Source organism: Anolis carolinensis, chromosome 4 (genome assembly GCF_035594765.1).
Source record: "Anolis carolinensis isolate JA03-04 chromosome 4, rAnoCar3.1.pri, whole genome shotgun sequence".
Taxonomy (NCBI): domain Eukaryota; kingdom Metazoa; phylum Chordata; class Lepidosauria; order Squamata; family Dactyloidae; genus Anolis; species Anolis carolinensis.
Genome location: NC_085844.1, coordinates 61,909,669 through 62,030,826, shown reverse-complemented (window position 1 = coordinate 62,030,826; position 121,158 = coordinate 61,909,669). Strand labels below are relative to the sequence as shown.

General features: G+C 38.4%; 2 protein-coding genes and 1 long non-coding RNA gene across 5 annotated transcripts; 1 reads left to right on the top strand and 2 right to left on the bottom strand.

Annotated features, from left to right (window-relative positions):
• Nucleotides 1-13,596: 13,596 nt before the first annotated feature.
• On the bottom strand, nt 13,597-50,193 carry vapa (VAMP associated protein A). Of its 2 annotated transcripts, XM_062980523.1 has the most exons (7): nt 49,917-50,193; nt 31,475-31,627; nt 27,665-27,768; nt 21,975-22,055; nt 18,120-18,248; nt 15,898-16,074; nt 13,597-14,354 (listed from the first exon to the last, which is right to left on the bottom strand). In XM_062980523.1, exons 1-7 carry the CDS (start codon nt 49,990-49,992, stop codon nt 14,199-14,201), a joined length of 876 nt encoding a protein of 291 aa, XP_062836593.1. In that variant the 5' UTR covers nt 49,993-50,193; the 3' UTR covers nt 13,597-14,198. The 2 variants fall into 2 exon arrangements, with proteins under 2 accessions (XP_062836593.1, XP_003225728.2); XM_003225680.4 differs by lacking the exon at nt 18,120-18,248.
• Nucleotides 50,194-50,430: 237 nt separating this feature from the next.
• Nucleotides 50,431-96,365, top strand: LOC103280163 (uncharacterized). 2 transcript variants are annotated; one of them, XR_507208.3, is made up of 3 exons: nt 50,431-50,740; nt 64,444-64,521; nt 92,797-96,365. It is a non-coding gene; the product is annotated as an uncharacterized LOC103280163 (long non-coding RNA). The 2 variants fall into 2 exon arrangements; XR_010006035.1 differs by lacking the exon at nt 92,797-96,365 and adding an exon at nt 83,489-84,071.
• On the bottom strand, nt 64,971-120,457 carry rab31 (RAB31, member RAS oncogene family). Its single transcript, XM_008118187.3, has 7 exons — nt 120,087-120,457; nt 96,285-96,364; nt 91,392-91,473; nt 83,341-83,412; nt 82,055-82,161; nt 72,575-72,684; nt 64,971-69,601 (listed from the first exon to the last, which is right to left on the bottom strand). The coding sequence occupies exons 1-7, from the start codon at nt 120,123-120,125 to the stop codon at nt 69,504-69,506; spliced, it is 588 nt and encodes a 195-aa protein (XP_008116394.1). The 5' UTR covers nt 120,126-120,457; the 3' UTR covers nt 64,971-69,503.
• Between the last annotated feature and the right edge of the window lie 701 nt (nt 120,458-121,158).

Here is a 121,158-nt window from a genome sequence, read left to right as displayed (position 1 = left end):
CAACCTGGGAAGTGTGCAGCAGCAGTGCCAGGGGTGTTTCAGTTCCACTTCAAGTTCCCACATTAAAGCTGCATGGGAGGAGGTGGATGCCTCTGTCTCTGGTGCAGACATCCATGTGGCCAGAAGGGAGCTGAAGTGGGGCCTAGCAGAGGACAAAGGAGAGGGCCTAGCTTCCAATGTTGAGATTTTCCAGCAGACGCATTGGCCGCCCCACAAGTAGCACAAAAAGTAGCACCATTCCTTCACCAGGGAAAATATGACTTCTGTAATATACTCTTTGAATGAGGAATATGGTAATGAGGAAGCAAAAGCTATGCACATTCTGTGTCTCTTGTGGCTGACAGGTCTTCCCTCCTCTGGCAATACTATCCAAGGTGATGAGGAAGCACACCGACAGGAAAAGGCAAATATAATCTTGCGTGGCCAATGAAAACCTGGTTTTCTGAGATTATGTGCATGATGTTGGACTCTGTGCCCCTGCCAGCTCATCCAGATCTACGAGGGCTATCCACAAAGTAAATTACGTTTGGAATTAAAAATTAACAATGTATAGGAATAAATATTTATTATATACATTTGAAAGCCACACTGCAATAGTACTTTTAAACAGTCCCCATTCAAAATTAGGCACATTTCATAACGATTAGTGAATTTTGAAAGTTATTACCCTCAGCGCTTTCCCGCCACCGCCCTGAAGTGTGGGACCTGCGCTATTGCAATGCAGAAGCTCAGCCAGCTGAAGAATGAATGCAAAAAAAAAAGGGAGGAGCAAGCCAGAACCCCGCTCTCGCTTCTTTTGCAAGATTGCAAGAATCAAAACATTCCGGCGTCCCTTTCCCTTCCTGCCATCTCTCTTGCCTCCCAAGGAGAAGCTGCCAGGATCGGCCAAGGCTTCTTGGCAGCTTCTCCTCCGAAGGCAATGCTGATCTCCTCCAGACTGCTTGGCTTATCCTGGCAGCTTCTCCTCGGGAAGGGGAAGGGAAAAGGACGCCGGAATGTTTTGATTCTCTCTTGCAATCTTGCAAAAGAAGCGAGAGTGGGGTTCTGGCTTGCTCCTCCCTTCTTTTTGCATTCATTCTTCAGCTGGCTGAGCTTCCGCATTGCAATAGCGTGGGTCCCACACTCTTCAGGGCGGCAGCGGGAAAGCGCTGAGGGTAATAACTTTCAAAACTCAGTAATCGTTATGAAATGTGCCTAATTTTGAATGGGGACTATGTTTAAAAGTACTATTGCAGTGTGGCTTTCAAATGTATATAATAAATATTTATTCCTATATGTTGTTAATTTTTAATTCCAAAACGTAATTTACTTTGTGGATAGCCCTCGTACTTATGCAGGACCAGGTTAACCACCCCAATCTTTAAGTTGAACATGGCATGCTAAATTACTATAAATATTCTGCAAAAGTGGTGACCATCATTCTGGTCACCAACAAGATCTGCAAGTATACTTTAGGATGTTCTGCAGGAGGTGCAGGTACAATTTCTCCATTCTTTCCTACCGAAATTTTTTCAGGAGGGTGTTACACATCACCTTAGACTCAACACCGTCAAGAGCCAATTACCTTACACCCACCATCTCTTTTTACCCCTAAATGCTTTGATTCCTTAAAAATCTGACCAACCTCGCCCTTTCTACAGTGCAGTTTTCTGTCCTGTGACCTTCATACTATTCTGAAGGCTTTGGTGGTTCTGTCATTCGAGTCCTTGACCACCATCACTTTAATGCAGAGTGGGAGAGTTCTGTAAAGTGGTTAAATCCTAGGCCTTTGAGATGTCAGCACTGCCCTCCTTAATCAGGGAGGATCTGATAAATCCCATTCTGCAAGAGGTTCATCTACTGAAAAAAGGAACAATGGTTCTTACCTGTGATACATCTATCCTCAGCAGATAAGGAACAAATCTCTTAACCCACTATGGGTGCTGTGAAGGCACAGGTGCTGTTGTGAAAATGCACTGAAATCGTGTTGCAATGTATGTAGTTCTCCCCCATGGGGAGCAGGTTGACCTTTTTCCTTTCTTGATTGACTTTCTGGGCAGTTCTTGTTTTTCCATATTAATAAATCAAGATTGTTATTCTCTGGAGCACTTGTCTCTTCGGCTCCCTAGAAGGCCTTTTGCTAGAAGGCCCTTTTCCCTGCCTGTTACCTGGAGCAAGTGGGATGGGTGAACCCAATCTGCAAGAGTTTTTATCTGCTAGAAATAGGTGTATCACAGATAAGAATAAATATCCCTATGTGTAGGTTCTACCAACTGTTTACAAAAGCAAGATGGGGAACATGCTAAGATTTCTCAAATGAAGTGGCAAATGAAAAGTGCCTTGCTTTCTATTTTCCTTGTAATGACAGGTAATTGAAACACCTGCTACATGTAGTATACTTATCTGGAATCTCACTTTGAGACTTGAGCAATTTATTGAAATGGTCAGGGCTAAATCTATACTTATAAATTTCTACTTTTATAAGGAAGTATTTTTAAAATAATTTACAGTATGTTGTGGCAAATAACTGAGTTTTATAGGCATCAAGGCATGTGCAGAACAAATTTGGCTTAGAAAACTGTTAACTAAATAACATTTCTTTGTTTTTTGTGAATTGCATAATTTTCTATGATATCATTTTGTTTATATCCACTTCAACCTAACGTGACAGTGATGAGGCTAGACTATATATAGTCACCTTCTCCAATTTGCCTTCTTATTGAAAACCAGACAATTGAAAGCCAAGTTATTGCTTTTCTTTTATGTGTGCATTCACATATATGGACAAGTGCTTTTATGTACTGCAGTCTACCAGTGGGGCAATTTCAAACAAGGGGGTGGAAACTAGTAGCAGAATACAGCCTCGGACTATGCCAAGCCTTTAGTGTAATGCAGTGTTTCTCAAACTCTGCTCTTCCAGGTGTTTTGGACTTCGGCTCCCAGAAATCCCAGTCAGCTTACCAGCTGTTAGGAATTATGGGAGCTGAAGTTCAAAACATCTGGAGGAACAGAGTTTGAGAAACACTGATGTAAAACTCATCTTCTGAATTCTTTTGTGATAAAGTACGAATACTCAAGTTACAATGCGAGGCAAGAAACAGCAACCTGTACTAACATTATTGTCTCTTTGAGAACTACATAGAATGAACTGGACATTTTGGTATTTTTAGTTTGCTAATGTACACAGAGTCACATATTATATTTTAAAGATAAGAAAATCAGAATTAAGTAACATTGTTGAACTCTTATGCCTTCATAGCAGGTACAGACGGAGTATTCTTAGCGAAAATGCTTGGGATCAGAAATGTTTTGAATTTTGGAATATCTATTTGCATATACATACATTGTGAAGTATCTTGGAGGTGGGACCCATATCTAAACATAAGATGTATGTTTCATATACACTTTATATGTATAGGCTGAGGGAGATTTTATACACAATATTTTTAATAATTTTGTGCATAAAACAGTTTGAATACACTGAACCATCAGAAAGCAAAGGTGTCACTGTTTGCCATCTAGGTGGGCAATTTTGGGAGAATTTCAGAATTCCAGATAAAGGATGCTCAACTTCTACAAGGTGGTGGGTTTGGTTTGAGTTTTCAGCACATATTGCAATACTCTTGAGAATGTTTGATTTGCTTTGCAGCTTAAGCACTAGATTCATAAATGATATTTAAAGTTTTCAGTTTTCAGAGTATTTTTGAACAAACCCAGCTCCAGCTGATCCCTCAAAATTCTTGGAAATACAATTTGGATTGTTGTCATTCATCAGATATTTTGTGGGAACCCATTTGAAACCATTTTTCTTGAAAGGTCCTGTAAACTTGAGGGATAGATACCTAGTTGAGAGAAATGCAGATGAAATCCCATTCCTTTTAAATTGTCACACTGCTGGATATCTACCAGGTAAATGTGGATGCTCAGGCTCAATTAGAAAAGTCCAGGTCCAGTATTCCATCAGTACTAATTTCCTAATGTCCTTTGTTATTATGTGCCTTCAGAATCACCTTAGACTTATGACAACCCTAAGGCAAACCTATCATGGTGTATTCTGGGGAAGATGTGTTCTCAGGGGGGGGGGGGGTTGCCTTTTTTCTAAAACTGAGGAATTGTCATTTATTTCTCCATTGTCATCAAATGGGCTTCCATGATTGAGTGGGGATTCTAACTCTGGTCTCTATAGTGTTTTCAGGTTTTAAAAATTCCCAAAAATCACACTGGAAATTATTAATTTGGGGAATATAGGGTTTTCTCCATCTCTGCGCTAGGCAGTAGCAAGGAAAATGATGAGAAACTGGACTTTGAAGTAGGCATAGTCTAGACTTCTACAACTCTCATGGTTCCCATACACACTCTGCAAGAGGTATAGGCTAAATGTGTACTTTTATTGAGGTGCTTACCCTGTTTCCCCGAAAATAAGACATCCCCAAAAAATAAGACCTAGTAGAAGTTTTTCTGAATTGCTAAATATAAGACCTCCCCCAAAAGTAAGACCTAGCAAAGTTTTTGTTTGGAAGCATGCCCAGAGCCTGCCAAACAACACGAGAGCATGCAGGATTGGTAAATTTACATACCAGCTGTACATGGAAATAATGGTAGTAACAAGAAATTCTTGATAGGTTCCATAGTTTGTCTGGTTATGTTGGTTTGTGATGACAACTACTGTACAGTATATAATAAATGTTCATTTTTTGATCAACAATAAATGTGAATTCTTCTTCATGGAAAAATAAGACATCCCCTAAAATTAAGACCTAGCACATCTTTGGGAGCAAAAATTAATATAAGACACTCTTATTTTCGGGGAAACACGGTACCATCTGTTCCTCTTTCAAGGTACCAGCATATAGCCAAAGGTTTATAGCCAAAAGCACATTTTCCTGAAAATGACCCATAGTTCAATCCTTTGCATGCTCAAGAATATCCAGGCTTTAAGGACAGGATCTTCCATTCATATTGTATATTTTCTGGGATACGTTTGCAGAGATTACGGAAAGCGTTGCAGTCAAGTCTTCTTGTGTTTGGGCATCCCATATTTATTCAGAAAACTCTGGGATAGCTCACTAAGCAAGGCTCATACTTTACTCTGAAGATGACAAATTTGATTTTACAACTCAATCTTAACTGGAGATCCAAGGCAAGACTAATATTAACAGCAGTTCAACATTAATGATCTTGAACTGAGGTATAACTCAAAAGTGAACCAGGGCCATTTTAAAAACTATATTGAGAAAAATGCTCAAATTCTCAAAAATGTTATATTACATGAAACTCAAGGGACATAAAGTGAAAGATAATCCAAGAATTGTGAAAGACAGGGCCATTTGTAATAGATTTGTGCTTTGCTATCTAGAAAAAACATCTTAACCACTTCTAACATTAATTTTCAGCAGAATAATCAGGTGACAAAGAATTGTTTTCGTTTGTTGAATGATGCACGAGGCAAACACAGTTCTCTGCCATTTGATTGACAGTGAAGTGTGTTTTCACATGGACCAAACAATTAGAAATGAAAATCCTCTGCATGTATTTGGTTCTGGTATATAGGTTGTGTGACTTGGTGTTTGCTTTGCCAGCATTTTTTCATCATTCCCAAACTGGCATCCTTGTATACAGGACTAGATATATATACAAATGTGTAATTTTATGAAACTTTTCTCTCTTCATATTCCAGTTCTGGAGTGCCTGGGATATTTGAGCACCTACTTAAAGAAAGGATGAAAGAAGCTAAAATTCCTCAGGGTCTTATCAGTAGTGAATGTCTATCAAAGAGTAGCAAATCAGCAAGCTGCAACATTTCAGCTGGTTTTTTTCCCATGCAAAAATTGATTTTATATTAAACATGATCCACCTGGATGAAATAATCTGCATATCCTTCTGCTCAGCTGCCTACAAATACTATGCCATATTTACAATTGAGTGTGATATTGGAGACCATGGTTGCCATGTAGATAGGCTTACAAGCAGTTATATTTTTCTGGTTTGTATTTTATGGAGATGCTACCCATACGATCTTCAAACAACTGTTCAAATTATCCTTGATGTTTAAAATGTCATATACATTTTACCCTAATGAACAGAAACTCTCTTTGAAAATGATATTGTACATTGCACATACTATAACACTAGTTAACACCCTGGCCTCATAGGCTTTCTTGGTCAGTTTATCACATCTCCTTTCCGGTTTCCAGCTAGCATCACACTGTGTTCCAGTAACTTCTTGCAACATTCATATTGTTATCCACTCACCTTGACTTGAGGCAATATTATTTTGGCCTTTGTCTCCAAATGACCACTGTTAACACTGAACTTGTCACCCGACCACAATACTCACAAGTTTTGAATTTCTATTCACAGATACCACCTACTCATTCATCATTACAAGTCCTAGCCACTTCTTTCTCTCCATGCACCTGATGAAGGAGACTTAAGTCTAAGAAGGTTTATGATACCAATGCCTTTCTCTCAGCCTCAAAAGTGCTAAAAAATGTCTTTGCCTAAGGCAACAATAATAGTTTTTAAAATAATTACTATAGTCACAGAACATAACCGAGCAAGTGCAGGCATCTGCACAGGAGGCTTTCATGGTTTCCATGTTTGATACTACTGAGCAAACTTGTTTTTAAACTCACTGCATTTAATCAATTGCTACATATATTGACCATCAGCTAATGTTAATGCTAATAAACTCAAAATGATTGTACAGGCCAAACTTTTCAATTTCTTCAAAATCTAATATCCACATTAGAACTGGGGGGGGGGGGTCTGGGGTCTGGGAAAATCTAGATCGTGGTTGTTGTGATTGTTCTGTGCCTTCAAGCCCAATTTATGGTGATTGTAAAGGAACCTGAACATGGGATATTCTTGGCAGGGCAGTCGTATGTGACTTGTCCAAGGCCATTCAATAGGTTACTATGGCTGATTGGGAATTTGAACACTGGTCTGCAATAGTCATAGTCCAACAGTCAATGCACTACACCAGATACACCAGCTTTGCACAGATGTTAGTCACATAAAACAGGAATGCTGTCGCAGAGTTAATTGCAGCCTGGAAAAATTTAGGCCAAATATGAAACATCTCCAAAAAAAGGATAAAGTATAATGTAGTATTGCCATCTAGTGGTAGCATCTTGCTTCTAACTCTGAAGAAACAAGGCTTTAATAAAATATGGAATACAAGGGAAATATAGTAGATATTTCTACTAATTAATTATACTGTTCCCATAGTAAAGGGGAAAAGCCAAGCAGAGTGTACTGACAACAATTAGTATTCTAAAAAGAAACAGTAAGCATTACCAATACATCGTTACAGATTAACTAGCAATTAGATGTAATGCTACAAAGCAGCTAGAAGAATGCTACTGTGTAGTACTAGCCCAAACCTCATAAGGAAAATGTGTGTCATTTCTCTCATCAAGCCTTTCAATTTAGTGGTGTATAAGAGTGATTAAAAATACTAAATGCAAATAACGTTACATCAGAATATGTGAACGGACTGTAAAACTATCTGGTTTCCAATGAAAACTAGCTCTTATAGTACAGTATCAAAGCGAGTTACAATTTTTCCTTCAGTATACAACAAGTTTTTCCAAAATCTTCCAAGTATGCATACAATAACTTTGGGTAATTAGAAAAAAATCCATTTTGGGGGGAATAGCTGATCCAAAAGCATTTCAAATGCTTTCTAATTTTCACAATTAAGAGACCCAATACAATTGTTGACAGTGTAATTACTAAAAAAAAAAAAAAACCAGACATACTGATATCTCCTCATTTAATCACAGCAGATGGTCCTAAAATCCCAAAAGCCATCTTCCAAACAGCTTCCTATCTTCCCATGTTCAGAATCCATTTTACAAAAAAGCTAAAAGGCTCTATACTTAGATTGCAAGCAATATACATTTAATAAACCCTTAGCTCTCAATCAAATCATTCATTAGAAAAGACTATCAAAGGAATGCTTAAATTGGAGCATTATTCTCAGTACAAAATGGAAACAGCTCGCTATATTCATAAATTGGTTACAGTGACGAAAAGTTTAAAAAGCAGTTGGCCATTATATTATTAATTTTAGTACCCTTTGGGGTACTGATTCACACAACCATATCTACCAGATGCTATCTTGTGGGAAATGAGTCCCCTGATGGGTGAGAAGGGCGGGGTAGAAATGATGTAATAAATGCTTAACTACCAGAAATACAAAATTTGTCTGTAGCCAGCAAATTTAATAATGTTCCAACATGATCCCTGAAACGTATATGTATAATGCTTTATATTAATTTACTTCAGTTAATCCAGTTACACTAAAAGGGCACAGAGGAAGAGAACAGCCAATGTCCGTAACTTTCAGCTCCAGTCTGATGCGAGGATTTGGATATGACAGTGGAATCCAATTGTAGTTCAAAAGCAAAATGACGTATACTTCTAAAAAATGCTTAACTTCAACTTGTGAGCTAATTAGTGTTGACTAATATATTTATTGGACTGGTCAAAGGTATATTGACAGAGAATAATGTGCAGGATGAAAGACTGCCTCACAGAATATTCCTGGGCCATTGGACAACAGAGTTTGAAACCTAGGAGATAAGCAAATTGTACTTGATAAAGATCACTTTAATTTAAATTATGAGATCTCACTATCCCTCAATAATATCAGGAGTTGGCTTCAATGAACCTACTTTACAGACTTCAGTAAAAACCCAAGCAACTGTGTCCCACAGACTGATATAAACTATTATTGGTACTGTTGAATTTACAGCAATACAGTGTTCCCTCAGTTATTGCTGGGGTTACGTTCCAGGACCACCCGCAGTAAGTGAAAATCCGTGAAGTAGGGGCACTATATTTATTTTAATATTTACACATTATTTTAGTAGTTATACACTATTTTAAGTCTTTATCAACCAATCGTGTGTTGATAAATCGCCTCCTCCTCCCATTGCTGCTTGGGCTCCTTTTCTCTCCCTTTGGCTTCTCCTTCCTCCCTTCCTTAGGCTGTAAATTGTAATTTTTTATTATTTATAATAGTCTTTTAGAGTTTACTGAAAAACCGCGAAACAGCGAATCCGCAAAAAGTGAACCGCGAAGTAGTGAAGGAATACTGTACAATGCGTTCTGTATCTTGCTTCCTGCTTCATCCACACATTGTTTTGTTTTTAAAAGCAGCTTCAAAATCAAAATGCTTGCAATAACTAAGAAAAATGCAGCCATAGCTGCTCAAAAACTTTTAAATCAAAGAACCTGAAAACCCAGTGCAAAATCCAGTTAAAATCCTCCCCCCAAATTTCCACGTTTATAGGGAAACAGCTTAAAAGTCTATACTAACAAGCTATACCCGTTTTCCATTATGCTTCATTTAGATTTGTTCAAAGATTTCAATTAGCATGTATGATTAATGGCAAAAGGCAGAAGGCAGGGTTTTATTTTGCAAGAAAGTACATAAGACAAAATTCAGTTCATGTATACTTTTATACTAAACTGCCACAGAAACATGAAAGGTTTTGTACCCTCTAGAATTCTTAATCGATACAAAAACTAGGAAGTGAGGGAAAAAGCAAGTAAGTTCAAAATTTCTGGACATAGATTTTAGTTATGAGGCCTGGAGTTAACATCAGTCCAAAGCTGGGGAATTCAGCCTTGATAGGTGAGCAGGCATCAAATTACACCTAGCAATGCTCAGTGGGATGGAGAAGCAATGATGGGTATCAGTTTCTGAAAACACAAGAACAACTGCAACTAAAAGCTGACAAGAGGTCTCAGATTGCATTGTTTACAACTTCTTCCAGGCACTAAATAACAATGTGGGAGACTCAGGTGATATTCTGCTTTAATACCAAATGCCATCTTTCAGCTAAGGCAGTATGTCATATTTGTATGAACTGATTTTCATTACCACTAATCTAAATTCACTCTAATGTTGCTTCCACAGCCATAGTATGACTAGAATGTTTACATTATTCAAGTCATTTAACATCATGTTATGCAATGATACAGCAAATCAGAACCAAGTACAAATTTCACTGCTTATAAACTTAGCAAATCTGTTTATGAGGCCTGGTTTAAAATTAAAATATGAACATATCCTTTATTATATGTTCATCTTAGATCTTTTGTGAACACAACATTAAATTGATATATTTCTGAGACAATTCCATATAAGCAGCCTGGTTGTTGAATCATTAGATTCCTGAAATAGTTCTACTAAGAAAATATTTGGGTTTGAGTAAAACATTACATAAGTTAAATACTGTACCTCTCTGAACATACCAATTTCTTCTGATTTCAGAAATTAAACTTGGTTAAATTAAACTAGTTAAAGGCAAAGGTTTTCCCCTGATGTCAAGTCTAGTTGTGTCTGACTCTGGGGGTTGGTGCTCATCTCCATTTCTAAGCCGAAGAGTCAGTGTTGTCCATAGATGCCTCCAAGGTCAGGTGGCCAGCATGACTGCATGGAGCGCTATTACCTTCCTGCCTGAGCTGTACCTATTGATCTATTCACATTTGCATGTTTTCGAACTGCTGGGTTGGCAGAAACTGGGGCTAACTGCAGGAATTCACCCCACTCCCCAGATTCGAACCACCGACCTTTCGGTCAGCAAGTTCAGCAGCTCAGCGGTTTAACCCGCTGCAGCATCGGGGGCTCCCAACTTGGTCCATACATGGTTGGAAATCTCCAAAGAATACCGTGAATGCCAGGTAAGGGTTAGGAAAGAATCCTTCCCCAGCTCTAAAGAACTGTCAAGAGTTGAGAATAGTAGTGTAAAACAGTAGTCTGATCCACTAGAAGGCTGCTTTCTATGGGGCTATGTTCCTATATGGTTTTGTTCCAGGGAGGAAGGGAGGGAGGGAGGGGTTGAAATTCTCATGCAAGTCTTTCATGTGTAAGAAACAGTCATTCTACTACTGGAAAGTAAATTGTTCCTACCTTGGTGGTAATGTCTGTTCCTACAGAAAATTATCATTTATCACCCACTTGCTATACTAGGGTGCCATCCAGTGTAGGATCCAAAGTTTCTGCAGCTTTTCAGTTCAATGGCATATCCTGGGAAATAATCTGTTTCTTTTAATTCAGCAGCTAAAATTAAAATTCAAAAACAGATAAACAACCAGGCCTCTCAAACTGTACTATAATGGAACAGCTCCAAATTACCTGCAGTAGTATTCTCTCACCATAGCTATGGAGGAAAAGAAACACAAGCCATCAAAAGGACCCACCAGAAAGAGTGATTGACCATATACAACATCCCACAACCTAGAAAATATTTGTGTACTTACAAACATGTTCACAAATGTAAAAGCCAATGGCCTGATTATGAGACGCCTGTTGTTCAGACTATTTATTAGTTGTGATAAGCAGCAAAATCTGATTTATGACAAACTAAGGATAGTATATAACATGCCCACTGTCAATGCTGAGCTAATAAAAGCTTTAATTGAAATTGAACACTTTTGTAACATTCACAAATTATTTATTTTGATTACTCAAGACACAGCATCCACTTTTTGTGAGATATTAGGTTGCCACCATGTTCTAGTCCTTTGCAGAACAAAGAATTATCCACCTAGGATCTTGTTTTATAGTGTATTTGAAGCTTCCTTTTTAAATTGACTAAGCAGAACCTGGGTAAAATTTCCTTTAAACTAAATAAAGGAAATTTTAAAAAACAGTTTATTAATCAGTTTTAAAGGGATTCTATGTAATTGAAGTCCACAAAGTTGTAACTCACAATTAGTGCAAATATTCTATCCTCTAACACTAGGTACAAACTCTGAATGTAAGGCCCATGCCTTCCAAGCTGCAAGTATGATTAATGCACACTATACATGGAATTGATTTTGGGGATAGATGACTCTCGCAAATTTCAAAATACCCTTTTCTTATCAGTAATGACAGTAAACTCCCTCACATTTATGTACATAAGCAAGCAGGCAAAATTCTAACCATTTCAGGAACAGACAATTTAATCCATATTACATAATTTCAATGAATACAGTTGATATCATTCAAAATCACTCCTGAGACCAAAATAGTTTAGCATTACATTTTATATACAGTTATGAAAGATTAAACACTAGAAGTGCATCCATATAAGCAAGAGCACCTCACTGTACACATACTGCTTATAATGTCCAAATGCACCTTGACGTATTCAGTCATATTTATGCTTGAAACGTATGTCTTGCTAACTGATCTAATCAGGTCCTCATAACCTAATGCTCTACTAATAATCAGACTGTAAACTTTGGAACGTCGTAATTTTCAGCACAAGATCATGCTCACATAGGATACTTCCCAATTTGAAGCTTCCAAGTTCAGTCCACCTTGGATAAATTCTAAATTCAATCTGCTCACTAAGCCTAAAATGTGTAGCCATTACTACAAGCCTTAGTATACACTATTTTAACAATAAACATATTTTTGAAAATGTTCTCCTCCACACAGAAAAAGTAAAATGTATCTAGAAGTTAGAGCCTATACATTAGTCTTTTTTCCTGTAATCTTCCAAGGGTCAGCTTCCTTTAAGGAATAAATGATTTCTTCTGACATACTATTTATACACCACAGTATGAAGAGTCTTATTGATTTCAGAATCGGTGAAGTGAGAATCAGACTTGAGTATACTTCTTCCAGTCACTACAGTCAGAGAAGACTCAAACGAAGATACCGGAACACACAAAAAAGAAAACGTCTGTATTTGCATGCCTTTAAAGTGAAACATCAAGCAGTGGTTTGTTCATCGTCTTCTTTGCAAATTGCAAGATGTTTTATAAAAGTTTATCATAGAGAACAGTGACAATATATGATATACATACATCTTCCATTTTAAAAAGCACTAGGAATCAAAGGCAACCAAGAGGATGTATATTTTTGCTAGAACATTTCTCAGCTACGTAAGATCTAACACGCTTAGCTGCATCATATCCAAGAATATACAAAATTCTGCTTACAGTTATAAGCCTCCCAGAATATCAGTTTAAAAATAATTCCTCGTGGTGGATAAAGGTATTGTGCTTTTAAAATTATCTACTAATGACATAAAAATCAGAAATGAAACAAGCCAAAGGATTAAGTGCAGAAAAGCAGTTCAGGTCCAATAAAATGACATTTCTAGAACACGTGCAGAACACCTCACTAAAAGGTAGCTGTGCCAAGATGTTTGCAGACAAAGCTTTAGTCTCCTCTCACAAAACAGAATGATAAAAATCTGCTAAGTCATAATCAGCCAGGGATATTTATATGAAAAAGTCAAATGTTACATAGAGTGTAATTCTAGGAAATGAACAAAAATGATTAAAAAATAAATACCAAAGACTCAAAAAGATAAGGGAACATTACTGATGCAAAATAAATTCTCACAAAGCCTAATAGTATGTTTAAAAATAGAAATTTAAAAGATCTGCCTTTGTAATTAATCCTGTATCTCACAACCAAACTGTTTCTGACCTTCCATTAAACATATGGAAAACACTATATTTTTTCTGAAACCTTACTGATTCCAGTCCAAGACACAACTAGTGAAATGAAAAATCTTCATCTGTGACAGGTTGTGTATAAAACATGTTAGAATGCCTTTCTTAAAATAACAATTCACAGAAACAAGCTACCCAGCAGAATGTCTGTTAACAATTTTATTATTTTGTATGTTAAATACCATGGGATAGGGCTGTAAGGATGAAAAACGTTTTCAACAACCGCCTCACAAGGGTAAGAAATTCTGCCATGATATTAGCAAAGTAAGGTAAAGGAGGAATTTACACACTAAGAGGAATCATTTCCCCACAGAATGCCTCATCATTTTCCTGAACAAGTGGGATTAGCAGTCTAATAATCATTTTCCAAGAGGCAAGAGCAACAGATAAAATTTTAAAAGGATTATTAAAATAACATTTACAAGACTTTGAACAATTTTTAACTTTTAGTAAAACCACAGAAAGAAATAACAATTCTTTATTTATGAGTTTTCATAAAGGACTGAATGTGCAACTGACACCTGCTATAGATGAATTAATATACAATTTTGTCCAGCAGCCGAACAGTTTGTCTTTTTATTGTGTTGTCTAACCGTGCAAGATCATTAGAGGCCAAGCCTATATGATGCTGTACACAAAAATGGTCACCTGGGCCATACTACCAATGAAGTGGTAGGTAAATACATTTTTTTCTGGCCAAGAAAAAAAGGAAGCTGCGTTCTGCATGCTTCTTTCTTTCTCCCTTTCTACAAGATGAATTTCCCTAAAAAGAATCCAATGAAAATGGCTGCAATTACAACAAGAAGTGAGGGAAGAGGGTTGGAGCCATTATCCCGGAGGGTCAAGCCTGATGGTCCAGGTTTGTCTGAGTGTGCCATCTTTCTCAGCCTCAAACCTTCATCCTGAAAATACATGGAATAAACCCATCAATTAAAAAGTCACATAAAATAATGTCCAATCTGAACGTAACCCAAGTATATCAACATTCCTGAGAAGTGTTACTATTAAGATTATATTTGTAGGCATGCTATTTGCCTTCAAAAGAACCTCAAACCATAAAAAATGTAACATGTAGGTCTATTAAGAACAATGTCATTACAGAATAATTTAAGTATAGGATTACAAGGACCTCCTTCCCACATAATAAATTCTACAAGGTGTTTCAAAACAATGGACCTAATTTGAGATCACCATATCCTTGCAACCATGAACCACCCATAAATGAAACTCTTACCTTTTGAAAGGGTGGGGCATAGTTTCATATTATTACTGCTAGATGCCTGAGCACATAAATAGCCCCTCGCCTCAACCATTTGAAAGGTGGTGGCCCATCAGTATAAGGCCTAATAAAATATACTCTATTTGAAGTTATTTTTAGATTTGTTTCTGGCTCAAAATTGTGAACAAAACACAATAACTTGGATAACTTATTAAACAATTTATAACTTTTTGTGTAACTGCAACATGTTGCCATTGTGGAATATACTACTTTGAAACTGGGGCCATCCTTTTGAAGCACTCTGTATGTATTAGGGCACATTTTCAAAAACAGAAAACCAGAGGTCCAATTAATTTATTTACGACATTTATACCCCACTTATGTCAACCCCAGAGGGGACTCAAGGTGGCAAATTAGTTTCAGAATACATATTAAACAGACAACAGAACACAAGCTTCTCATGGTGCTTACTGAGAAAACAAGAAACTTCCTATATTGAATTTTTAAAAAACCCGAAATAAAAACAAGAAACAAAACACCAGCACAAAGGCAAAAGGTGATCATCTCCATCTCCCAGAGCGTCTCCTGAGTGTCGGACAATGTCCTTTAATGGAGTGGACTGTGGAGCAGAGGACTGAAGAAAATGGTTGAAAATCAGAAAGAGGTACCTTCCTGAACATTTCTTTTCTCCTTGTGCTCTGCAATGTGTGCAGTGTTTGTGTACCTTAAGATACAACAGATGATCACGGCAAGAGATAAAGGATGCAATGCTTCCTAGATAAAAAAATGAAATCCTGATTCAAAATTGGCACCATAATTGAATTTTAAGAATTCACCAGATTGTATCCTTAATAATTACAATCTGATGATATTCTCTGATGTGTAAAAACCTTAAATCATAGCCTATTGATTTGATGTCGAAGAAAATTGTGGTTTTAGCCAACCAAGAAAATACGTCCAGATGCGAAACAAGCAAAGGGAAAAGGGAGAGATAAGAATGCAAAGACACAAGGCTTCCACTCGCTCAGTCTGAAATTCGGTGTTTATATTACTACTTTATGTGATACCTAGTTATACTTGTTTGTGAGGAAAAAGAAAATTAGACACAAAGTAGAAAAAGCATTATGATGAATAATTTGGTTTGAGCAATTTCAAAAAGTCTTCCAGAGCCCCATGTTATTGTTTAAACGCAATTCATCATGTATCCCAAATGTCATGAAACTTACTCTCAGGTGTCTATTTTCCTCTGATAGTTTCACCACATCCGCCTGAAGTCTTTTGCATTCCTCCACTAGCTTTCTTGTTTCGGTGTCGTTAAGCGAAATGCTATGTGGTTTTGCCATTGGCCCATCTTGCTTACTTGTGTTCAGTATTGCAGCAGATTTGCTTGCATCTACGTCATTCTGCAAATATTTAAGAAAATGCAATTCTTTAATTAAAAGTAGTACTGAGCATTTTTCTCTTTAAATTAGTTTCCCAAATGACACATATGAAGGAAAATTAAGCAAACAATAAACATTCATAAAAGGTAGATTATTGGTAAAATCTATGAGCATTGTTTTAAAAATTAAAAGAATAACAGAAAAATTAATGTTGAAACCATCCTCCCTCTCATTCTATGATGAGAAAGTTTTCTAGGGGAGTAACAGTTCAAGCTCTGTCCAAAAACTCTTCTTCATCACTTAATCATAGCTGATGATTGAGAGAGTAAAGATATGACTGTCACTTGGGCTTTCATACACTTTCGCCTCGTCTCTTCTACCCATGCTCATGGGGAAAGGGTGCTTCCACTGAAACTTTTTCACCAATCCTTGTTACCACAACAAACCAAATTTTTCAAAATCCAATGATCACAGGAACAGAAAGTGATGTGAAATCTTCTGAACAGGGGCACAGAGAGAGAAACAAACATCACAGGAGTGTTAACCCTCCCTTATGCTCTCTAAAGTTAAAATACATATATTTTTGGTCGGAGTAACACTTTTAAAATGTACCTGTTCTGACTAACATCCAAGTTCAACTTAAGAACAAACTTACAGAATCTACCTTGTCCGTAACTTGGAGACTGCCTGTATTCAGTTATACAATTAACACTATAATTCCAATGCAACTGCTATGGCTACATTCATTAGAATCCTACAGTTTATAGTTCATAACTTGGGGACTGCCTCTTTATGACCAAACTTTTTGACTGAATTTAGAGTACGTTAGATCTCTCTTTCAAACAAGTAAGATATTAATTATAACTTCTTGTCTCACTTTGACTAGAAATCTATGCTTAATACCTTGGGGATAATGGAGTAGATGATGCAGCAGGGGAAATGCAGCACAAAATAGATAAAGTGGCAGTACAAAAATATCTGGCAAATCAATTCTCCAATCCATGGGTAAGAGCTGTCTGACAGTGAAATATGATGCGTCAAAGAGTGGTGGGATCTCCTACTCTGGAGGTTTTTAAACAGAGGCTAAATGCCAACTGTCAGGAGTGCTGATTGCATGTTCCTGCAAGATGGAGGGTTGGACTAGATAACTTTTGTGGTCTCTTCAAACTCTATGGTTCTAACTTCAAACCTAGGAAGGTATGAAATGACATTGAACAAGGTCTTATATCTTCACTTGTGCCAAAACTATGAAACTTCTTTGGAGGCTTTTAAGCAGAGGCTGGATGGCCATCTGTTGGGGGTGCTTTGAATGCGATTGTCCTGCTTCTTGTCAGGGGGTCAGACTGGATGGCCCATGAGGTCTCTTCCTACTCTATGATTCTAGACCAAGCAAGGAACAAAGGAGATGTGTATGCATCCCCAAGACTTGTTCTCATATCCGTTTATTGAGCCTAACACTGGGTGCATCTACACTGTAGAATTAATGCAATTCAATACCACTTTAACTGTCATAGCTCAATGCTATGGAATCCTTGGATTTGCAGTTTGGTGAGTCACCAACACTCTTTGGCAGAGAAGGCTAGAGACCTTGTAAAACTGCTACTCCCAGGATTTCATAGCACTGAGCCATGATAATTAAAATGGTGTGAAACTGCATTAATGCTACTGCGTAGATACAACCACTGTCATCTATGTCAGTATAAAGGCATCTTGGGGCTTGCTTCTAGTTGACAGAGAAGGCTTAGCCTAATGCTCCTTTCCCCTACTTCTACAGTCTTAAGGATCCTCCTTTCTCATTCCAAGGGAAATATTTCACTTCTCTTTGTTATGCTTTTTAGTCTTAGCAAAAGTTAATATTCTGCAAAAACAAAATGATACAACAATGCAATATTACAAAAGAAAACAAAAGCTTGCGATTGTATCCATTTTGTAGTTAAGGCTTGCTCAAACCATAATATTTTCTACTTCAAAACCAACTTTTATGTTTTCTTAGCTAGCTACAAATGATTGAATGAGCTACTGAAGTAGTCCAAGCATCTTGGGGCTGTCAGCTCCCTCAAACAAACCTGATTCATCCTGTGTTTGACCTCACTGCCTTGCTCCATCATGCCAATCTTCTGGCTAAAATCTGCGGCTGTCTGAAGAATGTTGCTGCTGGCTGTAGTTATGTACAAAGATCCTGGAGAAGGTAAAGCCTGAGGTGGCAGGTGAGACATGCCCTCAGTACTCAGCAGATCTCTCATTGCAAGACTTAGGGGATTCACTAAATCAACGGCTAAAGGATTAGGTCCTGCATCCCCACTCTGCTACTTAGAAAAACACAAATGTTATGCAGAAGCAGTCAAGCAATAGCTCACAAAGCATCAAAACAAGCAAAAAGAGGATGGCTTCAAATACTTTATTTACTTACTCAGATGATGAACCTCAACACATTTAGTCAGGAATTAAGCTCCATTTTAGGCAGTGCAGCTTTACGTCTGGATAAACACATTTCTGTGACCAAAACTAGACCTAAAGGCTGGGCTTGGCACCACACTTCTCACAACTAACAAGACAAATTATCTTAGCTGCACATTTTATAAACTTTTAGTCTCTTTAGCTGCTGACTATCAACAGCAAAATACAAACAGAATTCGTGTTAAGTTTATAGTTTTTAGGATCTCAAACTAAGAAAAAAATTCTTACACTCAAATTCTTCATTGTTATAGTAAAACAACAACATTTTTTGGGCTACCATTTCCCCCCAACTTCATCAGATTTAGAAATAATCAGTCTATCACCTTCACCACCCAAACAAGCTATCTTGGCATGGTAAATACTAGATCATGTGAAAATCTGCGCTTGGTTCATTGAGAACTTTTTTATTCATATCAGTAAAGTAATCAAACTATACTGAAACTGACAGCTTTTAGAACTAGGAACATGCCCAGAGCCTCAGTTGCATTTAAGTGATGTTAAGTGAATAATAGCATTTTCCACAATGACTGGACATGCTAGTAGCTCTGTAGTTCTATGCAATATAATTCTGTACAAAGTTCTATCCTACCATTCTATGTAGTACTGTAGCTTTTACGTGTTCTGTATGTGTAGTATTTAATCGCTGTTTCTATAATCACTATGATTAAAAAATCATGAAATAAAATCTACAAAATAAAGAAAATTCTAAAGTCAGACAAGTTCTGACTTTGGTCAGGTCTTTATAGCTACTAGATTGCACGTAGATAATATATTAATCTTCAAAATGCAGTGAAAGTCTCCAAATTATTTTAAATATTACCTACATTAGAGTTAGGATTCTGATCACCTTTGTTTTGTGTCCTCTAAATTACCATCACATTTTCAAATCTTTCAATTATGAAATGGAAGTTTGAAGAAATCAGTGTTCTAAATTGAATATATCATTCACAATATTAATGTAATCTATACAAAATTGGCTTACCTCAACAAATTTTGTCCAAAAAAGTTACTATCATATAATTAGTTGCTGAAAATTAACTGTGTTAACTTCCAGTCCCGTTATTAATTTCACTGTATTTTAATGAAAACCTGAAACTTTGGTACATAATGGACAAAGTGAACAATACTTCAGAGTATCTTAAAATTATTTTAATACCTGTGCTTCTTGAAGTGAAGCAATACAGCAGGGGTCCCCAAACTAAGGCCCGGGGGCCGGATGCGGCCCTCCAAGATCATTGACCTGGCCCCTGTCCTAAACTTTAGACTTAGAGTTGATCTAAGTCTACCTGGTCTTTGGAGGTCTTTTTGCTTACCTATGGTCTTATGAGATCGTCTAGATGGTCTTTGAAGGTCTCTGTGCTTAGCTATGGCCTTATGAGACCATCTAGATGGCTTTTGGAGGTCACTTTCCTTACCTATGGTCCTATGAGACCGTCTAGATGGTCTTTGAGAGTCCCTTTCCTTACCTATGGTTTTATGAGATTGTCTAGATGGCCTTTGGGGGCCCTTTCCTTCTCTATGGTCTTATGAAACGATCTAGATGGTCTTTGAGGGTCCCTTTCCTTATCTATGGCCTTCTGATGGCCTGATGAGATCATCTAGATGGCCTTTGAGGGTCCCTTTCCTTACCTATGGTCTTATGAGACTGTCTAGATGGTCTTTGGAGGTCTCTTTGCTTACCTATAGTCTTATGAGATAGACTAGATTAGGGGTCCCCAAACTAAGGCTCATGGGCCAGATGCAGCCCTCCAAGGTCATTGACCTGGCCTTTGTCCTAAATTTTAGACTTCGGGTTGACCTAAGTCTGAAATTACTTGAAGGCACACTACAACAACAATCTTAATTTTCGACTATTTCATCATAGTCTGGCCCCCTAACAGTCTGAGGGACTGTGAATCGGCCCTCCACCTAAAAAGTTTGAGGACCCCTGCAATACAGTATGCAACTGCAAACCCTAGAGGTTAAAGCACTGCTTTCCCCTCTCTGTCCATTCCAGATATATTTCCTGCAATCTTAACCAGGTAGAATTACATTTGCGAGACTCTCTGCTTCTTCGACCTTTAGCTGCTCATAAGACTAAATCCTTTAGTCCTTTTTAGGCTGGTTCCATTGAAATCAAGCTACCTTCATTTCAACAGCTCCACTCTAGGTAGGATTAACACTGGATTTAACCTCTTTCCTCACACCCCCAGGCAAGCCCACCAATGCTGTGTGTGTTAACCAGAGCCCCAGAGACCATGGCAAAGTTTTCAGGATGCTGTGCAAACAGAATTCTAGGCCAGACATTTGCTTTCACAATAATGGCCACAGGAACCACAGCTTGAAGGCTAAGGGGGGAAACATACATAGAATCCAGAATAGCAAATGACTGTAGAGATTAAACATCTATGATAAAGACAAGAACTGCATATTGTGGTGAGAACACCATTATTCCATTAGCAAAAGCCACTCATATAATACAGAATAACTGTACATTTAAAATTATAATTTAAAAAAATATATATGTAAGTACTTGAATCTTCAGGATTTCTTGATTAAACACAGTACTACCCTGCCAAACGATTTCTTAGATAATCTACATTTACAGCAGTGGCAAGACCTGTTCTTGTGGTCTGAGTGGTCCTGCTGAGAAATGCTGTGATCATCTTCTACTGCAACATTTTCGGTATGTTTGCAAGGAGGTAACAGCAAATAACACAAGGATGGTGCAGAATGAACAAGCAAAAGTAGGTTTTGAATGAATATAAAATATCCCTCCTTTTTCAGGTGGCATATTTCTAGCTCTTAACTTGAATAATGGAATCGAAAACCTGGGAAGCTACTGTACAAATATCCCCTTTAACATATACTTCCAACTTGTTTCATAATTTTCAAATGATGCAACTTTAACAAACAAGATGGAGCACTGAAATACTGTCTTTAACTCTACAGAGATGAAGATGTGTGACTTTATGCTCAGTTTGGTATATGTTTTCATAATGAGCACTGCTCCCATTCTAAAAGCACTGTTGTACCTTGAAGCTTCAAGATTTTGTTTGTCTGACTCAAGTGAGAAAGCAGTATCCCTGCATCCCCAAACGTGCCCTTTTGAGGCACAGTCACCTTCACAACTGAATTGTTTACAAGCACTATGTAAGCCAGATACTTTTCAGTATTTCTCTGTAAGGTTACTTCTACTTTTCACAAAATTAGTTGGGAATATGCACATCCACTATTACATGCTATACATTAATCTAAGCACAATTTGGTGAAGACTACATATACAAAGTGTCTATGTACTATTTAGAAAGAAAAATAGAAAGAAAGCAAAGCTTACGAAGCCCATGAACATTAATCAGACTGCCCTACATTGAATTTAAATGACAGACACACTTCAGACAAAAATAAAAAATCAGGAAATATTTTAGCTTAATAGATCTGTACATAAATTACAGCGAGGAAGGGTTGTTTTCTCTTTTACTTACCAGCTTATCATTTTCATTAGGCATTTCAAATACACATCTCAATTTGGAGTCCATTAAATCCTCGGGTTTTGCATCCTTCCACTATGTCAACAAAGAAAATACATGAAAACAACTACTTTATTCAAATCTTTAAAAACATTTTCCATGATAATGCAAATGTAGGTTTATACACACATGTTAAAGAACCAACACTGTATAATAGGCAGGATCTGGACTGCTTTGGAGATAAACCTTTTGGCTTATTAAGGCAAACAAAGAAAAGCCATGCTCAGATGTACTGCTCTCCTTTTTTCATCATGCAATTATAAAAAACTTTCTAATTTATGTAAAAATAACACATTAGCACTCAACCGGGGCATCCTGGTTACATGACTGATTAAACCAGAAAGTCTCAAACTGCTACATCCCTACAGTGGAGGAGGGATATTCCCAGTAACAAGCCAAGATGCGCCCATAATGAGCCAATATAGACATATTGGAACAACTTGGATCTCTCTGCACTTAACTAACAATAGAGTTGCATTTGTAAGAGATTACAAAACTGAGAACCAGGAGGAAAATACCTATAGATTTTATCAGAACATAAATCATGCAGAGTGCAGTACATAAAGAAATACTGCACACTGCAACATTTTGTTGCAGGTCTTGTCCTAGGCTACAGCTGTCCAATAGTGTTTCATTTCCAGTTTTCCATTTCACCCCTCTTCAGCAGTCAATATTCTGTGCCTATAGAAAGCCCTCAGTCCTCAGTTTTTCCCTGTTTTGGTGGAAAGTGAATAAATATCTCTGATGAACATTTTAACTGACTTCTATAAGCAAATCTTGTCATAAACCAGTTCATGAGAACATTTAAAAATAGTCCTTTACACTGTATACTACAAAATTGTATACCTCGGTTCCTTAAACTCAAGAAGTTTTTAAATTAAGACAAGCAGAATGAAAATTGACCAGTAACAAAACAAGAGATACAACACTTACTGGATTCAGAGGCAAAACTTAAGGTCATGTTTAAATGAATACCACCTCTTGGAATTATAGTATAATCAACTTATTTCTTGAATGAAAATTCATCAGAATACTAGGTTTGAAAAATAATCTGATTTGCCATTTCATTTTATGCGTCCCTCCAGATGCTGGACTACAACTCCTGTTTTAGACATCATGACTAGAGCTGACAGGAGCTATGAACAGAAACATCTGGGAGGCTAGTTCGTTCTGTTTAGTCAGGAGAGTGGGATCTGAATATAGATACAAGGCTTGTTGATATAATGTCTGCTTTTAAATGCCCTTTAACCTTTCCCCAATCTCAGGGTCATAAGTGCTGTTGGGTTGCTATTCCCATTAACCACAGCCTGCATGGCAGATAATCAAAAGCAATGGGAGTTGTCATTCAATAACATCTGGGTAAAACAAATTGGGTAAAAACTAAAAAGCACTGACCACTATGTAAAAACCTTATAGTTGGCCCTATATATCCACAGATTTGTCGTCCATTGATTCAATGGCCCTTTGAATGTAACCATGAGGCTAATGGGGGAGTTTAGGATAATCATTAGCCTAAACACTAAGGGTTGATTTTTTTTTCAATTTGTTGAGCTATTTTTATCTGCCTCATTGATGTGAGTGCTCATCATTTGTAAATGTTGGGCAGACCATAGGATTTACAAAAAATGAAGGTTGCCAACTTTGAATTTTCTCAATGGTTCCTTTAAAAGGATTCTTTTGGCCCTTTTAGAGTTGCCTTCCTCCAAATTGCTACTTTTCCTCACATGGACTACAAAGCCCATAACAGTTTGTCCCTTGGGGATGGAGGGAATCAACATACCTGGTAACTGTTGGGGAAGGCTGTCCCAAAATAAAACATCTCATTTTACAACCTTTGCAATTCAGTTTTCTACTTATTTACATCGTTTTTTCTTCTCGTCATCACTAATACATATATTTTACCTCATTCTTGATTGTTAAAGATTAATAAGGACTAGTTTATTTCAATTAGAGGACCCTATTCAAATGCAAGTATACCAATAAGTAGATAGCTATAAAAATCAGTCAAAATTTATTATCTGAAATTTTTGAAAGTCTCTGGTAGGAGCGTATTAAGATTTTCATAGGCCTTAAGACAGCGGTTCTCAACCTGTGGGTCCCGAAGTGTTTTGGCCTACAACTCCCAGAAATTCCAGCCAGTTTACCAGCTGTTAGGATTTGAAGGAGTTGAAGGCCAAAATATCTGGGGACTCACAAGTTGAGAACATCTGCCCTAAGAGAACTCTTGCATTTGACTCCTCACCTCACACTGATGCATCACCAGGGACAGACATCACTGCTATAACTGTCCCATTGACCTCTATTGGCTTAACATCCATGTCCATTAAAAACTGAAAGTCAAAGATACCTTCATTTTGAATTTTTGTTTTTCTTTCCAATTCCTGTACTTTTTTATAGTCTTTTTTTTTGTAGGCCTTAGGCCAGTGGTTCTCAACCTTCCTAATGAAGCAACCCCTTGATACAGTTCCTCATGTTATGGTGACGCCCAACCATAAAATGATTTTTGTTGCTACATCATAACTAATTTTGCTACTACAGTAGAGTCTCACTTATCCAACATAAATGGGCCAGCAGAACGTTGGATAAGCGAATATGTTGGATAATAAGGAGAGATTAAGGAGAAGCCTATTAAACATCAAATTAGGTTATGATTTTACAAATTGAGCACTAAAACATCATGTTGTACAACAAATTTGACAGAAAAAGTAGTTCAATACTTAGTAATGTTATGTTGTAATTACTGTATTTATGAATTTAGCACCAAAATATCATGATATATTGAAAACATTGACTACAAAAATGCGTTGGATAATCCAGAACGTTGGATAAGCGAATGTTGGATAAGTGAGACTCTACTGTATTATGAATCGTAATGTAAATACCTGATATGCAGGATGTATTTTCATTCACTGGACCAAATTTGGCACAAGTACTCAATATGCCCAAATTTGAATACTGGTGGTGTTGTGGGGGATTGATGTTGTCATTTGGGAGTTGTAGTTGCTGGGATTTATAGTTCACCTACAATCAAAAAGCATTCTGAACTCCACCAACAATGGAATTGAACCAAACTTTGCACACAGAACTCCCAATGAGCAACAGAAAATACTGGAAGGGTTTGGTGGGCACTGACCTTGAGTTTTGGAGTTGTAGTTCATCTACATTCAGAGAGCACTGTAGACTCAAATAATAATGGATCTGGACCAAACTTGGCATGAATACTCAATATGATTTGAACACTGGTGGAGTTTGGGGAAAATAGACCTTGAAATTCTGGGAGTTGTAGTTCACCAACACTCAGAGTGCACTCTGTACCAAACTGGTGATGGAACTAATAAACTTGCCACACATACCCAACATGCCAGTCTTTGAATACTGGTGGGATTTTCGAGGGGACTGACCTCAGAGGTTGGGAGTTATAGTTCACCCACATCAACAGAGCAATGTGCACCCAACTGATGGATCTGGACCAAACTTGGCACATATAACCAATATGACCAACTTTGAATACTGGTGGGGTTTGGAAGGGGGACTGACCCAACATTATCATAATTGTAGTTTTTGATGGTCTTTGGTGACCCCTCTGACACCCCCTCGCGACCCCTCCAGGGGTACCAATCCCCAGGTTGAGAAACGCTGCCCTAGGCACTATGCCTAAAGTGACTAATGTGCCTAATGGAGACGATGGCCCTGATCTCTGAGCATACGCAGAACATTTTTCTGCACAACTGAATACTTGCTTTCATTCTGCACCCACTTCAAATCAAGATATGTGGTCTAATGATAGAGTTCAAATTCTGCCTGCAGGAGTGTGGAAATCTGGAATACAATCTGTGGTATCTGCTGTATTAATGATCTGTACCTTTCTTATCTTGACTCTACAATTAAAAGAGTGTGGATAAGGAGGAAGCTGATAAAACAAGCAGAATGTGAATCATGATGAGCGAGAAAAGGGGAAGTCAAGACAAAAACTAACAGGGATGGATTTGAGGAAACCTTTTCACTAAATTACCCAAGAGCGATCAGTGTAGATATGGCCTTCAGCGATGGAGGAGAACTTGTATACAATAGATCAGTCCAGAATGTAATCAATAGAGATATTGATGAAAAAAATCACAATGCACTTTCCAGAAAAAAAATCTAAAAATCTTCTTTCTATACAGATTCATTCTATAGAGAGAACATTTTGAGAAGTCCTGGACTTCGATTAAGCAAATAAATAACTTCTTCCCATCCAAAGATTCTACTTTTTTATTTCTCATTCTTTCTCCCTACTTCTTGACTAAACCTACTTGTTTCTCTGATCCACAGTCAGCTATCTGAGATGGATTCAAGAAAGCTGTCTCTCTTCCCCTTTCTCCTGTATGTTTTTCCAATGAAATCAATCAGTTTGCCTAACAACATAGCCACTTGCTACACATTCTCCAGTTCTAATATTACTTTTCCTGAGGCAGCAGAGAAAGGCACAAATTTTAACAAATTATCATGAACTAAATCACTAAGCATATTTTAAACTCCAATGTTAACTGGGTAATCAAGAAAATTATGTGAAATCACTAGAACAAAATATACTAAATCAATAACTTAATAGGCAAATTCACTCTAAGTTATAAGTAGCTTCTGGTTCAGTGGATATGGCTTTTAATGCGACATATCATATTATCACGGGTTGTCTACACCCCACACCACTGTAGAAATTATACTGTTTAGCCAGCATTACACCACTCCAGCAATGAAAGGACCAAGGCAGTGACATCTCCAGCCCATCTCTGTTCAGATATCAGCCAGCATGCCAATGCCTTAAATCAAGAAATAGTTTTATAAGATCTACAGAGATACTCGCAGAAACATCTCAGCAAGCGAGAGTCCAAAAATGGCAGGCTAAAACCCAGAACCTCAACCCATGGCTGATACCAAATGAGAGACTCCCTCCTGGGCACACAGAAGACTGGGCAACTTGGAAGGCGCTGAACAGACTTGAGCTCTGGCACCACGAGATGCAGAGCCAGTCTTAAGAAATGGGGCTACAAAGTGAGTCCACAACATGCAAGTGTGGAGAAGAGCAAATCACAGACCACCTATTACAATGCAGTCTGAGCCCTGCCACATGCACAATGAAGGAACTTCTTATAGCAACACCAGAGGCACTCCAAGTGGCCAGCTACTGGTCAAAGGACATTTAGTATAATGCCAAGTTTTTAACTTTGTTTGTGTTTTCAAATACATTACAACTGTACCCTCGGTTCGCTTCTGACACGATAAATATATAAATAAATTCCAAGCTTTGTAAAAAAAAAAGCTATTTCCAAAAATAATGTAAGCACCATACAACCTCCTAATTCCTAAGAATGTCATCATGTTAGATTGAGTGAAGGTTGCTTTTTTAAAAAAGAAAAGAAAATGAAATGCTTTATTAAATATGTGTGAAATCCTGGCACTTAATCTGTATATGTTTTGAAGATTCTCTCCAGTAGTACATGACCTTATCCACAATCCACTACTGTCAGCAATCAGGAGAAGTTGGACAGTCTCCAAGAAAAAGGGAATACCAGACAAGCCTAAGAAGGTTTGTTCTAAAAAGCCAAAGGAAGAATCCACCTTGTTATCCTACTAAAAACTGAAATGAAAAGTATCTGTTTACTTACCACAGCTTCCATATCTGTAATGTTTGGTGGTGCAAAGATTGTCTGTACCATAAACTTATGTTTACTTTTTTCATTTGGATCATAATCAAAGGGTTGTAACATCACTGCAGAATAGACAAAGTATGAATTACACAGGGGTACTTGCCTTTTATGTGAACATTGAAATATATTTAAAATTCAGAACATTAGAACTGTGTATTAACTTAGTCAATCACATGTATATCTTAACAAAATATAATGAAAAAACAATCTTTTATCATATACTGTAAATATGTCTCTGCTAAGTATCCTTAAGCCCCATCATTATGAAACACTTACAAATTAGGTCCAAGTTCTCTTGCAAAATCAAGATCCCAGTTTCCACATAACAATTTATTCTCTATAATTTGACGTCAGCAGTTAATTAACTTGCTACAGATGGAAACTTATGGTAATATCTTAAAACGATGACCATACCTAATTACAAGGCTAATGCCTGTAGAGAAAAAGGGGATTCCTCACCCTTCTCTTCAGATAACAAAGCAAGCAGAAAACTTTTACAAGGATTCCAGATGTGATTTCGTTGAACTGGGAAAATGATCACTTTATCAGCAGGAGATGGTTTAAGAGTGCTCAAATCTTTTTTTCTAATACACAATTGGGCAATAGAGAAGTACTTCTTGGAATGAAACGTACCATGGAAGAATTCCCAAAATGAAGTAGTGTGTTTGTGGTTTCCTACTAAGGATAACAAAATAAAGATCAGGCCCCCCATAATGAGAGGCCCACTTCTCCTATTTTGATATCCCGAATGTTGTGAAGCTTGCTCCACTTTTCTGTCATTCGAATATTATGGTGTTATATTAAGAGAATGTGTATTTTCAGGAAATATTTTATAAAATAGGGAGCCACATGCTACAACTTGTCTTATGTTGATGTTATATGTTTCTTGTTTTATTCAGGAAGTTGTAAGTAGTTATAAAGAAATTAAGAGATTCTTATCAATTTAAAAACTCAGCACGAAGTTAGGGTTCATGTTTTTTCTCTAGATTACGGACTATGTAGAAGTATGGAAGTTTTAGCTCATCACTGAATGTTACATATTTTACCTTTATCCAACATGATTTATCTTTAGAATCAAGGTAATGTCCAACTACTAGGGTATCCGCCTGTATATAATATTAAGTAGGTTTTCATATATTCAAAGCCATTCACATACTAGTAATTAATCTGTAAATGAATCCATTAAAACAGTTCATTTTTCTACACAAATTATATTTTTAAACAAACAAGCATAGATAATTAAATATCTGCAAATAAGTAGAGGGTCTACAACTACAAATTAAAATGTTTGAACAGGTCCATGAAATTTAAGTTCAAATTCCTACTCAGTCATGAAAGTTTGTTGTGAGCTAGGGTTCTATGCATAAATAAATTACTTAGAACTGTATTAGTAAATAAAGATACATTTTTAAATGGGTTATTTTCCAAATCACTTAATGCATATATACAGTAGAGTCTCGCTTATCCAACGTAAACAGGCCGGCAGAATGTTGGATAAGCGAATATGTTGGATAATAAGGAGAGATTAAGGAAAAGCCTATTAAACATCAAATTAGGTTATGATTTTACAAATTAAGCACCAAAACATCATGTTATACAACAAATTTGACAGAAAAAGTAGTTCAATACACAGTAATGCTATGTAGTAATTACTGTATTTACAAATTTAGCACCAAAATATCACGATTGAAAACATTGACTACAAAAATGCGTTGGATAATCCAGCATGTTGGATAAGCGAGTGTTGGATAAGTGAGACTCTACTGTATTAGATTCTAGTTGATCAAGATACATTTAAGCCCATCTTTTCTATCAACTCTTTTTTCACCAAAGTCTACTGAAGGAAATGTCATACAAATATGCAATGAAAGACATAAAAAAAAACAAGACAATAAATCATATGTTAAAAACATCTTAAGAGTGACCAAATTAAGAAAACAGTCCATGGAGTAGTCACCTTCACTGCATGTTGAAGTGTGGAAAGTGAGAGGCTGATAGATGCACCTCTTCCAACAAACTCACCACAACTGAGCCCTCTTTCCATTATCACTTTCCATAACCCAGATAAAAAAGGAACACACAAAAGGGAACCTCCATATAAAAGCACACTATTCTTGTGCAGATTCAAACTATTTAAAACTTTACTGATAAAAACAAGTACTCTGAATTGAGCTCAGAATTTGATAACCAGCATAATTAGAAAAGAAATTAGAGTAGCAAGTTCAACTATTCTCGCCTACCAGAGCTCTAGTGGCTGCATTCAGAATGAATGATTTTTTTTTCAAATTTTATATGAGGGAAGTGTCACATTATATTAAAACAATCAGGAAATGACTAAATGTGCATCTTCACTGTACAATTTAAGTTATAATTGACACCACTTCAACTGCCATGACTCAATACTATGGAATCATGGGAGTTATAGTTTTACAAGGGCTTTAGCCTTCTCTGCCAAAGAGTGGTGGTGTGTCATCGAACTACAATCCTCATGTTTCCATAGCACCAAGGCATGGCAGTTTAAATGGTGTCAATCTGCATTAATTCCAAAGTGTAGATGAACCACAGGATTAGGCCTAGACTTCCCAGGTAGAGCACACCTGGGCTTCCCAGGTAAAGCACAGTGCCTTCACTATTGTGAAACAATATTTTACTACTAACAAAACAAGAGCAATAAATATTCCAGATATTAAACATTCTCTAGCAGATCGGTTACATATACAAACAAACACTACATTCTTGTTCCTCATCATATAGTTGCTACTTACATGTACAAGATTGCTAAAAGAAAAAACCACACGCATCATCACAAGTATTTAACACTATAATGACAGCCATTCAAAACAGTTTGCATTCACAGAACACAGAGCTGCATGCCAACAACCCATTAAATATTTCTAATAACTGGGATCATGCCTCTGATAAATGGGAGTAAATCCTACATACTCAGCCTCATGTTCTGTCATCTCAAGGAACAACAAACTTTATATGCAGTTAACATTATACATATACACATATATAATCATACTCTCTTCATTGAGCTCTGAGGCTATAAATTAAGCCCATGGGAAATATTGCAGAAAAGCATTAATATTGCTTTTCTATTGAGCATGTTTCTCCAAGACAAGAAAAAACAAAATACTAGTGATACCACCTTATGGTTTAGCAACTAATACACAGGATGAACTGTAAGGCCACATCTCTGAAAATTACAAGCAGCAACCTTAACATAATATGTTAATAAGTTAAACCCAAATGTTAACACCATAATATAGACCCATGGTAATCAATGCGACTTTGGTTTACCAAGAATTCCCATTCATTTATGTGGGTCTACTCTAAATAGTAATCATCTCAGATTAAACCCTTGCCAAAATGTTGTGAATCGAAAAGTTTTCTTCTTATGAAAATAAACTGGAAAGTATTCTTCTTGTGAGCCCTTACAAGACAACTAAAGCTCAGGAAATTCTGTGCCAGGTCCACTAATAAATACAAAGCACTAATGGTTCACTGAAGCTCACTGGGAACACAGGACTGCCTTCTTAATGGTGCTATGAAGAGAACATGCACAGTAGAATGCAGGCAACACACACACACTGAAATATGAAGAAATTTTGGACCCACTGTGTTTAAAGGGTAGACAGTTAAATAAAGTAAGTTAATATTAACCTTTAATGATAAACTTTCTATGAAAAATGTTGTGGATGAACAATGAAAATAGCAGTCAATATTCTAAGGAACAAAGGCAGTCAACCTATTTGAGATTTTTACCTGATACAGTTACAGCAGATCCTGGGTCAATAATTCCACTGTTTGGCCTCACACAGTATCGACGAGGTGCTGTGGTCTTCACTTTAAAACATACTTTTTTGTCTGATGGGTTTCGAAGTTTAAGATTTGTAGTGACTACATCTGTGAAGGGACCTGAAAGTGTACAAGATTTATATTTAGTAATCAGTTTATTTTGGAGATGTTGTCTTCAGAAACAGACGTAACAAGCTAAATAGAAAATGACAACAAAACAGAAATAGGCTATTTTAGAGAGCAGACTAAAGTGACCAGCATCTTTCTTTCACCAACCTCTACTTCAACATCCTTCACCATAAAAAGCCTACCATCATGTTCCAGTCACAGTAAATGCTTGTTTTGGTACACTGGTGTCTGGTCCCAGCTGTATTCACATAACATACTGCTACTTCCCCCCCCCCCCCCAATATGAAAAGGTTATTCAATTGAAAGAAAGAACCAAATAAAGATTTGATTGTGTGAACAGTTTCCCAGAGACATATACTATTGCATATGATTCCATATACACTACAGTGCTGAAAAAGGCTAAAAACACAGAAGGTATGTTACTTTAGAAATGAAACACTATTGTTTCACACTTCTACACTGCCTACCTTCTGCTCCTGATCAATTTTGCTATCACAGAAAAGACATAGCATCAAAAATCTGAAAAGGCTGGAAACTAATTGTAACATCAGCACTCATTACATTCATTTTCTTCTCCAATTGCAGGCCATCTGCATGTTTGCTAATACAGAAAATTATAGAAAAACTAGCTGTGCCCAGCCACGCGTTGCTGTGGCGTTGTCTGGTGTTGTTGGTGAGAAATTGTTGAGGTAGTGGTGGTATTGAATGTCTGTTGTATGGTTGTCTTTATGTTTAGTATGCATTTGGTTGTTTGTGTACTGTGAAAGTGGTGAGGGTAGAGGACACTGTTTATGTTGGATTAGTGAGACTCTACTGTATATTTGTAATCTTATATTATCTGCCTAGAACTGCCCCTTCTACACAGCTGTATAAAATGCACACTGAAGCGAATTATTTGGCAGTGTGGACTCAAGATAATCCAGTTCAAAGCCGATAATATAAGATTCTAAATGGGTAATATAGCTGTGTGGAAGGGCCTTGAGTCTACACTGCCATATAATCCAGTTAAAATCAGATAATCTGTATCTTATAGGCAGTGTGGAAGAGGCCTGAGGCCTAACTGTGCCTGTCCCCTGGACTGAGTAGGTTGCTAGGAGACCAAGTGGGTGGAGCTTAGCCCTCTAACTGGCAGCAATTGGATAAAAACAATTATTCCTTTCCCTCTAATTAGGACTTTATTTTTCTTTTCTTTTTGTTGTATCAACCTAGAGCCGTGGATGATGGGTTGTGTTGTCAAATTTTGAGGTTGGGGGGCCTGTAGTTTTGTTGTTTTGTCCGCTGCCCTGATGCCATCACTCTTTTATATATATAGACTAGCTGTGCCCGGCCACGCGTTGCTGTGGCGAAGTATGGTGGTATGGGAAATAAAGTATTGAGGAATTGGTGGTAGTTAAGGTCAAGGGTAAAGGTTTTCCCCAGAGATTAAGTCCAGTCGTGTCTTACTCTGGAGGTTGGTGCTCATCTCCATTTCTAAGCCGAAGAGCCGGCGTTGTCCGTAGACTCCTCCAAGGTCATGTGGGATGACTGCATGGAGCAGTGTTACCTTCCCACCGGAGCAGTGCCTATTGATGCACTCACATTTGCATGTTTTCGAACTTCTGGGTTGGCAGAAGCTGGGGCTAACAGTGGGGGCTCTCTCCGTTCCCCCAATTCAAACCTGTGGCCTTTCGGTCCAGAAGTTCAGCAGCTCAGTGCTTTAACACGCTGCGCCATCAGGGGATATTATTTCCTAAAGGTTGTGAATATACAATATTTCTGATTGGTTTTTTGTTTGTTTGTTGGAGGCAAGTATGAATGCTGCAATTAGGAAAAATGATTAGGATGTAATGGCCTTGCAGCTTTAAAGCATGGCTGTTTCCTCCCTGAGTGAATTTTTTGTTGGGAGGTGTTAGCTGGCCCTGATTGTTTCCTGTCTGGAATTCCCTTGTTTTCAGAGTGGTGTTGTTTGCGATATTTTATGTACTTCTACTGTCTGTGGCCCTGAGAAAACAGAGGATTTTCCTGACTTTAATGATGGGAATACTTTGTTGGGAGGTGTTAGCTGGCCCTGATTGTTTCCTGTCTGGAATTCCCTTGTTTTCAGAGTGGTGTTGTTTGCGATATTTTATGTGCTTCTACTGTCTGTGGCCCTGAGAAAACAGGATTTGCCAGACTTTGATGATGGGAATACTTTGTTGGGAGGTGTTAGCTGGCCCTGATTGTTTCCTGTGTGGAATTCCCCTGTTTATTTACTGTCCTGGTTTTAGAGATTATATTGTGCTGCATTATTCTATTCCAGTAATTATTTCATATTAAAGAAGAATCTCACTTATCCAACATTTGCTTATACAATGTTCTGGATTATCCAACGCAGTCTACCTTTTCATAATCAATGTTTTTGTAGTCAGTGTTTTAAATTCATTGTGATATTCTAGTGGTAAATTTGTAAATACAGTACAGTAGAGTCTCACTTATCCAACATAAACGGACCGGCAGAACGTTGGATAAGCGAATATGTTGGATAATGAGGAATTAAGGATAACCCTATTAAACATCAAATTAAGTTATGATTTTACAAATTAAGCACCAAAACATCATGTTAGACAACAAATTTGTCAGAAAAAGTAGTTCAGTACACAGTAACGCTATATAGTAATTACTGTATTTATGAATTTAGCACCAAAATATCACGATATATTGAAAGCATTGACTACAAAAATGTGTTGGATAATCCAGAACGTTGCATAAGCGAGTGTTGGATAAGTGAGACTCTACTGTAAATACTACATAGCATTACTGTGCATGGAACTACTTTTTCTGTCAAATTTGTTGTATAATATGATGTTTTGGTGCTTAATTTGTATAACGATTACCTAATTTGATGTTTAATTGGCTTTTCCTGAATCCCTTCTTATTATCCAACATATTCACTTATCCTGCCGGCCTGTTTATGTTGGATAAGTGAGACTCTACTGTATATTGATAATCTTATATTATCTGCTCAGAACTGGATTATATGAGGCTCCTTCTTCACAGCTGTATAAAATGCACACTGAAGTGGATTATATGGTAGTGTGGAGTCAAGATAATCCAGTGCAAAGCAGATAATATAAGATTATAAATGGGTTATATAGCTGTGTTGAAGGGCCTTGAGTCTACACTGCCATATAATCCAGTGCAAATTAGATAATCTGTGGAAGAAATCTAAGTAAGGCCTAAGTCTGCCTGTCCCCTAACTGAATCCTGGCTGTCCCTTGGTTGCTAGGCAACCAAGTGGGCAGAGATTAGCCCTCTAAACTGGCAGCAATTGGATTAAAAAAAAATTGCTCTCCCTCTAATTAGGACTTTATTTTTCTTTTCTTTTTGTTGTATCAACCTTGAGGCGTGGATGATGGGTTGTGTTGTCAAATTTTGAGGTTGGGGGGCCTGTAGTTTTGTTGTTTTGTGAATTGCCGTGATGCCATCACTCTTTTATATATATAGATTTAGGCTAGGATTCAGAACCGAAACAGGAGTGCAATAGCTTGTTCATAACCAGCACATTCTTCAAACAAGAAATGAGGCAACTATTCAAAGACATCATGACAGGAAATTGGATTGGATAGTCCTTGTGCTATTTTCCAATTTTATAATTTTATTATTATATCACTTGATGCCTAACAGAAAATTCAGACAACCTAACTAAAAACAGAAGATGGAGACACTCTACTCTCTCCATATAAACGAGAGCAAGGGAAGTTTGTGACACAGACCAAAAACTTTTAATTTCAAAAAATCAAGGTAAAGCTAAAGAAGAATAGTAAATCAATAGTGCTAAATGTAAGATGAATAACATCCCTGTATAATTTAAAGGTAATGTAAAATAAATTGGAATAGGTAAGCTAACTGACTAGGAACCAGAAGAAGGAAGACAACATTGAAGAAGAATTTTGCAGAAGCAGCTTAGAATTGTAGTCTGTAACATGTATGTTTGATGGTCTAGGGATATTCAGTTTTTACACTTTTGCAGGGATCTTCTGTCCTTAGCTCCTACAAATGTAGATGGCTGAGTGTGTTTGCAGCAAAAAAAGAATGAAGCTTCAATGGATAAAAGATGAAACTCTTCAAGCCGTTAAAGACAGATGAAAATCAATAATAAAAGGTAACAGAAAGGAACAAAACCTGAGTAAAGCTATTGATGATAGGATGACTTGGAGGTCTCTCATTCACAGGGTTATCGTAAGCTGAAGTCAACTTGAGAGCAGTTAAATAACTGTCTAGATCTAAAATTCATCTAAATTGCAGTGTTGCCACTTGAAATATGCAAGATACTAAAATAGTGAGGATGAAAAGGATTTTAAAAAAAGTTTTACACAAAGGTTAAGTAAAAAAAAAAAACCTAAGCAGACACAAGCTTTTGGGTAGGGTGGTAATTTCCAATGAAACTGGTTCAGAGCCAACAGGAAAAAAGAAAGAAATCGTCATACAACACCTAAGGGCACCTAAGAAAAGGAATCTACCCACTGGGAAGAAACAGCGTTGCATTTCTATTTTAAACACAAATAAGATATATTATCTGCATCCCCAAAAATAACAGGTAAGAAAAACCAGAAATCCCAGAATCAGCATTAACAATATGGCTCAAGAATACAGCAGTCAGCCTTTCATATCCATGGGTTCTTCATCTATGAATTCAATCAACAAATTTTCATAAATATGCAGAAACAAAATTAAAATGCAAACAGCGATTTTGCTATATATAAGGGATGCCACCTTACTATGCCTTTATATATGGATTTTGACATCCGTAGGGGATCCTGGAACCAAACCCCAGGTGACACTTGGGGCAATGAAATAAATTTCTATTTTGCCGTCCTGCCAGAACAGCCATTAATACAAATAAGGAAAACAAATAAAAACAAATCTGGTTTTAAAAAGAACTTGAACCCAATCCTTTGATGGAACATGTACAAACAGAAGAATACAGTTGGGATAAAAGAAAGAAAGCAAACAAAAAATTAATAAATCTAAAAAGAATCAGCATGGAATAAAGCAAATCTATGAAATAGAAAGGTCAAAAGTACAGTAGAGTCTCACTTACCCAAGCCTCGCTTATCCAAGTTTCTGGATTATCCAAGCCATTTTTGTAGTCAATGTTTTCAATATATCATGATATTTTGGTGCTAAATTTGTAAATACAGTCATTACAACATAACATTACTGCGTATTGAACTACTTTTTTGTCAAATTTGTTGCATAACATGTTTTGGTGCTTAATTTGTAAAATCATAACCTAATTTGATGTTTAATAGGCTTTTCCTTAATCCCTCCTTATTATCCAAGATATTCGCTTATCCAAGCTTCTGCCAGCCCGTTTAGCTTGGATAAGTGAGACTCTACTATACCATGGAAAATAAATACATATTATCTGGCAACAAAAAAACCATCTAATCTCCCAAAACTGGAAGTTTCACATACTGTCACAACAATGAAAAAGAATGATACAGATGTCCAAGCCTACCATATGTCAAAAGCCAGCAAAATTCCAAAGACAGCAATTTTTTGGATTTCTGGATGAAACAGGTTATCTAGGTCCAGTTCTATACCTGGTTATGGTACAGAGACAGCTTTGATTGCCTTGGTGGATATATAAGGGATGCCACCTTATATCCAGACAACTAGACAGGGGAGTGTGTGCCTTTTTGTTCTCCTGGATCTTTCTGCCGTTTTCGATATCATCGACTATGGTATCCTTCTGTTCTGGAGGTACTGTTCTTCAGTGACTCCATTCCTTACTGAAGGGACAGTCTCAGAAGGCGGTGCTGTTTGACTTCTTAGTGTTTGGCCTGTGAGGGTACTCAGAGCTCCATGAATCTGGAGGCTCAGGTATCAGCAGTGACCAGGAGTGCTTTTGCATAGTTAAAGCTAGTGTGCCAACTGTACCCTTTCCTGGAGAAGTCGGATCTGGCCATAGTGGTACATGCCTTATTTTACATCCTGTTTGGACTACTTTAATGCGCTCTATGTGGAGTTTCCTTTGCAAAGTGCTCAGAAACATCAATTGATTCAAAGAGCAGCAGCCAGGCTGCTAAGTGGGGCTGGCCAGGGAGCACACAACTGTGCTGCTGCAACAAGTCCACCGGCTGCCAAAACGTTTCCAGATACAATTCAAAGTGCTGGTTTTGACCTATGAAGCCCTTTAGGGCTCCTGTCTAGAAAGGATTGTATCTCTTTCTATGAACCTGTCATAAATTTATGATCAACTGGGGAGGGCCTTCAATCTGCCTCACCACCCACTCAAGTGCATTTCATGGGAACAGAGAAGAGGTCCTTTTCAGTGACTGCTCCCTGGTGGTGGAGCACCTTCCCAAGAGAGAAGAGCCCCATTCCCATGCATTTTAATTATATTTATTATATTTTAACTGTATTTTAACCTAACACACAGAAGTACTATTTAATTTAACTGTATTTTAACCTAACACAGAGAAGTACTATTTAGTTGGTTTTTTAAATTTTGTATTTGCTTTGTTTTCAATTGATCAAAGTATGTGATTGTTAGTTGCCTTGTGTCCCCTTGGGGAGAAAGACAGGATATAAATAAAATAAATAAATAATAATAAATTAAAATTCTTGTTTCTTCAGTGTCAAAACATTGAGAACTTAGGAAAACTTGTATTGTCTAAAATAAATAATTACAAGCCTTGTTTTCGTGTTCCAAACCAAGCATCAAAAAGAGCCCAGAACTTCTGTCTTCATTTTAAAACAATTGCACTTTGACATGTTTTCCAAAACCCAAAACATGGTTCAGCTTTGTCACTGGTTAGTTTCCACTAACCACATAATTATAAATGAATAATAAATTGATCATAAATCAAGAATTTTCCATGTTTGGCATCCATGTATGCTTTTCCTCAACCACATTAATCAATCCCCAATAGCATAGCAAATAATAACAGTCCAGTGTTGACTGCAGAGGATCTTCTTCCTTTTGGTGTTGCATGTATCCTCAAGGTAACCAATTTTTCTACAGACAAGCCCTCTGTTCCTAATTTTGTCCTACACTGTATAACCATGAGTCCTGTCATCTGGTATGAGAAAGCCTATATGTTCCTTCGGGTTTGACATTTGCTCTGTCAGTAGAGCATAAATAATTTTCTGAATTTAAGGCAATTCTCAGGCAAACCTATCAGTCTCCTTGTCAAGATTTGTTCACAGTGGGCTTTCTCTGGCCATCCTCTGAGGCTGAGACAGTATGACTTGCCCAAGGTCACCCAGTGACTTCTCTTGCTGATCAGAGATCTACAACCATAATCTAACACTCGAAACCAGGCCTGCACAACTTGGCAGTAGTAAGGGGCCAAAATTAAATAGGCTAAACCTCTTTGGGTTGCAGATAGGTTTTTAGTGCCTCACTCCCAGTTTATGAGAGGGCGCCTTTCTCTCAGAGCAAGGAGCAAAGTGGATTAGCCTCCATTTCCCAGCCTCCTCTCAGTGCAGTGGCAAGCTGCAGTCTTTTACCGGGGGGGGGGGGGGGGGGGGGGGGGAGAAGTGCCTCAGTGCTTACCTCCGTTGCTCTTCCTTTCTTTTTGCCTCTGGTTTACCTCTGTCATCTCCTTCTCCTATGGAGGAAAAATTGCCATTTCCCTCATATGTGAGGAAGAAAATTAACTTCACTATGAAGGCTCCGCAACAACTTCATGGTAAAGTTACATTTTTCCCTCACAAAAGAGAAAGGAATGGCGAGAAGCTGGCAGTTTGTCTGGATGGAGAAGGAGGAGGATATGACAGAGGGAACCCAGAGACAAAGGGAAAGGAAGGGCGAAAAAGGCAAGAACTGGGGCCCTTCTTCTTTACCACCTCCTTCTCCCTCTAAAATGACCAGTCTAATCTTAACATTTAACATAACCTGGATCCCAAGATTCCAACATCCCTGAATCAAGGTCTGACACCCCTTAAAATTTCATCCCTACCCCCACTGCTACAACCTGAGTCCAACTACCTCCCTAGGCCATGTTTCCCTAGACCAGCACTTCCAGCATCCTGTGTCATGCCCTTTGCCACAGGTTTTATTTATTTATTTACAGTATTTATATTCCGCCCTTCTCATCCCAAAGGGGACTCAGGGCGGATTACAATGCACATATACATGGCAAACATTCAATGCCATTATTAGACATACAAACATATAGACAGGCACAGAGGCAATTTAACATTTTCCAGCTTCTGGCTTCATGAGGGTATGCTTGATTCCGGCCACAGGGGGAGCTGCCGCTTCATCGTCCACTTGTGATACTGAGTCCTTGATGGCAGTACTTCCTCATTCCTTTTTGTACACTGCTGGCTGTTTTTATTAGCGTCCCCAAATAAAGCGGTATCTAAAATTTTCTACTCAACAGATGCAACTGTTTATCGAGCTGCTTAGGTGGGCCGTGAGCTAGGGCTATTAACAGTCAGAAGCTCAATCCAACCTGGGCTTCGATCCCATGACCTCTCGGTCAGTAGTGATTTATTGCAGCTGGCTACTAACCAGCTGCACCACAGCCCGGCCCAAGTAAGTTTGGTAACTTTAGTGCATACAGAAAGGAAACATGTAGAGGGAAAACACTTGGGAGAGGGGAATAATGATTTCTGAGGGTTACTCTGACGTAGCACTGAATGTGATTCTAAAGCTGTTAGGCTTAGAGTCTCTGTGGGCCACATCAAATCCTTGTGAGAGCCACATCCAACCACCAGGCCAGATGTAGCACAGGCCTGCTCTAAGCCATGCTGGCTATCCATTGTTAGTGGAATTTAAATTACCTTATATACTAATGTATAGGTAAAGGTTTCCCCTGACGTTAAGTCCAGTCGTGTCCGACTGCGGGTTGGTGGTCATCTCCATTTCTAAGCCGAAGAGCCAGCATTGTCCATAGACACCTCCAAGGTCATGTGGCCGGCATGACTGCATGGAGCGCCATTACCTTCCCGCCAGAGTGGTACCTATTGATCTACTCACATTTGCATGTTTTCGAACTGCTAGGTTGGCAGAAGCTGGAGCTAACAGTAGGTGCTCACTCCGCTCCCCGGATTCGAACCTGCGAACTTTCGATCTGCAAGTTCAGCAGCTCAGCGCTTTAACACACTGTGCCACCTAGTAAAAATGAACCCAAATACTAAGTCAACTAATCTACAGGTCAATGTGAGTAGTGTACCTTAATTATTATCAAAAAAGGGAACCACCCCTTCTCTAAGTGGAGTGGCAAAAGGCAAGAGTTGAGTCCATCCTAGGAGAATCTAAAAGAAGCACTCACACAATCTATTCCTTCTGTTGTGGTGCAACTTCTGGAACTTTTGAATGCCTGGGAGAGAGAATGGCTGGCTCTCTGAGGTGCCACTCCTGCTCTCCCTACTCTGCTGAATGACCCTTGACTTGTCTGTAGGTCATACCATAACCCGTAACTTTGGTCCAAAACATTTCGACTTATACATTAATATATACAGAATTATGACTAACAAGACTTATTCAAGTGACATAGTTCATGCTAGATCCCAGTCAAGCTTTTTAACTTATTCTCTGCTCAAAGGGTCGCTTCAGACAGGCCAAATGTGGCTGGAGGTTGCAGAATTTGTAGTGCATTTCTCAATAAACCAGACAATGTGTTTGTCGCCTTGGACTATTAGTTGGCAATTCCCAGCACCAGTTGCAATTTCTTCCCCAATCATGTGATTTTTTAAAAAATTCTAAAATATTTTCAACAACAAAAACAAAAGTCCTAAATTACTTTGTGGTCCCCCATGCCTCTCCCTCTTGAGACTCCCCCACTGAAATAGTGCCTCAATCCCCAGTAAGAAAAAAGCTTCACCCTACACAAACACACACACACACACACACACACACACACAGAGCACTAGAGGTTCCATCCCCCTTTCCCCATAGTTGAAGTTCAGTTTTATTTTTGCCTTTCTTCTAGACACCCCCTCCAACAGGGGTTCAATTTCATCCAGCATTTGGGAGGGGTATTTGTGAAGAAAAACACACATGGGACAAAAACAACCTGCAAGAATTGGCAAAAACTGAGGCAGGAGTTTCCAAGGGCTCTATACCAATTTCAAGAAGCCAAATGAAAACGTGGAATGAGTGTAAATGAATTGTGTGCAGATCTATGAAACATATTTATATCCTTGCCTATTAAGCATGGGTTTGACCATTCAAATTAGGCCACACCAACATTTTAACCATGGTTAAGGAGAAAGCAATGCATTTGCCTGAGTTAAAAAGGTATCATACTTCAATTTCTGTTCCTTAAATTTCCATTGCACCCACTCATCTCCTCAATTTTACACAACTTCATCTGGGACCTCAACTTCTCTAATCCTCAATTTTGACAGACATGCAGTGTTAGTCACTTCCTAACTATCACATATGGATCTTGTATTTTCGGTTATTTCCTTACAATATGGACTAGAAGCTTAAGGCTTTGATAGGTATCACTCATACAGGAGCCTGTTGAAGATTATCATGTTATCTTAAACATGAGATTAAAAATTTCATCATCTGATAATATTATATTAAAAATTATTCTTCTTTGATGTTTGCTCTGGAAAATCACTGTTTCCTTCCACTGTTCAGCCTTATGTCTCATTCGCTGCAAATCCAACATTTTCAACAAGTTAGTCTAACAGCAAGATTTATCATTAAGATGGCCCAACAAAAGGGAAGTTCCCAAAATAAAAATCATACAAGTTTGGAGACAAGCACAAAAACAAAAGTATTTGTAAAAGAATCCAAATTTGGTTCAAAGTAGTTCTTCATTGGGGAAGCACTGAGGAACTTACTATGCACTTTTCTCATGAAATATTGTTTCTTTTAAATATAGAGAATTCCCTTGATGAGAGGCAACTTCTGACTGAAACCTTTTGGGTTCCTGTGAGGTTCCTATTAAGTTAAATGTCACTGCTTGGCTTTGTTTATGCATGCAAACAGCCTGAGAAATGAAGACTGCAATCCTATACCACTTGCCCGACTGTAAGAACTCGACAGGATTTATTTCCAAGTAAGCATGCATAGGATTGCACTATAAATATCCTTGGAATCTGTAAAGGAGACAAGTTCCTTTCCATCCTACTACCTGGATATTATATTTTATATGTATGTGATTAAGCATTTGGGCATACAAGGTGCCAATTTAGTGTCATTACATGCAACTTAATTGACTTAAAAAGTACTGTCCAATGTCTAACTGATATTTTAGGGCTGTTTCTCACATTACAGATATGTAGATCTATTTTCATGTCCCATGTTATAGAAACAGAAGCATGTATTTTGTAATATTGATGCCTGTTTGCCCCTAACATGCATCATAAAATGACTATATGCAAAATTATGTGAGAAAAAAAGTTTTTACATTTTAGTCATGGCATTCTCACTTATTTTCCTCCACTGTCTTAACACTCGGGGTTCAGGTTTACATACATATGACAAATTCATATTTAAAATGTCCTAACCATGCCTACATGAAAGACATGCCATTGACCACTTTTGGCAGGAGATCTTTAAGGAAGAGAGATGGGGTTAATGCTGAGCTATTTTTACTCTTAAGTGCAACCTTCTCTATTTGTAGCAGTATATCATTAGCAATACCAGCAGCAATGCAATTCTAAGTATCCTTCTAATAAAAATGTATTAAGGCAACAATCCTATTCCTCTTAACTGAATTAAGTTTTATTGAATAAGATGGTACTTGCTCCTGAATCAAAATGGTGTGACTGCACAGTACACCTGTTTTAACAATTAGAAATTTAAAACTCTCTATTCCACAAATTCCAAATATCCAGAAGTATTCTACAGTTACATGTGATTTATGGTGAGCTTAAAGATATCTACAAGAGACATTATATATACTCAAACACACAAATATTCTTAAAGGCTTCAAATGAGTGTTTGGGCTTAAGTAAGTCTTTGATAGTTTAACTGGTTTCTTGACTAAGCAGGCTAAACTGTTTGGGTGCTCCATATTTTTACTGTCTTTAGTTAGATTTTTCACTCATCTGTTTTAAAATTTGAATTTACATTTTGTTTTTCATCTTTGTTTTATTATTATCATTATTATTATTGCAACTTTTCATTTGAAAGACAGGATACAAATTTAATAACTAAAGCTGTGTTATAACAGATCAAAGTTATTTCATTATGCTTTTTGCTGTGATAACAAGCACAACATTCAAATCTAGTGTTTAAGCAGCCGATATTCTCTAGTATAACCCACTGACTAGTGCCCAGATAAGTCCTGGTATCTTAAATCCTTTAATGACCAGGCCTAGCCACATTACAATACACTTACGGCAGTTCTCATAGGCTGGTTTTCTTGATCTACTATCATAAAATTGTTATCTCTTCTGTCAATTGTTTTCCAAAATTATCAGATAGAAGTCTTTTAAAAATTCTAAAAATATATATTAATTCAGAGATACATATACACACGTTTCCATCAGTGTTGCAATACAGTATGCATAGCATAGCCATATAGCAAAGCAAAGTACAACAGCCACTATCATTAAGAAATATTCATATATCCTCAATGAATTTCAGAGAGCTTTTAAAAACATTTTAATAGCTGGAAATTAAGTTATTTTATGATGATATAACAAAAACAACTCCAAATCAATGGGTACAAGTCGAAAACGTAATAAGCCATGGTTGGTGCTTGCTACTTATCCCAAAAATTGCATAACAGACAGACCATGACTTATCCTCACTTCTGTTTTGTTCCTCTGTAGTCCTTTTGTCAACTCAGTTAGAGAAAAAGGACAGGAACCAGTCCTGGTTGTGGGTGTGGATGCTGTAAAAAGAAAGAGGGCAAAAACGAGTAACTTAAACTAACCAGTTTAGGTCGTGGTCTGGGAATAGTTAACAAGTTGTGGCTTGTTGACTGACTATTTGCTATTCAACTGTAATTTCTGAAAACATAAAACAGCAGTTCTGATTCATACTTGTACATCAGCATCATATAAAGCCAATGAAAGTGACTCATCTGTACTACTTGTGCATTGCAACATAATCTATTTTTAATAAAAAGTTTGAATACAACAGTTTCTAATTTGTTTTGGTATATGCAAGATTTGCCAAGATGTTTATATATATGCGTCGTCTTCATCTTGGAAAGAAGTGACAAGTGGAGTGCCGCATGGTTCCGTTCTGGGCCCGGTTCTATTCAACATCTTTATTAACAACTTAGACGAAAGGTTAGAAGGCACGATCATCAAGTTTGCAGATGACACTAAGCTGGGAGGAGTAGCTAACACTCCAGAAGTCAGGATCAGAATTCAAAACGATCTTCACAGACTAAAGAGATGAGCCGAAACTAACAAAATGAAATTCAACAGGGACAAATGCAAGATACTTCACTTCAGCAGAAAAAATGGAATGCAAAGATACAGAATGGGGGACGCCTGGCTCGACAGCAGTACGTGAGAAAGACTTTGGAGTCCTCGTGGACAAGTTAAACATGAGCCAACAATGTGATGCAGCAGCTAAAAAAGCCAACGGGATTTTGGCCTGCATCAAGAGGAGTACAGTATCTAGATCCAGGGAAGTCATGCTACCCCTCTATTCTGCTTTGGTCAGACCACACCTGGAATGCTGTGTCCAATTCTGGGCACCGCAATTGAAGGGAGATGATAACAAGTTGGAATGTGTCCAGAGAATGGCAACTAAAATGATTAAGGGTCTGGAGAACAAGCCCTATGAGGAGCGGCTTAAAGAGCTGGGCATGTTTTGCCTGCAGAAGTGAAGGCTGAGAGGAGACATGATGAGGGCTATGTATAAATATGTGAGGGGAAGTCATAGGGAGGAAGCAAGCTTGTTTTCTGTTGCTCTGGAGACTAGGGCGCGGAACAATGGCTTTAAACTACAGGAAAGGAAATTCCACCTGAGCATCAGGAAGAACTTCCTGTGAGAACTGTTTGGCAGTGGAACTCTCTCCCCTGGACTGTGGTGGAGGCTCCTTCTTTGGGGGCTTTTAAGCAGAGGCTGGATGGCCATCTGTCGGGGGTGCTTTGAATGCGATTTCCTGCTTCTTGGCAGGAGGTTAGACTGGATAGCTCATGAAATCTCTTCCAACTCTATTATTCTATGATTCTAAACGTATGACTAGGAGCCTCAATCTTGACAAAAGATAAAAGTAGAAGTAAAAATGGACTTACATTAAAGGTTCTCAATGAGCTCTCACTAAAATTCCATTATGCGACATAATTGCTTTGCAAAATATATGACTGCTCTGCAAGTTCTGTAATCATGTACAACTTGATACTGTGGTAAATGCTTAAATCAGTCTAAATCAGCCCTTATCCTAAACATTTTAATGTCAATGCAACCATCAACAGTATCAAAACATATTAACTAAATCTGTTGCCATTCATTTATTTTAAAAGTGGCAGAATTTTTTCACATCAGGAAATCAGGAAATACGTTTCCTGTAGTTCTACTAACCCTATCGTCTGCATGCGAGACCAACTTATGTTGGCAACTTGAGACTGAACTGGGACAACACTCTATTTATTTTCTTCTAAATATTTGCTAAGTTCTGTTACAAAATATGGAAGAAATCCTGTTTAACTAGGTTTTGAATGACACTATGGCCAGATTCTTCTAGGTTTTGCAACAAGCTTAAATGCTATAATTTCTTTTTTCTCATACATGTGGGATTGTATTTATGCAAAAACTTCTGTAATCATGTAAGATTATAGGTCTGTAAAACTGCTCAGTGGTTTACCCTTGAGCCCCATTGGGTTTAAAGACCTATAGATTAGGATTGTCTTATACGATTACAGAATCTCAGAGTTTGCCAGTCCGTTTTACAGGTGTATTCACTGAGGAATAGAACTAGATAATGCTGTAATCCTAAAGATATATGTTTAAAATCTATCTGCATAAATACACCTAGATCAGTGCTACACACCAAAACTAAGTCATTCTCTCTTTAGCCAAACACAATGTTTTTTCAGGAGCAGGCAGAGACCAATCCCAGCTCTATCACCAATTTCCTGCAGCTGAACATACCAATAGAACCTTATAGGTGTAAAGCTCTCATCTTAAGCTATATCCAGGTAATCTTACTGAAAATGCTACCTAGTGTTATAATGTACATTCTTCAAAATGCCAGCTGTATGAATAAAATGTCAGAAGAATGAGAGAAAACAAGTGGGTAAATTCCCATGTTATCTCCAAGGTTTAAAAGCTGATGTAATAAATAATATTCCTCCCAGCACCTTGACAATCTCCCTTTTTTGATAAAATGTCATTCAGAACATTCACAGAAGTCCTACTGATTTTAGCTAGATGATTGTACCAAGTGACGCAAGAACTACAGCTAAAGATCTGTATACCCATACATTCAACTACAAGCAAATCTCATACAGCTCAACAGCCCTATTTCCAAAAAAGACACATAGGCAGAAGCTTTATATTCAATAGAAAGGAGATGGTATCACAAAATTATCAACAGATTGGCAAAATTTGTCATTTTTTTGCTCTTGCCCAAAATTATTTGAAGCAAGTTAATCATTCCATAGATTACTAAGAGATTGCGGTTATTTCATCTTCTGATTTAAGAATGAAATTATTCTGGTTTTTGCCCTCAGAGTTGTTGTCTAATTTATTTTTTAAAAACTCAAGAGAAGTACTGTAATAGTATTTCTAACTGATACGAAGTTCACAGCTACTTCCTACACCAAATTGAGCCATCCTGCCAAAAATTGCCTGCTTTATTCTATCACCATCCATTGAACCCTGTGGTAGTCAGTGCTGAAGTACAATTCTATAACACTGATGTTTCATTGTGTTTTGACAGCTACCCTTCAAGAGCCTTGGCTATTTTCAAATGCCACTTCAATTTCACAATCTTCAGTAGTGTCCTGCCAATTAAACACCCCATTATATATAAAAATAAGAAGAAACAGCTTTTCCCATCTATGGATAAACTGAGGATCGAAGCAACAAATATTCAGATCACAGAAACTTCTCAGCACTTGGCAAGGAATTATTATTACCTCTTAAGAAGAGGTTCTAACCAAAGGGAACCGTCTCTTAATTCAAACGGAATGTAAGACACAGATTTCAATGTGGTATTCATGAAATACAACGCTTGAAATGTCAGGAAAATTAGTGTAGAAAACGCCCCTAGCCATACTCCTGGATGACACATCAAAGGGCGTTGGTGCAAAATGCCACCACTACGACTCCGCATGGGAGGAGGAGGAGAGCGGGCTCTGGAGGGCAACATTCAAGGCAGGAAGAGGCAGGGGCGTGTGTAAAGTGGGGATGAGTGCCTGTCGTGAGGGACTGGGGAAGACAACGCCTAAAACACAGGACGAAGCATGTGCAGCTCCGATCCTCCCCCCAGCCTTATTATTATACAAGCCAAGGCCATCCATCTATCCATCCACCCGCATCTTGGGCCTGGTGCACACAACATGGGGAAAGGCAGGGAAGCAGCTTCCTGGAAGCCTGTCTCATGTGAGCCTGTCACAGTTGTGACACGGAGGAGGGGATTTGGGAGGTGAGCATTGAAAACAGACTGAGAATAGCCAGCATTGTAATGGCTCCTTTTCCATGATGCTCGATCATAATCTCAATGGGTTGCAACTGGTATTTTTGTACCTTCTGAGAGGAATTTTCAGAATGATTGTGATATATTTTGGGTTGCTGAGGGTTTTCCGGGCTGTATGGCCATGTTCAAGAAGCATTCTCTCCTGATGTTTCCCCTACATCTATGGAAGGCATCCTCAGAGGTTGTGAGGTATAGTGGAAACTAGGTCAGTGAGGTTTATATATCTGTGGAAGGTCCAGTGTAGGAGAAAGAACTCTTGCCTGCCTGAGGTAAGCGTGACTGTTGCAATTGGCCAGCTTGATTAGCATTGAACAGCCTTTCAGCTTCAAGGTCTGTATGCTTCCTGCCTGGGGGAATCCTTTGTTGGGTGGTGTTAGCTGGCCCTGATTGCTCCATGACCTGTCTTCTGAATGTTGTTCTTTATTTACTGTCCTGATTTTAGAGTTTTTTTTAATACTGGTAGCCATATTTTGTTCATTTTCATGGTTTCCTCCTTTCTGTTGAAATAATTCACATACTTGTGGATTTCAATGGCTTCCCTATGTACTCAGACACAGTGGTTGTTAGAGTAGTCCTGCATTTGTGTTCTCAAATATGCTATGCCCAGGTTAGTTCATCAAGTGCTCTGCTATGGCTGACTTCTCTGGTTGGATTAGCCTGCAGTGCCTTTCATGGTCCTTGATTCATGTTTGGGAGATGCTGCGTTTGGTGGTCCCTATGTAGACTTATCCACAGCTGCATGGTATACGGTAGACTCCTGCAGAGGTGAGAGAATACCACTTGCCCTTTGCTGAACGTAGCATTTGTTGGATTTTCTTTGTGGGTCTGGAGATAGTTTGTAGGTTGTGTTTCTTGCCTAGTTTCCAGTATGCCTCACAACCTCTGAGGATGCCTGCCATAGGTGTTGGTGAAACGTCAGTATAGAATACTTCTGGAACATGGTCATACAGCCCGGAAAACTCACAGCGACCCAGTGATTCCAGCCGAGTAAGTATTCGACAACACAAAGGTGTTTTTGATGGCTCTTCTGGTCTCCTTCAGCACTGCCATATAATGATTTGCTTTGGATTGGATTAAAACAGTCTACACTGCGTTATAATCCATTTCAAAGCAGATAATCTGGATTTTTTATGGCAGTGTAGAAAGGGGCCTTAGAAGCACTGCCATATAATTATCTGCTTAGGATTGGATTGTAAGAGTCTATATTGCCATATAATCCAGTTCAAAGCAGGTTAATCTGGATTTTATGGCAGTGTAGAAAGGGGCCTCGGAGGCCGCGAAGGGAGGCTGAATGAGAATGTATTTTTGTCTCTAGTGGGAAACGCATATGCATGGAATCCTGAGGCCGGCCCTGCAGTGAGAGAGAGAGGGGCAGGAGCCAGTCCGGGGAACTGAGAGAAGGGCAGGCGGCGAGAGGCGGCGGCGGCGACGCCACGCGGAAGGGAAGGCGAGGCGGGCCACTCCAGCCCCCGAAAGAGTGGCTGACCGGGAGCCTGGGCCCGAGGAGGCCGTGAGGAGAGAAACGCGCGCGAGCGAGCAAGATGGCGACGCCTTGTCCCGTTCCCCCGATCGGAGCCTCCCCAGTGGCGGCGGGCCCAGGCCTCCTTACAGGCCTCGGGGAAGCCGCCCTCGATTTCCTCACAGCGGGGAGAAGGAGGAGGGCCCAGCCGAGCCGGTCCTCCCTCCCTTGCCCCGTCCCCCTCGGAGGCTTCTTCTTCTTCTCCCTCACGGCGTACCTTTGAATTTGAGGTCGGTGGGCGGATCGAGCACCAGGATCTGCTCGTGCTTGGCCAGTGCCCCTGCGGCCGCCATCGCTGCTGCTCACACGTTCGCTCAGTCCGGGAGGAGGAGGAGGAGGGAGGAGGAGGAGGAGGGCGGGCAGGAGGGAGGAGGAGGACGCTCCGGTCGGGGAAAGGAGGGGAGGGACGGAGAGGAGGAGGAGAAGGCGGAAGACGCGTAACAGGAGCTCGCGCCGCCGCCTGCGCGCTCTCGTCAAAGCAGGCAGGCGCGCGCGCGCAAGGGTCCGCTTCAGCCTATGATATGCTGTAGTCCAATGGAAGGCAGGCAGGCAGGCGCGCACGCAGGGGGCTGCCTCAGCTTATAATATAATGTGCTGTACTCTCCAATGGCGCTTGCAATCAGCTTCGGCGCAGGCACGACGAGGACAAGCGGCCGGCTAAGTTCTAACACACACACACAGTATCTCTGTCTCGCGCGCGGTCACGAGACGCCGCGAGAGTTCTGTTCGGCACTCTGACTTCGACACACACGCCAATTGAAACGCATGCGCGCACACGCCAATTGAAACGCGCTCCTTCCTGCTTTCCTTCTGGCCGCCGCGAGACCGTCATTGACAGCTCGCCTCTCTCTCAATCTTTCTCAACATCACGGGCACGCGAGCCGGATCGAGAGTGCGCGCCGCTGTTTCGTGTCGCGCGCGTCCTGGCGGGAGGGAGGGAAGGAAGGAAGGATTGCGAGAGGTTACTGTGAAGTTTTCCGGACTGTATGGCCGTGTTACAGAAGCATTCTTTTCTGCTGTTTATGCCCGCATCTGTGACAGGTATCCTCAGAGGTTTATATATCTGTGGGATGTTCAGGGTGGGAGAAAGAACTCTCGTCTATTTGAGGCAGGTGTGAATGTTCCAATTGGCTAGCTTGATTAGCATTGAATATCCTTGCAGCTTCAAAGCCTGCCTGGGGGAGTCCTTTGTTCGAAAGTGTTAGCTGGCCCTGATTGATTCATGTCTGGAATTACCCTGTTTTCTGAGTGTTGTTTTTTATTTACTGTCCTGATTTTAGAGTTCTTAAATACTGGTAGCCAGATTTTGTTCATTTTCATGGTTTCCTCCTTTTTGTTTAAATTGTCCACATGCTTGTGGATTTCAATGGCTTCACTGTATAGTCTGACACATGGTGGTTGTTAGAGTGGTCCAGACCTCTGAAGATACCTGCCATAGATGTGGGCGAAACGTCAGGAGAGAATGCATCTGGAACATGGCCATACTGTCCGGAAAATTCACAGCAACCCAGTGATTCCGGCCATGAAAGCCTTCGACAACATCTTGCATGATGCATTTTGGGCATTTTTGTACAAGAGATTAGCGCATTTGACATGTAGCAAACCTGAGGTAAATCTGAGGCGGGAAACGCTCACCTCCTCCCATCCTGGGCTGAGCCCCAATCGCTTCCCTCCTCCCTCCCCTCAGACTACAATTCCCAGCATGACCTGGGCCCCCATCGACCACAGAATTCGGGGAGTGGGCTCGCGCAATGCATTCTGGGAGCCGTAGTCCTCCGCTGCCCATTCGAATAGGTCTCGAATTTCTTTTCCACTTTGACTTGGCGAAGTCCGCCGCTGCTGCTTCTTTCCTATCTCCTCCCACTGGCCTGTCAATCTCCCTCCTGACAGAGATTCAAATTTCTTGTGTTCCTTGTACAGTACTTCCATCCCTTCCTCACTCTGTTGTCGAAGGCTTTCGTGGCCGGAATCACTGGGTTGCTGTGAGTTTTCCGGGCTGTATGGCCATGCCCCAGAAGCATTCTTTCTTGACGTTTCGCTCACATCTATGGCAGGCATTCTCAGAGGTTGTGAGGTCTGCTGGAAACTAGGCAAGTGGGGTTTATATATCTATGGAAGGTCCAGAGTGGGAGAAAGAACTCTTTGCCTGCCTGAGGCAAGCGTGAATGTTGCAATTGGCCAGCGTGGTTAGCATTGAATAGCCTTTCAGCTTCAAGGTCTGGCTGCTTCCTGCCTGGGGGAATCCTTTGTTGGGAGGTAATTACCTTGACCTGATTGATTCGTGTCTCAAATTCTTTTGTTTTCTAAGTGGTGTTATTTATTTATTGTCCTGATTTTAAAGTTTTTAAAATACTGGTAGTAAGCAGCCAGACCTTGAAGCTGAAAGGTTATTCAATGCTAGTCAAGGTGGCCAATTGAAATATTCACACCTGACACAAACAGACAAGAGTTTTTTCTCCCACACTGGACATTCCACAGATATATAAACCCGACTTGCCTAGTTTCCAGAAGACTTCACAACCTCTGAAGATGCCTGCCATAGATGTGGGTGAAACATAAGGAGGGAATACTTCTGGAACATGGCCATACAACACTGAAAACTGACAGCAATACATCATGCAAGCTTTTGAAGATCCTCTGATTTCCTATATAACTGTGATTGCTTACAATGTATTTGTAAACAAGACAAGTGGGATTTCAGACATCAAAGAGGGATCCTATCTATAATCATAAAACAGGATCCCTCCCTGCCAAAATCTTGTGAAAATTTTAAATGACTGCCATGTTGATGAAAAGGAGAAAGAGATCTGTGCCTTGAGGCAATCTGCTTTTTAAGAAAAACCAAACAGTTTAAAGTAATCTATATATATAAAAAATGTAATGTACATAATTAAGACCGAGTTAACAACAAAAGCACTGGAACAAATACCACCAAATTTGGCCACAATACACCAACACATCCAAGGTATGTCATTCACTAAAAAAACCCCAAAAAAAAAACACTCCAAAAAACTGTGCTCCATGTGGGGACATGAAAGAAGCCTCCCACAAGGATGGCAAAAACATCAAAACATCCAGGTGTCCCCTGGGCAACGTCCTTGCAGACGGCCAATTCTCTCACTCCAGAAGCAACTCAGAAGTCACTCCTGACAAAAAAAAAAAACTACTTGCCCTGGGGGGAGCGACTGTGTTTACAGCTGACGGGGGAGCCCGGTGAGTGAAGAAGAGCAGGCAGAAAGAGAGCCAGCTGCCAGGGCTGTTCTTCTTGGAGGGGGGGGGGGGAGGATGAGGAAGAGCCGTTCTCCCCCTGGCTGCCAGAAGGGTGGCTCTCGCCGCCTTTAGGCCCTGCCCCCTTTGTATCATAAAAAAAACCCAGCCACAATGGCGTCCAGGGGATAGGCAGAGTTCACTTAGGCCTCTTCCACACTGCCTATAAAATACAGATTATCTGATTTGAACTGGATTATATGGCAGTGTAGACTCAGAACCCTTCCACACAGCTATATAACCCAGAATGCCAAGGCACATAATCCACAGTATCTACTTAGAACTGGATTATCTTGAGTCCAGTTCAGTGTGGATTTTATACACTTGTGTAGAAAGGAACTCATACCCTGTTTCCCCTAAAATAAGACATCCCCAGAAAATAAGACCTAGTAAAAGTTTTGCTGAATTGCTAAATATAAGGCCTCCCCTGAAAGTAAGACCTAGCAAAGGTTTTGTTTGGAAGCATGTCTGCCAAACAGAACACCAGAGCATGCAGGATCGTAAATGTACGTACCATAGAGTGTTGTACATGGAAATAACAAGAAATTCTTGATAGGATTCACAGCTTGTCTGGTTATGCTGGTTTGTGATGACAGCTACTGTACAGTATATAATAAATGTTCATTTTTTTGTTCAACAATAAATGTGAATTCTTCCTCATGGAAAAATAAGACATCCCCTGAAAATAAGACCTAGAGCATCTTTGGGAGCAAAACTTAATATAAGACACTGTCTTATTTTCGGGGAAACATAGTATAATCCAGTTCTAAGCAGATAATATAAGATTATAAATATAATATATAATAATTACTGTGGTATAATAATACAGAACAGGGAGAAAGCATTCAACCTGGCCTAGCAAGGATGCCCTATGTAGAAAGCGGCCAGGCTTTTAAGCAGCAAGACTATTCAGTGCAATTCAAGCTGGCTAAACAAGGATTCCCCTACAAAGGAAGCTGCCAGGCTCTTTGATTGAGGATGCGACTCCAGCTCGCCAAACAAAGAATCCCCTAGGTTTAACACAGCCAGGCATTGAAGCTGCAAGGCTATTCAGTGCAATTTAACCAGACCAACAAAGGATTAACCTTGATAGAAGGTGGCCAGGCTTTGAAGCAGCGATACTACTCTGTACTATTGAAGATGACCAACCAGATTCTCCTAGGTAGCAAGCAGCCAGGCTTTGAAGTAGTGAGGCTATTCATTGTGATTCTAGCAGCCCAAAAAACAATTCCCCTAGAACACAAATACCCAGCTTTGAGGCTGCAAGGCTATTTGCTGCTATTTCACCTGGCCAACAAAGGATTCCCATAAGCCATAGCAATGTGTGGCCGGGCACTGCTAGTATATACAGTAGAGTCTCACTTATCCAACATAAATGGGCCGGCAGAATGTTGGATAAGCGAATATGTTGGATAATAAGGAGGGATTAAGGAAAAGCCTATTAAACATCAAATTAGGTTATGATTTTACAAATTAAGCACCAAAACATCATGTTATACAACATATTTGACAGAAAAAGTACTTCAATACGTAGTAATGTTAGGTAGTAATTACTGTATTTACGAATTTAGCACCAAAATATCACGATGTATTGAAAACATTGACTACAAAAATGCGTTGGATAATCCAGAACGTTGGATAAGTGAGTGTTGGATAAGTGAGACTCTACTGTACATATATGTGTGTTTGTGTGTTTGAAGCCTGCAATACAATCTTCAGACACTAGGTGGCAATTTTTTCCAACCAGCTCATAGGTGGTTACCATTTTAGTCTAATTTGAGGCGAGCGCAACCAAAAATGAAGACACAATAGGCTCTCTGTAAACCAGAACCCAAGCAACTGGAATTCTCAAGCAACCGGCAAAAAAATATAATTCAGTACTGCATTCACAAAGCCGTTTTTATAATACAGTAAAATTCTGTCACATTATGTTTGTCTTTTTTTGCTTTTAGTTGCTGTATTTCAACATTAGTATCAAGTCAGTAGAGTTTATTATAATGTAGTATAGTATGTGGTATAGTATTAACCCCCTTCCATGCTGCCTCTATATCCCTGGATTTGATTCAGGTTATCTATTTATTCCAGATTATCTGGCAGTGGAGACTCATATAATCCAGTTTAAAGCACATAATCCGGAATCAAATCCTGGGATATAGGGGCAGTGTGGAAGGAGCCTTAGTTAAGCCTATTTTTTAAAAAATAATAACTCGCAAGCAACCAGAACCTACATATATTTGACTTCTACTAATCCTCACAGGTTAACTGAGAGTCTGCTTCAATAGGGTGACACCACAGTACATTTCTTCTTTAAGGAATGTGCAAAGGGACAGAGACAACCCTTAAATAGTTTAATTACTGCTGCTAACAGAGTTTGTATTTTACCCTGTTTTGTCTTAGTTCCCACATGGACAAGAAAAGATCACTCCAAATCAATTTAACTAACTTCTAATACAAAATGGAGGTGTGTGACTGCAGTACCATAACTTGTCTTCTGTATGATTTTCTTAGTGTCTTTTCCAATGGAACTTCAAAAACATATATGATGCATTATGGGCTCTTTAGTTGACCCTCAGACCTGAGTATCACAGGTTTTTTTTTAGTTTATTGTATTCATAGAATCATAGAGTTGGAAGGGACTTTGTGGGCCATCCAGTCCAACCTCCTGCCAAGAAACAGGGAAATTGCATTCATGCACTCCTGACAGATGGCCATCCAGCTTCTGCTTAAAAGCCTCCAAAGAAGGAGCCTCCACCACACTCCGGGGCAGAGAATTCCACTGCTGAACAGCTTTCACAATTAGGAAGTTCTTCCTGATGTTCAGGTGGAATCTCCTTTTCTGTAGTTTGAAGCCGTTGTTCCTTGTACTAGTCTCCAGGGCAGCCAAAACCAAGCTTGCTCCCTCCTCCCTATGACTTCTCCTCACATATTTATACATGGCCCTCATCATGGCTCCTCTCAGCCTTCTCTTCTGCAGGCTAAACATGTCCAGCTTTTTAAGCTGCTCCTCATAGTGTTCGTTCTCCAGACCCTTGATCATTTTAGTTGCCCTGCTCTGGACGCATTCCAGCTTGTCAACATTTCCCTTAAATTTTACTGCATGACCAGAATATATTTCCTAACTTTGTGCAAAAGCACTGGGTTATTCCAATGTATGGATAAACCAGATAATTCTATTAGTTAAAAATAAGCCTGCTTGCAAAAGCTGATGTTCCTTTTTGACGTATTTCTTATTTGCGTATAGTTTCCCTATGAGCATTGCCAGTTTTTTGTCTAAAAGTTTTAAACAATTCTTAATAAGGAAATGAACTAAGACTATGTCAAAAATGATTAACGTGCTGTCTTCCACTTCTGGAAATCACAAAGATGAAAAGTGGATGGAGCACGGATGCTTATAGTTTTAAAGACAGAGAGGTGGAAGTGGCACCATGTCAGCTCAAAAGATAGGCTGACCTACCGGTAGATCCACTGTTATGCTATCACCTGCTAGTGGGACAGGACTTAATTGACTACCCATCCCTAATTGATCCCTCTATGCCACCAGAAAAACTACTCTGTGGGCCTTTCCAGCCTTCATAACATCACTGAAATACAATGGGAAGCAAGGATGTCTTTCCCTTTTTGTTTCTATCAATGGAAGTCTACGGTACTATTCCCGTCTCATATGTGGATTCAATGTTTGACAAATTATGTTCTCTCTATGCATTTTCAAAGACCATAGCCAATTCTATAGACTTCTTCAGAAGTTCTTCATTTCAATAGGGTTCACTATTATCTGCGGTTTTGCATATCCACTTAAAAAGTCCAGGAATGTATTCTCTGTGGATTGCATTGTAGTCATGACTACTGTAACTTAACCTATTGATTTCATTGGTCACATTTTTAAACTCATTGGATTTGAATATAGTCCTGTGAGCTTATATTAGATGTGTAAGAACAAGATCTGGAGTGCAATCCTATGCATATATACTTAGAAAAGAATTACCAATTTTCAGTGGTGTTCACTCCCAGAAAGTTTACAGAGACCTTGGAAGCTGCTATTTCTGATATAGAACCTTCTATAGAAAACTATGACCTGTTCGTAGAAGCTGTGAAAAGATCCTCAAGGCTCTCAATCCCTAGAGGCTGTCGCACAAGCTACCTACCAGGCCTAAACGAAGAATCACTAAATCAGCTACAAGAATATCTCAGATTATTTCAAGAGAACCCATACAGTGATGGGACTATAGCAGCAGGCCAAAAACTATCTACAGCCTTAGCTAATGCTGTCAGGACCCAGGCTGCGGAGCACCAATAACCATGCGCAGAGACCAGAATCTATCTAATATCTTTATTAAGGAAATATATAAAGTCAATAAAAGCAAGTGAAGAATATAGTTCAGAAGTAGACCTTTCAGGAAAGGTCAAATATAGTCCAGGAAAACAATGTCCAATATGAGATATTAGAGTCCAAAGTTATAATCCAATAACCGAAACACACACTTTGCCAAGCAAAGTGTGGGGAGATGACAAGGTCCTTTAGTCCATGGAAGCTTGACAAGAAGGCTGGAAAACAACTAGATACTTGGCTAAGCAAGACTTGATACGAGGCAACAAGGAACAAGAACTAGGTCCGTGGCAAGGTCCGTGAAACAAGGCGGCTTGAAACTTGGTCCGGGAACTTGGAACTAGGATTACGAAGTCCACACACGATCTCACTCCTCAAGCTGACGAGTTGACTCCGCAAGGTTTCCTTCGCGGGAAAACACCTAAATAGGGTCTCGTTTCCCGCCAGAAGAACACTTTCCCTGGAGAACCAGAAGTGAAACCCAACTCAGTCCAGATGCATGACTCCTTAGAATTTCCCAAGGGAAGCAAACCTAATCAGCTAATTGTTTGGCTGCGATTCTGGCGCTCCGGCGATTCGCCTCCCTAGTTCCTCTATCTCTATTATAATTGTCTCTTCGAGAAAACGGGGGAGAATTCTGCCCAAGGCTTGTTTGGCTAACTTCTTGAGGGCAAACATCCTGCAGGTGTAAATCCCATGTTTTCCTCTTCGTCTGCCACCATAGTACTAGGAACGGGACTACAAGGCCCATGAGACATCACAAATGCTAAGAAAGACCGTTGGATAGAGCTGCTTGAGAATCTGGACATGTCCAAGAGTAGCCGAAAAGCCTGGCAATTGCTGAGACGCCTGGATAGTGACCCTCTGGTCAACCCTGGACACGCGAACGTGACACCAGATCAGATAGCTCACCAGCTAATTCAGAATGGGAAAAACCAACTGCAGCAGAATAAAGATGAAAATCAACAGGGTGCCAGAACTTGAAACCCACCAGTTGTCTTCTCCTCTAAACCTGAAAGAACTCAGAGAAGCCATCAAGCGATGTAAGACTGGTAAAGCACCTGGCCTAGATGACCTGATGATGGAGCAAATCAAACACTTGGGGGCCAAAGCTGAAAACTGGCTTTTGAAATTCTACAATCAATGCCTGGCACACAAACAGATTCCCAGAGCATGGAGGAAAACTAAGATAATTGCCATCTTAAAACCTGGTAAAGATGCCTCCAATGCCAGGAACTATCGACCAATCTCCCTCTTATGTCATCTATATAAAGTCTATGAGAGGATGCTATTAAATCGTCTAGGACCTGTTATCGAACCCAAGCTTATTGCACAACAAGCAGGTTTCAGACCAGGGAAAAACTGTACAGGTCAAATTCTTCATCTGACTGAACATATCGAGGAAGGCTACGAGAAAGGCTGCATCACGGGAACAGTTTTTGTGGACCTTACGGCAGCCTATGACACGGTGCAACATAGAAAAATGCTGCATAAAGTCTACCATATCACCCAGGACTTTGACTTTAAAAAAACTGTCCAGACCCTCTTAGAAAACCACAGCTTCTATGTGGAGTTTCAGGGCCAGAAAAGCAGATGGAGGAGGCAAAAGAATGGTTTACCCCAAGGCAGCGTTCTTGCACCAACCTTATTTAATATCTTCACGAACGATCAGCCACAACCACCACTCACAAAGAGCTTTATATATGCTGATGACCTTGGCCTTACAACACAAGCAAAAGATTTTGAAACAGTTGAAAAGCAACTCACCAATGCCTTGAAAGATCTCTCCAGCTACTACAAAGAGAACCACCTGAAGCCGAATCCTGCCAAGACACAAGTGTGTGCTTTCCACTTACGTAACCGCGAAGCCAACAGGAAACTGAAAGTTACTTGGGAAGGCCAAGAGCTCGAACACTGTTTCCATCCTAAATACCTTGGTGTCACCTTAGACCGAACACTAACATATAGGAAACACTGCATGAACACCAAGCACAAAGTAGCTGCACGCAATAACATCCTGCGGAAACTGACTGGCAGTGCATGGCGAGCAGACCCACAAGTAATAAGAACATCAGCCCTGGCCTTGCCTTTCTCAACTGCAGAGTATGCCTGTCCTGTTTGGCACAAGTCTGCCCATGCAAAGCAGGTGGACATAGCACTGAATGAAACATGCAGAATCATCACGGGATGCCTTAAACCTACACCTGTTGATAAACTCTACAAGTTAGCTGGCATTGCCCCTCCTGACGTGCGACGGGAAGTTGCTGCTAACTGCGAGAGAAAAAAGGTCAAACATTGTGAAAGCCACCCACTGCATGGCTATCACCCTCCTCCCACCAGACTCAAATCAAGGAAGGGCTTCATGAGAACCACCACTCCTCTTGATGTTCCTCCAGCAACAGCAAGGGTGTCTCTCTGGGCAGCTAAACCTGGCAATTCTAACTGGATGGCCCCCCATGAGGGTTTTCCTCCAGGGGCAAACCAGGAATGGGCAACTTGGAAGTCCCTGAACAGACTCAGAAGTGGAGTGGGCAGATCAAAAGACAACTTGGCAAGGTGGCACTACCTGGAGGAATCCTCCACCTTGTGTGACTGTGGAGCTGAAAAAACAACTCAGCATATGTATGCTTGCCCACAATGCCCTGCCTCATGCACGGAGGAGGAGTTGTTTAAAGCTACAGACAATGCGGTTGCTGTTGCCCGCTTTTGGTCCAAAACTATTTAGTTGCTTGTGATTTCTTTTCTTTTCTATTTTATTTCCATTATTTTGAAATGTATTTGCTGTACCAATGCTTTTGACACGAAATAACTCCCAGATAAATATCAGCTTCACACCATTTGCTTACAATATTAGGAAAACAATTTCCAGGATATCTGTTGTTAGTATTCAGGTTTCTGGGAAATGACCTTGTAACTATATATCTTTAATCTGGCAACAGGAGAACAAAGATTAATTGGATTTTTAAAGATCTTGTACAGTTGCATGCAACTGGTACTATATACCAAGGCATACAATTCTTGCATTCTTATTTGACTTGATTTATAAAATATTTATTCTTTTCGGTCAGCTTGTATAGTTTTATAGATGGAATCTGTCTTCTTCTGAATTATTCATAGGGCCACAGTGTGGATGATACTAATGAGAACTTGCTAGATTGCAGCTTGAAACTGATACAATGTGTGATGTCTTGAACTCTTCCTTCCTTCAGATTTTACATTTATTTTGTAGTATTTGTTATCTCTCCTCAAACAGCCTTTAAAAATCTTGAGGCAAGACTTAGGAACAGCTGTAACATTTTCACATTGTTACCTCCTTGAGATGACCAGATCTAGATGATATCATTAAGATACATAAAAGGAAATGTTGTGACAGGCAGAGTCTTTCCCCAGTCACAGGCAGTATAATAAGGGAAGCAGGAAAAAAATTCTTTCCCTTCTGTGCCATTTCTTTCAGAAGTATGACCTGGCATCTTCATTTTCTATTTTTTTGTCATTTCCACCAGAGTTTCTTCCCTCTCTGAAAACCCTAGATGATTTGTGCTATTAAATCTCGATGAATAAATACAGGTTCTAAATCTGGTCATGCTTTCAGAGGTACAGGTATGTTTGTGTGAGACTGTAAAGAAAAAAGAAGGGGGAAAGAGTCCTGAAGGTAAACTTGCTATTTAATGATCTAAAGGTGAATATGTTTCTCCATTCTGGTAGGTAGTCCATATATTCAACAGATTCAGGTGAGCCACTGAAGATTTGAGCCTGCCATCACTGAAAAATAACAAATATATATATATAAAAGAGTGATGGCATCACGGCAATTCACAAAACAACAAAAGTACAGGCCCCCCAACCTCAAAATTTGACAACACAACCCATCATCCACGCCTCAAGGTTGATACAACAAAAAGAAAAGAAAAATAAAGTCCTAATTAGAGGGAGAGCAATAATTTTTTTTATCCAATTGCTGCCAGTTTAGAGGGCTAATCTCTGCCCACTTGGTTGCCTAGCAACCAAGGGACAGCCAGGTTTCAGTTAGGGGACAGGCAGATTTAGGCCTCACTTAGGCTTCTTCCACAGATTATCAGATTTGCACTGGATTATATGGCAGTGTAGACTCAAGGCCCTTCCACACAGCTATATAACCCATTTATAATCTTATATTATCTGCTTTGCACTGGATTATCTTGACTCCGCACTACCATATAATCCACTTCAGTGTGCATTTTATACAGCTGTGAAGAAGGGGCCTCAGATAATCCAGTTCTGAGCAGATAATATAAGATTAGAAATATACAGTAGAGTCTCACTTATCCAACGTAAACAGGCCGGCAGGATAAGTGAATATGTTGGATAATAAGAAGGGATTCAGGAAAAGCCAATTAAACATCAAATTAGGTAATCGTTATACAAATTAAGCACCAAAACATCATATTATACAACAAATTTGACAGAAAAAGTAGTTCCATGCGCAGTAATGCTATGTAGTATTTACAGTAGAGTCTCACTTATCCAACACTCGCTTATCCAATGTTCTGGATTATCCAATGCATTTTTGTAGTCAATGCTTTCAATATATCGTGATATTTTGGTGCTAAATTCATAAATACAGTAATTACTATATAGCATTACTGTGTACTGAACTACTTTTTCTGACAAATTTGTTGTCTAACATGATGTTTTGGTGCTTAATTTGTAAAATCACAACTTAATTTGATGTTTAATAGGGTTATCCTTAATTCCTCATTATCCAACATATTCGCTTATCCAACGTTCTGCCGGCCTGTTTATGTTGGATAAGTGAGACTCTACTGTACTGTATTTACAAATTTACCACTAAAATATCACAATGAATTTAAAACACTGACTACAAAAACATTGATAATGAAAAGGCAGACTGCGTTGGATAATCCAGAACATTGTATAAGCGAATGTTGGATAAGTGAGATTCTTCTTTAATATGAAATAATTACTGGGATAGAATAATGCAGAACAATATAATCTCTAAAACCAGGACAGTAAATAAACAGGGGAATTCCACACAGGAAACAATCAGGGCCAGCTAACACCTCCCAACAAAGTATTCCCATCATCAAAGTCTGGCAAATCCTCTGTTTTCTCAGGGCCACAGACAGTAGAAGCACATAAAATATCGCAAACAACATCACTCTGAAAACAAGGGAATTCCAGACAGGAAACAATCAGGGCCAGCTAACACCTCCCAACAAAAAATTCACTCAGGGAGGAAACAGCCAGGCTTTAAAGCTGCAAGGCCATTACATCCTAATCATTTTTCCTAATTGCAGCATTCATACTTGCCTCCAACAAACAAAAAACCAATCAGAAATATTGTATATTCACAACCTTTAGGAAATAATATCCCCTGATGGCGCAGCGTGTTAAAGCGCTGAGCTGCTGAACTTCTGGACTGAAAGGCCACAGGTTTGAATTGGGGGAGCGGAGAGAGCCCCCACTGTTAGCTCCAGCTTCTGACAACCCAGAAGTTCGAAAACATGCAAATGTGAGTGCATCAATAGGTACTGCTCCGGCGGGAAGGTAACGCCGCTCCATGTAGTCATCCCACATGACCTTGGAGGAGTCTACGGACAACGCCGGCTCTTCGGCTTAGAAATGGAGATGAGCACCAACCTCCAGAGTCAGACATGACTGGACTTAATGTCAGGGGAAAACCTTTACCCTTGACCTTAACTACTACCAATTCCTCAATACTTTATTTCCCATACCACCAGACTTCGCCACAGCAACGCGTGGCCGGGCACAGCTAGTGCCTTTATAAAAAGGTACAATTAGCAAAATCGGTTTGTTCAAATACATACAATCAAACTGGTTAGAACCTGAAAGCAAAAAAAAAAAAAAATGGCATGAAGAAGTAATATACAGATTGTTTGCACTACATTATGTGTTTTTGCTTCAAAGAACAAGAGAAGTATATTCCCATTGTAACTAAAATGTTTTGTACTTACTTTGAAACCTGTGTTCACATGTCTACTGCCTGTTTTGAAGTCAGATGCAAACTAATTTTGTTATCCAGAGGTATTTAAGAACAGGGGGCTAGTTTAGGTGGTCTCCATGAAGAGTCTATGTACAGCAGTGGTTCTCAACCTGTGGGTCCCCAGGTGTTTTGGCCTACAACTCCCAGAAATCCCAGCCAGTTTATCAGCTGTTAGGATTTCTGGAAGTTGAAGGCCAAAACATCTGGGGACCCACAGGTTGAGAACAACTGATGTACGGGATTCACTCAAGAAAAATGGAAAATATATCAATGCATTTGGCCTGAAAGGGTAGAAACTACTTCTATATTACTTTATTCTTCAGAAAAATAAGCTCTTCAGTTCATATCGCATAATTATCTTCAGCTTCTGAATACGTTGATTAGCTTTCCCCTTCTTGTTAGCAATAAGTCTGGGATCGATGGATCAGGAGATTACTCAAAGTAATCTGTGACACAGTATAAGTGTTGAATAGTCAGGGACATGTAGGAACAATTGCAGTTACGGTAGAGTCTCACTTATCCAACATAAACGGGCCAGCAGAACGTTGGATAAGAGAATATGTTGGATAATGAGAGATTAAGAAAAAGCCTATTAAACATCAAAATAGGTTATGATTTTACAAATTAAGCACCAAAACATTATGTTATACAACAAATTTGACAGAAAAAGTAGTTCATTACACATTAATGCTATGTAGTAATTACTGTATTTACAAATTTAGCACCAAAATATCACAATGCATTGAAAACAATGCATTGGATAATCCAGAATGTTGGATAAGTGAGTGTTGGATAAGTGAGACTCTACTGTATTTCTATCCAGAACGTAAAAACATTTTGTTGTATTCTAATTACTACTACATGCTGATTTAATAGATTGCTCAATTCCTCCCTGGCAAACTTGCTGCCTGTTTCTATGCTTGTTTATGTGGAAGCAGTTCCCACTACTATAATGCAACCTGTTCCCAAATAAATGTGTGTATGATAGTACAGTGTTCCCCCACTTATCGCGGGGGTTGGGTTCCAGGACCACCCGCAATAAGTGAAAATTCTTGAAGTAGGGACACTATATTTATTTTAATATTTATACTTTATATTTAGTTAGGTGGCCTTTCTCTCCTTCACAAGCCCATTTTGCACTTTTTGCAGTTTTAGTTTGGCGAGGCGGGCAGCAATTTGGCAGAGAAGGCTGTAAACCTGCAACTCCCAGGCCAGTGAAGCCTTCAGGTAAGAGGGGGCGGGGTGAGAGTGCATGTGTGAAAGGCAGGCACCTCCGCGGCCTAGTCCTCCATGAGTTGCTTTGTGTTGTTAAATTGGTTAGTTTGATAGATAGATAACACTTTTGATTGGATAGCATTAAGGTCCAAGGCATTCTGAGTGCCTTGGACCACAAAACATGCAAACATTTTTGTTTTAGTAAAACAATGGAGAAGGAATGGTAACAAAAAAAATCCATAGTAAATTGAAATTATTTCAACTAAAGTTTAAACAATAAAAATCTACACTATATAACGATTGTATATGCAAACTACAAATATGCATCTATTTTACGCTATCAGGCTTCTGCATGGATTTTTAATAGCATTTCACAGGGGAAAATTCACCAAGTATAAATCTTACTGTTCCGTTCTGCAATCACTTTTATTTATTTTTTATTCTCTAATGAAGGCCAAGAGTCACAAAAGTTAAGGATGTTTATTAGTATTAGCCATTATAGATTAAATAAGAGCTGACTGAAGCAGAAATCTTATTTGTGTCCATACAACTACAACATAGAACAAACAATATTAACAGATTACAACATCCCATACAAAACTAACAATGGGACCAGCCCATTCAAAGCCCTTGCTGAATCAATGCCAGCTGATAGTACTGAGCACAAAGCATTACACTGATTTTGGGTTTAAACAATTATCATGTAATACAAAAATATGTACTTGATATAGTATATGTCTACACAGAAAATACAGGTGCCTGTACCCCAAAACCCTGCCACTTCTGAGGGCGAAAACAGATCTTTCTGGTTTTTACATAAGCAAACAGAATGGAACTAGCAGCGGGGAAATTATGTCACAAGACATTTTGTATTGATTGAGAAGGAAGTGAAATATGCTCATGCCCTGCACCATTGTAGCAGGTAGAGGAATATTTTCTGCTGGCATTCAGTCCTCATGTAGAGTAAATTTGGAGGAAAATGGATGGTAAAAATGTTAATGTCCAACATTTTTCTTCAAGAAGAAAATCTATGAATGGAGATAGTTTTGCTTTTTCCATCAAACCCCACTATTAAGTCTTACTTTATGTACATACAACAGTATTTTGATTTATGCCTGAAGCAATTATTTTTCCCAAATGATTTCAAATATGAATTATTACCGGGTCGTAAAGACTTGTAACTTTTCAATGGGTCTTAAACACATGCAGGATTGCCTCCATAAACATTTATACACTCTTAGGATCCTAATTGAATTTAACATGATATGAGTGACTATCACGTATGTCCTGAACTGACACTAGGTTTGCACGAGGCTTGCATGAAGGTGCCACCCAGCATGTTGTTACCTTCACAGAAACTGCGAGAGCCATGTAACTATCCTCAGTGTCAAGCATGAGAAAAATCCAGTATCAGGAGAACCAATTTACCTTTTCTCAAAAGTCTCTTTCAGTGATGGTGTCATGATTCCTTTCTGACTGTCACCGTAACATCGTAATACATCTTGGTCTGGAGTAGTCTGGCTAATATTAAATACCTCTCCCTAAATTGCAAGCTCCATGAGAGTTGTCATGGGAATTAAATCAGAATCAGAGTGCTATAATTATAGTGTAAAGATCCCCATGTGCTGCTTACAATTCCCCCAAATTCCCATTTCTGAAATCTAGAAATTGATTGCTAGCCACTTCCAGAGAGAACTTAATTTCTTCTATCCACTCTAGAGGAGAGAGTAATTTGTGTAATCTGAAGTACAAATTTCATCAGTCATTGCTACAGGAGATTCCAGACCAAATTTAGTTTACAGAAAAGATAGGTGTTAGATTAGTGCCTAGAGAAAAGTGTTCGTGTACCTGCTTCTTAGATATGAAACATCATAAGCCCTTGCAGCACCACCTCATTTCTCTAAAACTGTCTTAGACTACTCAGGTATGCATGACATGAGTTTTGCTACATTGGAAAAGTCTGACTACTATGAAAGAGATATAGTTCAATAATATAAGTGAATTAGGCATTGAGAAATCAGTTTCTTCTCCCTTAACTATCGCAAAATGGAGTTTCAAAGAAGGTCATGTTACTAGAGAGCCTCCTGCCACCATTCTGGCAGGTTTCAGAAAAGATTTAAATGGTTATTTAAGCACATTAATGCAGCTAACTTACAACTGGTTATGTATTAATTTTGTTCTTCCCATCAATATTGTACCATATTACTGAGGGTTGAAAATAAACCTAACCTAGTCTGTAATACATTAAAAGATGGCAGATAGGTGCACATTTTTCTTACAGTTATTTAGACCCAGGTTAGAACTTATATTTTACACATTGTCATGCTTATAAGAACTGGAGGGCATTGTGGACTATCAACATTGTGTAACATATTTAACATAAAAGTCATTGAGATGCCAAATCGAAGCATGCCTGCCATCAAAGACATTGGAATGTATTTCTAAACAAATATTCGTAAGATTCACAGGATTGTACTGTAATTGTAAAATCATGCTTTTTCTATCTGTATTCCATGGTAGGTTTTGCTGTGTCTCCATTTGAAGGTTATTATCGGGACCCTTTTTATCCTAGTTTGGATTTGCACATTACAAGCCCTAAGGCAATCTCATAAACCTTTTATTTCTCATCAGTAAAATATTCCCTGTTTAAATTGCTGCTATTTTCCTTATCATTGATTTCTTTTGTCAGTCTTGCTACCAGTAAGAAAACCAAAGTATGACAGGCTATTCCATGGCAGAAAACGATTCACACTAACTCCATGCATAAAAAGATAATTGCTATCTCATACTAGCAATAGCAATAGGAAAAGAAAGGGAGAAACATATATTGTTATTTGGCAATCTTCACTCCAAAAGGGACAGTTTTAGTCACAGGACACATGGCATATCATCTATTCAGGGGACAGATAACGCCTATGATTGAATAAGAAACAATGTTGTTTCTACTTATATGTGCCTTTAACATTCCTTTCCTTTAGTCTACAGAACAGTGCCAAAAACACGATAACATAACATGATAACATAACATGATAAGGCTTCCCCTTCTCAATCCCACACAGAAGTATTTTTTCTTTGACTGGTGCCCACAAAAGAAAATCTGACTATACAGCTTTGCATTTTTCATTAATATTAGCATACTCGCTCAAGCAGCTGAATGAATTATAATTATATAACCTTTTCAGTTGCTTCCCAATCATAAGGTTTTAAAACTATTTATGTGGTATGCAGTGAAAATAAGCCTGTGGTCATTTTTTAAAAATGCAATAAAATTTACAAACAATTCATTTATAACCTGTTCAAAATGGAGTATTTTATCATTGTGCAAACAGTAGTTTGTGAGCTTTTAGTTATTTTAATGGTAATACAAGAACAACAAAACTAACTGTTCTCAATTTATCTGGCAGAGATCATGTTATAAAAACTACCAACATGAAGTATTTATGTATTTCCAACTGGAAATGCATTGGCTTTACAAACTCATTTTGGAATATTTTAATTGGTAACAGTACAGTATCTCCTAGTCCTATCACCTACAATTATGACCAGCAAAGTTGTGCATAAATCTGCTACATCCATTGGCTTCAACTCACAGGTGCAACACTAATGTTAGTGCTATTTACTTGATTACTTGCAACAGGTTCAAGCAAAAATTGTGGTGAAACTACAGAATTAATTTGCAATTCACAAACACCAATACTAAGTTGTTACTTCCACTCTGTTTTGTGGTTTGGAAACAAATTGTTCTTCCTGAAGCCATAAGAGTGATTGTCTACTTCCAGATATTTTAACAGTATCAGATGCCAGCACAATGGCTTGAAATGTCTGGAATGGGCAGAATGGCCCTTTTACTTGTGCAAGGAAGCCCTGCTGAAACCTCCATTTCTTCATCCTAAATAGCCCATAGTGCTCTATCACACAGGCTTCCAGAGGACTCATTTATCCTCTGGATTGGATTTAAGGAATGTAGGCAACTGTAGCATAAAAAATAGCAAAGATACACATATCAATCTCGGAATCCAAGCTAGGATTTTTCGAGCTGTTTTAGAACTCCCTTAGGAAAAGGTCACATGCGAATACAACTGAATGTTCTGTCAATCCTGTCATTCAAACAGAAATGGATAGAGCAAGAAAGTAAGTATTATTAATTGCATTAAAAGTTCACCATATTAAGCCACATAGAAAAGAAAAAGACAACAATTGAAAGATCCAGATAGTATCATATACCTGCCAGATGGGTTTTAAATGGATATAAGTATTAAATGAATTCTATAAAAAGTACTTATTTTATCCTTTTTGGCCTCTGCTGCAGTATGTGTTGTCATTTTTGCTATTATAACTTTATGTTAATGAAAACATTTGTCGTTTTCATTGTCTTCCATGTAAATGTTCCTAATGTATATTAAAATGCTGTGGTTCTTCTTTTCCAATACAGAAGAAATAAAAGCTACAAACTAAAATTATCAGAATTTTATTATTATTTGTAAAAAATACTAGGGTTTTCTATTTGGGACGGAAACATCTCTGTCTGATCTATAAAAAGTTATTTTTCTAAAAACAAAGCTGTTAAAGCCACAACTAGTAAGAAAAAAAGATAAAAATCGTACACATCCTTCACTTAGTTAAAATACTATACACTGTAGTTCCATAAAGATCAATATAAAACATGTGTTGTAAACAGAAGAAAAAGATTTTTATATAAAGTGTATCATTTGCTTGATGAGTGACTTTGAGACAAAATGCCTATTTAAAACAGACATTAGTTTAAAAAATTACTTTAAAAAGTAGATCAAGGTTCATCGCTAAAGTGAATTGTCCATTTTAGCTTTGAAAAACCAAATTGAAGCACTTTCTCCTAATGTTCCCATTGATAGTTATTGATGTTACTGCTTTTAGACAAAGTATTTTTGTCACTTAGTTTCTGAATTCTGTCGCTCCATAAATAAGCAAATCATGTCATGTTATTTTCAAGTAAATCAAGCCAGTTCAAGTTGGTTTTAACAGCATCGCCTAGTCATCTGTGTAGTCTGCTTTCCAAGTTTGATTGTTCCACTGTTACCATTTTCATGAGTTTCCAAAGGTGGAATCTGTCGACCTAGAAATTTTGAAAAACGAAACATATGTAGTTTATTAGCCCCTCAAAGTAGCTTGATTACAGAACATTTGTTTCATAACTTTCTGGATGTGCTTACACTTCTCTACTATATGCATCTCACCAAGGCAAAAGAAAACAAGGACGTATCTAATGGTGGTGATTTTATTCCCATACTGTATTCATTTCTCTTTTTAATTTTGTTTTTGAAGTATGACAGTAAATAATAACAAATTACTATAATAGAAGAGATACAAACAAAACAATACACAGCAGTAGAGTGAAACACCTATCACCAACATTAATTTTAAATGTAGCCCAATCCAAAAATGACTATACAATATCCCTTTAGTAACACAACTGTTTTAAATAGATTAATCAAAATATGAATTGATTTATTGATGGACCACATGATGACTCATTTAGTTACTGATGAAACTGAAGGAGAACAAACTATAGCAAACATGTCTAGTCTGAATTTACACTACATTCATTCATTTCTTGAAAAAAAGCTCGGAAGCCTTGCTCCCCCAAGCACTTATCAGAGAATGAGAATCAAAGGTGGGAAGAGAAGTGAGAGATCTATGTGTATCAGATTTTGTAGCGGTAGAGGGAAATAATAAAGTAAAATGGAAGATAAACAAAAACACAGACACTATAAGCAATCAACTAAGGAAAAGTGTGATTTCCAAAACGTGCTGCGGATGCGGAGAAACAGTTGCAAGTCTTGGGAATACATCAGTGCTGCACTTGTTATTTAGAACCTGCTTCCTGTAATTAGGCCAAATTTTATGAATCAGAGTTGTAACAGATAAGACATGCGAAATTATATTTTATTATTCAACCCAACAGCACCTCCTTAGAGAAGTTAAAAATGGCTTGGCTTGCTCTCTTCTGAAGCAGATTCAGTATGAGCTTTATTCACTGACCTATAATGATTGATAGTGCCTTCTTGTCAGACTTGTCTAATTTCATATGTCAGCATCTGCCACTGATTCCAATGTCTCCCTGCCTCCTCCTCTCCTGAGAAACTAACCGTATCCTTTTTCAAGTTCTTTGCCAGCATAAGCTCTCTAGATGTCAATGGTTTTTCAGACAGCAAATCATTTTCAATTTCAGATTTTAACTTTTATGGAAATGGCAGAATATTTCCTCTGCAATGATTGGAAGATGCAAATCGGCCCTCAAAAAATTCTACTCATACTTCTGAACAAGGAAACTAGATTTGGCCATTTTGGGCAATATTTTTTTAAATCACAGAAGACAAATTGCTTGTTCAAATCTCCCATGATATTGGACAGATCACCCATATCTTTGATAGGAAGAAAAAAATGTATTCCACATGACAATACAAAGAGAATACATAGCAATAGGTGTCACAAACAAAAGGGGTAAAGTCACACACTTATGGCTTGGGAGAAGAATGGGCTAGCAGCTTCATCTTTTCTCTGTAATCTGGCTTAATTTATCCACCAACAGCAGCAGCAGCAAGTCTCACATCTAAATTTGACAGAGCATATTCCAAAAATTGTTTTATTTCAGAAATCTAAAATAGAACAATATATGGCCTCTTCAGAAAGGAAAATGAGGTCAAGGAGAAAGATACAAGATAGGGTACCATCTTGTAGCTTTCTATCTCGGAAACCACACTAACTGGATATTGGTGAACAGTCAGAAGTATTTGTAAGCTGATCGCAATCACCAGTCACTAATCTAATATTTGTAATATAATACATAAAAAACTAAATAAGAAGCCAGTGTTTTGCCATAATAAGGGTAGTCAGAAATCCTAAATCTCAAATTTCTGTTCCGTACAAATCTCATGTGTTGGCCTGGGCCAAACACTCTTCCACAGTTTAGCCTACCTCCCACGATTTACTGACCGTGGAAGCCCTTGGAGGAATATATATATCAATATCAAATATAACAATAAATAAGTAGCACACATTTCAGCCCAAGAAAAATGTAGGCAACTATTTTTGGTTTCTATATCAGTGTCATTAAGGATTACAGTCATAAGGCTGTTCACACATATTAAATTATCTCTTCTCAGCAGCAGACTAAAAATAATGTAATATTGGTGGATTTATTTAGTGAGAGGTGGTAGAGTTAGATGTAAAACAGCAGCAGCTGCAAATCCTTCACAATGTCTCTATCTATACGACTGGTTGTGTAGCAAAAAAGAGAAAGCCATACTGACAGCAGCACATGAAAGTAACTCTTTATAAATAACATGTGACTTGTAATGAGGGTGTTTGTATGCATAATGAGGTTATAACTAAATCTTATTGTAATTCAATGAGGAAAAATTCTTTTTCAGTGTAACTAATTACTTTTGTAAATATGGGACTGTGGTAAATGGTAGAGGGGAAATAAGACCTGGTTTAAGTATTGGCTCCTGCACAACCTTGTGTTTTTTGTGGGTATAAAGATAACAGCATGGTAGATCTATATTATGTTCAAAAATCCAGATTGTTTTTAAAAAAATCATGTGATTAGATTAACTACTTAGTTAAGTCTGATAAAGAGGAAAGTAAAGAATTACTTCTTTATTACTGTAGCTATAGTACTAACGAATGGGGACTGGAACTACACCTGTATTTGGTTACTTTTCAGATATTATCTTTCAAACCTCTGCATGTGTAGATTGAAGGACTCTTAGCTTCACTATTCTCCTGACTGGACATTTATTATCTTACAGATGTTATTAAAATGTTTTACATAATTCTGGTTATATGATAAACATATGTATTATTTTGCATGTTCTATGATTTCATGCATTCATTATCTTCCAGAAGTAATGAAATTCTGAACTATAGATTCTGAAACAGCTTCAGTTACAACCTAACTACTTTTCCCATCTTCCATATAAAAAGCATTCAGTGCATCAATTATTTAGCAAGGTTTTGTCAAAACCCAAACAATTCAATTACAAATACACACAAATGCATAAATTCAAATTTTGTTTTTACTTACTGATTCCTTGAAAAAGTTCTTCAATGTTAATTGCATTTTTGGCACTCGTCTCAACAACAATTGCACCTATAGTTTCTGCATATTCTTTGGCATCTTTCGTAGGTACCTCCCTAAAATAAAAGTTTCACATGTTAAACTGTTGGATATCAACAAATATTACCATTCAGAAGACCACTTTTCCTGTTAGATCCCTTTTCCCACAGTAACTGAAGCAACATTAGATAATATATTCTACTGATACATAACGTCTTTCCCCAAATGATTTAAATAGGTGAATTGTCCCACTTACATGTTTCTAAAATCTACATAAGAGCAAAGGTACCATATTTCTTCAACACACTCTCCCCCCATATAAACATTTCTAAAAATGGAGTGCATATTAAAACCACAGGTCCATCCTAGGGCATATTTTGTTGGTGATGGTACTTAAATTAGTGTGTGTGTTATAACTGACGGTGTCTTAGAATTGAATACAGCATGGGACAATGGAACTCATCAGTTACATACTGCTCAAAAGTACAGATACTTTGGAAATATTTGTAAAATTTGATTGTATGATGTACACAAGACAGTCTGATAGACCTCTGTGCACAAAAGTAAAACAATACAGGTTTCAGAATATAACCTAACCTGAACCACCCTCTTACTTCAGTACGAGGAATTCATTTTGACTTTTCTATCCAAAAACAATTGTAGGCATAAAAATATTCCTTGAAGAAAAACTGATTACTAGTATATAAAGTGTTGTTGATGAAGTAGAACATTAAAAATATTAGGAACTCAATGAGCAGTTTCATACTGTTGCTGTTTAGTATACTGTTGCAATAAGGGTCTTAATATTGAGGGCTTACCTTCATGTACTGTCATTTTTCTAAACCAAATAAAGTTTTATCATAATATGTGAAGCATAACCTGTTTAGTCTTTGCATTGCAGTTTGTATACTACAAAATACATGCCTAGTCCAATTGGAGCCTAACAAAAAACAAACACAAGCACAACTGGCCATAACCTAATTGGTGACAGTTGATAAGTGTTGACATGACATAAGGCCCAGATCGTGAGAAATGATATATTTAATCATGTGTTTATACAGCCACTGTGTGATTCCCTAGGTTTTTAGCCTGTCATTGGCCTGCACCTCCCCCTAAAAGTCCCTTAAGGAGATACTGATGGGACCAGAGTTTGTTATTATGTACAGGGGGTTGTATGTCCTCCTTTCTCCCAACGGACCTGAATGAAACTTTCAGTTTCAAACTATCCCTGCCCCTGGGGTTCTCTGCTTCTCCCTCCCTAAAGTGTATAAAATTGTGGGGTCTTCTGGGAAGAGGAAAGGAATCTCAGAGCCTGCAAATGCAGTCCCCTTGATGCCTCGAGTTGTGATGCAGCCTGGAAATGGACTTCTGGATGAGGCTGTCCTTGTTTCTTTTCTTAGAGACAGACAGATTGTCAAGTTGCATGGAGGATAAGGTATGGGAAGAGGTTCATAATAACAAGCACAGTTGATAATCTTTGAATGGCAATGATGTAGCAAGATGTCAGTAAGTCAAACACAAGAAATATGTGCTAAAAACTTTCAGGTAAGGTAAGCTTTACAAATATAGCCTAGTACAATGCTGGATTGTGGACTGTTGCTCATCTGCAAGCTCTTGACTGTGACAAATGTACATGAACATTATACAACTGTAGTCAATGTGGACAGATATAATGCCAGTCTGAAGATGCAAACTGTCCTTATTTCATAGATGCTGCTCAGTCGTTTAATCGTTTCCGACTCTTCATGACCTCATGGACCAGTCCACGCCAGAGCTCCCTGTCGGCCGTCACCGCCCCGCCAGTTCCTTCAAGGTAAACCCAGTCACTTCAAGGATACCGTCCATCCATCTTGCCCTTGGTCGGCCTCTCTTCCTTTTCCCCCAGCATCGTGATCTTTTCCAAGCTTTCCTGGCTCTTCATGATGTGGCCAAAATACTTCAGCTTTGCCTCTAATATCCTTCCCTCCAGTGAGCAGCCGGGCATTATTTCCTGGAGGATGGACTGGTTGGATCTTCTTGCGGTCCAAGGCACTCTCAGGATTTTCCTCCAGCACCAGAGTTCAAAAACTTCTATCTTCCTTCGCTCAGCCTTTCATAGATATTGAAGTATAATTTCTAGGATTTGTTTCCAACATTTTGTCATGTGCTATCATCTGACAGAGTTACTTCTTTAACAGTGTCATTCTAAAGACCAAAACATTATAGTTGCTATTAAATCTTTAAAAGGTAAATCTAGACTATTCTATTTCTCAAAAGAGTTTCTTTAAAAATAAATACTGGAATGCAGCAACATGAGGCACACGGTAACACTTGAATCGTATGACACTCCTCTTCTATGCCACCATAGCTATAGCAGGTAACTATTAAGCAAGAGGTAAAAGGGGGTTTCATATACTAATTTTCAGTTTCAGCTCACTATTTGTAAGATAGGGATAAAGATAATTGTTCTGACATGATCATTAGGGGGTTATAAAATGTTTATGTATGATAGGAAAGAACTACTTTTATATCCAGTTAATGACAAATGTATTATACTTATAATTACAATTCTTGCTTATAGCCAAGAAGAAACACTACTTGGTATTTAAACAATTTGAGCATAAGCCTTGGATTAATTTCCCAAAAAACCTCATGTAGTGACACATAGATACACACACACATTTAGAATTACTAGAATTTAAATTGCACAAATTAAGCCAAATGAAGGGGTACCTCCAAGGACAGGCAGAATGCTTTCACTTGATAATTATAATTTCCCTTGCTCTACTATAATTTGCGGATTGGAGATATCTCAGATTAAGGGTTTTAGGAAATGGGCCCTAGACACACATTTTGCAAGGATACATTCTCTTCCACTCCCAGCACAATCCCTCTTCCTGTTTAATTCCTCCAGCAGTTCCTCATAAAGAATTTCTTCCCTATGTTGTCCCTGATCAGGGCCGGCCCCACTATAGAGGCACCTGACGCCGCCGCCTCGGGCGCAGGCCCGGGGGGGCGCCGTCAGGCTGGGCGGGAGGCGGGGCACCGCCCTGACGGTGCCCCGCCTCCCGCCCAGTGCGCCCTGGCCCGTCTGGCCTTTTCTAGCTGGCCAGACTGCAGCGGAGGTCCCTCCAGGCCGCAATCGCGGCCTGCAGGGACCTCCGCTGCAGTCTGGCCAGCTAGAAAAGGCCAGACGGGCGAGCGGGAGTAGCGCGGGAGGCGGGGCCAACTCTGGCCCCGCCCCCCGCCCAGCGTGCCCTGGCCCCGCCTCCCACGTTGCGTGGGAAGCGGGGCCAGGGCACGCTGGGCGGGGGGGGACAGAGTTGGCCCCGCCTCCCACGCTACTCCCGCTCGCCCGTCTGGCCTTTTCTAGCTGGCCAGACTGCAGCGGAGGTCCCTTCAGGCCGCAATCGCGGCCTGGAGGGACCTCCGCTGCAGTCTGGCCAGCTAGAAAAGGCCAGACGGGCGAGCGGGAGTAGCGTGGGAGGCGGGGCCAACTCTGGCGCCGCCCCCCCCGCCCAGTGTGCCCTGGCCCCGCCTCCCATGCTGCGTGGGAGGCGGGGCCAGGGCACGCTGGGCGGGGCCAACTCTGGCCCCGCCTCCCTCACTATTCGCCCTGGGCCCGCCTCCCACGCAGCGTGGGAGGCGGGGCCAGGGCACACTGGGCGGGGCCAGGGCGCGGGAGGCGGGGCCGGTGGCGGGGGCGCTTTTCAGCACCCCCGCTTCACATTCAAAAATATCTCTGGCCGGCCCTGTCCCTGATATCACCTTATTTCATACAAGTTCCTCTTCCTCATGACTTGAAATATGACAAGGTTCCACTGGTATAGGAATCGGGTGGCGCAATGGGTTAAACCCTTGTGCCGGCTGGCCTGCTGATTTGAAGATTGGATTGTTGGCCTGAAGGTTGCTGAAGACTCTATAGACAGCCAATTCTCTATACCAGAAGCAACTTGCATTATGTTCTCAAGTTGCTTCTGACACAATAAAAAAAATTCCCTTGTGAGAGAATTAATACTGCATCAAAAGGTCATTTCAAACTGAAATTAAAGTAATTTAATCAAAGACTGCTTTATTTAATACAGGAAAAGATTGGTCTACTTCAGAAAAGGGACTAACACCGTTTCCACAAACCAAAGGATATTGTAGACTCAAAAAATATGTGCAGAATAAATGGAAGCATATATACAGAACATATGCATGTATCACGAAAAGGGAATGCTGGAAATAAAGGGCCCACAAGTATTTTTTGTTCTCTTAAGCATTAGCAAGTAATAAATAGCCAGAAATCAATTTGGATGTATTCCAAAAATCAATTAAGGAAGATTTGTTAATAGCTTGTTGAATCCCCCTTTGTTCATGCAATGAGGCTAATTAATACTTTAAAAAGAAAAGTGTAACGTATTATCCTGTCAGCATCAGAAACCAATATAAATCTTTGTTTCCTGTTTTTAAACATTCCAGATTAGTTTAAATTAATCTGAACATGGGACTGGATCCAGCATTTTATCCTGAGAGCAATAATTTCCTCCAGACAGATTTCTGGGGCCCTTTCACACTACATATTTATAATACCATGATTCAATTTTAATTGCCATGACTTCAACTTACGGAATCTTGGGATCTGAAGTTAAGAGAGGGGTATTTGGAATTAGCAACTGGAGAGCTCTGGTGTCTGACCAAACTACAAAACCAGAATTCCACATCATGCATTCACAGCCATTGAAGTGGTATGATAGAATCACAGAGTTGGAAGAGACCTCATGGGCCATCCAGTCCAACCCCCTGCCACGCTACTATAGTACATTTAGTACTAGGGTTGAATGAAAAGTAATGCCTCCACCTTCGTTACTTGGGTTTGGATGGGAATATTTTAATAATCAAACGCAGAAATAATCCTTAGAATGTGCTCTTTAACTACCACTACGTATTCACTTTTCCACATAATCACCAGACAATTGGATACATTTCTGCCAACGATGAACAAGTTTTCTGAAGCCGTCACGGAAGAAGTCCACAATCTGTTTCTGTAACCAGCGTCTCACAGTACCCATCATGCACAGATCTTCCGATAGCCAAGCAAAGCAATAATGTGACACACACATTCTTGAGAAATGCCGATTATGCTTGAAATTTCTCTCTAAGTAATACGACGATTGTCCTGAATCAATCTGTCAACCTTTTGCTTGTGAAACTCGGTAGTTGCTGTCCAATTCTTTGTTTGTCATGCAAGTCAGATGTTTCCACCTCAGCATCTTTAAACTTACTCGCCCAACAACGCACAGTCACATCAACACAATCACCATAAACAGTTTGCATTCTCTGATGAGTCTCCTTTGGGGTGACACCTTCTGCTGTCAATAATTCAATGATTGCACGTTGCTTAAGTCACATTGACCAACTGTCTGCGCAGGGTTTCATACTTCATACTTTAACAACACAACCGTTCAATGCTAAGGCTTCCTGCCAAATGGAACTGTAGAGGAGAGTCTACTGAACAAGCCAGTACCTGCCGCATACCAGTACTGCCATCTGTTGAGGAGTTACGAAGGTGGATGCATTACTTTTCATTCAACCCTCGTATGTACTCTAATTGCATATTGTGAAAAGCCCGTGCTTAGAATAATTTTACTAGTAGAAAGAGAGGGAGCTGTTTTCAGCAATCCCTCATGCCCTTTCTGTAAACCTTCAAGGGCAGATTTGCAAGAGGCTGTGGGATAAGAACCAATGAAAATCACAATTTCTTTCATTTCATTAATGGAAACATTCTGCTAAATCAGGAGCTTTAAGCTAATGGAAAGAGTCCTGGATCCAGTCCACAGATTAAATATGAACCCCACTTTTTGAACACCTCACTCTTTGTGCCATTCTTCTTGTAACACTGCTCTTGTCTCTGAAGAGACCTTAACGCTAAGGACATTTGCAAAATGTTCCCAGACATCCCAAAAGGCTAGCTACAGAACTGCTGACAAGCCACAATTTTGGATATAAAAAGAAAAACAGACAACACTGCCAATAAGCAAGATAAATGCTAATAGCTTGTGCGTACACGGAAAGACTTCATTGTGCCAGTATTTCTCCTAAGGACAGGCACTTGAGTGTCTGTCACCAAGCCAATTCACTTCACCAAAAAGATGTATACTGTATTTTAATTGATTATATGACTCCATCTCAAATACCTGATTGCAATTTGTAACTGAATCTCCTGACCAGCCAAGCTTGATTTAATCAAGCAAATGTCTGTTTGAGAACATTAAAGCAATAAATCTCTGCCAATCAAATGAAATGGCTGCAAACAATCAAACACTGTATTTACACTGCTTCAGTAACACTTATCCCCTTCACAGAGACTGGTGTGTTCAACACTTCACAGAGAGCAATTACCTACTATTGCTATTTTAAATCTGCTTATTACTAAGATAACAGAGCAATTTGTTTTCTTTTTTCCCCTTCCTCTAGAAGTCATCTATCAAAATATACTGGCCTCCCTGTGCCATATCAATCCTCACAATACAACTGGCTTCAATAAGAAAGGATGAGAAAGTGTGTTTAGCACCCACATTGCCCATGACCCTTTTCTGCAGCCTCTCAAGACCCCAGATTCCCCACACATGTTTGGAAGGGGATACAAAGTAACCCTTAAAATGTCCCAAGTAGCATTACCCAGCAAAATAAAGCCCAAAATCCCTTTGTTTAATATGTCAAAAATGGGTGATTTGGGTCCAACAAACACACAAACGCAAAAGTACAAATGGAAAGTTACTTGTGCTGAAAATTTGCAACTAAACCACTCACCAGTCAAAAATTGGCTCCTGTCTTGCTTTAGGCTAGTTGACTATCCATGATATAAGGAGACCCCTGGCAAACTGTAAGTCCTTCGTCCCAATCTTTAGAAACTATATAGATTTGTCCAACAGTTTGTGCAAACAGCAGGGTTAAGTGTATTGCAATAAAACAAGAAAATGTATTATAGCATAAGCTTTCCCATACTATAACCCACACCACCTGACCCTCGAAAAGCTAGTCTTAGGTATATGAGCAGTATTATGGGCTGTGGGATAGACGGTGAGGCCACAGTGAAATGAAGAAACAAATTGCAGTAATACCACTGGTCATCCATCAGATCTAACACACACTGTAGCACTAGGGTGATTAAAAAAATTTTCAATCCAATTCAGACTTCTGACCACAAATTAGAACTTCCTAAAAATTATAACTCAACTAAAGCGTTTTGGAAAATCTGGGTCTTTATCTGGTAAACAGAAATGTTGAGAAAACCACTAATTAGTGAATGTTTTTAAACAAGTGTGCTAATAGATTCCTGTACTATCCTGGTTTAGTAGATTGTTGTTAACAGTCATACATAACAAGATTTCATATTCAGACCAGAGCAGTACAATATCAGGAAACAACACAGAGATAAATCAATGCAAAAGCTCTCACCTGCTTATAAAAATAATTGAGAAGCACAGGTCAAATTTTGTTTAGGTTTTGCTAAGAAAACTTGACATAATTTTGTGTAGCCTATTTCAGCTTGGTAGTATTTGAATTTCAGCTCTTAAAAAAGAGCTTTAGCATAGCAGGTTAACCAACAGCTGTAATAAATCTTGCCAGTTGAAAGTTTGGTAGTTCGAAGTCTGATTCGGGGGTGAGCACCCGACCCTCAGCCCAGTTCACTGCTCACCTAGCAGATCGAAAACAGCTGTGAGTAGATAAATAGGTACCGCTTAAGTGGGGAGGTATTTTAATGGCACCATAAGGAAATACCAGAAAAATGCCAGCAAAGGAGTAAATCTGTGAACAGAACTCTTCGACATGGAGGATGGAGCGACAGCACCCACTCCCCGATGGCTGGAATCAAGCACAACTTCCACAACACTAAAGATGGAAAACGCCTATACCCCCCCCCCCCACACGATGGCTGGTCTATCTATCTGTATTGTTGTCTGTCCTGTCTAACAGCATTGAATGTTTGCTGTATACATGTTCTGTGATCCGCCCTGATTCCCCTTCATGGTGAGATGGGCAGAATATAAAAACTATAAATACTGTAAATAAAATGTCCCTGTAGTTACTTGATAAAAGATAAGAAGACTGATTTTGGAAAACACCAAGGATTGATAACCTCTGCCTCTGGATTACTGCTTCATATAGCAACTCAGCTTATCTTTTATACAGTATTTAAAATGTTTTAGTACACGGATAACTCTTCAATCACACATATCTTCCAGAACTCTTAATTCTCACTGCTCAATGTTGAACACTGCAATTTTTGCATCTCCAAGACTGGAAGGAGCTCTGGCGTGGACTGGTCCATGAGGTCACGAAGAGTCGGAAACGACTATGCGACTGAGCAGCAGCAGCAAGACTGGAAGGGAAGCCTGTTGTCATTGAGTGCAGCTCCTAACCCAGCCAAAGAAGATAGGACAAGAACCTTTGTGACCGTATCACATTGTTCCAGCTTGATCTATTATTAAATGAAAAGCTTTCAATCATGGCCAATATTTTGTGGGTGCCAATAGGCATTTCATTCATCAGCAAAAGTTTTGCAGATGGAGACATCTGGAAATAGATATGGATTTAGATCATTTTTAATTTTTTTACATCTAGAACTGTGGCAGGCTTCCAGTGACCTAAAGAAGTCTTCCTACAACTCCTATCATACTAGCCAGCCCAGAAATTCAAGGAGTCTATTCTAAAGAAAGTGGCTCTCTTGGTCTCTAAAATTGTTTCAAACTTTTATTCTGTGGAGAGGGGGGAGGAGGAGAAGGATTCATGGCAATGGGAAAACTTCATTTAAAAAACCTACCCATACCAGAAAATATCCACTCTAACTATAAGTATACACCTTGAGGTTATTTTATTTTTAAAATTCACTGATTTTAGTTATTTCAAACTGTTTGTAGCTGTGACCTACAACCAGCAAAGAACGAAGATGAAGTCAGATAAGGTACAGCCATTCTCACAAAAGCATTCAGTTAACTCTGTCATGTGTCCTTCCACATGGTCCACAAACTCTTAAAATCATTTAAAGAGGAAATTAAAACATCCTGCTGCTTGGTAAAGCAGGGGGTAGGAGAGTGAGCAGAGGGAAGAGTTGAACAAGTACTAATGGAGAGGAAAGAATGACCAGTGAAAAAGAAAAAGAGCAGATGAAGTGATAGAAATGAACAAAAATGGAGGAGAAAAGAAATAGTAGTCTAGTGCTCTAGCGCTTGTGAGTCTGGATCCTTCTGCCTGTCATATAAATAACTATGAAGTGGAATTATAGAATGTCTATTGTTTAATGTTAAGAAACACGATTTTATATCAAACATCCATTGTCGAGATAGGCTGCTTTATTAGCTTGGTATGAGCTTGTGTCGGTACAGTGAAATGATGCAAATCACATTATAATATAGGTTACTCGTACCCTTTTATCCTATTATAGAAGAAAGTAGAGGACAACAAGCTTTTTGAATACTCTACCTAATATCAGAAAGATCACATTTATTTCCAGCAATGGCCATTACAATGTTTTCAGGTCCATGTTCTTTTAATTCCTTTACCCATTTCTTCAGTGTATGAAACGAATCCTAAAAGAAACACAAGACAACAGCAAAGAACTCAGTAAATGCATGATATTTTAAGATCTCGTGTTTTAAAATTGTGGCACCTGTACCTTAATCCTGTAGCCTTTTACACTAGCATTTTATATCACCTTACCCCATGGTAATAACACATAAGACCACTTTTACTAGCAGGCTTATGTTTGGCCTGTGGGGGGGAGCGTGATTGGAAAACTATGTTTTTAATCTGTTTTATTGCATTTATATGTTTTAACTGTTTTATAATTTGAAATGTTACATTTATTATTTGTATGTATAATGAGGCATTGAATTTTGCCATAATCCGTAAGCCACTCTGAGTCCCCTTTGGGGTGAGAAGAGCGGGGTATACATATACATAGCAAATAAATAAATAAATAAATAAATAATTTGAGAAGAGTCATGTATATGTCAAAAACAAATAACAATGCATATGTTATTGAAAAACATATCTTTTCATAGGTTTCCCAAGCTAAATACAATACTAAATACATCTCTCAATCTCTCTAGATAGGATATGGATGCCATTCCTTTCAGTGGAAACTCCATATGGCTCCTGAGAATGGGCTAATAATTCTAATTTATGGAAGATCTATATTTTTATACACATTTTAACTGTGTAATTTGTTTTATATGTTTTTGATTGATTTGCATGTTTTAGTCAACTGTGTTTAATCTATTTACTTTTAATTGTTTGTCTAATTGTTGTTTATTATGTTACTGCACTGGCATTAAATGTTTGCCATTTTTACTTTGGAAGCCCCCATGGGGAGAGAGGGCGGGTTAAAAATAAAGTTTTATATATATATTAATATTATATACTACCATTGATAGCATAATTTTTTCATAGTTGTTTGAGCAATAAGACCTGACTTCAAATCCCACTTCAGCTAGAGTTTCAATGCAGGGCTAGTTTATTGTGACACAACTATATGTAGATATGTTATCAGGATGCACTTGCACTCTTAGTATTCAGGGAACCTATGTTTATGCAAAAAGGAAGCACTTATGAATGCAAAGCAACTGTTTAACCTCAGCAAATAATTAATATCCACAAATGGAGAAAACTAGACTACAACATTCTAGTATTTTTAATGAATGGACAAAACTGAATTGTTTTGTTGTAAGCTATACTAGTAATGGAACCATTGCAATCATATAGCTTACCTGTTTGGTGATATCATATACTATGACAGCTGCTGCTGATCCACGGTAATACATTGGTGCCAGTGAATGAAACTATGGGAAATTGAACACAAGAATAGAATAAGACAGCAATTAAAATGTCTTATAATTCTGTATGTCTCAAATCAAGGAAGGGCTTCATGAGAACCACCACTCCTCTTGATGTTCCTCCAGCAACAGCAAGGGTGTCTCTCTGGGCAGCTAAACCAGGCAACTCTAACTGGATGGCCCCCCAAGAGGGTCTTCCTCCAGGGGCAAACCAGGAATGGGCAACTTGGAAGTCCCTGAACAGACTCAGAAGTGGAGTGGGCAGATCAAAAGACAACTTGGCAAGGTGGCACTACCTGGAGGAATCCTCCACCTTGTGTGACTGTGGAGCTGAACAAACAACTCAGCATATGTATGCTTGCCCACAATGCCCTGCCTCATGTACGGAGGAGTTGTTGTTTAAAGCTACAGACAATGCGGTTGCTGTTGCCCGCTTTTGGTCCAAAACTATTTAGTTGCCTGTGATTTCTTTTCTTTTCTATTTTATTTCCATTATTTGAAATGTATTTGCTGTACCAATGCTTTTGACACGAAATAAAATAATTCTGTATGTCAATAAAAAATCCATTAGATCTTTTAATCAGTGTCATGTTACCATTTGCTCATTCATCTTATCTCTATTAAAAAGCATATGTAATTATCCAATTACTAGTCCCAACAGATCCATTGAGTCTATGGGAACAATAAATCATCACCTGCATATGTTTCACTGATCGGCTCTTTGTTCTGTAATCAATACTATATCAAGCCAAAAATAATTCACACTTAGACAAGGACCAAATGGGAAAATGAAGTGAGATACTTGATTTTTTAACATTTTTTTATAAATAGACCATGTATCATATACCTCTTTTTCTTTTTCTAATTATTCTTATATGATATGACAGAGTGCAAAATACTAAAACACTATTTTATTACAATTCTTTGATTGTGATTTCTAGAATATACTTTCATAAAAAATAATCAAGATTTTGGATTTATATGAAAAATAAATTCAACAAATATACATGGCTCCCCACATTAATTGGGGTTTGAGGTAGAAAACCCTCCAAAATGTGGTTAAACCACACATATCTTCAGGGACCATTCAGAAAGAGCTTTATATATGCTGATGTCCTTGGTTTAACATCACAAGCAAAAGACTTTGAAACAGTTGAAAACCAACTTACTAATGCCCTGGAAGATCTCTCCAGCTACTATAAAGATCACCACCTGAAGCCTAGCCCTGCCAAGACACGTGTGTACTTAGCATCCATGTAATCATGAAGCCAACATAAAACTGAAGATTACCTGGGAAGGCCAAGAGCTTGAACACTGTTCCAACCCTAAATATCTCGGCTTCACCTTAGCCCGAACACTGTGCGAACACCAAGCACAAAGTAGCAGCATGCAATAGCATCCTGTGGAAACTTACTAACAGTGCATAGGATGCAGACCCAAAATTAATAAGAACATCAGCCCTGGCCTTGTCTTACTCAACTGCTAAGTATGCCTGCCCAATCTGGCATAAATCTGCCCACGCAAAGCAGGTGAACATAGCACTGAATGAGACATGTAGAATAATCACAGGATGTCTTAAACCTACACCTGTTGATAGACTCTATAAGCTACCTGGCATTGCCCCCTCGATGTGCCACGGGAAGTTGCTGCCAATTGCAAGAGAAATAAGGTTGAACACCCTGAAAGCCACCCACTCTATGGCTATCAGCCTCCTCCCAGTAGACTTAAATCAAGGAAAAGTTTTATGAAAACCACCACTCCTCTAAATGTTCCCACAGCAACAGCAAGAATATTTCTGTGGGCAACAACATCTCTGTTGGGGGATGTTTAGCAACTGAAATGTCACAACTCCATTCCTAGCAATCTAGCCATTCTCTCCCCTCAACCCCTCAAACGAAGTTTGCTGGTACACAAACTTCGATGGAGGGGTGGATGGCAACTGAAATTGTCCCTGGTCATCCCCCGAAACCATAGTAGACATACAAGTAATCAAAACTGTGAATGCCAAACTTGCAAATGCAGAGGGATGAATGTAGTTCATATCTGCCTAGACCAACAATAATTCCTTCAAATTTCCTCCACCGCCACATTTTGTGTACCATCTCCCTTCTTGCTTTTCTTGACAAGTTTTCATCCATCATTTCCAACTATTGCCTATAGTATATTGAGAGTATTTTGTAATCAGTTTCTCCTATTTCTGACTAGCAATTCTCTGAACTCCCATACTCCATCCAACAAACATGGGGTTATTTTGCTAAGAAAAAATATTCAAACTCTTTAAAATCTGCTAAAGTTACCAGATACAATAGGCTATATTTTAGAAAAAGGGACTAGTAACACCACATCTGGGTATACCTCATCTAAAAAAAGCCCTAAGAAATTCATGGGGTTTGCCATAAGTTGACAGGCAACTGCAACATCTGAGTAAACATAAATACCGAGCTTCAAACTTTGAAGAGAAACAAAAATACTTCTGCTTATGAAAGGAACAGAGTTAATATTTAATTCTTGGCATCTGGAATTTAATATAGTTCAAATGCACATGATTTCATGTGATTTCTTAACAGAAACTGTCCTTTGACTTAAGATTAAGAAAATACTGTACTTCTTGACAATGAGTGTATTATTAAAAACTGTAATTCTGGGCAAGCTGTGGGTGATGGAAATTGTATTAAGACATTTCCTTTTTCAAAAGCATGACTTTTTTCACAATATGCCTTTATAAAGAACACACTGCGGAAAACATGAAAACATGCACTCATTTTCCTCTCCTGACATTACACTATATAGAAGACAAGATTAAAGGCTTTTTCTTTAAAATCAGGAAATCTGAATGCTATTATTACTATTATTATTACTATTGCAAACCCAAAGTCCTGAAAAAGAAGAAACACTAAAGACAGGAAACCCATGATGATGAGGGAAACCTTTTGAGTAGTGGTTCTCAATCTTTGCTCATCCAGATGTCATGGGCTTCAACTTCCACAAGCCCTTGTTAGCAGTAAAAGCTCCATTCTGGAAAATGGAAGTCTCAACAACCAGAGAACCACTGGTTTAGAAGATACACAGGTTAGAAAGCTAGATAACAGTTTTTGTCTCTCACAAACAGAACAACAAAGATTATCTACTGACCAAGATCTATATGGAAAGGTTGGAGAACAGATAGTTAAAAGGGAATATGACAACTATCTTCTAATGTATGGAAGAGTGTTGCACAAATAATTGGGAAAATATATATTATAGTTAGTGAATTTGATATCTTTGAGGAAGTAAAAAATGCTATATACATCATCTGTGCAATTGGCCCTCTACTTTTGCATGGATTAAAAGCACAGCTCCCCCTTAGAAATAGAAAGACTACGAATATCTTGGGGGAGTGGGATGGGGCACTGTTGCTGCAGCTTCCAGAGTAAGCGAAAGAGGATGAACAGGCCATATGCCAGTGGTTCTCAACCTGTGGGTCCCCAGGTGTTTTGGCCTACAACTCCCAGGAATCCCAGCCAGTTTACCAGCTGTTAGGATTTCTGGGACTTGAAGGCCAAAACATCTGAGGACCCACACATTGGGAACCACTGCCCTATGCGCTACCGTGACTTCACCTACCCTCTGGATCCTATTTACTTTTTTCTTCCCGTGTGTTGTATGTGTTTTTGTTTTTGTTTTTTAGCTTGGGCAAAGAAGAGAAGGGAAAAAACATTTATAGCACATGGGAAGAAAGGTAAGAGTAGATCCCACATGACACTGCCGCTTTACTTATTCTGCGGATCCTGGTTCCTTTTTCTTTCAAGTGTCACGTATGTCTGTTTCTTCCGGTATCTCCCTTCCAATTACTAAATACACTCAGGATCTCATTTACTGGTTTCCTTGCCACCTGGGTCATGTTTGTAAAAATATCCCTTTATATCATTGAGCACTAGATTCATAAACAGAGGGGCTATAATTGACTGGGTATCTGAGGCTTCTGGATCTCGACCCCCATGTTATCTGAGAACTTTCATTAGCCAGTAATAAAAACCACTGGGATGCTCTTCATGTACTCTGGAAGACTGCTTTAATTTTGTTCCAATTTGTTGAGTGGATCCCAGTTGCCTTATGCCCTCAAGTTTAGCAGTTTCCATTACTTCTGGAGTGGTTTTTCCAGTTTTCTCATTGTATTCCTACTTAGAATCTGTGTAGAAGGAATGCCCAATAAGCAAGTAAATAAATAAGCAGCAAATAAGCAGCAGTAAGATCTTCTTTGCTTTTGTCAAGAGCAAAAAAATTGTTTTTTTCTCAGTTACAACAGTAAAACAAAACAAAAACACTATTTTGTGCATAAGCCAATATTTCATACAAAGTCACCTTTGCACCATGATTATTTAAAAATGAGCGAAATGCTTGTAATTAGCAGTGGAAAAATTGAAAAAATCTTATGTATGAGAACAAATTAAGATAACATTAACCTCCTTATTAAAAGTTCACCACTCGAAGCAGGAGTTGACAAAGAATCTAGAAGGATGACTGACTGAGATAGAATGACAGAGTGTCCACTCACACTGATACCGTATTCAGGGAAAGTAATTCAGGACCAACAGGGCAGTGAAATAGTGAGGCAGCAAGATAGGTCTGATAGTGCTGCAACAGGGTCTGCAATTTAACTGAGGACTTTTATGCTTTTGGGACAAAAGGATAAGAGTCCTGGGTTTCATCCTTTCCCACAAAATAGCAAGCCTGATGGAACATATATTTGGTTTAAAGACTGGGGCTCCTTCTTCTGTTCTCTGTCAAAAAGTAACTGTGTAGGTCCCTTCCTTCAGTCTGGTGTATGTATAAAAAGACTTAAGGCAGTCCCTGGTCACGCAGAAGGAACTACGAATTGTTAGCAATGAAATGGACAGGAACCTAAAATGATCAAGGCAGTTCAGGATCTTACAGAGGTCAGAAACCAAAGAGGGATAAATAGAAGACCCCAAAGAATATTCAGGAGCCAAAGAATGTTTAGGAGCCAAAATTCAGGAGCTAACGGAGTAAGTACTGTAGATAACCTACTTCAGAAGATACATAAAATATATATGTTGGATTACAGATGAATGTGCTAAATTTTAAAACATTGCAGGAGAAAGAGAAAAAAGGAACACTTTCTACATACAGAAATAATTCAAATGCATCGAAGTGAATAACTTTAAATATTAGTAATCAACATATCCTCAGATGTAGATAAGCCCAGACATAAACATCTAGGTTTATGTATTTACATTAACCCATAGACTTCACAAATGAAGAACTGTCTTGTGCCTACAACAACCAGACATGGTTACCTCATAGAGAGAACAAAACAAAAACTCTGCTGCTAGACATTATGTATCAAAGGCCAGAACAAATCAATGTGGATTTTACCACAGCTTTCAACAGGGCCCTTGCTCTTCAATGAACCATTAATTATTTAAAGGCTCTTCAATTTCTATTGCTTACTAACTAGATTTCAGGAGCATTGAACAACTAATCCTTGAATGTATTTCTGTGCCTTTACTCAAACAAGATAAAATTATAATGCTATCAAGTAACAACAACATTCTAACAAAGTCATAGTTAGGGGGAAAATAAAAATAAACAGCACCAAGATGTGCAACTTGTTCCAAAGACGTGAAAGAGATGTGACCAAATATTACATATGTAGATTGTATAGATGTTGGACCCACTTATTTGTTGATCAAGAATCATTGTAAATTTAAATCATTTCAGATAGCACAGAGCTTAATAATGTGAGGCTGTTTAAGAAGAGGATCTTTGTCCAAGAAAAGGGATATGCCTGGAAAGATGCTACTGGAAGTATGCTCCCTACTAAAACCAACATTTCCATTTTTCTTTTACCCCGATGCAAACCACATGGTCTATCACTCATATGTGCTCCTGTCCATTTTAACAGCCAAACTTTAGCTGCTACTTACCTGTGGGACCAAGCCTTTACTCAACAGTAATAAGAGACATTGAACCATGCATGCAATGGAGAACTGACATTGGATTGACGCTTTTGGATTATGTGATTTTAACTGTTTTTACTTTCAATGTTTTAATCTGTTTTTACCTGGGATGTTTTAAATGCTATGGGTTTATCATTTTTAACACTATGTTCATTGTCCATATATTATGTTGTAAACCGCTTCGGGTCCCCTAGGGAAGGAAGGCAGTATATAAATGATGTAAATAAATAAATAAAAACTTACTGGGTTAAGGAAAAAAATGCACTGATGCAATATTTGCACAGGCAAAAGGTGAAAAAAACATGGAAAGATATGAGAGAGGATCTTTTTGCTGCTGCACTCCAGTTGTAGAATGATCTTCCCTTGTAGGCCTGATCAGTGCTAGAGCTAAGTTCATTCTGGCATCAAGTTAAAACAGGGTATTTTTTCTATTATTAAACCCTTTAGGACACCACACAATTATTTCAAAACGAAGATGGATATGGTTTTAAACAGTTTTAACCATTTGACCTGTTTTCATTTATTTAATGTTTTTTCTGCTTATTAAAATTGTCCTTTATTATTTTTGATTCTAAATTGATTTAAAGGGTTTAAATTTATTATACTTGTATGTCACTCTGAGAATTTAGGATGGAATATAATTTTTTACTGAAATAGAAGCAAGACAAATACATACAAAAACACTGCTAAGCATGTCTGCTACATTCTTTTAGTAAATACCAAATCTAGCTCCTTCGTGATCTGGAAACTCAGCTACATCACAAATGTATCTCAAACTTTACCCCCTATTTTCAAAAACAAGGATACATTTTAAAAGGGCCTCTGGTTGTAGTTATGTGCATTCAGAGAGCTGGAACTATACTTCATTCCATTGAAGCAGGAAAGCAGGATCTAGCAGACTCCTCACTAGAGAACAATGGTTTTCTATAATTCTTCTATCCTTAGAGAGACCCCCCAGTCCTCCCTCCCATATTGTTCAAGAGAGTATCCAAAGCATTGGGAGATGATTTTCAGAGGGCAGAGCCAGCATGGCATAGTAGTTTGAGAGCTTGACAATTCTGAAGACCGGGGTTGGAATCCCAGCTCGGCCTTGAAACACACAGAGTGACGTCTGTCTCAAAGGAAAGCAATGGCAAACCTCTTCTGAACATGTCTTGCCAAGAAAACCCTGTAATAGTTTTGCTTTAGGATTGCCATAGGTCTGAAATGACTTGAAGGCACACAATAACGTAACAGGGTGCAGGGGGAAGGCAGAAGCATTGAAAAATGCTATTTCCCTCCTCCCTCTAGTGCAATGGTTCTGAACCTGGGGTCCCCAGACGTTTCTGACCTACAACTCCCAGAAATCCTAGCCAATTTACCCGCTGTTAGGATTTCTGGTAGTTGAAGGCCAAAAACATCTGGGGACCCCAGGTTCAGAACCACTGCTCTAGTGCCAGCAGAACTATCATAAGCACAACATTAGATCAACTAATAGTTTTTGTAAGAAAAATAACTACAGGCTATTTTGTGGGGTATAGTACATATCAACTTATTACAAGCTAGAGATAGATGAAATTTATAATAACAAAATAAGCTCATTGCTAACACATGTGTGTCTTTGCTATAGTTCCAAGGCTGTGGAGCTTAAAGACTAGAAGCCTGGCATGGATACCAAAGGCACTCCCAGGTTATTTTATGTAAACGAACTGACGAATTTAACTATTTCAATTATTTTTGTAAGCTGCACATCCATCGTTGGTTACAGGGTGGCTTGACTTCCTTAACTTTCTCAGGACCATTTTGCTTCACTGTTCTTCCCCCGTCCACATAAGGAAAATGCAGCAGTGAAGTGTGGTTTCTTGCTGAAGGAAGACATGGAAAAGCTCCTCTCAGTTTAGTATTTCTACCAGGAACTTTATGAGGTCAGGGGAACTTTCAGCAAACTAATGTCATTTATCTGATTGATTTACCTTCAAGGCAACAAATATGGCATATTTAAGACAGAATCATATTTCAGTTAAAAGACAGCCGAACCATACTCACTCGCTCTTGGCCTGCTGTATCCCAGATCAGAAATTTATGAAGCTCATTTCCACAAGGCACAGTTTTAGTCATGAAAGAAGCACTGAAAATTTCAAGAGAAGCAGCATATTATTTAGATGCAAAGTTTGCTTATTATTAACAAAAAGTCTCTAAGGGAAAATATTTATCTGTTTCAAGACACAAGGTTTGTCAGTTTTAACACTCAGCTTTAGCTAAATGTCCTAAGGGAAGGTAAATAATTTATTCTTAAGATGCTTTGAAGTAATATATGAAAATTTAATTATTCTTATTTACTGGTAATCTGGAGAGTTTAATTAGGTACACCAAGGATCTGTAAACAAACAGTAATGTTTTTAACTGGAAAAAGAGGTTATTTGATGTTTCCTGAGTCGTGCTGGAAAGCCAAAGAGAATGAGAGCCCAGAAGCAGATGTTTCTCTACACCATGGCCTAAATTTCTAACATAAATATTAAAAAAACCGTGAAAGATATAAAAGCATGGCTTCCAGAAACAAAGACATTATAACTTTCAGTATATACAGTGTTTCTCAGACATACAAAAGACATCAGAGAACCAGAAAAAAACTACATATTTCAAGTTTTCTGTTAGTTGGAGCACTCTTAGTATTATCCCTGCAGGAACCAGAAAATAAATCCACCAAGGAACCCCCTCCAAGTGATTGATACCACCAGGGCCAGGTAAATGGGAAGGGAGCAGTTTGCCTGGAAATAATTAGATCTCACTTCATTTCCAGTATAACCCTATCAGCAAGGTCTTCAGATGGTCAGGAATTCACCAAGCTAGCAATCCAGATAACTACAAACAAAATGAGGTAAGACACAAAGTTGTTAACCACAGCCACTCTAAAGATCAAAACAGAAAGCACTGTGGTTTGCAGAGTTAAAATAGCTGCAAGCAACAAAGACATCAGGAAGCTGTTAGGAGATTTACAGGTATGTAGCTGCCTCAGAATGCCAGGTGTTTGCTGTCTATTTGACAGATGCTGTTACTCAGTGTCAGGATCCATCATATAAACTTATGACAGTCATATAGTATTACCCCCATATCCGTAGAACTGGTATTTGAAGTTTCATTTATCCATATCTGATAAAATATGTCATTCCTAGGCATTTTCTAGGGCTTCCAGTCTGACCGTATGGTATTCTTCAGTGAGAAGTTCTCTGTTTCAATAGGATTCATTATCCACCATTTCACTTATCCACATGAAGTCTAGCAATATAGCCCTTATGGATACAGGGGTCATGCTATATATTTTAAAACGGGCCAATTTCCAAATTGTATATCCCGCCCCCCAATAGCAAGTTAAGAGTCTGGATTATAAACACTGAACTGCCAGATCTCATTAAAAAATCTGTCTGAAATACTGCGTTTTGCCTTTTTCTAGGTTTGCTCAGGTTTGGACGGGCCTCTACATGAGAGTAAATGAAATTAGAAGGCTGCTATCATCTTCTTCTAATTGCTCCTGAGAAATTTCTCCTCAAGAGCTGTTAAGCTTGAACAGCAGGCATACAGCAGAACTGACTAAAATGATGTTTTATCACCTATGGGGTTTTAGTGCTTACTTTTTCCACATTTCAGATTCAGAGCACTTTGAATGATCGAGCATTTGTAATTAAGTGTGCCCCCACTCTGTGTATATCTGTGTGTGTGTGTGTGTGTTTGTGTGTGGTGAGATGTCAAGTGTTCTTCAAACCTACTTTCAAATTACTCAAATTAATGAACTCTGTACTGAACACAAAAATTAAAATAACAAAGGAAGAGAACTGATCTCACAGGCATTTTGAGCTTCTGTTATTTCTCTCTGGTACTTCACACTGTGGAGCTGTTTAAAGGTTTGACAAGAAATGTCGACTGCAATCCTAGAGATACATATTTGGGAATATGTCCCCATTACATTCAAAAGAGACTTGCTTATAAAGAAATATATATATAGAAGAAACGGTCTTATGTTAGAACACCTTCAGTCACAACAGTTGCTTGAATTTTAAATCTGATCATCACTTTGTGTAGATGAGACAAACAAAATAATTATATACTGAATTTGGAAAACTATGGTTGATAATTAGGAAAATGCCCACAATGCTAAATCAATTTCCTTTTTCATTTTAAATTTGCATATTTAACAGAACTGCATTTACTGTACAGATGTTTTTTGTTTTAAACAGGGTCATCTCCAGATAACATGTTTTATGTGTTTTCATGACATTATTAGAATATGTGAGATTCCCATTTAATGGGGAGATGTAGAGTTGTTCAAAACTGATAAACCTATACAGTAGTCAACTATTTCCTATATTACTACTCATTTCACTGAAAAGAAAATAATGAATTAATGCTGGTGGAAATATTATTTTGTCCCTCTTTTTGCATTGTCTCTTCTTGCAACATTTTCTACAGCTAGAAAAAATAATAATTCATGTCTTAAACAGAAAGATGCAGGCATAACCTTATCTACCCTCAAGACCAAGCATATAATATTGATTTTAAGTAATTTCAAAGGAATGTACAGTTTGTCAAGGCATTCTTTGAAAGACTACCAACTCCTGTACTAGAAGAAAGATGTGATGCCCCTTCACAACTATGTAGATATTTGAACAATATGGCTTTTTCTTAACTCCTTGAATCACAGTGCTAATCTGCTTCCTCTGCCATCCCGTTATTAAAATGCAACATACAGCATATTTAATAAATTGCAGTTGCGGACAAAAACAATACTGCTAGGAAGCTTGTTCTTGTTTTCTAATTTATTTTTGAATTTAAAAAAAGGAAAACCACACTCCTAATTCCCAAATTCCCACTTCTTTGGCAGCAGAACAAGATCCACCTTCCTTCAAGATCTTTGACCTACATTTCACATACAATTTTCCACTGCTTCCTGGCATGGAATAAAAATAAAAAGGCAAAAACTTCCATGACTCCAGATGGATCTTATACCAGGACAAATGATGGCTTAAAGCAGCCATCATTCTATGGCTTTATTAATAGGGGAGATGGCACAACAAAAGATGTAAAATGTAAAACGCTACATCTTCCACATACCTGAGAACAGGTCATTAACCACTAGTTTAACTGAAGCCTTTCACACTATTCAGTTATAAAGTTAACACTACGATACCAATGCAGCTGCTATGGTTATATTCTTTAGAATCCTGGGATTTATAGTTGAGTGAGGCACAAGATCTCTCTAATGGATCAATCTAAATGCCCCTCATAAACTGCAGATCCCAGGATTACACAGCATGTTGCCATGGCAGTTAAGGTAGAATGGTAGTGATATATAATGTTAAAGAGCCCCTGATCTAATTTAACATTACACCTGCTAGTTATGCTACCACGGAGGCAAGACTAACTGGAAACATTTGGCTGCCTGTGGCAAAGGAGAGAATGGTGCCAAGTCAAGATGTAGATTACTGAAAGCAAGCCATATTACTTAGTACATGAAGTAGAAAATCACTTTCCTATTCCCTGGCAGTAATAAATACAATCATATCAAAATAACTAGTTGTGGCAATTCTACTCAGAGAGGATCAAGGAGTCCTGATAAAGACTTCCTCCTGCCTTCCTTTTCTATTCTCCAAACCTTATCAAGACTTCCTTCCTCTTGAAGTCTGTTCTTGCTCAACTTCCATTCTTTTTGTATCTTATTTTTGCAATGTTTTAGTGCCGCAAGGGTCCCGTGATGCCCTAATTGATCAAAAGATATTATTCTCTAGCCTAGCACTACTGATACAGAGAGATTTTAGCAATGATAATATTGTTCCTAGCAGGCAAAATTTTAAGACAGGGTTGGTATTTACGCCCCCAATCACTTGCTTTAGATTAGAACAATCTGGCAGAGTTAACTCTAAACATAAATACACATGAATTAAATTCAAGTCAGAAGGTGGCTTGTCTAATATATTGCATAGGTTATTAGCTCTGAAGTTCGCGAATAATTAATGAAGATGAATTACATGCCAGCTACTTATGCTGTGTCATCCTGTCTTGTTAAAATCCTAAGCAATGTGTTGAATTATAAAATGAAACCTCGATTTTATGGATAAGAAGATGCATGCTTAGGAATGGTTAGTTAGCAAATATTAAATGTCATAATTTGTATTTAGATGATCTCCTTGTCGATGTTGTTACAATAACCCAAAGATAAACCTTATGTCTAAATAAACAGCTGTAACTCCTATTTGGATTCACCTTTTCCTGGACTAGATTGAATAATAAATGTTCAGCCAACGAAAGAGATAAAATAGAGCAGTCATATGTATAGGTCCTGAGTTTATGCTTCTCTGTATCCTGCTCAAACAACTGGTTGGCATCCCAAAGGATGTGAAGTACTTGATTAAAGGAAGAGAATGTTCAGGCCTGAATCTGCCTGAAAACCATGCCCATATAAAATGGGAGCTCTGTTCCCTAATCCCAGGACATGGTCTGATTCCAATAACTCAAGTACAAAAGAAGTGCACTCTTCATATGCTCTCCATATGATATTGGACTATAATGCCCATCATCCCAAACCACTGACCAAATCAGCTGGGGCCGAGGAGAGTTTTAGTCAACATCTGCTGGTCCACTACTTCTGCTTTATTGGGAGCCTATAGAGAAATTCAATCTTTTACAAAACAAAGAGGGAGGAGGCAAGGAAGATGGTTGCTGAATTACTAACAGTCCAGGGTACAGACTGGACTGTGGTTTGGAATCAGCATTAAAGAGGAAGTTAAAATGTTTTCTCAATTGATAACTGTTACCTTATACAACATTCAGACCAATGAAAAGAGGTACTGTTATCCTTTCACATTTTGAATTATAAGGTGATTTAGTTAACTATATTCACTGTATTTAACTTTACTAGAATGTACAAATATACACAGTAATACTTACCCAATAGTGGGGCTAATATTGTGGTCAAAATGATCCTGAACAAATCGACAAACTATACTTGATTTTCCAACTCCAGTATCCTGAAAAATTAGAAAGGAAGAATCAATTAATCAGTCTTGCTTTTCAACTTGGTCTATGTTAATTTAGAGAAAGAACTGATGAGGAGGCATAAGACTTAGAAGTGCTATTCTGCCCACAGAGAACTCCAGCAGTAAAAAGCTCACCATGGGGGCAAAACTTGATATAGGATGGATGTTCACAGGATCCTAACTCTCTTTTGTTCCCTTAAAATGTTCCCAAACACAACCTGAAATTATAGCAGCCTGGAGCTGAAAGGAGTTAAATTCCGCCCACCAAGAATGGAAGGAAAATAAAACTACCCCCTCTCCACCACCCCATCCCATTTACAACAAATTGGTGGGACTTCAGATGTGATTCAAAGTCTTCCCTACTACCATTACAATTTCGCTTGTCTAACAGCTTTCATCATGAAGTAGTAACAGCAAACATACACTCACGGCATGCCGTTTTACTGCAATTATAATAAATAATTAAAGAAGAGTCCGATGGTTTTAATATTTAAAAACTATCCCATTCCAGTCAATAATTGTGGTAGGATGTTGCGGTACATATTTTATGAAAAAGAAGTCCTTTGTAGCCATGTTTGGGCAATGCAATTATTTCCCACTAGAACTGTATGATTAAAAATATTAACTGCAGATACTTTGGATGAAATTGCCCATATATAAACTGACCTGGAGAGGGAGGATTTTAATAGGCATTTGCTCTTTGGCCATAGTAACACGTATCTGTAGACCAAATCGCTTGTTGTCTCCATTATTATAGTTTTTTGGCACAAGATGGAAAACTTTTAATTCCTTCAAGAATTTTAAGAACTATGTTCGTTCTTCCAACTTTGTGCTATTATTTATTTATGGAATTTTTATTCCACATTTCTCCCAAAATGAGATTCAAGCAGTTCTTATACTTGATGTTAATTTTATTGTATGTGTTGTCATGCTTCATTCTCTGTTATCAGAGTTTTATTTTGTGATATCCTTAGTGCATTTTATGTTTTAACAGATTCTACACCATGCAGACAAGTTTGATTTAAAAGTACAATAAATAAAAACATAAATGAATTATTCACTTAATACCCATGACACCCATTGGCTTGCTTTGATTAATGGTATTTATTGTTTCTATGATTAGATGTCTGACATTCAAGTTCTGAGTCATGATTTTGCATGGCAAATGGTCCACAGACTAAAGCATCATGATTTCAGATTGTTTCTCTTCCCCATTTCACAAGGATTGTTTTTCATTTTCACCAAAACAATTTAAGACTTTATTAATATGATACCCCAGGTCCAAAAAGCAGATGTACTATATTGATAAGTCCCCCTTTTCTATTGTTTCAGACAACAAAGTAGTTTCAAACATATACTCTCAGATTCTGGCATAATGATAGATGTCAAAAGGGAGGGGACTAGCTTCAGAAGACACACCTTTTTGTAGTGTGCTTAGTTGGAAAACGTTCCTAATAAATTTCAGTGTTCCTTTGAAGCTTGGTAAGTCTGCATAGTCATAAAGCACATAAAATTCCCCTGAAAAGATATGGTGCATAAACTTATGGGTTATATTAGGATATCACTGATGAATCTAGCAGGACTAAAATATGAATATTTATTCTTGGGGGTTGGTGGAAGTCTTCTGTGAAATATTCCTCATTTGATTGTTCTTATCTTATTTTTCAATTAAACTTGTTAAAATTAAAAATGCTTGTTTGAATTACAACTCTGCATTGATTTATATCATCCTCCTTCTGTGCCTTTGGCATACTGTCTACTACAGATTGATCTGTGGGTCTAAGTGAGTGATTGGGACTGCAGCAGATTACATCTGCTTGCTTCCTTCTATAATTGTATGAATCAGTGAAAACTGTTCTTCGTTTCCCATAAACTGGGTGGGAGAAAAGGATAATATCTCCAAAAACAGAAATAGTTCTTGACAAATCATTATTCAGATGTGTTCATTAGAAGCCAAAGCAAAGATTTAATTATCTTCCTTAATCAAAACAAATTATTTTAGTTTGAAAATGCTTGTCTTGTACAAAATCTTTTTACATAGAAAAAGATTTAATACCTAATCCTAAGCAAGACTTTTTTTACCTAGCAATTATTTGTGTGTGTATAGGATCTTTATACTAGTACACACATTCACATTTTAAAAGTTACTTCAATTAGAAAAGAGAAGAAAGTATCACTTGTGAATGTTTTCAATATCACCCATGGCTTCAGAATGCATGAACATTACACCTACAGTGCAACCTCTCCTGTGGCCACAAGGGGAAGATCCTAGACAAGGTTTCCTACAGCAAAATTTAGATAATACTCAAAGAGTGATGTTAGACAATTAGTAAAATAGCATTACATCAATACACCTATAAAAACAAGCAAACAGTAAACTGCCTGGGGAAAAGTAAAACTTGAAATTTACATACGTATAAAATATTTTTTTTATTATATATTCAAGGACACTCTCAGACAAAATTATACCTCTATAGTTTTTCCAAAAATGTACTGTAAGAAGTCTGGAATGTTGCTGGACATCGATGAAGTCATTCAGATATCTATTCCTTCCCTTACCATGCTTCCCTACCATGAGCAATACAATCTGATCTCTGTTTAATATTAAATATTAGTGAGTTCAATGGGACAACAACTACTACTATTATCATTTTTTATTCATTTATACCTTGACTTTTTCCAGATAATGGGAAACAAGACAGCTAACAACATAAGTTTAAAAATTAAAAATTCAAAAGAAAAGTACAAATATAAGATTTATAAAACAACTAGCTGTGCCCAGCCACACGCTGATGTGGCAAAGTCTGGTGGTAAGGAAGATAAAGTATTAAAATGCATTTTAAAAATATATGCAGACCCTTAAAATCAGCACCACACAACATGAAAAGCCCAAGGCTCATCCCTTTGCAAAAGCCTGGTAGCACAAAAATGTTTTGAGCTGTCACTGGAAGGTAAACAAGGACAGACCCATCTTGGTCTCTCTAGGGAAGAAATACCAAATACTAGAAGCAGCTACTGAGATGGCCCTCTCCCTTGTTCCCAGGTCTTACCTGTTGCTGCACAGATAATTTGGTGGGCAAAGCTGAGAGAAATTAACACCCACACATCCCACCTCATGCACCCAGGTCTTTCCAATACATGTTAGCATATTAATCTGGGATCAAGACCACCGGCCTAGAAGTTAGCACTAAATAACTTAATTTTAAGCACTAGGCAGTTAGTGATATTATAAAACTTAGCTATTGTGAGTAGGACAAATGTGGTTCTTAATTGATATGAGCATTTATTTCAGAAGCCATTTAGATAAATTTTCTACTATAAATGACTCAGCTAATTAAAGAAAATTAAGGTTTTGCAACTCTTTGAACAAGGCAGGCTTGGAACTTGGTCCTGGAAACAAGGAACTGGAGTGGCGTAGTCCACACACGTTCTCACTCCTCAAGCTGACGAATGGACTCCGCAAGGATCTCCTTGCGGTAAAACACCTATATAGGATCTTGTTTTCCCGCCAAGGAACACTTTCCCTGGAGAACAAGAAGTGAAACCCAAACTGTGTCCAGATGCATGACTCCTTAGAATTTCCCAAGGGAAACAGGCTTAATCAGCTAATTGTCTGGCAGCGATTCTGGCGCTTCGGCGATTCGCCTCCCTAGCGCCTCTATCTCTATTATAATTATCCTTACGAGAAAACGGGGGAGAATTCTGCCCAAGGCTTGTTTGGCTGACTTCTTGAGGGCAAACATCCTGCAGGTGCAGGGGCTCCGATTCTGGCTGAATCGGTGGGAAACCCAAGTTTTCCTCTTCGTCTGCCACAATAGTACTAGGAACGGGACTACATGGCCCATGAGACATCACAATAGTAAACATACCAACTATTTAAATTGTTCAGTTGATTATCAGCGGTGTATCAATATATTTAAAGAAATGTACACATTATCAAAATCTCAATACGGCTCTTTTTAAGTTATTGAAAAAAATACAACTGGGAAAAAGAACACATTTAAAAGGAAATCCTACAGTTATGTTGTCTTCTACGTTTTCTGTTTTGTCCCAGATTCAAAAATTTTTTTTCCAAAAAATGAAACATAAACCCTCTTAAATAAAATATACCCTTGCCAGTTAAAATTGGGACCCACTGATTAAATAGATAGCTGTAATGTATTAGGCTATCAATTAAATTTATTAAAATGTCCCACTCTACATCAAAAATTGCGAGATTCAGTACAAAACGATCCCTTTATCTGCATGGCCAGTATCTGTGGTTTCACTTACCTGTGTCCAAACATGTTCTCTCTAGCCATTTTCTGGGGCCTCCAGCGTGATTCTATAGTATACTTCGGGTGGAAATTGACCACAGAGTTGTGCTGGAAGACCAAGGAAGGCTAGAGAGATATTCCCTGTAAACATTTTCTGTGTCCTGGTGACATGCTTCCACTGGAAGGTGTTTACTTCAAAGGGTTTTACTGTTTTACATCTTCATATTTCCTTGGTAAGTTCAGAAAGGTATCCCCCATGAGGTTATTCTTGTATTCATTTCTGTTTGAGTACAAAATAAAACCAATGGAAAAAAATGTGCTCTCCAAATGTTTTTAGGCTACCCATCATCTCAATCACTAGATGGAAATGAGTAGAATGTTGGTTTGGAGAATATAATTGTAGAGTAACTACTGAAGTAACTTCTCTGGTCAGTATGACAGAAAACATTGTTTGGAAAACCTATTAATAGTAAACAAGCATCGCAATTGTTTTTAACTGCAAATAAAAAGGAATTTTCCTACAATCTATGTTTAAAACTATTTGATTTTAAATATGTTGTCAATATTCTGCTTCTTAATTATGTCTGACTTGGCAACATACATGTAATTTGCATTGCAGTGCTTTAAATTTCTGGGGTGGATGTTAACTGAAAATGCTGACAAAGCTTTAATTTCATAACATTAACCAGATGCTATTATAAAATGCTGGCAGCTTTAACATGGGACATTAATTTGTGTGTTAAGCCATGTTTTCACTTGGTCAAAAATATTTCTGCATTATGAAATAATATACTTCATTAAGATATACATTTATGATTTTTGTATTTTCACGTTTATGGGTAATATTGACATTTTTCCAGAATGAAAGTTGTCTGAATTTTAAACATATTTTTAAAAGAAAAAAAAACCCTATCATGTGGCTGACAGCACCACTTGCAAAAAAAAAAAAAAAAAAGAACACAATTTTAGTTTTTCAATTATTATTGTTTTTGCTTCCCTAGGAGCAAATAAGGAAGGGAATAAAGGGGCAACAAGCAAGGAAAAAAGATGAAACAGTCCAAATCATTAGAGAGAACTTCTATGGTAGGGGAAAATGTCTAGAAGGAATCCTTTCCTTAAAGACATGAGAGAGCCTGTGACTTACTTCCATTGCAAAATCATCCTTAATCATAGTCTACTCTTCAGGTTCTGACAGCTCTGTAACTTTTCAGTTGCACTTCTAAAGCCACATGTCAGAATCCTTTCATGCAGCTAGAGAGGAGTATTTAAATGCAACTGTCAGTCAATACAAATTGTGTGACTTTTGAAAAGTGTTAGTAGCTACTGGTTGCAATTATAGGGTTTTTTAAACATTAAATATAATTTCAAGCTAGTTTTTTTAGAAACAAATCCACTATAGCGTCACTCATAACTAACTCACTTTCATACTTTCCCTAACACTGCATTTGGAGGTTCAGTTCACAACAGGTACAGCCAGTATTAATCAACTGTAGTAATAACCTGTAGGCAAAAATATAAAACTATTCCACATAATGACCATGTCTTACTACCCAACTCCAGAAAATCAAAATACACCTTGTCTTTAAACACAACCAATGCCTTTTGTATATTTGAGAGACAGAAAGTAGGTTATAAAAATATTGTTCACCAACCAGAGTTTGGTAATGCAATCTACAGTAGAGTCTCACTTATCCAACATTCGCTTATCCAACGTTCTGGATTATCCAACGCATTTTTGTAGTCAATGTTTTCAATACATCGTGATATTTTGGTGCTAAATTTGTAAATACAGTAATTACTACGTAGCATTACTGCATATTGAACTACTTTTTCTGTCAAATTTGTTGTATAACATGATGTTTTGGTGCTTAATTTGTAAAATCATAACTTAATTTGGTGTTTAATAGGCTTCTCCTTAATCTCTCCTTATTATCCAACATATTCGCTTATCCAACCTTCTGCCGGCCTGTTTATGTTGGATAAGTGAGACTCTACTGTATTTGCAAATTATGCTATACATTGTAATAACTACTATAAAGCTTTTCTATTTGTGACAATGTCCTCTCTTTAGAAGAATGCATTAGTTATTTTAAGGTCTTTGCTACTGAAACTTGGCATATGCATGTGTTTTAAAAAAAAAACATTATTTCTGGAGAAACATTTGATCATTGAAATAGGCACTGTTTCACCATAGCTATACATTAAGTAGGTAAAGGCTTTCCCCTGACATTAAATCTAGTCATGTCCAACTCTGGGGGTTGTGCTCATCTCCATTTCTAAGTTGCAGAGCCGGCATTGTCTGTAGACACCTCCAAGGTTATGTGGCCAGCATGACTGCATGAAACGCCGTTACCTTCCAGCCAGAGCGGTACCTATTGGTCTACTCACATTTGAATGTTTTTGATCAGCTAGGTTAGCAGAAGCTGGGGCTAACAGCCAGAGCTCACATTGCTTCCTGGCTTCGAACTGCCCACCTTTTGGTCAGCAAGTTCAGCAGCTCAGCAGTTTAACCCACTATGTCACCGGTACATATGTACATTATGTGTACCATAATTAATTCCAGTAATGATTTTCATTACCCCCACCCCACCTCACCCCACTGTTATGATTCTTTCCCACAGGAATCACTTTCACAAAGAAAAATCTTCCTCCTCCCAATCATTTTTCTTCTGAAATATCCCTACATGCCTAGCCTTATTTCCCATTTCAAAATAATTTTAAACTCAGATAGAATTCATATTATAGGATAGTGATCTCCAGCATCTCTCTCTTTTCACCTGAAATGTTACCAAAAGCATCCTGACAACCTTACTTTAGATAAACAATGGATTTCATTGTTGTCCAAGGCAGTGTGATTTGGGTGTGGGTTTGGTTCTGGGCATATAGCCCTATCAGTTTAAAATTTCTCTGTTCTCCCTAAAATATATATTGCTCAGCAGGGCAGAATTAATAATGGGACAAAGCTATGCTAGTACCCAAAGCTTCAGCTTAACAATCCAAGTAACAAAACAGTCCAAATTGTTTAAAAACACAGTAACAAGATTAATTGTTTTTACTTTGGCAACCTTTATTTGCCTTCATATCCTGTTTCTCTTCCTTGTTTAAATCATTGACACATAACAACCAGCTTCTACCTATTGAATATTTTGGTAGGCTAGACATTTCTAAGGTAAATTGCATTAGTTCATATTTAATATGCATGTATTACTTTATTATTTATATATGACATTTTTCTCTCAAAATAGAAACTGATGCAGTTTACAAAGGCTAAAAACAAGAGCAGCTAAAAACTTGATGGTAAAAATTGAAACACAGTTAAAGAAATCATCACATTGAAATTAAAATAATTTAAAAGCAAAGTAAAATAAAAATAGAGGAGTTACCAATTAAAAAACCTGTTTGCATGAAAATATATTTGTCTGTTGGTGAAGGAAGAGCAGAGGGGGCATCAGTCTAACCTCCTCTGGAAGGGAAGCCTAAACTGGGAGCAACAACTAAAAAGGCTCTCTCCCACACTCTCTTCTGTGGGAGAGCCTGTAATCACAGTGACACAGAGAGGACCTTAAGAATCTTTCAAGTTTGAATAGGGAGGCACAGACTTTCAGATATAATGCTCTAAAAGCCTCATCATTCAAAATAAGATATTCAAGGTATCCTTCCAAGAAGTCTTTATATAACCTTTCTCAGCTATTGCAAATAACTGTAGATTAAATAAAGTCATGGTCAGAAATATGATAAAGTGATTGCTTTGGAACAATTTTTTTCTAACTATAACACAGTTGATTTAAAAATACTGTTCTACTTCTGGCAACTATTTTCAGGTGATTATATTTTCCAAATTGCATGACTCCCCACCCCACCCACCCATGTAAATACAGAAAACAATTTTTGTGCTTATAACTAGAGGGGGGGGGGGGAGAATGATGGACAGTCCCCAAGTTACAAACATCAGACTTACATATGACTCCTAGTTACAAATAGGGATGAGACAGTAGGAAGAGAAATGCATTCCTGTAAGAGTTATCATGGGGAAAACGTGCATCCACTTAAAATTTTTGCACCAATCCCTGTTTCCATGACAACCCCAAATTTTCAAAATCTAATTGTCCACAGGGACAGAAAGTGAGGTGAAATCTTCTGAACAAAGCACAGACAGCAAAACATAATTACAGGGATTGCTATCCAATACTTTAAAAAAAATGGCTGGAGTTACAATTAGGAATGTATCTTTTACAACTACATACGAATTCAACTTAAGAACAAACCTACAGAACATATCTTGTTTGCAATGCAGATACCGTCTGTGTACAACAAGTATCAGGACTATAGACTACATAAGCAAATTTTCATCCTAACACAGAGACAGAACTCTTTCAATGATTATTCAGTACAAATTTCCTACCAGAAGAAGTCATTTGCTTCTTCCCACACCATAAATGCATCATTATTATATCTCTTCCAGCTCATGGTATGGATAAACAGTGTACTAGCCAGCTTCATTAAGATAATTTTTGCGTGTTATATAGGGAAGAAGATCAGAGCCATTCACACAATCACATAGCCCACAGAAACAAGGCAGAAACATCACTTGAAAATACCCCTTATGTTTATAATTCTGCTTCGGCAATTTAGAGAAATAATACATTCGTGTCCCTCTGTGTGCTTTTCTAATTTAGCTTTTCCCTGGTGTGCAGTTTTATTTTGACCATCCCTTCCTTTGTGCGTACATACTTCCTCCTGCTCATTTCCTGTTTCCTTAAATGCAATCAGCTTGACAGTTTCTTCATCATATGGCAAAACCAGAAAGGGATCTACAGAACAAGTTTATGCCACATTTCTTATAATATTTCTAACAAACATAAAAATAAATCTTGCTCATCAAAATCATATACCATATACGAAGATATGCCGAGTTTTTCAGCCCTTATTTATGAGCTGAAAAAGCCTCCCCCGGCTTATAATCGGGTCAAGGCCAGCAACAGAGCCTGCAGGCTATTGCTTGCAATATGTGATCTATTTCTCTCTGCTCCCTTATCAGTGTGTTTTCTTTTGCAAAGCCTCCCTCGCTCTTAATCAAGGGAATGTTTTGAAAAGAGAGACACCCTTGCAAGTCAGGAAGAAGAAAAATATATATTCATTAATCTTATGACAGAATTTCCCCCTGAAGTCTGTTACCTTCTTCAATTTTTGTGTTGATTGATAATTGCTTGAGATCCCTGTTATCTTTGGTTTGTTGTTAATCGTGACGCCTGATTCTGCTGAGTGCGGTTTACATCTTATTGTGGTACAATAGTGTTTTTTTTGTTTTGCCTGTGTAGGTGTTTATTATTATTGTTGTTGTAGAGGTCATGAAGGCTGGATAAGTTAGATGCTACTGTATTGTTTTTTGGAGGCCCAGTGTAGCACTGACTGGCCTCTCAGTCTCAGTGCCTGGCTGCTTCTTGCCTGTGATGGTGTTGATTCTTATTGTTGTTGTTGTCATTGTTATTATTGTAATTGTTTTTTTGGAGGCCAAGTGTGAATGTAGGGATTGGGGAGGTGGATGAGCACTGAATGGCCTTGTAGACTCAGTGCATGGCTGATTCTTGCCTGTGTAGGTGTTTATTATTAGTGGGTGAGTGGATGGATAGATGAGTGGATGGATAGATAGAGTGGGTGCTCTCCTTGTTTCCTTTATTCCTATGCTGTTCCCTTTCTCTGCTCCGATCCTGAGCTCGCTGATAAGAACACACTGGTCAGAAAGGAGGGTAAATATAACCGGATCAATGGCCTTTCTCTCCCTTTTGCTCTTGGCTTTCCGGGCAGAGAGGGAGGGCTCTTGTACTTGGCGTTCCTTCGCTTCCCTTCCCTCCCTCCTTCCTTCGTTCTATCCGTCCCAGCCTTTCCTGCCTGCGGAGCCATGGAACTGGGTCAATGGGTTGGATGGCGGGGAAAGGGAGAAGGAAGAGGCCTTTAATTGAAATGCATGGACTCCATGCCATGGCGTGCTGGAATTTGTAGTTTGCATCCAGTCCAACCCCTTTCTTTCTTTTTGTCATGGAGGAAGAACCCACCCAAACCTTTCAGACAGATGGCCATCCGGTTTAGTTGTGTTGTTATAGTCACAATGCGTTGTTGTGAGTTTTTTGGGTCCAGATTGTGGTTTTGTGGTGTGGTTGTGTTGTTACAACCGGGAGGGAAGACTTTTGTGTTGTGTTGCCAAGTTTTGTATTTCTGGGGCGTTTAGTTGTGTTGTTATAGTCATGATGCGTTGTTGTGAGTTTTGTGGGTCCAGATTGTGGTTTTGTGGTTTGGTTGTATTGTTACAACCAGGAGGCAAGGTTTTTGCGTTGTGTTGTCAAGTTTTGTATTTCTGGGGCATTTAGTTGTGTGCCAAGTTTTGTATTTCTGGGGCGTTTAGTTGTGTTGTTATAGTCATGATGCATTGTTGTGAGTTTTATGGGTCCGGATTGTGGTTTTGTGGTGTGATTGTGTTGTTACAACCAGGAGGCAAGGCTTTTGCATTGTGTTGTCAAGTTTTGTATTTATGGGGCGTTTAGTTGTGTGCCAAGTTTTGTATTTCTTGGGCGTTTAGTTGTGGTGTTATAGTCACAATGCACTGTTGTGAGTTTTGTGGGTCCGGATTTTGTTTTGTGGTGTGATTGTGTTGTTACAACCAGGAGTCAAGGCTTTTGCGTTGTTTTGCCAAGTTTCGTATTTCTGGGGCGTTTAGTTGTGTTGTTATAGTCATGATGCGTTGTTGTGAATTTTGTGGGTCTGGATTGTGGTTTTGTGGTGTGATTGTGTTGTTACAACCAGGAGGCAAGGCTTTTGCATTGTTTTGTCAAATTTTGTATTTCTGGGGCGTTTAGTTGTGTTGTTATAGTCACGATGCATTGTTGTGAGTTTTGTGGGTCCGGATTGTGGTTTTGTGGTGTGGTTGTGTTGTTACAACTGGGAGGCAAGGCTTTTGCATTGTGTTGTCAAGTTTTGTATTTCTGGGGCGTTTAGTTGTGTGCCAAGTTTTGTATTTCTGGGGCGTTTAGTTGTGTTGTTATAGTCACGATGCATTGTTGTGAGTTTTGTGCATCCGGATTGTGGTTTTGTGGTGTGGTTGTGTTGTTACAACCAGGAGGCAAGGCTTTTGCGTTGTGTTGTCAAGTTTTGTATTTCTGGGGCGTTTAGTTGTGTGCCAAGTTTTGTATTTCTGGGGCGTTTAGTTGTGTTGTTATAGTCACGATGCATTGTTGTGAGTGTTATGGGTCCAGATTGTGGTTTTGTGGTGTGGTTGTGTTGTTCCAACCGGGAGGGAAGGCTTTTGAGTTGTGTCACCAAGTTTTGTATTTCTGGGGCGTTTAGTTGTGTTGTTATAGTCACGATGCGTTGTTGTGCGTTTTGTGGGTCCAGTTTGGTTTTGTGGTGTGATTGTGTTGTTACAACTGGGAGGCAAGGCTTTTGCGTTGTGTTGCCAAGTTTTGTATTTCTGGGGCATTTAGTTGTGTTGTTATAGTCATGATGTGTTGTTGTGAGTTTTGTGGGCCCGGATTGTGGTTTTGTGGTGTGATTGTGTTGTTGTAACTGGGAGGCAAGGCTTTTGCATTGTGTTGCCAAGTTTCGTATTTCTGGGATGTTTAGTTTTGTTGTTATAGTCACTGCGCCCGCAACTTTATCCTTTTATATATATAGATATATATGGCTTGCAAATATTGTAGGGGAAATGCACACACACACACGCACAGGGATTTGCAAACGTTTCAGGGGGAAATGCATATGTGAAATTAGTGTCTATAATTGTAGATCTATATTTAGCTCTACATTGTTTATATAAGCATTGAATGTTTGCCTGTTACTATGTTGGACACCGGCCTGAGTCCCCATGGGGAGATAGGGTGGGATCCAAATGAAGTTTTTATTATTATTATTATTATTATTATTATTATTATTAGGTTATTGTTGATACCATATTGTTTTTGTTGCCCCTACTTTTCCACTTACAGAGCTAGTTTACTGTTTTTATCTGAAATACGGTAAATATTCAAAAACATTTAACCTACTGATGCCTCGATTAATTAAATGAAATTTTATTGGTATCTATTTTTATTTTGAAATTTACCCATAGCTGCTGCATTTCCCACCCTCAGCTTATACTCGAGTCAATAAGTTATCCCAGTTTTTTGTGGTAAAATTAGGTGCCTCGGCTTATATTCGGGTCGGCTTATACTCGAGTATATACAGTAATTGCATTTTGTCATAGAATAGACTCCACCATTAGGCAGTTGCCTTGAACTACAGATATCTGAGTGAAAGGATATCTTTCACTCGCTGAGGGCGAGACCATGATGTACAATATGTACTTCTCTCAACTCCTAAGCCAGACTAGGACTCTCAGTCCCATGGGAAGTGCTCTGCTATCACAACCTTTGAAATATGATTAATATACAAGTCTGGTCCAAACCAAATGAAAGATGTTGGTCCTTTGCAAAAGATACCAAATACCCAAAACATCTTAGGACATTTCTGGGCAAGCTTGTACACTTCATTTGCTACATCCAAGGACCACACTTTCCACTGAAATACAGTACTGGTAAGTTTATGTTGGTTGAAATGGTTCTTCATTATAAACATTACTACTACTGATAATAATATAAGAAGAAGAAGAAGAAGAACAACAACAACAACAACAACAACAACAACTTTATTTTTATACCCCGCCTCCATCTCCCCGAAGGGACTCTGAGCGGCTTACATGGGACAGAGCACAACAACACAGTTAAAATGTAATTAGATAAAAATGCAATTCACAATGTATAACAGAATAAAGCAAAACATTGTAACAGTAATAAAAGCATCAACCAGCAACCAATTTCAGTTCCTATTGTCTTCGTGGATAGGTGGACAACTGCAGCAATAAAGGAAAGGCTAATAAATAAAGTGCATGATCATATGATCACATTGTATTGTTCTTTCTTTCTTTTTTTGCACTACAATAAAATCTATGTGGTGTGCATAGACTGCTTATTTTTCAAATTATAGTCCAGGCTTCCAACAGTCACCGGCCGGCCCCTCTGCTTAAAAAGCTTGAAGACCTCTGTACTAGATTAAACATGTTTTTAATATGGAAATTTTAAACATCCAATCCCATAATGAATGCTAATATAGAAGGCTATTTCTTTCAGAATGCTTTCTATCTTTCAAAATCTGGTTCTAAAAGAAGAACAAGTTATATTTCAATTGCAGTAATTACAAACAGAACTCACACATGAGATGCCAGTTAGGTGACTGGATAATAATACTAGTATGTGACCAAACAGTGTCCCACATTCCTATAATTCTGTGCAATTGTGCAAATATACTACTAGCAGTAATATACAAATGACACATAATACAATTTCTGATGCAATTACAAGTTAGGTTGCATTTTGCACTTTAGAATGAATTCTAGTTGCAATTTAGACAAACTGCATTTTACCAAATTTGTATTTGCAAAAGTATTGGCTCATTTCTACTTAAAAGATAACACTATACTTTAGTTAAACAGACTATTGCAATTTAAATAGCAAAATTCTACTTGCTTCTCAACTCCAAAAGCATGATCCTGCATTCAGAATAGCTGTCAGCAAAATTCAGTTCATGGGAAATCACAATGGAGGAAGGCAGGCTATTTTTTAAAACTAATTTTGCCCTTTCTTCTGCAGTGCCCTGCAATTTGATAACAATATGAGAAGTGACACTATCAAGGACAGTGCAAAGGCAAAGAGAAATCAACAAAACAGATCTCTCCAGTTTCTCCAGTGAGTAGCCTGTACTGGATATCTGTTCATTTTGTGAGTCAACCCCACAGCTGCACTTCACAATTTTCTGATAAAAAGAATCAGTCAATACCAGATTTTCTTTCTTGATTATTTTTAAAATGCTAAACAAAACCTTTCATGCACGTTCTTTCTGTTATCAGTATTTCATTTTCCTTGCATGACACTGTTTTAAAGGTAAGACTCCATCATTATAAAGTCCTCTTGCTTTCTGCATGTGTAGGCACAAATATACAGAAAGAAACCAAAATTCATGTTGAACAATATTTGCCTTTCTATGTCTTTTTGGTCAAACTCAACCAAAGACTTTCAGAAGATAACCACTAAAATATCTAAGCTTTGTGTAGTATGGTTTTTAATTGCATCATGCAAGTTGCGAATTTTTCACAGCAAGAATTCTAGTATACTGTATAACATAGAAGCGCTCCATATCTATAGGATTCTCCTTCCAGAATCAAAAATGTGTTTTATTCAAAAACACAGAGCCAGAAAATGCAAAGTAGATCACAAGCAAAATAAGATAACATATAAAGTGTACATGTCTTGTTTTAGGGATATTTACTGGTCCCAATTATTCTCAATGATACAGAAGCAATTTATATTTCCCCCAAAGTTGGTCACCTAATTAAAAAAAACTTTATTTATACCCCTCCACCATCTCCCCGTGGGGACTCGGTGCGACTTACATGGGGCAAAGGCCCGAACAACATTGATGAAATAAACAACAATATAAATACAATTAACAGTATAAAAGATAAAAACAGTAACACAATGTAAAACAAGAATAAAACAATTGATAGTATCAGTCAACCACCAGGTGCAGTTCTATCATCTACTTGAATATTAGTTCTGTCTCATGGGAAATAGTATGAAGTATTTTAGACCTGATATGCTACATTGAGTCAAAAAGATCTCAAGCCCCTTCTACACTGTCCTTATACCCCAGGATGTGATCCCAGATAATCTATTTATCACAGATTATATGGCAATGGAGACTCATATAATCCAGTTCAAAGCAGATAATCTGGGATCAGATCCTAGGATATAAGGACAGTGTAGATGGGAACTCAGACTATAGACCTTAAAGGCACCAGATCCTGTCTGATCTTGGCAGTCAGCCCTGACAATGAATACCAGGTGCTATAGTTTATATTTCACGCAAAGAAAGTGGCAAAACCATTTTTGAGTATTCCGAGCCTAGGAAAACCCTATGAAAGTAATGGATTGTCTTAAGTCAATAGCTAACTTGAAGAAACATACACACACACTACATGAAATGGAAAAAAAATGCTAGCCCACTTTCTCGATTATTATTTTTTTAATTATAGGGGGCGGGACTTATACAGAGCAGGCATCTGAAGTTTAGGATATTGTTGATAACTGTGTTAGTGAAAATGTCACAGAAGTCCTACTTTGTAGATCAAGTTCTATGTAAAGTGTGCAACTAAGCATGATTCTGGAGGACAAAATGTCTCCCATGATGCACAAGAATAAAATTTCAGTCATGTTGAAATAAATTATTTAGATCAAAACTAAAGCACATATCCTTTTTCAAATATATAGCGTCTCTCAAACTATAGCACAATTCTACCAACTGCTTACAACTAAAACGTTTTTTGTTAAGAATTCCCACATGCAACCCAATGTATGCATGTTTATTCACAATAAAAGGATACTGAGTTGAATAGAGTTTACTCCCAATTAAATCAGGTTGTTTTTTGTTAACAGTTTGGGGGGAATTGTTAATTCCAAGCGTTAATTCTATAATAAAAATATTAGAAGTGTACATGTGACATGCTAATAGAAGATTCAGCTTCTTCCTCCCTGTCCATCATGACATGTCAATTATTTAAAATGTATTTAACAAATTTATTGTTTTATTCATCGGTACATACATTGATTAGAAATAAAAATACAATTCTAAAAGCACAATGTTGGCAAACATCATTCACGGGAAGTATAAAATTGTGGCCATGTTTGAGAACAGGCATGCTTGTGAAACAAACAAACACACAGCATTGGACTAGTAACAATGTTATTTGCTCTTGCATTTCTTCACTTTTATCTCAAATAAGGTAATATATATAGCACTTACTCATCTTCTCACGTGAAGTCATATAAATATCTGTGTGGCAATAAACATAACAGTGTGTGTTCTCTGGTTCCCTAGATAGGCATGTGAACTTACCACTCTCAAGGACTATGGAATTAAAGACAGTTTAAGACATATTCAGACCTATCAAAATCAGAGGCCTGTTTCTTCATGACCAGTCTATTTATTCCAATAAATTTGCTCTTATATATGACTAAATTTGGATCTAGCCAATAGTTTGGGGGGTATATACAGTGGGGGGGAAAGTATTTAGTCAGGTACCAATTGTACAAGTTCTCCCACTTAAAAAGATGAGAGAGGCCTGTAACTGACATCATAGGTAATTGTCCTCAACTATGAGAGACAACATATGATGTCAATTACAAGCCTCTCTCATCCTTTTAAGTGGGAGAACTTGCACAATTGGTATCTGACTAAATATTTTTCCCCACTGTAATTGTTCTCTCACATTCAAATTGTGTTATTGTTACATGCCTTCAAGTTGTGATGGCCTTAACGCAAATTTATCACATGGTTTTCTTGAGAAAATTGGTTCAAAGGCTTTGCCTTCCTGAGGCTGAGAGAGTACAAATTGCCCAAAACCATCCAGTAGGTTTCCATAGCCAAGCAGTGAATTGGACACTGGTCTCCAGAGTCATAATCCAACACTCAAACCAGTACACCCAGCTGTCTATGTCATGTTCAAGTTTATACATAAATTACTAACATGAAAGTACAGTAATTAAAAAGTAGTCACCATGGCTCAAACTTTGTCATTTTAAGTGCATTAATGGGGGGGGGGGGGACTTATCATGGATAGGTTTGTATTGTAGGGTATTGCAGCAAACTTCAGCAAGATAAAAACCACAAACTTCTGCATGATCAGTGCCACCACTCAGATTTCATCAAGTCCGAAATCATCCAGCTTTGGTCATTTACACTTTACACTGAAACTGAGAAGACTGTCTGAACAGTGAGGAGATGTTATTTATACAGTATGACAGACATAACACTTTGCCTTCATAAGACTCAACCAGCCTGTTCTTACACTCTCCTCTCTAGACACTGGCCAGATTGCTTTGCTACAGGAAGGATATTACATTCTTGGAAAAACTGACTGCCAGTTTTCATGAGAGGTGACGTGAGTGAACCATGATCAAAGTGGGTGGTTTTTCTTGGCCATTTAATTTAAGGTCAAGGCAGAATCTCCTCCCAGTGACTACTAGTCCAGACTAGTTTAACTCAAGCTCTTTATGTCCTCGTTTCCTGTGCTTTTCTCAGATTGTTTACTTGCAAAAGTTGTGTAAGCTTGGTACATGCAGTTCTTCCACACAGGCTTTTTAAAAAAAAATAAAGCCTCTTGAAAATCCACTCGTAGCATTAATGTCTTTCATAAGACATTATTTTTCCCCCAAAATACTGACTTTAAGGGCACAACTGTTTGTGCAGTCACACTTAACATGGCAAGACCATGTAATTATTAATAAGACCATTTGTATCTTTTGACTATAAAAGAACAAAATTTCTAGAACAGAAGTATTCAGATTTGAGTAAGCTGCCCTTATTCTATGAAAATTTAACTCCATTTAAACCAGAGTGAGGAAAGTACAGACCTCTTTTTTAAGGACTCCCTCAAGACTCCCTGACCTCCAGAAAGCCCTCCCCCATTCGAGGGTGGGGGGAGGTGAAATATGCCTGAAACACTCCAAGAATAACAGATCAGGCTTAAATATCCTACAAACCCTGGAAATTGCAATTTAATAGGACTTAGAGTTTTGATTTTTGGCTCAAGATAGGTACTGTTGCCTGGGGCTATGCCAAAAAAACTACACCTGGCTGGAAACTTCCTCATTCCTAAGGTAATTCATACCTCAATAGTGTCCAACAAAGAAACCAAATTTTACACAGGCTTTTTACAGCCACCTAGCCAGTCCACTTTCTCTCTTGTCCTCTGTCTTGCTCAGGTTTTAAGCAGCACTGAAAATTGTAGCGTGATATAGGGTTGTAAAGTATGGATGTCAAGTTGCAGAAATATGTCTGCAATTGTAAGCAATGCCATCAATGAAGTGTGAATTTGGAAACAAAGAGATTCAGTCCTAACCTGTTCAGTTGTAGCACTGTGTGTGTACCTAGTTTAACAACAACTGCCTCCAAAATCTCTTTGAGTATGTATGAAGAGTAAAACAGAGAGAAAGAAGGAATGCAGATAAGCCTACTTGATCAATTACCTCCACTATATTTTCAAAAGCACAAATCTATCGTCTGGCCATTAAAATGAAAATAATTTTTAAAAGGAGGCTAGTGAAAAAATATATAATCTCTAAATGTATTTTAGAACAGTGATTCCCAAAGTGGGCGCTACCGCCCCCCGGTGGGCGCTGGAGCGATCCAGGGGGGCGGTGATGGCACCTATTAGGACATGGGGCGGGAACTATAATTCCTATGATGATGATGATTATTATATTTTACTCTTTGCCTGGTTTGAGGTAGAACACAGCATAGTTAAAATACTTCATAAAATATTATGTATAATGCATATATTAAAATGTATTTCTGTGAAATACATATTTAAAAACACACAATACAGGACATGAGTTTAAAATTCATAGTTAAAAACTGACTGGGTAGGCGTGCTGGAAAAGCGGTATGTCTCTTACATGTCTCTTACATTCTGACAGTTCATTTTGCTGTCAGAGTTTTTTCGGCAGGTTGTTCCACAGTTTTGGGACAACCAATGAAAAAGGCAGTCAGTATCTGGCTCGCGCCCCTTGCGCCCAGAGGACCTAAGTGTTCCAGAGAGATTGTAGGGCAGTGGTTCTCAACCTGTGGATCCCCAGGTGTTTTGGGCTTCAGCTCCCAGAAATCCTAACAGCTGGTAAACTGACTGGGATTTCTGGGAGTTGTAGGCCTAACCACCTGGGGACCCACAGGTTGAGAGCCACTATGGTAGGGGAAAAGGTGATCTTATAGGTAACCCAGATCCAAACCATGCAGGGCTTTAAAGGTAAAAACCAACACTTTATACTTTGTTTGGAAATTGCTAGCCGGTAGAGTGACTGTAGTATAGATGTAATATGCTCACTCCTAGATGTACCTGTAACTAGTCTGGTTATTAGTCTGTAACTAGTCTGATTCGATAGCACTGAACCATGGTTAAAGTGGTGTCAAACTGCAGTATAATTCTACGGTATATGTGCATTCCTGGTTGTTTCATTTCACATATGCATATAGAATCACATACGCATATAAACTTTGTTAGCTCTGAATGTAAAAGTTTGCTAAAATATTAACTACAAGTCCTCTTCTCCTCGTGGTGTATGCTCAGCCATGACACCTACTGGGTGGCCCTGGGCAAGTCACACTCTCTGCCTTAAAGGAAGGCAATGGCAAACCTCTTCTGAACAAATCCAACCAAGAAAAACCTGCCACTGAGGTTTTTCTTGGTAAGGGATCACCACAAGCCAGAAACAATTTGGAGGCATGCAACAAATAAACCTATCTCTGTTCATTTCATTGTATTTCTCTCCATGTTATTGAATCAATGAGCTGTTGCATTATGAGCTGTGGTTTGTTTAGCTTAATATTTACAGAAAGCTCAGTTTGGGTTGCAATGCAATATATTTTGTTTATTACAAGAGAGCAGGCAAATAAGTTGCAAATATAAAGATATTGGTTAACTTCTTGATGGTTTGGAATGCAAATCAGATAGAAAACATTCAGGATGAAAATTCTGCAATGAGTTCATTAGGCCGCATATCTATTTTCTATTATTCCTCTGAAATAACAGATCACATTGCACAATAAATGCTTGTTTAAAGATTTTATACAGACAACTTTGTTTTCTGACATCCTTCTGTACTGGTTTATCACTCATCCTTGAAGCAGATATACTTAAGGTCAAGTAACAACAATATCTAAGCAAGATTGGGTGTAACATATCTGCAAGACAAAGCCAAGCAAAATGCAAAACCAAGTTATCTGGAATAAATACTATGGATCTTCCATGTGTTTTATAAAGAATGTGATACTGGATTTTTGTAGATTAATGAAAATTATTCCACACTTATTAATTTTATTGAGTGGATTTAACGTTTACATTGACGTGTACTTTTAATAAATACTGGTGGAGTTTTAAAAGTTCCTTTTTCTTTATGTGTCACTCTCACTATCAGTCTCTTAATGCGAACAACTATTTTTTTCTAGATGAACTGGATATTGGTTTATGCAATGTTAAATCATCATGGTGTGGCAAAACAGTGTCTAATTTCAGCAATCAGAAGTTTATCCAAAAAGAAAGAAAAAGAAAAAGATTCCCTGGAAACTAATCTGCATGAATGTGCCAAGTTTTAACGAATAAAAACTGACCATAATTCTATATTGAACGCTTCTAAAAAGGAAAACAGAAAATCTTTCTCTAAGTTATGTCCAATACTTAACTGCTTTGCATACAGTTACTGCCAAAAATCAGAAGTATGTAGCAATCTTTTCCCCCTCTTGAGCACAAAACATTACTTGCTAAATATAAACCACAAAAAGAACCCATTTGGCTATAACATACTTAACCTTGCTTGTGCAAGACAGGGAAAAGTGGAGGAAACAAACTTTCTCTGTAGCTAAAAATCTGAGAATTATTCAGAAGTAAGGTTTTCTCAGAAATGTGCTCCCATTAATCTGTTGCAGACAAAACAAGATTAAAGTTGTGGCAACTTATAAAGATATTTATTATGAGTTTCTATGGTCTACAGTACACACTCAAATGCATTTTTCCCAGCACTAAACTATATCCTAATTCTCCCTTTATCTGAAATATTTGGGACCAGATGTGTTTTTGGGTTTCAGATTTATTTATTTTGGACTTTGAAACACCTGGTAGATACACATATATCCATAATAAGGTATGTTGGAGATGGGGCCCAACTCTAAACATGAAATCCATTAATGCGTCTTATACACTTTATACACATAGAATGAAGGAAGCTTTACACAATATTTTTTAACTATTTTGTGCATGAAACACAGTGTGTGTACAATAAACCACCAGAAAGCAAAGATGTCACTATCTCAGCCACTCATGCAGACAATTTTGGAGTATTCTGGATTTTGGCTCTCTGGATAAGGGATGCCCAACCTGTAATGCAAAACCTGTTCTTGGAAACCGGAAGGGGGACCCTCTCACAATTAAAGCCTTCTCCATACAACAAATACTTTTTTTCTTCTTGAAGAAAACCAGATGTCATGGGAAAGATATAGAGTATATCTACACTATAGATTTAATGCAGTTTGGCACCACTGTACCTACCATGGTGCAATGCTCTAGAATCATGGCAGCTGTAGTTTTTACAAAAGTATTTTGCACTGAGACATAGCAGCTAAAGTGTTGTCAATTTGTATTTATTCTACAGTATTACTGCACCCCTAACCATGCTTCTCACTAGCATATTAGTTTTCATTATGCAGCTCATTCTGTGCTGGAAACTTCTCTGCCCTCCGAAGAAACCTTTGCTTAGGTGTGTCTCCACTTGGAAAATGAAAAGAGCAAAATCCAAAGGCATACAGTGACAATCCTATTAAGAGAAACTGGGAAACTTTAGACTGAATTCCATTAGAACTTAGGAAATACTAGACACAATTCCATTAGAAGAACCTTGGAGACTCAGTTCCATTAGGGCAGGGGTTCCCAAACTTTGGTGCTCCAGTTGTTTTGGACTTCCAACTCCCATCACTCCGGCCAATTTGGCCATCAATCAGGAATTCTGGAAGGCAAAGTCCAAAATATCTGAACTACCAAAATTTGGGAAACACATTAGGAGAACTTAGGAAATATTGGACTTAATTCCATGAAAAGAATTTAGGAAATACTAGACTCCGTTCCATGAGAACCTAGGAAGCATTGATTTAAATTCAATGAGGAAAACTTAGGAAATATTACTCAACTCCATGTGGAGAAGTGAGTAAATATAAGATTCTGTTCCATTAGAAGAACCAAGGAAATGTAAGACTCTTTTCCATTAAGAGAACCTAGTAAATACGAGACACTGTTCCATGAAGCAAAGAAATATTAGACTCATTTTCATGAGGAGAACCTAGTAAATACGAGATTCAGGTCCATTAAGAGAACCTAGAAAACACTAGATTCAATTCCATGAGGAGAACCTAGCAAATACAAGACACAGTTCTACTAGAACAGTGGTTCCCAACCTTTGGTCCTCCAGGTGTTTTGGACTTCAGCTCCCACAATTCCTAACAGCTTATAAGATGGCTGGGATTTCTGGGAGTTGAAATCCACAATACCTGGAGGATCAAAGGTTGGGAAACACTGCATTAGAACCTCCTAGGAAATATTACTCAATTCCACAAGGAGAACCTAGTAAATACAAGACTCAGTTCCAAGAGGAGAACCTAAGAAATATCAGACTCAATTCCATGAGGAGAAGCAACTTAGCAAATATGAGATTCAATTCCATGAGGAGAACCTAGCAAATACAAGAAACAGTTCCATTAGAAAACCTAGGAAATATTAATACCATGAGGAGAACCAACCTAGTAAATAAAAGATCCAGTTCCATGAGGAGAACCTAGGAAACATTACTCAATTCCATGAAGAGAACCTAGTAAATACGAGATTCAGTTGCATGAGGAGAACCAAATAAATATTATTAAATTCCATAAGAACCTAGTAAATACGAGACTCAATTCCACAAGGAGAACCTAGAAAATATGAGACACAGTTCCATTAGGAGAACCTGGGAACTATTAGACTCAGTTCCATGAGGAGAACCAACCTAGTAAATACAAGATTCAGTTCCATTAGAAGAAACTAGGAATCATTTGATTCAATTCCATGCGGAGAACCTACCAAATACAAGGTTCAAGTTCTATGAGGAGAACCAAGGAAATATTAGACTCATTTCCATGAGGAGAACCTAAGATTCAGCTCCATGGGGAGAACTTAGGAAACACTGGATTCAATTCCACAAGGAGAACCTAATAAACCAGGCATGGGCAAACTTGGGCCCTCCAGGTGTTTTGGACTTCAACTCTCACCATTCCTAACAGCCTACCGGCCCAAGTTTGCCCATGCCTGTTAAACACTAAACTCAGTTCCTCCAACAGGAAAACGAAGGAAAGAGTAGGCTCAATTGCAGGGGGAGAGCCTAGAAAATGTCAGGTTGCCTTCTAAGAAAGAAGGTATTTTCTTGTGTGTGAAAGGGAGGACGAGAAGAAATCCCAGACAGGAGGAGGAATGTCTGCCTCCATCCTTCTCGGAGAACCTAGCAAATACAGGAAATACCAACAGGAAAACCCAGGAAAGAGTAGGTTCAATTGCAGGGAAATGTAAGGTTGCTTTCCATGAATATGCCTAAGAAAGAAGGTATTTTCTTGTGTGTGAAAGGGAGGACGAGGAGGAGAGATCCCAGACAGGAGGAGGAATGTCTGCCTCCATCCTTCTCGCCAAAGTTCCCAGAAAGCAAATCGAGCAAAGAGGAGGAGGAGGGCCGAAGTTCCCGGGAAGACAAAGGGAGCCCAGCCTTGCCTTTCCTCGGGAACCCTCACGCAAGACAGAGAGAGGTACTTACTCCCAGCAGACACACTTTCAGCTCCCGTATTGCCATCATCTGCGAGAGGAGGGGGGAGGCGCGTCGGGCGGCTTCGCATCCTCTGGAGGAGCCCAGGCGGCAGGAGCGAGCTGGCTCTCCTCCTCCTTCCCCTTCCAAGGAACCAAGGCAGCTGCGGCTATTTCTGGGCAGCCTCTGCCCGCCTCAGCCGCGGGTCACATGAGCCTTCAGCTCCTCCTCGCGTCCTTTTGGGGCTTTCCTCCTCAACCCCAGCCCGGCGCCTGCAAAAAGAACCAGCATATTTTCAGCAGGCGGCGGTTTCCATCCTTGGGCTGCTGTTGCTGCTTCTGCCTCTGCTCACAGCCCTTCCTTCCCAGAGGCCAGGAAAGAAGCCGAGAGAGTTCCCGCCCATTTCCCTCCTCACGCACTCATTCCTCTGGGCGGCTGCTAAAGTGTGGAAACAGTCCCTGAAAAAGGAAGGGAAGGCAGGATGCGGGTTTTTTTAAAGTATAGTAGAGTCTCACTTATCCAACCTTCACTTATCCAGCGTTCTGTATTATCCAACGCAGTCTGCCTTTTAGTAGTCAATGTTTTTGTAGTCAGTGTTTTCAATACATTATGATGTTTTGATGCTGGATTCGTGAATACAGTAATTACTACATGCAGTAGAGTCTCACTTATCCAACCTTCACTTATCCAACGTTCTGTATTATCCAACGCAGTCTGCCTTTTAGTAGTCAATGTTTTTGTACTCAGTGTTTTCAATACATTATGATGTTTTGATGCTAGATTCGTGAATACAGTAATTACTACATACAGTAGAGTCTCACTTATCCAACGTTCTGGATTATCCAATGCATTTTTGTAGTCAATGTTTTCAATACATTGTGATATTTTGGTGCCAAATTTTACCGGTAAATACAGTAATTACTACATAGCATTACTGCATATTAAACTACCTTTTCTGTCAAATTTGTTGTATAACATGATGTTTTGATGCTTAATTTGTAAAATCATAACCTAATTTGATGTTTAATAGGCTTTTCCTTAATCCCTCCTTATTATCCAACATATTTGCTTATCCAATGTTCTG

Excerpts from the sequence above, each read along its gene's own strand:
- vapa (XM_062980523.1), bottom strand. The coding sequence starts at position 49,992 with ATGGCGGCCGCAGGGGCACTGGCCAAGCACGAGCAGATCCTGGTGCTC. Across the intron at positions 22,056-27,664 it reads TTACAGATATGGAAGCTGTG|TGGAAGGATGCAAAACCCGA; the intron begins GTAAGTAAACAG and ends TTGTTGACATAG. Across the intron at positions 16,075-18,119 it reads TCAAACACAGGATGAATCAG|AATGACGTAGATGCAAGCAA; the intron begins GTTTGTTTGAGG and ends AAATATTTGCAG.
- rab31 (XM_008118187.3), bottom strand. The coding sequence starts at position 120,125 with ATGATGGCAATACGGGAGCTGAAAGTGTGTCTGCTGGGA. Across the intron at positions 96,365-120,086 it reads TGAAAGTGTGTCTGCTGGGA|GATACTGGAGTTGGAAAATC; the intron begins GTAAGTACCTCT and ends CTAATTTTTCAG. Across the intron at positions 72,685-82,054 it reads TGTGATCTTTCTGATATTAG|GGAGGTACCTACGAAAGATG; the intron begins GTAGAGTATTCA and ends CTTTTATTTTAG.